This window comes from Triturus cristatus, chromosome 5_1 (assembly GCF_964204655.1).
Source record: "Triturus cristatus chromosome 5_1, aTriCri1.1, whole genome shotgun sequence".
NCBI lineage: Eukaryota > Metazoa > Chordata > Amphibia > Caudata > Salamandridae > Triturus > Triturus cristatus.
In genome coordinates, this window is record NC_140587.1 from 36,961,581 (window position 1) to 37,105,759 (window position 144,179).

The 144,179-nt window shown below is 46.4% G+C and overlaps 1 protein-coding gene across 6 annotated transcripts; it reads left to right on the plus strand.

Annotated features, from left to right (window-relative positions):
* Window positions 1–24,188: 24,188 nt before the first annotated feature.
* Window positions 24,189–117,997, plus strand: LOC146830083 (uncharacterized). 6 transcript variants are annotated; one of them, XM_085604306.1, is made up of 4 exons: window positions 24,196–24,544; window positions 24,704–24,776; window positions 37,011–37,173; window positions 86,814–90,751. In XM_085604306.1, exon 4 carries the CDS (start codon window positions 87,328–87,330, stop codon window positions 88,858–88,860), a length of 1,533 nt encoding a protein of 510 aa, XP_085460432.1. In that variant the 5' UTR covers window positions 24,196–24,544; window positions 24,704–24,776; window positions 37,011–37,173; window positions 86,814–87,327; the 3' UTR covers window positions 88,861–90,751. The 6 variants fall into 6 exon arrangements, 5 of the variants coding, with proteins under 5 accessions (XP_085460431.1, XP_085460432.1, XP_085460433.1 ...); XR_014961361.1 differs by lacking the exons at window positions 24,704–24,776; window positions 86,814–90,751 and adding an exon at window positions 117,591–117,997 and having other exon boundaries at window positions 24,195–24,544; XM_085604307.1 differs by lacking the exon at window positions 37,011–37,173.
* The last annotated feature ends 26,182 nt before the right edge of the window (window positions 117,998–144,179 follow it).

Sequence of the window (144,179 nt, forward strand, 5' to 3'; positions counted from 1 at the left end):
TAAACTGCGAAGATAGAAGAAGTGAAGAAGGATCCAAACATCTCGTAGTTAGGAAATGGTTATCTGAAAAGAGCGACAAGTAAATCTCTTCTGTCCAAGTTTTCGAGCCACCAAGCGAGTTCCAACTGGGCTTCTTGGTCTAGAGAAATGCGATCTTCGTACCAAAGGCCTGACCTTACGGCCCTCGCTTTCATTCTTTGGAGGGCCCGATAATTTAGAGGACCGGGACGGGAAAAATCGCTTGAATAGATGAGGAGAGGAGACCGAGTAGTCTGGCCAGTTCTCTGAGGGGAAAGTCTTGTTGTTTCAAGACATGACGAATTTCCTTCTTGATTTTGGTTATCTTCTTGGAAGGGAGTTGGAGGAGACATTTGGATGTATCTACAGTGAATTCCAGAAACTCCAGAGAACTGGAAGGAGTCAAGACCGATTTTTCTTTGTTGATGATGAAGGCCAGGTTTTCTAGAAGGTCCATTACTGTCTTTAGATCTTGAGATATTTGTGAAAGTACTTGCGACATAATGAGAATGTCATCTAGATAGATGATCAAACGGATACCTCTTTCCCTTAGGTATAAGGCGATTGGTCTCATAACCTTGGTAAAGCACCAAGGGGCAGAAGAAAGGCCGAACAGGAGGGCTTTGAACTGGTATAATCGGTCCTTCCAGAGGAACTGGTGAAAGAGTTGATGGATTTCGGCCATGGGAATGGTGAAATAGGCATCCTTTAGATCCAATTTTACTACCCAGTCTCCTTCCAGAAGAAGATCTCTTAGAAGATGAATTCCTTCCATTTTGAAGTATCTGTAGACCAAATATTTGTTGAGATGTCTTAAATTTATCACGGGTCTCCAACCCTTGTCCTTTTTCTCTACGAGGAAGAGTGTGCTTATGAATCTGAGTTCTTTCTGAGAAACTTCTATAATTGCTCCTTTTTGGAGCATGGAGTAGATCTTCTCTTCTATTATTTTCTGTTGTTCCAAAGGGAGTGGGAAATTGCCTGGAAGAGAGGATTGAGTAGGGGTTTCAGTAAAGTCTATTCTGAAACCCCGGACGGTATTTAAAACCCATGGATCTTGAGTGATCAGTTTCCAGTTCTGAAAAAATAATTTGCGTCTCCCTCCCACCTTTTGGGGGAACAAAGGAGAGGTAGGAAGGGGAAGAATACTCACTTGGTGAGATGTTATTGATGGATTGTCTGCAGGATCTGAATCCTCTGGAGCGCATGACTCTCCCTCTCTGGGGAGAGAACTGTGAGTTGTTGAATTGCTGAAAGCCTCTTCCGAAACCGCGTGATCTTGAGGAGGGCCTTGGTTAAATCGCCCGGAAGAGAAGCCCCTTCTTCCGGCCCGGCCAAAAAGGTTATTATTAAAGACCTTGCGCATGTTCTGTTGGGCCTTATCCAAACCCGTAAAAGTTGCGACGTATTTGCCAAGAGACTTTATGAGATCCTCTCCGAAAAGTAAGCCTTTAGGGTTCTGAGAGGTTTCTTTGTCGGCCATGTCTGAGAGTTTAGGGTTTATTTTAGTTAAGACAACTCTCCGTCTCTCTGCATTTAAACTAGCATTAGCATTACCAAGCAGTATTAGAGCCCTCTGGCTCCAGCCCCAGATCAAGTTCGTATTAAGGGGAGTGCCATTAATATGGCTCTCCTCAGCTGCGTCGATAATCCTAGTTAGTGGGCCTAGAACATCTAGGAGACGATCTTGACACCCTTTAACGGACCTTTCCATCCCTTTACGTGGATCTCAACCAAGTTTGAAAAGAAACTTGATCAACTCTGGGTCTAAGTTTGGAGTTTGGCATACTTTGTCATCAATGGAAGGTCTTGAGCACTCAGTTCTGAGGATATTACGTGTATTACGCTCTAATGGGTACCTCAACCACTTATTGATGAATTTTGCCACGTGATTTTGAGGCCACCACTCAGAGCTTCTGGGGTGTTTAAGGTTCAGGGAAGAGAACATTTCTTCTCCCAGGGGGTCGAAAATGTTATCCTTTAAGGAAGAAGGGGGTTCAAGGGGGTTAAAAAGGTCTTGATCATAGTCCTCCGCCAAATCAAGGATGTATTCGTCAGGGGTATCTGACGAATTGTCATCATAGAATTCGTTGTCTCCCATAAGGTCATGAGCACTCAGATTTTTTTGTGCCGCCAAGGACACCCGGATATTGTGTACCGCGAGGGGCACCTGGATATGTCGTGCCGCGAGGGACACCCATGGAGTTCGAGGTGCGAGGACCTCCATTTGTAGTTGAGGTGCTAAGACCTCCCAGATTTTGTGAAGTGCTAGGACCTCCCATAGTGCTCTTAGGGGTTAAATGTTCTAAGTTTTTAATTTTCTTTGATCCTTTACCCCTTACATTTTCAACATTGAGAGTTTCAGCGAACTCATCCTCCTCAGAGGTAATTGACCTTTTTGAGGACATGATCTTTTTCAAAGTATTAAACATACAGGATTGCATTTCACTATGTAGGAGCTTTTTAAAAGCTTAATTTTCTATACTGGCTGTAGGGGCAGAAGCACCATCAGACTCTGAGTCAGACATGGCGCGTGGTAAAAGGTATAAAATAAAGTAAGAGAAGAAAGATTAAAAAACTTTAAGTTATAATGAAACAAGTTCAGGGGCAAAACAGAAGTTCAGCTCAAAGGGTTAAATAAAATGAGCTAAGAGTCCCTTTTTAAAAAAGAATTTAGGGGCACTCAAAGGGTTAAATTAAATGAGCTACGGGAACTCCTTTTTTCTTTTTTAAAGCTATAACTATATATGCTTTATAAACTTGCTGTTTTGCGGTTGTGGCAGGGAGGCAGCAGCTGATCGCGGGGTCTGAGGAGTAACTGACTCGATTGAGCTCGCGATCAGCTGCTGCCTCTTGTTGGCATGGGAACCGGTGTCTCGAGGACAAAGAAGAAAGGACCTTGGCAACACAAGTACGCGACGTCGCGGTTGCCAAGGTTCATTCTTTTAATTGAAAGAGTTACACGACCGCGCTCGAGCAGCGGCGTGCATCGCTAAGAGGAAACTTGTAAAAGCCTAGTTTTAAGCTGAAAAGGGGGATAAAAGGGAAAGAAAGGCAAATCGCGCTGAAGGCAAGATGAGGCCTGATAAAAAGAACAATATAAAACAAACAATGTGGATATAAATTAAAATACTTACCGGAGCTGCAAGGAAAAAAGGGGATTAAGATAACATACGATATGGTAAATCATAAGGTGAATAAATACACAATATGGCAAAGAATAGCCATAGAGGAAAGAAAGGCGGGGTGAGAGAAGTTGGCCTGGTATATGCAGGTCACTAGTTAAAGTGGCCACCTTGCACCAGTCCAATTCGACTCTTATGGTAGATAGGTTTAAGACAACCTTTTAAAGAAAGCTATCCTAGTGGTAGCTGTGGAGAGCAGCCTTCAGGCTAAGTCTCTGAGGAATGTAAAGCATCTTGTGTTACCTTATAATCTCTTGAATCACTAAATGAAAGGACACCACACAGGTATATATATAAAATATATATGTATTTATTACTAGACATACTCTACTAATCTCTATGAGATTAGAAGTCAAGGACATATGCCCAAATCAACATTTCACAACAAATTAAGCAATTATATGGCTGGGGCCCTAGGGGCGTACCAGACCTTATACTAAAAAAGAGGTATAAGAAGAACGACTTGAGAAGGGGGAAGGCCTATGGTCTTCAGACATGCCGGGGCCTCACTAATCCACCCAAGGCAGGTAAGTAAAGGACCCACGGGAGACGCATGCAGTGTGAGAACACAGCCGCGGATCCCCATAAACTTCAATGGAGCAAGTCGTGGTTGGAATTTTAAAGTTTTGGGATACTTCGGGAGAGTCTACAAGCAAGTCACTTACAGGGTAAGTAGTTCTAGGGCCAACACACACAGGAGCACCAGAGTACTTGAGTTACCTCACCCAGGGAAGCCGGGGGCATAGGTGCCTTTTGGTGTCGGGTCACGGCGTCGTTTTCAATGGGAGCCAAAGAAGACTTGCTGCTTGTGAAGACAAGAGAAGTGTCCGGTGGAATCCAAGGCTGGATTCTGAAGAAAAAAGACCTGAAAGCAGTGGAGACAGTGCTCAATGTCACTTGCCTGTGACCCGGGGCCAGGAAGCTGGCTGCCCACAGAAGTCGGGTGATTTCAGGTGATCACGGGTGTCTTGACTCTTCAGCCATGAGGTCCAGGAGACGTCGATGACAACCAGGAGCTGGATTCGAAGTGCACCACAAAGTCTGCACTGCAGCTTACTGAGGTGTCAGCAACCGCATTGGAGCCAACAAGCCTTGGCAACAACAAGCCTCGTGGAATGTGAAAACCAGCAAGGTCTGAGGGGCTCACCCACCGAGGGTAAGTCAGGGCAGGCCTGGACCAACCAGGGGAGCCCCTTGGTTCTGTAGAAAAGTCTTCAGGGGACCCACAAGCCAACCGGCAAGGGATCGCGAAGACGCATCATGAGGATTCACTTCACAGGAGCCCACGGTCACTCGGGACGAGGTAGTCCTCCGATTTTCAAAGGAAATCCTGCTGGAGGCTTGGGCCACATGTGGCCCAAAGCACAAGTTGATAGAACATCGTGAAGGGGTTGCACTCGACATTAGTTTACCTTCCAAGAATGAAGAGACCGAGAGACACGGGCTACCATGCCGTCTGGGTATTACACATTATAGAGCGGAGGTTTATATATGTCCTTGCTTAGATACACGGTTTGTTCTTTGATCGAAGAAACTCGATGAAACAGGTTACTACGATTTTTTGCCCTGAAGAAGTCCCGAAATTCCTTTAAACATAGTGGACTTTTTCTTAATAGTGCTGAACCCTGTTGTGTTTATGAACATCGTGAAGGGGTTGCACTCGACAATAGTGCATGGTACCCGGGTATTGCTGTTCTTTGACACTCGTGGGGTCCACTCACCTCAGTTTTGCTGGGGACTCACAAAGGCCGTCGAGAAGTCAGGAAATCAACTTCCGTGGCTGCAGGGACTTCGGACTCCGGCGGGAGCGGGAAAGTTTGCGACCGTTGATTCAAAGTTTTGGTGCCTGCCAAGCACGGGAGTCACTCCTTGACTCCAAGGGAGATTCTTCAGTCTTCCAGAGGTAGTGGAACGTCGAAGGTCCAGGATTCTTCTTCAGAGCGTCGTCCAGGGATATCTAGTTTGCAATGGCAAGGGTTCCCTAACTTATACTACAAGGAAGGGAGGGACTAGCTCTATGACCACTCCTATGGGAGGGTCCGGGGAGTGGGTGGCTACACCCACTTCCCTTTGTCCAGCTTCGCGCCAGAGCAGGGGCACGGAGCACCTGAAATGGTTTGAGCTGGCATATGCACAGAGGAGCCTACTGCTCCCCTAGTGCAGGACTTCAAAGCACTCTAGGAGTGCACCCACCCAGCCCCAATACACTGAATCCTGTCTGGAAGGTGGTGACACTGCTCCAGCGTGGAATTTCCTATCCTCCCTACGTCACAAACCAGATACCATACTAACGCTTTCACTCAATACATTCATTGGTGGGGCCCATAACACCAACACTCACACACTCTCATTTGTTCTGCTCTTACAGGGAGATAGATGTTCCAAACGCTGGCGTGAAAAGAATATCTTATAATCTAATGAAATTCTATTTACATAAATATACACTAAATATCCTTAATCCAGCACATCTTGACCCTAAATCTCAAAATATTCCTTCCACTTAGTCGATGGATCAATTTAGTTGAATTTGGAAAAGTGATTCTAATCCTTTTCATTTAGATTCAGATAATAATACTTAACCCAACACATTTGCTTGTTAATCAATAATATTTTTATCTAATAAATGCAAATGTTTAGTAAGAATTTTAATCAATCCACAGAACATCATAGTTACCTTATCTGGCTATTGGTCGTCCTCTTAAGTCAATCAATTCGTCATGCAGCACGCTACAGTGCCAAAGATTGGGTCTGGACCATAAACGTGCCCGCATCAATCAATGCCCATCAGTCTAAGAGTCCTCAGTTCATCAGGAAAATGGGCAGCAATCTAGTCTGTCAAAAATTCAGGGAAACAGCTGTCCTGCAGTGTCACCATCCTCTCCGTCAGCATAACGTCAGGAAACAGGAAAAAGAGCGACACAACTCACTATTCTAATGTCTTTTCATAATGAAATTAATGATAAAATGTAGCAAAAGTCAGTTTTAGGCACTTCTGATTGGTTGGTTAAGATCGTCCGTTTCGGTTTCCCAAAGTCTATGATGTCACACTGTCAGACATGATCCATCCGGTTTTGCTAAGATTGTCCATTGTTAAAGCTCTTGGCAGTAGTCCAGTCACGGCCTTCTCAGTGGTACAGGCTGTGTGGGTCATCTTGAGGCCACTTGTTCAGGAGCCTGGAGCATGCGCACTTAGTCGGAAACCTCGTGGAATGGTAGCTGTTTTGTCGTGTCCATGGGTCGGCCATTTTGTCATAGGCCAAATTGGTCAATTTAAGCAAATCAAACACAAAAAGTAATTAAAACATGGAAATAACGAATAAAATGTTTAACCCTCACTAATTCCCGTATGTGTGTGTAATTATCTAGCATATTGGCGACATTTAAAGCGTTTATACTTACCCAATGATGTCATCTGGTGGAACTTACAATTACATCACAAAAGCAACATATACCATGTAATATTCTATTTTTCTAGTGTTAGCATGCATACGTATATTAGTTTACAAATTATTTTAGCCATGCAAATCCAAATCCCATGTGTAATTCATACACTAGTAGGGTTGATTAGATAGCAAACAAACACATTAATACTTATTATAATTAATAGATTATTCTAATTAGTATGAACATGCAGAATGGGGGGTATACAAAATTTTGTTTTACCCGCTCCATCAATCCTCCCTTTGGTGATTTTATCACCACACCATTAAAATTTTGTATTCCCTTTTTCAAGGAGCAAAAGTGAATTCTTGCTTTTATTGTTACATTTCAGTCTCCCCAATTCCTTCAATTTTAGCTGTTTTATACATATCTTCTTTTATCTCCTCCAATTCTATTAATTCAAATTCCCTCTTCTGTCTCTTATTTTGTCTCCTTAAATTTTCTCTTTTTAACTTTTTCTGAACTTTCTTCCTTTTATAAAAAAGACATCCTAATCTTAATATTAATACTAAGAAAATCACACATGTTAATGGAAATAGGATTTTACCTATCAAGGTACTACCTAAATTTACTAAGAAATCTTTAATAGAAGATATTTTCTTAACAATCTTTTCCCAAACACCTTCAACCTCCAGTGGTGCAATTTTGTCTTGCAACTCAGTTATATTTTTAATATAAATTTTCAAATCTTTACTTTCGTCTGGTATGTAAGTCCAACAATGTTGGACTTTCAACATTCCACAGACTCCACCCTCTTTTGACAATAAAATATGAAGGGCAAGTCGATTTTGCATTGCCATGGCATGCATGGCAACCATTTCGGTATTTACCAATAAAAATCCTCCAGCGGTGCTTGTTGACAAGCGATCCACTACTGCTGACAGTTTTCTAATTTTATTTGCATTCAGAGATATTCCCACTGCTGGTATCAATGCTCCAAAGATCACCTACAATTTCTGACCAAGATTCTCTCTTTCTAGGTGCTAAATAACTACCTAAAGTATGTACACCATCTTCTCCTCTTTCCATGTGAAAGATCTTTGGGAAAACCAGGCCTACATAACATGTGCCATACCAATGGTCTGGCGAACGATAATACGCCCTGTTCCCACCGATAAAATATAATCCTGGAAAAACTGGATCATTTCCTCCTTTAAATCCCCATCCACCCATGATTCGGTATGTATCATGGCACTCACTGTTACCTACAAAGTAATTGTCATATGCAGTCTTATTCCTCCTAATACACAAATTTCCTTTCTGAAGCCAATCTAAAGGCATAGATGGACTAGCTTCTTCCTTCAAGTGTTTTTCCATATCTACATCCCAAATTGTCTTTTCTGTCTTTCCTTCAGAGACCTTCCTTTGCATTTTCAGTCTTCTTTCTTCAATCATATCTAAAAAAGTCCTTTCTTCTTTCTTTAAACTGCAAGTCAAATTATTTCTATATATATATTCTAATGTTAATTCTTTAGTTTCTAAGAAAAATTTGCCTAATACCTTTGCAGGTTTTACCCTATTTAGTTTGTTAATTGACGGTACTTGTGAAAATATGTTATCTATATCTGAAAAATAATATTCTAACTTCCCTGTTCGATAAAATAAACTAGCTATTACAATACATGTTATTCCATAAGTTATAGGAAGGTGGTGATAAGTCACTCTCTCCGAAACAGATGCAGGTAACTGCATACAGACGTAGCAGTCCCTCACGTCCATTGTCTTTACATATTCATACAGTAATTTTGAAAATACATTGTTAGAAAAATCAGTTATTGACCTGTCTTTATGCACATAAATTGTATCTATTCTAGTGTGATCTATTTTTAAATCTGCTCTATATTAGTCTTGTTTTCACTATGTTCTCCTATTGTGTCAAAGCTAACCTTAAATGTAATCATCAATGCTAATATACTCCATAGAAGCATTAGTAATCCTGTACAACAACAACACATTTTACACCATCGTTTCAAAAATATACATCTACTTTTTCTACCATCTGTGTCAGCCATTTTCATGAAATGAACAGTGACTTTTGACTTAGCCTCTTCTACTTCACAACTAGTTTATCTAACCCAAGGCTCTAAGCACCCACTTGGTTCTACCAGTTTTTATCTTTTTCCTTATTTATTGTCTTTTCATCAGCAGCATTCTTGTCTCATTCAGTTTGGCATCTCATCATTCTTCACCTTTCCTTCTTTGTCTAGATATAGGATTTCCTGAACATCCATCTCTTCTCCAATATCGGGTAAGATAACTCTCAGGATTTCCGATTCTTCGTCTTCTTCAACCACTTCTGGTATAGTCACCTCTGGATTTTCTTGGCTATCTGACTCTTCTTTAATTTCAGGCAGGGCTACATATGTCCATTCTGGCGACTTATACCTCTGGTTAGGCTTCCTCGTTCTTTTGCTTTCCTCAATTAAAACTATTTCTTTGTGTCTTGATTTTTCTTGACTCGTTATTTCATTCACCTGTTCAGCTCTTGGTGATTTTACTTTTGTCAGTCGGTATCTCAACTTCTTTATCTTATTCGGCCAAACTTCATCTTTAGCTGAGCTTTTCAGTTTATTTCCTTTATCATTCTCTTCAGTCTTCCTCTCTTTCTTAAGACTGAAAAACTGGATCATTTCCTCCTTTAAATCTCCATCCACCCAGGATTCGGTATGTATCATGGCACTCCCTGTTACCTACAAAGTAATTGTCATATACAGTCTTATTCCTCCTAATACACACATTTCCTTTCTGAGGCCAATCTAAAGCCATAGTTGGACTAGCTTCTTCCTTCAAGTGTTTTTCCATATCTACATCCCAAACTGTCTTTTCTGTCTTTCCTTCAGAGACCTTCCTTTGCATTTTCAGTCTTCTTTCTTCAACCATATCTAAAAAAAAGTCCTTTCTTCTTTCTTTAAACTTCAAGTCAAATTATTTCTATATATATATTCATATGTTAATTCTTTAGTTTCTAAGAAAAATTCGTCTAATACCTTTGCAGGTCTTATCCTATTTAGTTTGTTAATTGACGGTACTTGTGAAAATATGTTATCTATATCTGAAAAATAATATTCTAACTTCCCTGTTTGATAAAATAAACTAGCTATTACAATACATGTTATTCCATAAGTTATAGGAAGGTGGTGATAAGTCACTCCCTCCGAAACAGATGCAGGTAACTGCATACAGACGTAGCAGTCCCTCACGTCCATTGTCTTTACATATTCATACAGTAATTTTGAAAATACATTGTTAGAAAAATCAGTTATTGACCTGTCTTTATGCATATAAATTGTATCTATTCTAGTGTGATCTATTTTTTGAATCTGCTCTATATTAGTCTTGTTTTCACTATGTTCTCCTATTGTGTCAAAGCTAAACTTAAATGTAATCATCAATGCTAATATACTCCATAGAAGCATTAGTAATCCTGTACAACAACAACACATTTTACACCATTGTTTCAAAAATATACATCTACTTTTTCTACCATCTGTGTCAGACATTTTCATGAAATGAACAGTGACTTTTGACTTAGCCTCTTCTACTTCACAACTAGTTTATCTAACCCAAGGCTCTAAGCACCCACTTGGTTCTGCCAGTTTTTATCTTTTTCCTTATTTATTGTCTTTCCATCAGCAGCATTCTTGTCTCATTCAGTTTGGCATCTCATCATTCTTCACCTTTCCTTCTTTGTCTAGATATAGGATTTCCTGAACATCCATCTCTTCTCCAATATCGGATAAGATAACTCTCAGGATTTCCGATTCTTCGTCTTCCTCAACCACTTCTGGTATAGTCACCTCTGGATTTTCTTGGCTATCTGCCTCTTCTTTAATTTCAGGCAGGGCTACATATCTCCATTGTGGCGACTTATACCTCTGGTTAGGCTTCCTCGTTCTTTTGCTTTCCTCAATTACAACTGTTTCTTTGTCTTTTGATTTTTCTTGACTCGTTATTTCATTCACCTGTTCAGCTCTTGGTGATTTTACTTTTGTCAGTCTGTATCTCAACTTCTTTATCTTATTCGGCCAAACTTCATCTTTAGCTGATGTTTTCAGTTTATTTCCTTTATCATTCTTTTCAGTCTTCCAAGCTCTCTTTCTTAAACTCTACCTTCTGGTATTTCATCTTCACTTTCTTCCGACTCTGTTTCAACTTGCTTTTTCCTTCCAACCTCTTTTCTCTCTTTTGCTTCTTTCGTTTTCCCTACTTCTGTCCCTCCTCGGGTTTCTTGCGCATAATCTTCCAGCTGGCTACTTGTCCCTTTCTCTAACTGGATGTTGGAAATCCCTACACCTCCCCGGGGGTCTTCCGCAAGAATCTTTCCCTCTCTCTCTGTATCTAGTACCTGTCCATCTAATTTTGTTACTTCAGGTGGAATTTCTCTCAATTTTCATCTGGAATTTCTCTATCCACAGTTTCTTTAATTGTCTTTTTGCTGTCTTTTTCTTTTCTCGAATGTAAAGTTGCTTCTTCAGTCTCTGAGTCTGAGCTGGTATCAGAAATTTGCAATCTTCTTTTCAAGGAAACACTTCTCGGGACAACTGTTTGATCTGTCTCCAATTCCCCCCTTTCAGGGTTTTTTTTTGTTCTTGTCTCTTCTTCGTCTGATTCAGTACTTGTTTCTGTCTCATCAAAATATTCCTTTTCTGTGCAATCCACTGGATTTGGGATTCTCAACGTGTGACTTGCATGAATCCAGTTTTTGATTCCAGCACACTTTACAGCTGTAGTTGTAGTTAAAATCACTTGTCGTGGTTTTCCCCACCTTGGAACCAAACAGTTTCGTCTTCTGTGTACTTTGATTCTTACCCAGTCACCTGGGCTCAGGTCATGAGCTTGCTTCTTTTCAAGGGTGGTGGCATCCGCTCCAACCTGATGAAACACAGAATGAACTGCGTCAACCAGGCTTTTACAGTAATCCAACACCCTGTCATCAGTTATAGGCAAAAGCTTGTTGACTGGTATGAACACGTGGCGCATGGCTCTTTCCATGATAATTCATGGGGGCTCAGCCCTGTGGTTCTGTCTGGAATTGATCTAATTGTCATGAGTACTAGAGGCAAGACATCAGGCCATTTCATACCCGTGGCTAAACACATTTTCCCTATCCTGTTTTTGATAGTACCATTCATTTGTTCCACCACACCAGAAGCTTCTGGGCGATAGGCACAATGTAGTTTTTGCTGTACACTTAATGCTTCACAAATCAGTTTTATGATCTCATTCTGAAAATGTCCTCCTCGATCTGATTCAATTGTTACTGGAAATCCGAATCTGGGAATGAATTCCCTCAAAAGCAATTTTGCCACTGTGATTCCATCATTTCTTCTCATTGGGTAAGCTTCTACCCATCTTGAAAACAAACAGACCATAACTAGAACATACCTCAACCTGTTACAAGGAGGCATTTCAATGAAGTCTACTTGCATTCTGGTAAAAGGTCCTCCTTCTCGACCTATTGTTCCTAGACTCACCACTGTCTTTCTTCCTGGGTTATATTGCTGACATATGAGACATCTCTGATAGACTTTCTGCTACAAGTCTAAATTTTGCATTGTACCAGGTCTGTTTAAACGACCTTATCATGGCATCTCTCGCTATGTGTCCCTGTCCATGATACATCTGTGCCAAGGCAGACATCATGCTATCAGGCATAACTGGTCTTCCATCCCGATAGATCCATACAGGATCCTTCTCTCTTGGTGCACATCCTGCTTTTACCCACTGTTTCATTTCCTCATCTTCTGCTTCTTCCTTTACTTGTCTCACTTCCTCCCAGTAACCCACAATGTTAGTAAACAGTATGGAACAAGAAGTCACTTCTTTTTCCTTTCCCCTATTGATTGAATTCTGATTTCGTGCACAGTATTGAGCCTTATCGTTAGCGTATTTATTGCCTACAGCAATGTAATCGCCAGACTGATTATGTGCAGCACACTTCACAACAGCCAATTGCTTAGGCAGCTGTATCGAGCAATTTTCCAACCACTTCAGCATTCTTAATGGGCATTCTACTTGATGTCAGAAATCCTCTCTGTAGCCATATTTGGCCAAAGTCGTGCAAAACTCCAAAACCATACTGGCTGTCAGTGATCACAGTCACTCTCACACCTTTCCCAATCTTACATGCTCTAGTCAAAGCAACAAGTTCAGCTACTTGGGCTGATTTCACTCCTTTCAGATAGGATGCTTCCATTACTGCTACAACCCTGCATACTGCATATGCTGCACTCAACATTCCATCATCTGTTCTCAAGCAAGAACCATCTACAAACATCACAAAATCACTTTCTGACAATGGTACATCTTTTATATCTGGACATGGCTTGGTACAGAAATCGAGTACATCCAGACAATCATGATCTGCTTCATCTCTGACTTCCACTTTCTCGGCATCAGGCAATAATGTTGAAGGATTCACATTCAAGCACCTCTCAAGGCTCACATTCGTTGCACCTAAAATGACTTTCTCATATTTAGTCAGCCGACTATGTGTCATGTATTGAGTGCGACTCCTTGTTAAAAGGATTGCCACATCATGAGGTACAAACACTTTCACAGGATATCCCATCACAATCCCTTCACTTTGTTCCAGGCTTCGACAGGTAGCAGTTACTGCTTTCAAGCACCCTGGTAAAGCTACAGGTACTGGGTCTAATATTGATGAAAAGTATGCAATTGACCTTTTTAGTTTTCCATGTTTCTGAATTAATACAGAAAGTGCACATCCATTCCTCTCACTGCAATAGAACTCAAACTCCTTCTCATAGTCTGGCATTCCCAATGCTGGCGCTTCACACAAACTATCTCTCAATTGTTTGAAAGCTGCCAATTGTTCTTTGCTCAAATCAATGGGATCTCTCACATCACTTTTTGTCAAACGTACCAATGGTTTTGCGATTAGGGAAAAATTACTTATCCATTGACGACAATATCCAACCATTCCAAGAAACATCCTTACCTCTCTTTGTGTCATAGGGGCTCTCATTCCTTTTATTATCCTGATTCTGTCTATTGTTATTTTCCTCAGACCTTTTTCGAGGTTATGGCCTAAGTAATGTACTTCTTTCTTACAAAATTGTAATTTTGATGGTGACACCTTAAGTCCTTCATCAGCCAGATGATTCAACAATGTTATAGTGTCCGTTACACAGGCCTCGCGAGTCTTTGACGCCACAAGTAGGTCATCAATATATTGTACTAACACTGAATTCTCGGTCATCTCTAAACTGTCTAAGGATTTCTTCAGTATCTGATTAAAGATTGAGGGACTTTCTGTATACCCCTGTGGAATTCGGCACCATGCCAAAATACGCTCGCCAAAACGAAATGCAAAAATCTGCTGGCTGTCATGGTGCAATGGAATCGAAAAGAAAGCATGGCAGAGATCAATCACTGTATACGATTCTGCTTCATGGGGAATCTGATACAGAATCACAGATGGATTCGGTACAATGGGACAACATGGCACAACACTTTTGTTTATTTTTCTCAAATCCTGTACTATCCTGAACTTTCCATTTGGTTTTTTCAGTCCCAAAATTGGGGGATTACATGGACTACTCATTATTTCCCTTAAAATACCTTGTCTAATCATTTTCTCAATTATAGGGGTAACTCCTTCAATTATCTCAGGGGTCAATTTATATTGTGGAATATTCGGATAATTTATTCCCTCTTTTACTGTTATTCTTACTGGGTCTACATTTCTCATTAGTCCCACATGTTCTCCTGTGAAGTCCCAGACTTCTGCCTTTACAGTTTGTTTCAATTCTTTGGGTAGGTCATCAGGGTTAAATACAGCATAGGCTTCAGTAAGCTCAGTTTCTCTGTTTGCCATGGTCATCTTATACAACACATCTTCATCAGGGGTCTCAAATGCTATACCATCAGGAGTACAGAATATAGTGCAATTCATTTTGCACAATAAATCCCTTCCTAACAAATTCACAGGACTGGTATCGCACACAACAAAGCGGTGCATTTCAGAAAATGTCCGTATGCTAACCTGTACAGGTTCTGTCGGATAAGTTTTAATCTGTCTGTTGGATACACCAACTACTTGGATCGTTTCATCCGAGAGAGGAAGATTTTTAACATCAGCTGACCTAACAGTTGATCTAGTAGCACCAGTATCTACCAGGAAAGTAACATTTTCATTATTTATCTTTCCATCCACAAATGGGCCTGTCTGGTCTACTTCTAGAGTTACGCCAAGTACGCACTCTTCTCCCTCGGTTCGGCACCGTCAATAACCTTCTTCCGAATCGCTTGCATCGCGTTGTAGCCAATACTGCGAAACAGCGTTAGCGCACGGCAGCTTAGTTACCTGTTCTTCGTTGTAGAATCCTGTTTCATTACTATATTTCTGGGAGTTTTTGCTCTGTGGAAAAGGCGGTTTTGGCACCTGATTCTGTTGGGTTACAACCTGCTGCTGTCGCTGCGGTCGACCACTCACCTCATTCTGCACCTGTGGATTCAATGATGTATTTTCATTGTTAGTACAAGGGGAAAATTTACACTCAGATTTCCAATGCCGTATCCTACCGCAATTGTGACATGGGAATTTCTTTTTGGCTTCTTCTATGTTAAAATTTCCCTTACCTTTCCCAGGAATGAACTTTTTGGGACCTATATTATTCGCTTGTTCCACTAACTGGGCTTCCTGTATCTCTGCCACTTTTACTTGTGCCCACATTGCTTTTTCTTTTAACTTTCGTTGTTTAGCCTCAATCTCATCACTGAAATATTCTACATGTCTCAATACTTCATCTATTTTCTTGTTTTGCCAATTTAAGGTATGTTGTTTGATCATCTCACTAATTTCTGGGTGTAGACCATATAAAAATCTATATACAAAATGACTCAAGTCCTTTTCGCTCAAATTTTCATCACCACTAAATTGTTGAAAGGCCAAAACCAACCTCTCATAGTAGGCATGTACCGACTCCTTATTTTCCTGATGAGTTCTGTCAATCTTTACCCAATCTGTTTCTTTAGGAGGTACTTTGTTTTTCAAAAAGACAATGACCTGCTCGTATTTCTTCATTACCTCGGGGTCTGGGGCTCCCGTCTTTGGATCCCTAGGATAATCTTGTGTGGGCCAAATTATCATAAGTTTGCATTCCGTCCATAAATCTGCTGGTACTATTATGTCAAACAGGCTGTTTAGATCAATCCATAATACTTTTGACAATTTTACAAATCTGTCTACCTGCTGATACCACTCGACGGGTTTTTCAAGTAGTCGAGGGAAATCATTTGTGAATGACAAAATATCTTGTCTAGTCCATGTACATATCCTCCTCCTGGAATTTCTCTCATAGCGCATTCTGTTACTACCTTCTCCTTTTCTCTAACAGGAAAAGCTGCAAAAGTTTTGTCTAAAGCATCATCTCGTTTTTGATACCATCTGCTTCTCCATTTGTCCACATCTCCCCATTTCCTCAGCAGGATAATTATTTCCTTAATCCAACTCATTTGTCCTGTGGAATTCAAATTTTCATATCCTTTTCAGTGAAATCTATTCGATATGGTTTCTGTAGGGCCTTTACCTTTTCAATGTCTATACCCATTTCATTTGCTACTTCTTCTAATCTTTCATGGAGACTTTTTGCTCTCCAAGTTATGCTTTTACACAGAAACAGCAACTCCTCATCCTGGTAAGTTTTTAACTTCTCTGTGGGAATAGTTCCTACTATTAACTCTTCCAATACCATTCATAGTTTGGTTACATCTATTGATTGTGATTCTTTGTCTTTTCTCTGCAGACTTCTCAACCATTTGCTCAGTTCTTCTGAAGATGGGCCTACTGGTTTCTCTACATTAGTTGGTTCTAAGTCCCTTTGGGTTTCAAATACTGATTCCATCTTCACAGTAGGGCTTTCTGTTACTTTTGGGCCTAGAAATGGGTTATTTGAGGCATTTGGCTCCATCGTACCCATTGTCTGTCTCCATTGATTCTCATTTGAGCTCTGTCTTGATTTTTCAATTTGTTTATTACTGTTATAAGGAACCATTAAACAATGTTCACTGTCCCTCTGTTTGCCAAAAATAGGCATTACAGGGCCTATAGCCACTGGAACAGTTACAGCTTCTAAATTTTTGGTTAATTCTCTTATCTTTTCAGTTAATTCTAAGGTTGTTTTTGCTAACTCTGCTGAATTTTCACTACTCATTTTATCATCTGATTTTCTCTCTATTTCTCCCATTGTTTTACTTTCACCTAATTCTTGAGGTACTTGTTCTGTCTTAATGACTCGCAAAGTTTCTCTCATTGGGGCACTTGGTGTCAACATTTCAGATTCTGGTTGATACGGAGTTGGATTTTTATAAAACATATCATCAAGAACATCATCCTCTAGTTCGTTCACTCCGTACCCCTTTGGTTCTAAATTATGTCTTTTTTCTGTAAATTTTTTCCCTCCAACTCCTTCAACCATTCTTACAGGAAACAACCCATCGGTCATACTCGCATTCCGCCACCTTCTCATTTTCTCATCATGAGTATCATGCCCATATCTGCCAAACATGTATTTATACCTTCCACCACTCCTCTGCCTTTCTCTGTCATGCATCTCATCTTCCCATTCTGTCCGTGCTTCAAACTGTGTTGGTCTAGGTCACGGTTCTAGATTCATCATTCTTTCTCTCAAATTTCTCAGAACCGCTAAATGAAACGAACCATGCTCTGGAAATGCTAAAACTCCGTCATTCCTGGTATATTTTACCCAATTGTCTAACCAAATACAAGTGTGATATCCGTATTTCGCAACCATAAAGGATGCAGGGGTTTTTCGGTTGGGGAAGCAACTGTCCTTCTGTAACGTATAGGCGTAGATAGCGGGGGAGGACAAGTAGACAAGCTGTATGTGTGTCTGTATGAATGCGTCCCGTACCTTGCACTACATCTCCCAGAAGGCCGAGAGTCGATTCCAGTGACTCATGACCCGGATGTACATATAAGCACCGCCCTTCCATGGACCGGTGCTTGTCAATCAAAAGCTTCCGAGTAAGCCGCTAACCTGTGTCTCGTTGCTGCGGCTCCCTCGAAGAAATCCCTTCTTTGCTTTGTCATCCGGATTCGCGCCTGACGTGATTTAAACGTCGTGGGCGCTAAAGCACTTTTTGTTTCCAGCCAACACCGAAGGCACGGACGAGCGCTACGGACCCGGTATCTCTGCCTACATTACTCACGCCTACCGCGCTGACGCGCACTCCTGAACCTGCAACCTTTCCCGGTCTCCGAGGGGAGTGACGCTTGGGGCATCGGAGAGCCGGCCTCAGCAAACTTGAATTCACGAGCGACAGCTCGTCGGCGAGCCGATTGAAAGGCTCGGATCCCGCCATCACTTTCCTTTTTGTTCTTCTACGCTGCGTGGGCTGGGCGTGCCGTCATTGCGCGTCCTCGGAGACACCTCCCCGGGTTTGTCTCTCCAGAAGTACGGGGGCCGTTTCTTCTGGGACACCGTGCAGGAGCACTTCCCTGGCAGCCACACAGAAGCTAAGTACTTACTTTGATTTTACTATTCACGGGGGACCACGGTCGTGCTGAAGAAAGCACGGACAGGACACTTGTCTCCTGAATAGAATTTGTCTCTCAGTCCCGATTGCGACCAGTTTATTTACAAGGTCTCAGGAGTAGTTTACCTGGGTGGCGTGCAGTTGCCTGTTACGTAAGTCACCTGCCAGATGGTGTATATGTATATATGTTCCGTTACCACTGGCTGTGATGTAAGCATTCCTGTGTGCTGTGTTTTTTTCTCACTACAGGGAACACGGGGTTAGATAGCTGGGATTCCCGACGTACCCGGAGGGCCTCGCCATCTTCTCCTTCCCCGGAGCGTGATTTAGCAGCTGCACCTTTTTCTTCTTTCTTTTGTCCCTTTTTTCCTTTTCCCCTGTTGTGGGGTCGTCCCTGGAGGGGTGTTCACATACTCAGGGGCTGCTCCGTGGTGGGGGACGGGGTAAACTGGCATCATCCATCGTTCCTGCTGCATCTGGTTTGTCAGGTTAGTGGGTTACAAGTCTACAGTCTGACACCTTCCCTAGTCACAATCGGTTTGTCCTTTTTAAACCACTTCTTGATTTTTCCAAACCAGGACTTTTTCTCTTTTTCAGGTGGATCGTAATACATCATTTTGTCTTTTCGTGTATCACTAGTCTCTCCTTTACGACTATTCTGTTATTTTAGCCAATCGTAGCGCGACTCACACTAACGCACCAATCCGGAGCGTCTACGTCACTCTGTAATTCTCCACTCCTAGCGCGACTCACACTAACGCACCAATCCGGAGCGTCTACGTTACCCTGTCTTCTGCACTCCAAGCGCGACTCACACTAATGCACCAATCAGGAGTGTTTACGTTTCTAGCTGACTGGCCAATCCCAGCGCGGTCTTTCTGACGTCAGCAGCCGCTGCTCTTAGTCCGGCTTCTACTGACCCCTCCTTTTTTTCTCGGTAAGCTCTTTTCGCTTTTTCTAACTTACAAATCTGTTAGTAACGAGATAAAAACGCCACCATTGTCCGCTTTGCTAACCAAGGGAAGTTAATGACATTTCTCACAAGAATTCCGTCTTTCCCGAGAGCAGCGCTTACCTCTGCCCTACTACGGAATCTTTACTTCCGTTGATAAAGTAGCACATCCCTCTACCTTACCCTTCTAACAAGCATTAGCTAACCGTTTCTCCAGAATTATGACACCTAGTTGGAGACCCAATGCTCCTGAGAAATAAAACCAGAGTTTCACGATTAACCCGAATGCTATTTCATTCACGCACTTTCATTCGGAAAATGTAGTTCATTCACACAGAATTCTGTCTTTCACGAGAACAGTGAACAGCCTGTCCTACTACAGAATTATGACACTTGTTAACAAAGTAGCACTTCCCTCTACTTTATCCTTCTATCAAGCTTAGGGCGCACCTATTACCTTTCTAGTGATAAGCGTTATCGGAGTGCCATCTGGACCCCTGGTACCTAAGACCAAAATTTCACGGGTGATCTTCGCTACCACACACTTCTTTCATACAGGAGATATCGCTGATGGCAACACACGACGATGTTACTGAATCGAACCCAGACAATGCGTCGTGCAACTTCAATCGTCACACGTTTTCCCCGTGTACCTACAGGGCAACAACAATTCAGTCTTGCCCGAGAGCAGCGCTTACCTCTGCTCTACTACGGAACCGTTACAAACTTCCGACTTCCACATCCCAGAAGTCGTGCAAACAACATAGAACTCGACGCGACTCAACATAGAGTGTTAATACATAAACCAATACCTATCCACAATCAATAAACAATAAGCTATTTACAAGCAATAATCACCAAACCAAAACAATAAAAACCATAACTCTGCTACCAAGAAAAACTGCTCCAGCGTGGAATTTCCTATCCTCCCTACATCACAAACCAGATACCATACTAACGCTTTCACTCAATACATTCATTGGTGGGGCCCATAACACCAACACTCACACACTCTCATTTGTTCTGCTCTTACAGGGAGATAAATGTTCCAAACGCTGGCATGAAAAGAATATCTTATAATCTAATGAAATTCTATTTTTATAAATATACACTATATATCCTTAATCCAGCACATCTTGATCCTAAATCTCAAGATATTCCTTCCACTTAGTGGATGGATCAATTTAGTTGAATTTGGAAAAGTGATTCTAATCCTTTTCATTTAGATTCAGATAATAATAATTAACCCAACACATTTGCTTGTTAATCAATAATATTTTTATCTAATAAATGCAAATTTTTAGTAAGAATTTTAATCAAACCATAGAACATCATAGTTACCTAATCTGGCTATTAGTCGTCCTCTTAAGTCAATCAATTTGTCATGCAGCACGCTACAGTCCCAAAGATTGGATCTGGAACATAAACATGCCCGCATCAATCAATGCCCATCAGTCTAAGAGTCCTCAGTTCATCAGGAAAATGGGCAGCAATCTAGTCTGTCAAAGATTCAGGGAAACAGCTGTCCTGCAGTGTCACCGTCCTCTCCGTCAGCATAACGTCAGGAAACAGGAAAAAGAGCGACACAACTCACTATTCTACCGTCTTTTTATAATGAAATTAATGATAAAATGTAGCAAAAGTCAGTTTTAGGCACTTCTGATTGGTTGGTTAAGATCATCCGTTTCCCAAAGTCTATGATGTCACACTGTCAGAGATGATCCATCCGGTTTTGCTAAGATTGTCCATTGTTAAAGCTCTTGGCAGTAGTCTAGTCACGACCTTGTCAGTGGTACAGGCTGTGTGGGTCATCTGGAGGCCACTTGTTCAGGAGCCTTGAGCATGCGCACTTATTCGGAAACCTCGTGGAATGGTAGCTGTTTCGTCTTGTCCATGGGTCGGCCATTTTGTCATAGGCCAAATTGGTCAACTTAAGCAAAACAAACACAAAAAGTAATTAAAACATGGAAATAACGAATAAAATGTTTAACCCTCACTAACTCCCGTATGTGTGTGTAATTATCTAGCATATTGGCGGTATTTAGAGCGTTTATACTTACCCAATGATGTCATCTGGTGCAATTTACAATTACATCACAAAAGCAACATATACCATGTAATATTCTATTTTTCTAGTGTTAGCATGCATACGTATATTAGTTTACAAATTATTTTAGCCATGCAAATGCAAATCCCATGTGTAATTCATACATTAGTAGGGTTGATTAGATAGCAAATAAACACATTAATACTTATTATAATTAATAGATTATTCTAATTAGTATGAACATGCAAAATGGGGGGGGGGGTATACAAAATTTTGTTTTACCCGCTCCATCAACACCTCCCTGTGACAGGATGCCTATTGTTGGGCCTCCTCCACTGCGAGTTTCGGTCATCAGCAGGAGGGCAGCCCAGTGTCTGTGACTGGTGGCATCCATTTTGTGATGCCAGGGCTCTTCAGGATTCTACCGTGTTTCCACAGTAGGTACATGTCGTCCCCTCTAGAAGGGTGGGATCATACTCCCACACCTGTTACTGGTGTGGAGGTATGATTCCAAAGCGTTTGACACCAAACACGACATGTTTTGATGCAACCATCCCAAAGTTAGCATTTACCGCTAGGTTATAATGCACTTAAGAATATATGGTTTAACCGCATCCACAAACAGCCACAGAGAATGGACTCTGCCAGCTGCAGAGGGGCCCTGCTCAGGCAGAGGCACCCCCTCACATGAAAACCAAGCACCTGCCCTCAGGATTGATAGGGCCTGCCTTAGGGGTGACTGATAGGTTTATATGTGTGTGTAAGGTGAGATATAGGGAACCTATACCTCAGTGAGGAGTGCTAACACTACCTCACCCAGGCTGCAGTAGCAGGCCTGTGGTGTCAGATTTAGTCTGCTTCCCAGGGGTTGAATAATACATGCTTCAGCCCCTGGTAGGCCTGTGAAGTACCTTGGTACCTAAGGTACCGTATACTAGGGGCTCATAAGGTACCACAGTATCCAATCACTAGCGCATCTAATATGCACTCCAAGTTGTTTAGAGAGAACAGAGAGGCTGGGGCCCTGATTAGCAGGGACCCAGCCAGACTATAGCCAGAAACCAGTGGAAACATCAGAAAAAAAGTGGGGGCAACATAAGTGCAGATTCTACTCTCCTACAAGGGGGATTTCCATAAATTGGAAATCGGTGTGGAGGCAGAGAGTAGGAAGGATAGGGGGAAATTGGCCCAAATCATTCATAATATGAAAGAGAGATTAAACCAAGGCATAGAGGAAACATAAATGAAGACCACGTATCTGCTCAGATCTGAAACTGAACACTAATGCTTTGTAGATTAGAAATAATTAGGTTAATTTTGATGATTGTAATAAATCATCGGGGGGTTGTTAGCTTGTTTTTCACGAAGAATGTTTTGCAAACATAAGAAATTTGAGCTCTAGCTAACTAATTTAGAATAGGCCTTAATCGTCATCTTAAAATATGATGTCTGATAGCCTACGGAGTATACAGTGTGATTTTTCTCATATTTTCGCTGTCTCAGCAAAATAATGTTCAACTGTTTCCACTACTGAATGACCTTTACTTTGAAAATGTGTGTACCTGACTCAACGCCACCTGTAGCTTACTTGCTAGCATTGCATAAAATGTATTCAGTTTGCCCTTTCTAAGGTTGCCTATGTGGAGTCCAGTGCCACCAAATCATTGGTGAAACCTGCAAAATGTTGTTTCACTGTGTTTCATTCAGGTTTACCCTGATTGGGTCTTCTAGTGAGAACAACATCTTGAGCTCTGTGCAAAAGCAGTCTTATTGTTTAGCTTACTATAAAAAAAAGCTAAGATTTTGTGACTTTAGGAGCAATTTACCCTTTGACTTTAGATGTGCAATCCATTTTGGTTTTCTCTGTGATTTGTGCATATAGTCTGTACTTTGTTATACTGATCTTTTCAAATTTCTTAATAACGCTGTAACCCAGTTGAGCCTTGCATATTGAATTGTGTGCTTGCCCATACTAAGTGATTTTCTGCAATCTGATTAATCTTTTAATAAAACCTTAAAAGCTCTGAAATTGTCTCTGTCCTTATCGTAAGGGGAAATGGGTTTCACATATTTACTTAAAGTGTTATCTGTAGAGGATTAGGTTCAAGACCAGTTCCAGTGGGAGCACCAAAGCCCTTGGGTTACCACTACTCCCAGTCCATCATCCGCGCCTAGAAATACAGAGTTGGTGTGACGACACCACCATAATTTAATGTGATACACCCAGTGCACTGCTGACTGTGAGGGCATGCTCAGTGCATCCCTCCAGGTCATAGAACAGGTCCTGGAGCTCTCATTGTAAGAGACAAGACTAGGCTTAAGTACACAGGCTAGATTAGCAGGAGTCCAGGACCAAAATAAAAGTCAACATACCAATTGTATTTACAATTGGGTACTTTAGGATGGTGGGGGCACAAATGTTTGCCATGCAGGTGGCACTTTCGTCCCAACAGCCTTAATTTGGTACCCAACTAATTCTAGGGAGACTATGAGGGTAAAATATTTCTAACCCAGGCAAGTTTTCCTTCCCTGTGACGTAAGGAGGACTGTTTTTAGTTCTCTTTAGTTATTAGTTTAGTTTGAATGCGGTCTATTTTTTTCCAAGACACTATAATACCAAATGTTCATTTTAACACTCCTCTGCAAATTATGCAAATGATGGGAGTTTCTCCTCATGTGGATAACTAGATAACCTAAAATTATTTGGTTCCTCTCTTTGCACTTTGATGGGGGGGTCTATTATTAAAATTACAGAATCTATTGCTCAACTGTGTTGAAACCTAATTAAAAAAATTACCAAATGCAACTTCGTAATAAAGTTAGCATTCTTGTGCTTCAATGAGGTTAAAACACCAAATTTAAATTACGATGTATATAAAGTCGAAAAAAGTGTAAGATGGCGCCGGGCGAGGCTTTCAATGGCTGCATCTGATTCATTCAGAATCGCCTGTGGGGCGGCCATCTTTAAACGGGATGATGCGTACACTAACTCTTTCAGTCCGCTCTTTGTCTCTAGTCTGGTCTCGGCTCCAGCTGTAGGACCGGAAGTTCAGGAAAAAGACTGTCCGGTCCGGAGTCAGAACTTCCGGTCAGTGCTCTGCTGACCACTCATCCCGCTGGTAGCACTAATCTGCTTTATGTACACGGCTTCTAAGCGCTTGTGTGTCCTCGGTGCTCCTATGAACAGTCTGTGTTACTGTCTCTGAGCCCCCAAGTGCAGCTCTGGGCCCCCGCTGCCTCAGTGCTCAGCTGAACCACCCTTTTTCCCCTCGTTCTCCAGTGCAGCCTTGGACACCCGGGGCCTCAGTGGTCTGCGGAGCCCCCATTACCTGGGTGGAGAGGAGCTGAACCACGACTCGAGGACTGAAGTCTGGAGAGGTGAGTGGCCTGGACTGTTCCCCAGGAACCCCCGCCTGAGGGAGGGGGTGCGGGTTTCTATCAGTGGGGGGTGGAGGAGGCTGGGGGTGCCCAGGGGGGCGCCGCAGAACATTACTGAATGTTTCTTATTGTTTATTTATTTTATTTGTTTTTATATAGCACGGACTTTACCCGAAGGTGTCCGAGCGCTTCACAATTGGAACAGTAATGATACATGAGGAGAAAATTACAAGTGAGCATGTTACAAAAGCAGACGTTCCGTTACATGAGGCAATAGTGACAATTGTGCGCGTATCAAGAGCAAACAAAATACAAGAGGTAGAAAACGATACTTTACAAGTGGAAAAAGTGACGTGTGCATGTTACAAAAGCATACAAAGTACAAGTAGAGGTATAATACTGCAATAAATGGCAGACACTCAAAACACAAGAACAAACGTTACATGAGGCAATGGAGGCAATTGTGCATGTATCAAAAGCAAACAAAATACAAGAGGTAGCAAACGATACGTTACAAAAGGAAAGGTGACGTGTGCATGTTTCAAAAAGCGTACAAAGTACAAGTAGAGGTATAATACTGCAGTAAATGGCAGACACTCAAAACACAAGAACAAACGTTACGTTACATGAGGCAATGGTGGCAATTGTGCATGTATCAAAAGCAAACAAAATACAAGAGGTAGCAAACGATACGTTACAAGAGGAAAAGTGGCGTGTGCATGTTACAAAAGAGTACAAAATACAAGTAGAAGTATAATACTGCAATAAATGGCAGACATTCAAACCACAAGAACACACTGGGAAGGCACTTCTATAGTCATGGAGAACAGAATTTCCTATAATGGAAGGACTTCCTTCAGATAATGGAGAGGGGGTGAATTAAATTTGGAAGTGACTTTGACAGAGGAGAACTTTGAGGTCAGTTTTGAAGGCCTGGGAAGAGGTGGTGGTCCGGAGCTAAGGCGGAAGTGAGTTCCAGATTCTCACCGCGTTGCCTGAAAAGAATTGGGCCATCGATCTTCCCTTCTTGAAAGTGGGAGGTTCAAGCAATACATTTTCCGCATTATGTGAAGGTCTAGAGCCTCCAGAGAGTTTCAATTTATTCGCCAGGTAGCGAGGAGAGAGGAGTGGTGCAAGGCTTTGTGGGTGATACAGGCAGTCTTGTAGATAGATCTTGCCTCGATGAGAAGCCAACGGAGGGTGGATAAAATGGGTGTGATGTGGTCTTTTCTTTTGGCCCCATATATGAAACGAGCTGCTGAATGGAGAACAGATTTAAGGGGGGACAGGTGGGATTTGGGGAGGTCAGTAAGAAGAGAATTGCAGTAGTCCAGTCTGGGGAGAACCAGCGATTGGACCAGGGTTTTAAGGTCTTGCTCCGGGAAGAAGCGACGAATCCCCCGAAGAAGGCGCAGTTGGTTCCGAGCAAACTTTGCAATGGAATTGATGTGGGAAAGTAGATTGAGTTTTTTGTCGAGTATGACACCAAGGGATTTTGCGCTGTCGACAATGATGGGTTTATTGTTAAGTAGATTCATCTGAGCCATCCATCCATGATTGAACCGGAGGAGGAGAAAGTGAGGAGGAGGAATTCAGTTTTGGAGGGATTCAGAATCAGTTGATGAGTTAACATCCAGTTTTGAATGGAGTCTAGAATAGAGCTTAGGATGGAGAGATCATGAGTGGAGGCCACCTTAAGGTAAATTTGAGTGTCGTCTGCATAGAGATGATAGTGGATCCCGGATTTACCTAGGAGATTTCCCAATGGTTCTAAATAGAGATTGAACAATGTGGGTGCAAGTATAGATCCTTGAGGAACACCTTGCCCTACCGCCAAAGGAGATGAAAAACTGTTCGCTATTTTGATCATTTGGGAATCTATCAGGGAGGAAGGAAGCAAACCATTTAAGCACAGTGACCTCCATGCCCATTCTCTGTTGGAGAGTGTTGTGATTGACAGTGTCAAAGGCTGCAGAAAGGTCAAGGAGAATTAGAAGACAAGACTCCCCCCCCCGAATCGAGTATCCGCAGCGCGTCATCAATCACTTGCAGCAGGGCTGTTTCAGTGCTGCAGTTTTGAATCAAGCCGGACTGGAAATTGTCAAAGGTCATGGCAGGAAATTACGCTAGTGGTGGGTAGTTAGACATGGCTCATGAGAGAGATGTGGCACTGACCCTGAGTGGGTGTAAATTTGGATATTACTGAAGAGATGCGGCATTACTGAGCGATTGAGAGCTGACCATGCTTGAGGGGTGTAGGGGGGCCAGGATATTACTGGGGAGAAGGAAAATGTGTGTCTGAGATAGGGCAGGACCCTGTTTGGGAATGGGGTTAATCATTGGTGAGCGTAATACTTCAACAAAAGTATTAATTGGTCACTGCATATTGTAAACACAGTACCAATACTATATTATAATTTTGGGCATTCACTATTTTTTTTATATAATCTCCTCAAATTGGAAAGTACCACTGTAATCATTTGCACATTCAATGCGTATTTTAAATTGTTGCAAATTGTAAAGCGTCCTGACGCTAGAATAGGCGGGGACCGGGTTACTTGAAAAAATAATTCCCTACCTTTATGCCTGTAAAATGAGCTGGTCAGTCCTAGTTCTTTGTTTGGTTTCGAGGTGGTGGACATCATCCTGTCCGCACGCCACCCATCTACCAACACTGTGTTTGGCTATTGGTCATGACTTTCCTTTTGGTGCGTACAGAAGTACGGTGAATCTCCTCTAGGCATGTTTGTCTTAAGAGTTGTGCTGTGTATTTTTGCTATTGACCCTGTTGCGTTGTATTTTTTTGGGGTTCTTTCAGCTTGTTCAACTCACCTGTTCTGATAAATTTTTTTTGTTCAGGTTTACCGAGTCTTGTTCTCGGTGTGTATATATGTATCTATATTTGCCCCTTGAGCCTTTGCACAGTTGATCTCACTTACATTGGACTGTCTTCTTATGTTCAACTTTGCTACGAGTGAGCTGCAGACCTTGTTAGTACCTCCAGTCTTTTACTTCTTTCTTCCCAGACAAGCCATAGCCTGTGTGTGCATGAGTTTTCCCTTATAAAAATATTTCTTTCTCTCTCCCAGCATCTTTTACTGAACAATCAACCTAACCCGTCCTCTTGTTCATCCACCCTAGCACTAACTTGTTGTGTGGTCTTCTACAATGGAAAACTTCTAAAGGAGTTTTGTTGGCCACAGAGTGGGAAGATAGACTGAAAAAACTCAGCAAGAGAGGCTAGTCTCTTGCAGACTAATTTATTAATTTTAGCTATTTCTATGCCTTCTTTCAAAGTGTGATTAAAACACTATCATCCGATTGCTTTGTGGGTGATGTAGTGCACACTTTTTGTGTGAGATGCCACAGCATTCCAAAAAAACTCTCAACTTCCACTGCGCATAGTTGTACCTCATTGTCGGTAAGCAAAGACCTAGGAAAATCCTCACAGCGAAAAAAACTCTTCAAGAAACTTGATGACTGTCCCAGAAGTAATGTCTCATATACTCGCACTACCGCTGGCCACCTAGAGAACTTATTCATAGTTGCATTTAGATAAGGATTATTACTCTCACCCTTTAAAGATCCTAGTGTTGAACGAAATGTCCTCCTATGGGCCACTTGGAAGATCTCTGCAAACCATAGGTGAGATGCGTGTCACCAAGGTTTATCATTAGTAAGACATTCATCTCAACATTCATTCTCAATTAAGTTTTCCATCCCTATGTCAACACCTGTCCACCAACAATCTGCTCTGATGTGTTCTTTAGTTTAGTGACCTTCATGGGCAGTGTCCAAAACGTTCTTTCTCACCATAAAAGGAATAACTAATATAGTTCCCCTGACATTATTTTCTCCCTTTCAAACAATTCATCTACAGCATAGAAAGCTTGTATTTCTTCTTCTGGCCACCCCCACCCTAAGAAATATCTACATTTCTTGAAAACCGGGTCCTGATCAACTTCTTTTGTCCACTGCTGTACCTGACTAGCACCTGGTGTAACTAAGTAAACCATTTTGCCAAGCCATACTACGTTGTTTCAATGTTAGTTTATTGTTTAGTTGATAAAACCATAACAATTTATTTAAAAAATTGTATAAACAGCCAGACCCATCCAGATACCACTGTAAAAGATTAGGTACTCAAAGCTAAAACTCAACTAAAACTCAAGCTACGCCCGTGCTGAATGGGGGGTGAGATTAGTTTTGAAAAAAATCTTTTGAGTTACTACAACTGAAGCGAGAGAAGAGGATTAAAGCAATGGTGCTGTGTGGATTAAGTGCTTAGTGCGAGATGATAAATTTGTTTGTGGAATACGATGCCGGATGGGGTGTGATTGACTGTAGGTAGTGTCAGTTTTCATGCTGAAAGGTGCTCCTGGAATACAGTATGAATACAGTACTTAGGCTCAGGGCAAAAGGACAGTTGGTAAGAATGGTGGCTGCATCCCAGGTTAACTCCTGAGGGCAACAGCCAAGGACAACAGATTTATAAAAGCCAGTTTGTAAATGAAGGGCCCTCTGCATGTTTTTTTTAGAGCGATCACGAGAGTCTAAAAATGCTTTGTGCAATAAGTAGGCTGTGAGCCGCTAGCCATGCTGAGGGTTTCTCGTTTGAGGGTTTCTGAGTGTTGTAGTCCATTATGAGCTTTTGAGCAAAGGTGACTGCTTCAGAGTCAGTGGTTCGATGTTTAAAGTGAGCGCTGAGTTCTTTACCGTACCTTGATAGTTCTTACATCAGATCGTTGTGAATGCTATTAGCATCATATCCTGTCTCGTAGTGCACCTACCTTGATAGCCACATAATTAGTTTTGACATGAATGTATTCCATATAGAAGGTATGTTCCTGCAACTCTTTATAAGTCGGCTGAGACAGAGCAAAGGCCTTATATTGATATTACAATATAAAAATCCTAGGGGGCGCTCTATATAGGGCTGAACTGTGGGGCACAGGTCCATTTAATTCCTTGCTACCAATAGAAAATCGCTTTCTTAGATCCCTGATAGATCTACCAGTAAGCACTCCACTGGTGCCTCTTTATTTTGATTTAGCACGCAGGCAGCTGGCTCATAAATTAGTTATAAACTTTTGATGTTTTGGCGTGGACTGTGGAAGAACTTAGCTCTTATCGGGAACCTCTTTTAGAATTACTAAAACTTCCCTCGGTCACCTCAATTCCTTGGTTTAGAACTTTGCAGGAATTACTTGGGAGGCTTGGAATGATGGGTATCTGGTCAGACCTGGGCAACATGTCCTCTGCATCCAGGTCCACTCTGAAGGTATTGTTTTGGGAAACCACACTTGTGCAAGCCCTGTTGTGCAAGTTCTGAATCCATTGTCCATCTGCTATTTTTTTGTCCTAGCTACAAATCACTGAGGGAAAAATGGATCATCCCCCTTTGTAAGATTGTAGGCCCTGGCCACTACTTGGAGTTGCTTAGAATTTTGAGGACTGATAACAGCAGAGTTGTGGTTTTTGGAGTGTCTAGATATTGGCATGCTTTGTGGCTCAAAAGGACTAAATGTATATCTTGATGGACCCTGATTTGTGATGTAATAATTGGTATGTATTGTATTTTTTAACGATAATTAATTACTTTTAAGACCATCCCTATCTGAAATGTATGTTTATCCTTTTTAATGGTTACATGTGATATGAATTGTTTCTCTATCTTTGGTTCTTTTGGATTCATTTTTGTTTTTCTTGTGCTGTGTACTTTTATGACCCCATGGTCGAAATAAAGTATGATGATGATATTATCTCTTTCAGAGGTTTGCATTCTGTTCAAATGATGCAAGTATTACCCAAAGGAAATTTCAACATTCCAGAAGTGTCCAACTCATTGCTACACCTTTTTTTTTAGGTCTCGCCTGAGCCAGTGCATGCGCTGATCTGGCGAGGCATTTAGTGAGTGGGCTTTAAAAAGCAGACCACAGCTTTTTGTGTGGCATAGAGAATGCGGTTACGCACACAATTATGAGCAGAGGCTCCATCTGGCTTTCCTCTCTAGTCATGGTGCGCGCACACCACTCGCCACACGTGACGCTGCAGCTGCTTTCACTTTTGCCGCCGCGCGCGCTCCACTCGCGTGCTTTTTAAAATTTTTTTTTAGCGCGCGCTCCCCTTGAGTATTGGCTCGGGAACGAGCAGCACCACGCACGCAGTCCTTATGCACAGCTGTTCCCCTTGCCATGGCATTTCCAGCGCAACTCTCTCTTCCACATTGCTCTCACGTAGCGTGCACTTTACAGTGCCGCTGGGGCACAAGTGTATACATTACGGTGCCCCCGGGGCACAAGCAGGCATCCACTCCAGAGCGCCAGGGTTTCCCAGAGATCGGTGCCTTTTCCAAGGACGCGCACTGCACGGATGGTGATCACGCTGAGTCCTTCGTAAACATGCTTCGTAGAATGCTGCTGCATGGTTTGTTTGTGTCTGTAGTCAATTTTGTGTGCCGTCTGGCTAGATTTCCTCCTTGGCCCTTCCCACCTGGAGTCTCCCGCCCTGATCGGGTATGTTGGCATGTATTTGTGTGTGCACCTTGCCTTGCCAAGTACCACGCATCACCATTAAAATAACTACGTTTTAATGTGGTGATACGCATCACCACATTAAAATGCATTATCACGCATTTTAGCGTGGCTTGTTGTCCGCCTGCTCGCACTGAGCTAGTGGAACTATTCAGGTAGTAACCGCGACCACCGGGTACAGCAGTACGACGTTGGAGTACTAGGACAGCTGTCTTTGTTTCTCCTCCACATGTTTAGTGCAATAGCCAAGCCACAGCTCGGCATGCGACACAACCACTACTTAAGGGGAAAAAAATAACACATAACCGATCAAAACGAGGTGTTTAAATGCATACAGTGATTGTACAGTGTCACTGCTGGTGCTGTGCTCAGCTGTGTGTGCTGTTGGACATTACGTACGTGTGCAGCCAGACCGGCGCTTTAAAGTTATTTAGCCGCTTAGGGAGCTCTCTCAGCTGCAACCCAAATCGCCACTTAGCTCTTCATCACAAAAAGAACGGCCTAGCAATGAAATCAGTGGAGCTGAGGGGCCAGAGGTGAGAGCTGATAAAGCAACACTCCCACAGATGCCCAAGAAGGAGCGCTTATCAACCTGCCTGTGCCACTAACTCCGCTGCACTTCTGTGGCATGTATTACTCTGTCAGTGCACATGCTGAGGGAATGTGCCAGAAACCTCCCTGAAGGTCCATGTAAGGCGACGCTGACTGCATTCTTTAGCTGCTTGCAAATCCTTGGGGGGGGTTTCAGAGAGTATATTAAGGGTGAGGACATATAAGTGCAAGCCTATATGTCCCATGTCCCTATAGTGTCCTTTTCCATTAAAGTACACTGTAAGTGAAAGGTGGTCCATAGGATAACATAGGCTGGCACCTAGACTCTTTCCAGGTTGCTAGCTCCATTATGGTAGTGCCAAAATAGGTCATGTTTGGTATCAAACAATGTGCCTTCTCACCCCTGACATGAATTTTATGTTGCGGGAGAAGTGGCATGCACCAAGGTGGCTGCCTTAGAGGTGCCACCTGGTTATCCCAGCTTTACTGTGGTCTGGTTGGCAAGCCCGGGATTTCCCGCGCCTGCTGCCACCACAGACGGATTTCGAACCTCCTGCTAGACAGTGTGAACACTCCCGGGACTCGGGAACTAAGGCATGGGCAGCAAGGAGGTCATCTCCCATGGTGGCTAGTGGATGGGCACATCAAGGCGGTGAGCTTCAAATGCTGCACCGCTTCTGATATGCATGAGGGTGGACTCCCAGTGGAGGAAACGGGCCTCCCCCCTGCCCCAGACACATTCGCTGAGGGACCTTGTCAGAAAATTAGCTATGCAAAGTGTTGTACACCCCCAGAAACCGGACCACACCTCCAGTGTGGGCATCACAGTCTGTACTCTAAATTTAGTTTTGTGCCATGTTTAGGGATGTCGTAAAATAGAGGGTTGTGGGTAGGAAAGGTGCCCCATCTCACTGGAAGTGGCACCTCAGGTTGCGGATTAGCTGTAGGCTACCCGTTTGCGACTAGTCTCCACACCCCTATCTCCCCTAAATCTAGGATTTAAGGGACTCCCCGGACACCAGAACCTCAGATCCGGTCGACCTGTATCAAAGAAGGAAGAAGAAGCCATATCCACGGCAATAAGGACTTCGCCCTCCAGCACAAAGCTATAGAGGGATACTCTGTCCCTGTGGCAACCAACTTTGTTATGTGAGGACTAACTTTGCCTTGGCTCAAGCTTGGTCTCCCATGCTTGTGGGACCCCTGCAGAAGCACCCTCGGTCTCCCCTGGACTGGTGGCACCAGTTCCCAGCACACAGCAGGTGAAAACACACAAGGAATCACCATCCATCTAGCCTGCTGAAGGATCAACCAAAACCGGATGGTCCAGTGTATTGTGGCAGTTGTAGTCCTCCCTGTCCCAAAGTTTCAGGCTACCTCACTCCTGTGACCTCAAAGAACTGTCCATACCTTTTCACTGCCCTTACCCCTGTCAAGGCTTGTTGGTAGCCACCCAGCAACTGGCCCCCAAACTTGACGCTGCAACAAGAGGGAACACCGTACAACCTACCGCCGACATCACTTTTGTCCCCCGTGTGTTTTTTCCATCCTATTTCTTGCAGCACCGTGCAAGAGGTAAATTCAGCGCCATCTGCATCTCCCGTTTATTTTTTTGTAGGTAATTCCTTGGCCAGGCACAACATCTATATAATTTAATTGATTAATGGCCTTCACCAAATACAGCAAAAGATTTTCTGGGGCTCCCTCTCTTCCATATTTCTGCCCAGGGGTGGGTGGTGACCACTGTTAAGCTGAGGATGGGTGAGGGATTCAGTGGTTAAGAGTGGAGACGCCTACTCTCCCACGCTGGTCTTGGTCACTCACAGGAGCTGTGAGGGAGGTCTCGGCTGCTGGCAGGCCTAGGCTGCACTGGTATGGAGAGCGCAGGGTACCTAATGCACAGGTATGAAAGGTCGGAGGTGGTAGGGATGGGTGAAGAAGGCAACGGGCACATTCACAGTGCCCAGTTGTGGACTTCGGCTTTGGTTCACTCCCCCCCCCCCCACCCCCCCCCTTCCCCTCAAGCGATAGTGCTTGCTGCTGCCAGCCCCCCTTCTGGCCTGACCGGCGGGCGCGCTTTCATGCAGAGTGTGGGTTTGAGTAGCAGCCTACACTCTGGATGGAGCAGAGTGAGGAACCATTTATTGATTTTTGTATAAAAGGGCAGGCTGCGCTGTTTGCAGTGGCTGTGGAGACTCACGCTTGTTATAGCCATCACACTTCAGCCATTAGCAGGAGTAGCATAAGATTGTAAATTTCGTCTCTTGTTTCCTTTCAAGTTAAATAGACCCCTTTCAGAGCAAATTAAAATAGACTTTATTGGCTTCTTAATAAAACAAGCATTGGCATAGCCAATAGGTCTTGTTTTTTTGACCTTATAAGTATTTAGTTAGGTAGCACAATATCCTTGGTGCAACAATATCAACTGTTGCATCGCTAAACACTTATAAGGTCCCGAAGGCGAGACCTATTGGCTATGCCAATGCTTCTTTGTTTTGTTTCATTTTCCACTGCAGAAGACAACACATGCAGCAGCAGTGCAATCTTTCTTCACGCACACGTCACAAACACACACCCACACAGAGCACAAACTCCAACGGAAGCTTCCTTTACAATCCTTCTTGCGATAGCTTTCTTTATAATCTACTCCCTAGTGCATTTGTCTTACCAAACAATTTAATCATTTTGTAGTCTCTTAGATGGACAATTCACTGAACCCCCCCCCCCCACTCCCCCTTCCTTACTAGCCCTCCTCTCCCGAAAGACACATAAAAACATTTGAGGAACACAATAACAAAAAAAACAAGAAAGTAATTATCTAAGGTAATAATGTATACTTTAGTGCTATCGTTCGAGTGAGAAAGAGAGAGAGGTTGATTCTATGATTCAGTGACTAAATCCAAACTGCAAAGGATTAACTCGACAGTAATTGTGTAAAAGTAATTGCGCAAAGGTAATTGTGCATTCATTTGTTTACATATGTGTTATTTATCAAATGCATCTGACACTGAAGATATGATGCATAGGTTTGTTTTGTATGGTGATTAAGTGTCATCCTGGTGCCTTCAATTGTGGTTATATAACAGTATATTTTTGTTTTGGTATAGTTTGGTTGTGTTGCACTTCTTAATCTATTAATGAGGGATTTCAACATGGTGTCAGCAGTTGCAGTATCGTTAGTGATATTTATAATCTAGAGACATATTCATTCTCTCTTATGAATATGACACAATCAGAGAGAGGCGTTATGCAGAGTGCATGGTGGGTTATGTTACAGCCTGAGCTAATGCAGTTCCCATAGTTTTAGATTTTGCTTTGTAACCACTATAGTCCCAGTTAACTTTAATTAAATTTTAACTACAGTTTGTGTTATATACAACTAAAAGTAGTGCTAATTGAAAGGTGTGTTTTTTTTACTCAGAAGAGAAAGTGACTTAAAAAATGAATTTCAGTAATGGCATTCATTATAGGCAAAAACCCTGAACCTTACATTAAAAAATAAAACACTTCTGGTGAACTGTGCAACTGCACTAATCTTGACCCTACATAATTCCACATGTAACACCAGAAAAGAAATCTTAGAAGGTGTTGCATGCCCCTATTATTAAGAAGGCACCGAGCTCATCCTGGAGTCCACTTCTGCAGTGGCCAGAAGGCCGATCTAAAGGCAGAGCTTGGCCTTGGGGCAGGGCATCTGTTAATGACACTTTCACTAGATTTTTGAGGCAATGCCTAAGATGCAATGGGCGCAAAAGCAGAGCCCTACATCTTCGTACTGCGTTCAGGGGGGCCTACTCTAAATACCCACTAGATAGCACTTTCAACAATGTTCAGTGATTGGTGGGTGCAGTGCCGGGGCATCTATGAGGACCTTCAAGCAAGATTCCCTACCTCCTAAGAAGCCACTGGATAAAGTCAATGACTTCTCAGGGTAGGCCATATAATTAAGTACAATGAGCAGTAGCCCTTCCCGCATTGCTCGATGCGCTCGTCCTTTCACTATGCCCTATGCATGTTGAGCACCACAAAGCCTTTCTTTCGGACAGACCAGACCCACTGCAGAGTTGCCCATCCATCGTGACTGTTTCATTGAGGTTATCAATGATGTAATTTGTGATGTCATATCTAAAATCATAAGCAGTGCATTCTGAAGGGAGCTGTGGCAGTGTTGCACAACCGAAGTGATGAATTTCAGTGAGTTTTTCATTACTAACGTCCCCAACCCTTGTATATTTTCAACATAGCAGACATTACTTTCTCTAGTGAGCAATGAATCATAACTTTCATTGAACAAAGCTTTTTCATAATTTTTTTTGTTTGACTAAAAAGAACAATATACTTTAGAAAGCCCCCAGGAAAACTGTGTGTTTGACGATCTGGGCACAAGGAGGAGCTTCTGCACACAAAACACACCAACACCCTGTACTGTATGAACATGAGGTATCGTTTTTTTATTATTAGCCTTTCAAAGAATCATACAACTGTTTAGAGCAGGTGGAACTTGGGGGATCAGGGGTGAGGTGAAGGGGGGGGGGACAAAGATAAGTACACAGATATTAAGGAAAACATGAGGTATAGTTGGGAGTAGCCACACAAATCCAAAGACAGTTTTTCTAATTGGACCAGTAGACAAAAAGCACCAATAAACTTTTCTTCTAAATGTTGCAATGTTGTCTGGTTGACTTCTATAGCATGTCTTGCAGTAGTTTGTTATAATGTAACAAACTGAATAGCATAGTGTATGTAGTCTGCACGTTAATAGGCCTCTAATAATCTTCAGTTAATCTCTCTCTATTCATACTCTACGGTCAACAGCACAAATTTAGCACAACTATTCCTACTAGGAAAAAGAAGCACGCATTTCCTACTTATTGCCTATTTCGCTCTAACCTCGGTGGAATGCTAATGACCGCAAAGCGCTTCAACACCATAATCACGACGAAACGTTGCCTAAAACCACACATGAACACTCTGAAGATTAAGTAATAGTATTTCCATCATCTGAATCCACGAAGAAAAGAATAATCAAAAAAACTGACTTGTTGGGTAGCGAGAACTATAAAATAAAAATGCGGTATTGCAAAAACAACGCTTCCAATTTGACTTTGGCAACTTGCATATTTATTGTCACTTTTAAATGCTATTAACCCCTTGGGTGCCAGGCCTTTTCCCCTCCTGTGCCTGGCGCTTCCCTAGTGGGTGGGGTCATGACGAGACCATCTCGTCATGGGCACAGCGCGACTGTGCTCCATGACGAGACCATCTCGTCATGGGCACAGAAGAGGTTAAGAAACAGAAATACAACCATAAACTTGATATACATCACGTTTACTTGCTGTCTACCATGGCTTGAATAAAGTGACTTCTTTCACTTTTCACAGCTCACGGAACTCAGCGGGAGTTTACCGTTTGTTATAATTAAAGAGGACTCCTTGCTTCAAAATAAGAAGACAAAATTGCGCTCCTTAAATCCACGAACGAGCATTGCCGAACATCGGAAAATGACCTGTGAGCTATGAACAAGTTGCCTTTACAACTGACAAGGTAATTGTATAAGAATCCAGTGTTTCACAAATAAATAATAAACATAAACTCGGCTGATCGACAGACCTCCTTTGAGTCTAATGCAATAATGTACTTGAACCTTGGAACAGATGGAGACAAAAACGTGACTAAAATCAGCTGTTATCTGCACAGTCCATTTCTCTTCTGTACTGTTTGTTCTCTTAACTTCACGTTTGCCACAGTGCCCCCAGGTGTCTAAAAAGGCTGCCCTTACGTCTGCACAGACTGCCTCCTTACAGCTGTGCCGACTGTCACTGTGCCTGCACTTCTGATTCAACCTGTTGGTCTTAGGGTCACTTCTGTATGTCTGCCTCTTCGGGCTACTCTTTTTCTATACTTCACCTCATATTGCCCCTGCATGTCTGTCACCAGTTGGACCCATCACTAAGTGTCTGCTCCCTGGTTGCACCTTCAATGGGCATGAATTCAAGGCAGTATTTATTGACTTTACTTCACGCAACCCCCACCTACCTGCAGGTGTTTCGCCGATGGGATGCAGTCTCAGCACAACTGCACTTATCATACCCCTGCAGGGGGCGATTTGTTATTATTTTTGGGGGTGGTCTGCTGTCAGTCATCGGACGCCCCTCGCATGCCTCCTTTGTGTCCTCTGCTCCTCCCACTCTGCTCTGGCAGCCGCTGTGAGAGATATGGGGAAGGACGAGCACAGGGAGACGAATAACCCTCTGTCCAGCTACCGGGAATGAAAGACACGGTCATAAATATCGAACAGGAAGTATGCAATAACACTCTGCGTGCCCCCGTCGCCCCTTCTTACCCGCCGGCACCCATACTGTATCAGCTGTTCATGCCGAAGCTGCCTGGGCGCGCCCCCTTCGCCTGAGCGTGCAGCGGTTCTTCTACTCCGTTTTGCAGGCAGGGGCTCCTCGCGCATAGCCTGAGGATTCTGTATTACATTGCCCGGGCGGAGAGCCGGGGCACAGAAGCAGACTGTAAAGTACTCACAACAGGTGGACGGACGAGTTTCCGCCATGTTGGAATGGGGCATTTTCAATTGAATGGACGGTAGTTTGGCAATTGCACTTACATTTTTTTCAAAATTGTAATGTAACAATTAGGGAAATTAACAGCGCCAAATGAAAGAGCTAGACGATAGAGGGAGAGGTGATGCAAGGGGAAATGGGTTGCAGAAGGAAAGTGAAAAGACAGTGATGAACAGTAAGGAGATGATGAGAAATGTGTAAATGGAGGAGTTCCGACTGATGCAGGAAGAACAAGCGCTAAAAGACAAGCGAGGCCCCGCGGCCGCGAAAGTTAGACTACTCGTGCATGCAGAGCGTTTGCCTTGCGGGAGCCAGCAGCGGCAGGCGCGATAATTACAAACAGATGGCGCCGCTGCTCGCTCCCGCAAGGCAAACGCTCTGCATGCACGAGTACTCATTGGAAACAGTGCAAAGCATGCACGAGTTTCCAAGAAAGTACAGAGCGATTCCAAGAAGTCCCTCCTATGCAGCGCTTGCGTGCTGCATAGGCGAGACCTAAAAAAACTGTAGGATAAGATCAGGCTATGGGAAACTATGAATGCTTCCATCTGTCATCTCCTCTTGTCACTTGACTCCAGATGACACCCCCCCGAGTCTCTAATCTACTCTGTTGTCAACAATGAGAGCAGTTGCAGAGATCATCGTTAAAAAAGAGACTAAGATATAGAGCTAGAGAATCATACACAACAAGCATCGACAAAGCTAATTTGTCTTGCCTACACAAGAACTTATATTTTAACCATAATCCCTCTTCTGTCTACTCATCGTAGCTGCGTCTTACTGTCACCTAGCGCTGGGATGCTCCTGTTTGTAATAGCTTTATTGCACTTTACAAATTTATTTCATTCTTCCATTCATCCATGTTGTACACCAGTGGCATAGAGTAGATTGAGAGTAGTGTGAAGAGGTGTCAGTGGAGCAGAGTAGAGTGGCTTGGAGTAGAATGACGTAGAGTGCAGTGGCATATAGTAGAGTTGCATAGAGTATAATGCATTGGCAGAGAGTGCAGTAGATTGGTGTAGAGTTGAGTGGTGCAGAGAAGAGTTCGTAGAGTGCAGTCTTGCAGAGTAAAGTGTCGTAGAGTGAATTAGTGTAGCGAAGAATGGTGCAGAGTAGAGAGCAAAGACATAGACTACAGTGGTGCGGAGTAGAATACAGTGACGTAGAGTGCAGTGATGTAGAGTACAATGGTGTAGAGTTGCGTAGCATTAAGCAGTGCATAGAGTGCAGTGGCGTAGAGTGCTTTTTTTTAGTAAAGTGATGTCGAGAGTGGGAGAGCACAGTAGCGTGGAATGGAGCAGAATGCAGTAGCATAGACTGCAGTGGCGTAGACTAGAGTGTTTCAGATTAGAGTGGGGTGGTGCAGGGTAGAGTGCAGTGGCATAGATTTCACTGTTGTAGAGTGGTACTGAGAAGAGTGCATTGTTGTAGAGTGCAATGGCATAGAGTGCACAGTTTCAGAGTTCAGTGTATGGTGTGGTGTATACTGCAGTGGTGCATAGTAGAGTAGAGAGGTAATTTGCATCGGCCTACAGTAAAGCTGTGCAGAGCAAAGTGCAGTGGCACAGGATAGAGTGGCAGATAATTTAGTTGCGGAGAGTGCATTGATGCAAAGTACAGTGTTGTTGAGTGGTGTAAATAGCAGTGGCATATAAAGTACAGTGGTGTAGAATAGAGTGCCATAGAGTGCAGTAGCGTTGCGTACAATTTTATAGAGTTGCAGAGTAGGCTATAGGTGTGGAGAGTATTTTAACAAAAACAAGGGGACCCAATAAAGTACACAAGGACCTTGGGTATCAATTATTAGCGTGGACAGTGGTCCTTGTAACAAGCTTTTTTGTTTTGGTTTGCCTAAAAATGTCTTTGTTTCCGGTGTCCTAATGTCACTCATTACCTCACCCTTAAGTACCCCACTTTGTTTAAATTTGTGCTTTGCTAATTTGGAATAAATTGGATTAATTCCCTATCCGGCTGGATAGTTGCAATATAGATTGATCGCATTCTATATTTATTTAACTGGCATTACTTGTTACAAGGACCACTGTCCACGCTAATAATAGGTGTGGAGAGGGCAATGGTGTAGAGTGCATTGGCATGAAGTGCAGTGGCATAGAGTGCCGTGGTTCGAGTGAAGTGCAGTGGCATAGAGAATAGAGGTGCACAGTAGAATGGTGCCGAGTAGAGTGGCGCAGTGTTGTATGTCATAGAGTGGAGTAGATTGTTCCAGAGTAGAGCGTAGTGGAGTGGTGCAGGGTAGAGTGCAGTGGTGTGCAGTGGCTTTGAGTAGCTTAGAGTGGCGTGGAATGCACTGGTATGGAGTGATACAGAAAAGAGTGCATTTATGTAGAGTGCAGTGCCATAGAGTGTAGTGTTGCAGAGTAGAGTGATATTGAATGAATTCTCAAACAGTGGAGTGATGCAGAGTAGAGTGAAGTGCCATGAGCTGGAGTGGTGTAGAGTGCAGTAGCAAAGAGTGGCTACTGCTGTGACCTACACTTAAAAAATAGTTACAGCTGTCAAATCATGATGTTATTAGGGACCTACTACTTTATTATGAAACGCTGTTATGTCAACCGCTCATTACTAGATCTCTGAAAATCCTGAGTCGCATGAACTTTAGACATGTGTGATCTCTCTGTCCTTGTTTACACAGTTCATCTCTTCTCTAGACCTAGAGACGCTCCCCATTAAATCATTATTCTAAATGTGCTGTTCGAGGCATATGAGCTGCAGATTATACACTGTGCATAGATCGCCATCTGGTGTTGGGCCCGGATGTTTGCAGTTTGTTTTTCTTCTTGGACAATCTTTGGAAGTCACGAGTTTGGTGACTCCTCCTTCGGTCCGTACTGCGCATGGGCTTCGGCTCCATCCTCGGATTGTTTTTTTCCGCCATCGGGCTCGGATGTAATACTTCGTGCTCCGGCTTCGAACCTTTCCAGTTCGACCTTCGACGAAAAATCCTCGTCCATCGAGATTCTTCAGACAAAATCATCTTCTTTATCTCTCTCTTCGGCACTTCCTCGATTCCAGGCATCGGCAGCGGCCTTCGGGCCTATCTCGACTCCGGTCTCGGCCGATGGAAAGGACTCTCTTTAAGAAGTGCCCAAAATGTGGGTCTAAATTTCCCCACACCGATCTACATCAGGTGTGCAACCTCTGCCTCTCTCCCGAACACGAGGCCCGAGACTGCCCCGCCTGCAAGTCTTTTCGATCGAACAAGACTATTCGGGATCGACGAGCTCGACGCACCATGGAGCACTCATCGACCTCGGCTCCACCCGACATCTTCGGAGAAGACATCATAGCTTCGGGACAGCAGCACACCGAACAGGAAGATGACCTCGTCAGCGTGGAGGACATCACACCGGCGCAGAGGGTCGTGAGTACTCTACCCCCTCCCACTCCCGCGCCCATACCGAAAGAGACTCCGGTTACACCTTCGGCCCCGGGCCTAGGCAAAACCAAACATACCGCTTCCATCACCCCACCTTCGGGCCCGGTGAAGAGGCATCACAAGTCTCCCGGCGGCTCGGGCTCGTGCCAGCCTGCTAGCGGCACCGAAAAACACCCTTCGGCACAGAAGAAAACCACGCCAAGCTCCGTTCCGAAGCCATCGGTGTCGAAACCTGGCCTCTCGGTGCCGACCAAACATAAATCCCTTGGCACCGACGCTTCCGTGCCGAAGCCTGCCTCGGCACCGAACAAAAAATCGGAAGCCCCGAAAAAGCATGGCACAGATAAACCGAAGAAGCCGTCGGCCCCGAAAACATCGGCATCGACAGATGAATCTGTGCCAGAGGAGCTCTTCACGCCAGATCCTCTACAAAAGACCTTAACAAAGGATCCAAAGACTGGACATTTGACTTTGTCTTCAAAGAAAAGACATTTAGACAAGCCAGCTCCTCCTCCACTGCCAAAACGGAAGGACTCTGCCACATCTCCTTTCAGAGTGCCCTCCCCACCGCCTCCACCTCCCCCACCTCCGCCTCCACCTTTTCCACCCATGCCTCATCGCTCTCCAACCCCGTCTCCAGACCCTGATGACCAAGGGGATCCCTACTATGATCCAACAGATGCCCCACAGGACCCCACTCCTCCGGGCACACCGGACCCATGGGAGGATTATCATAATCCAGATATGCCTCAGGATGATCTTTATCCATCCAGGCCATCTCCACCAGAGGACTCCCTGGGGTTCCACCACTTGTTACAACGGGCGGCACATTACCATGGGGTGGAGTTACACAGTGATCCAGTTGAGGAAGACTTCCTACTTGACACTTTTGACATAGCAGATAAATCCACTGCCATATTACCCATGCTTAAAGGGGTGATCAAACATGCGGCAGAGGTTTTCAAAGACCCCGTCAGGGCTAGGGTCTTAAACCCCAGAATAGAGAAGAAATATAAGGCAGCCCCCACAGACCCTGCCTATATTAAAGGACATGCGCCCCTAGACTCATTAGTGGTATCCACAGCTAGGAAGCGATCCAATTCTCAGTCATCGGGTGAGGCTCCACCACCCGATAAGGAGTCCAAGCTCTTGGATGCGTCAGGCAAACGCACTGCCTCGCAAGCTGCCAATATGTGGCGCATCGCCAACACGCAAGCGCTGCTGGCGCGGTATGACCGAGCGCACTATAATGAGCTGGAGGCTCTCATGCAACATCTCCCATAGAAATATAAAAATAAGGCTCATGAACTGATACAAGAGGGAAAGATTATTACCAACACCTCTATTAAATGTGCCCTTGACGCAGCAGACACAGCTTCCAGGGCTATAAACACCAGTGTTCTGCTTCGCCGCCACGCCTGGCTCAGAATCTCAGGCTTTAAGCCGGAGGTCCAAGCATCTATATTGAACCACCCTTTTGACCAACAACACTTATTTGGCCCAAAAGTAGACGAAGCCCTGGAAAAAATGAAGAAGGATACAGATACGGCGAAGTCTATGGGAGCATTACAATCCCACACTCCTAGACGCTCCTTTCGAGGCACTGGCAGGGGTTACTCTACCGATAACTCCTCTACGTCCTACAAGTCTCCTCCTCAGACTACCTTCACAAAGGGCTATCAAAGAGGTGGATATAGAGGGAACAATAATAAATGCAGGGGCAAAACCAACACCGCCCGTTCTGCCACACCGCCCACACAATGACTTTCCCCCGCTCCCCCCAGACCATTCCACTCCGGTCGGGGGCAGACTACAAGACTTTTTTCAAACCTGGGAGACCATAACATCAGACATCTACCCCCCTAAATATTCCACCCAGGCACCGTGCAATGTCACAAGAACATACCACACTGCTGAAACAATAGGTAATCTCCCTCCTGCAAAAACAGGCTATAGAGCAGGTCCCATCAATCAGCAAAATTTAGGGGTCTACTCTCTGTACTTTCTGATACTAAAGAGAGACGAGACCCTACGGCCCATTCTAGACCTCCGGCCTCTAAATGCATACATCCATTCAGACCATTTTCACATGGTAACTCTCCCAACAAGTTCTCCCACTCCTCTGCCAGGACGACTTTCTCACTACACTGGACTTGAAAGACGCATACTTTCATATTCCAATACACCCTTCTCACAGAAAGTACCTCAGATTTGTGGTGGACGGCCAACATTATCAGTTCAAGGTTCTCCCCTTCGGGGTCACAACCGCACCAAGAGTGTTTACCAAATGCCTAGCAGTAGTGGCGGCACACCTCAGAAGACATCACATTCACGTCTTCCCTTACTTGGACGACTGGCTAATAAAAGCCGCGTCCTACAACTAGTGTGTGCAACATACAAACACTACCATCCAACTACTCCACCAGCTAGGCTTCACGGTGAACCACCAAAAGTCCCAGCTGATACCGTCTCACACAAAGCAATACCTCGGTGCCACTATAGACACCTCAAAAGCGATAGCCTATCCCAATTCAGCCAGAATCGCAAGCATACAAGCCTTGCGCCAAAGATTCATTCTTCAGCACTCTCTCCCAGCAAGAGTGTTTATGAAGCTAATAGGAATGATGGCATCTTGCATCTTCATAGTGCCTCATGCAAGACTCCACATGCGTCCACTCCAAGAGTGCCTAGCACGCCAGTGGAACCAGGCCCAGGGACAGCTGACGGATCTGGTGTTGGTGGACGGTCGCACCCATCGCTCTCTGCAGTGGTGGAACACCACAAACCTTTCCAAAGGGCGACCGTTCCTGGACCCGGTTCCTCAGGTGATTCTAACGACGGACGCATCGCTCTCCGGCTGGGGAGCGCACCTATTACACCTCACAGTGCAAGATGTATGGACGCCACAACAAAGGTTACTCCACATCAACCATCTGGAGTTATTGGCGATCTTCCTAGCCCTGAAATCGTTTCAGAAACAAATCTCAGCCAAAGCAGTCCTCATTCGCACAGACAATATGACTGCAATGTATTATATTCAAAAACAGGGGGGGGACACACTCTCCACAGCTCTCTCGGTTAGCACAGAGCATATGGAGATGGGCAATCCCACAAAAGATCTTTCTCCTGGCACAACAGGTCCCAGGTATACAAAACATCATGGCAGATCTGCTCAGCAGACAAACGCAGCAAATGCACGAATGGGAACTGCATCCACAAGTTCTTCACCCATTCTTTCACAAGTGGGGCATCCTCAGATAGACCTCTTCGCCACCCACAAAAACAAAAAATGCCCAAGCTTCGCCGCCAGATACCCACACCCATTGTCCAAAGGCAATGCGATATGGATGAACTGGTCAGGCAAATTTGCATACGCCTTTCCACCTCTCCCGCTAATTCCATTAGTGGTAAGGAAGCTACAACAGTACTCCCTCACACTCATTCTGGTAGCTCCAACATGGGCCAGGCAGCCGTGGTACACCACACTTCTACAGCTCTCAGTGATACCACACCAAAAACTGCACCTGTCCCCATGCCTCCTAACCCAGAACCATGGAGAAATCAGGCACCCGGACCCAGCTCAGCTCAACCTTGCGATCTGGCTCCTGAAATCTTAGAATTTAGATACCTTAACCTTCCCCCTTATTGCATGAACATTATCAGGGAAGCCAGACGTCCTACCACTCGAGCATGCTATGCCGCAAAGTGGAAGAGATTTGTTGTTTACTGCCGTAACAATACAATCAACCCTTTAGATGTATCCATACAGCACATCATATGCTACCTGCTCCATCTTCAAAGGTGTAACCTGGCATATTCATCCATCCGTCTACACCTAGCAGCAATTGCTGCTTACCTGCAAAACAGACAGCATTTATCACTTTTTAAAGTGCCTGCTATTAAAGCCTTCATGGAAGGCCTTAAAAGAGTAATTCCGCCCAGGGCACCACACTCACCTGTGTGGAATCTAAATGTAGTTCTTACAAGGCTAATGGGTCCGCCTTTCGAACCAATGCATAAATGCTAGCTACAATTCCTTACTTGGAAGACAGCTTTCCTCGTAACTATCACTTCCCTTAGAAGGGTTAGTGAAATACAAGCGTTCACTATACAAGAACCCTTTCTACAGATGCACCACAGCAAGGTCATTTCCCCCTTCCATCTCAATCAATCGGTGGAATTACCGATTTTTTTCTCGCAACCTCAATCTGTTGCGGAAAGGGCTCTACATACACTTGATGTGAAAAGGGCTTTACTTTACTACATACAAAGAACGCAACCTTTCAGAAGGACTAAACAGTTGTTTGTCTCCTTCTCTCCACCGCATAAAGGCAACCCCATCTCAAAATCAGGGATAGCTAGGTGGATTGTAAAGTGCATACAAATTTGCTATCACAAAGTGAAAAGAACATTATCTGTTCCACCTAAAGCCCACTCTACAAGAAATATAGGGGCTTCTATGGCTTTTCTAGGGAACATACCCTTAGATGACATCTGCAAAGCAGCCACATGGTCAACACCGCACACCTTCACAAAACATTACTGTGTAGATGTGCATTCCAAGCAACAAGCTAGTGTGGGCCAAGCTGTACTAAAGACACTGTTTCAAACCACTGCAACGGATACCGGTGGTCGCCGCTAGGGTTGGGTACTGCTATATAATCTATGCACAGTGTATAATCTGCAGCTCATATGCCTCGAACGGAATATGCTACTTACCAGTATGCATCTGTTCTTGGCATGTAGAGCTGTAGATCTATACACGCCCACCCGCCTCCCCGGCTACCTGTATCCGTTCCAGTCTATCTTATTTAGATATAACACACATGGGTTTCTTTACTATTATCACTACGCTCCATCTTTTCCCTGCTGGCGAAAAACAATCGGAGGATGGAGCCGAAGCCCATGCGCAGTACGGACCGAAGGAGGAGTCACCGAATTCGTGACTTCCAAATATTGTCCAAGAAGAAAAACAAACTACAAACATCCGGGCCCAACACCAGATGGCGATCTATGCACAGTGTATAGATCTGCAGCTCTACATGCCAAGAACAGATGCATACTGGTAAGTAGCATATTCCTTATGGCTATTAAGGATTTATATGATGAACACCTTGGCCATGCATTTATACCCCATTCTGATAATACTTGTTTCTAACCGGTGTACATACGAAACATGGAACTTGTCGGGTCTAGATTGTCTTTTTACAAAGTTCACCCCACTACCCCAATATCTCCAAATGCGCACAAGAAAGAGGATAGAAAAAGCACAATTTCTTCCCACTCTCAAGAGTACCCTGGCCGCGGCGCCACACCTCTTCCCTTGATTGGGGGGCTATCAAAGCTTTTAGCATGATACATGGCAAAGGTTTTGGTGATATTCTTGACATGCTCCTGTCTGTTATACATGAACACAACACACAATAATCCAACACTTCGACAGATGGCACTGGTCCATCACTCATCTACTTGTGGTTTGTCTTGGCCGCAAACCAATCGTCTTAGCAAGTACTTCACAACATGCTTTGTTGCTTGAACATGAAATACCTTGGAACACGAGAGGCGTTTGGCAAAACAGGAACAGTTTGTTTAATTAAACATTGCGGCCGGGAGAACATTTACAGGCATAGGGTCTGTGGACTGTCTCAATTTACAATCGATCCATGGCATTTTTATATACAATTCATCATAGGCAGTAAGTGTTTCTGTTGATCCTTTTATGGTGAGGATTGCAAGTTGCTGCCTTTTATAGTTGTAAATTAATTTTCTAACGGATAATACAGGTGGGCTTCGACCTTGCGTGGACACAATACGGCCAGTGGGTAATGTGTCCAGATGTCTGGCATGGGGAGCGCTGGTCATTGCGGGTGCTGTGTTCTGATTGGGTATTTGTTCCTAACTTACTTGGCATCTGGCTTTATGGTGTTTTAGGAGCGCATGTACCCCTCCCGGACACGTGTGCTTGATTCAGGCCAATCTCCATTGACCATTGTAGTGTTGCTGCGCCTATCTATGGGATTAGTCTAAGGTTTCCTGTCCGTGTGTTTGTCTGCATGCTATGTGCTAGCCCACCTGTGACCTGTCAATCAATGGCCTAGGTCTCAGTGCTGATCTGACTACGTAGTTTCAAATCGGGGTTGATGTGGAGTTCACAGCAGGCAAATTTGTTAATAAGAACGAGGTCTCGTTCACGTAAATGAATGGATTGTTTTTCATATCTGTATTGACTTTTTCCATATTAACATTCTTCCCTTATGTTGATTTTTTTTCAGCGACATTATCTAACCCATGCTTCTTAAGTTATTTTATTGGGGGCCTGTTCTTTATGCTCGCTTTCGAAAAACACTACTTTCCTAGTTATTTGCATTTTTCCCAGTTTGAGGACTGCGTTTTTACAGCAGGAAATCCCAATTGTACAGACACACACAAAAAAAAGAACACCGTGAAAACCGGGAACAACTATGTGCACATACCAGAGATGCACCGGGGGAGCTGGTAGAACCAATTTGAGAACTACTTCTGCTCAGGGTAACCTCCCTCTTCACGCATGTCTCTTTGTAAATGGTGGAGTGCTTGCATGGCAAGAGTCAATGTTCCGTTGTCCAAATTATTCCCTGGAATAAATATACAGCAGCACACACCACTCCCTCCATCACAGACATTAAGTATTGATACACATTGGTACCTGCATCACTATGAGGCGGATTGCTTTCAGTTCTTCCTTGTTTGAATGAAGGTTGAGCTCAGAGCTGATCATTTTAAGCATCTCCCATCTGGTTATCTGTAACCAGTGGGCATTTTTCTTTTGTCTGTATTGTAAAGAAGGGTATAGCCATTCGTGCCAATACTTGTGTGTCTGAAAACAGTCTGAATTCTTCTGGAATGTCCTTGTACTGAGCCCAGCCAAAATGTCCTCTTTTTTTTTTTTTCCACGAGCTTGATGCACCAAACTTGTTGTCTTCCTTAACGGGTGTGGATACAAGTCTGACAGTTCTTCTCTGGGAATGATCAAGGTCAGGGTGTGTATGGTTAGTGGGTAAGAGTCTTCACCATCCGGGCACGAGCTGAGTATAGGCAAACTTGCCACACTACCAGTAGAAATCCAGCACCGTGGAGGTGCCCCGTTGCGTATCCGGAATATGCATAATCGCGCCTCAGTTTTCATTTGTGCCCATGGGGAAGCATTCCTTTATCTCTGAAACACAAGAATTACAGTGTAAGTTTCTGCACAATTAGGGGTTACCCCTACCCTTCTAGCCAAATGTATCAACCCACCTCAATATTCCTGATTTCCTGACATGAGGTGGTCATGCTCTCGAGGGGGCGTGGCTTATGAGCCGATGGCGACGGACGCACTGGCCTGAATACTTAACCTGATTAATTGCTGTTGTCCTGATTACGGGGGCATGAACTGGACCCCACCACGACTTGGCAGCACCTGGGCCTGACATTCGGAGGTCCCGAGTGCCCGTGGTGCCACGGAAACCAAGACAAGTGAGGGGAGAGGCTCCAGCTCTGAGTCACCAAGATGGCGGTGCTCGCTACATCGAAGCCGGTGCGGAGGTGGCCTGCCCGATCCTTGTGGTTGCCTGCTTTGCCCTGGGGATTGTGCGGGGGCTCTGACGGCCTGGACTTGTACTGAGGGGGCTGCTGGGGTGAGCACTGGATGACATGGTGTTCTCCCGGCGCGGAGCCTCGAGCGCTGCGACGGAGCCCTCGCACGCCTGCTTGTAGTGCTGGTGGCTGCTTTAGGGCCGGGCTGAGGTCTACCCCTGAGGTGGCATTCCACTTAAATGGACTGTAGGGGGGCCCCCCTCTTGATGGGCGTCCCGGGCGTAATCCGCCACTGGTAGAGGTAGTTCACTTGGGAACCAGTGCCATTTTGCTGCTGCTGCGGCTGGTGGAGATCCCCCACTGCGGCGCCCCTGGAATACACTGAACCGTCCTTGGAACGCTGGGACAGGGGTTCCTTGCAGCGAACGATAACTGAAGGCGAGGGCACCTAGCGTGGACTCCCGCACAAAGTACATACTGGTGTGAGTGTTGCTGCTTGTATCGGGGGCCTGGAGGATGCGTCTGGGGTTACCCCCCCCCGTGTGCTGTGCGTCCTCTCCTGCTGATTGGGAGTGAATGGTGCGGAGCCCGGGCATCTATCCTCGGGGACTGCAACTCCACGGATTGGAGGAGGAGGCGGTCGTTGTCTGGCCGTCACTGCATGGGCCCTGTTGATATCTTGGGGTCTTGATCCTGCCGGAGGAGCAATCGTGCTCCATTCCTATCAGTGCTGCCGCAGGCTGCATTTCCTGCTTGGGGGGGAGGAGGGGGGGAGTAGGGTGCACGATCTCCGGGTGCACCATATCACTGACTTTGGTGTTGCTCGCGGTGACCGGACACTGGTAACTGGCGCTACGTGAGACTACTGTTTGCACCTGATCCGGTGAACGCACTGGTGAGCACCATTGTCCATCTATACTTAGTGGGTGATACTGCTCCCCCACGGACATGGGGAAAGCATATGGGGGTTCTCGCGGACCAGGACGAACCGGCTCCAGAACGCAGATGACCGGATTCACCTGAGACGCCAGCTGACAACTTGATCCAGCAACAACTGTCCCAGATTTCGCAGGCTATAACGGATACCAAAGAAACACTGCATCAGGACATTGCCAACGTGGATGTGGGGCTGGAGCTCCTGCAGGCAGAACACACCAAGCTGGTCGACCGGGTGAAGCAAACAGAGGCCTCCCTGGCGAACATGATACAGGTGCAGCAGTCCCTCTCTGCCCAGATGGGGATATCTCCCACAGAGTTCAGTCATTGGAGAAGAGAGCTGAAGATGCTGAAGTGCGTAACCGTAGAAACAATATACGAGTGCTGGGTCTCCCGGAGGGGATTGAAGGTTCTAATATGATTGCCTACCTGGAAGGCTGGCTTCGAGATGTGGTGGCACCTGTTGGGTTGACCCAGTTCTATACCCTGGAGAGAGCCCACAGGGTCCCTGCCTGACCTCCGGCACCGGGAAGGCCTCCTCGACCGGTGGTAGCTCGACTCCTTCATTACAGAGACAGGGATTTCCTGCTGCAGAAAGCGCGCTCATCAGGGCCCTACACAGTGGATAATAGCAGAGTGTCGATCTTCCCTGAATACACGTTGGAGGTCCATTGACGCCGCACGTCCTTTTTAGCGGTCATGAGGACCTTATGCAATGAAGGGCTCCAGTCCTCCTTGATGTTCCTGGCTCGACTGCGGATTATCCTACATGGCAAGACACTTTTGTGATGATCCCAAGGAGGCTTGGAACTTGATTGAATCCTACAAAACTGGCCGCAGAACGGAGACACACGCCGCCCCCTGGGGAGCAACTTCCACAAAGAACTCGACAAACTAGGCATCGTCGCTACCCCATGCGGACAGCTAGTGCCTCCCAGACGGAGAAGGAGAGGACTGATGCACTGCGGGTGGTGTCGGAACTGTTGCAGGACTATAAAATGCCGTCCGGATCAGAAACTGGGTCATAAAAGGCATCTGAAAGCTCGGTTCGGATGTGTCCCATGATGGCAGTGTTAAGTTACCACATGTTACTCCAGGCACAGCAGATGAAATTATTTGACTGATCTGCTGCTTTTCACTACTTCTGACTCGCTCTTTCTCTTCCCACTTATCTGTTGTTTATCCTTTTCACGGGCCTCCCGGCACTGAACAGTCTCTTCTTTCATTGCTGAGATGGAATGGTGAGGGGGGTCTTTAAGTCATTAATCTGTGCCCCCGGATATGGGGCACTGTGTGCTACTTGACGCATATGCGCTGAGATGGTTATTGCCTTCATTGCAAGGCAGCACCGGTTCGCAGCTGCTTTCCCCCCTGTTCCTCTGTAGGTACTAGAGGATACTGAGTGTATAGTTAGTTTGAATGGGTACTAGCATTTTAGTACCTGTTCAGGTGTGGGGGAGTTTTTTTTTCTTCTGTTTTGTAATGGAATGCTTAAGGGACCTCGGCGTGTCACCTTAAACAGATTACTAGGGTACTGTGTACAGCTCTATCATGGGTTTGTTACATGAATTAAAATGCACATCATGGAATGTCATGGGCATGCATACAATGGTGCGCCGTCACAAAATACATGTGTACTTGGTGCGTAGAGGGGTTCAAATTGCTTTCCTTCAGGAAACCCACATCACACGCCAAGAGGGTCTCGCCCTGCAACATAGATGGCGGGGTCAGTTTTTCTATACCATTTACTCTGCCTTTGCGCTGGGAGTATTAATATGGGTCAGGGCGGAGGTTCCTTTCCAGCCCACACAACAGCTTGCAGACCCAGAGGGGAGATACGTGATGGTTGCGAGACGACTAAATGGCAGGGATGTAGTGCTGAGCAACATCTATGCGCCCAACACAAAGCAGCCGGCCTTTTTTACCCAGCTGTCAGGGGAACTGCCGCCATATTTGACCGGATAAGTGATTATTGGCGGGGACTTTAACTCTATTCCTGATGTCTCACTTGGTAGGTCCCATTCACTCCTCGCTGATGCACCTATTCATAAGATTTCTAAGGCTAGAAGGGATTAGCAACTCCAAAAAGGTATGCAGTTCCTCAAGAGGTCACCAAAACAAAGGAGGGGGGGGGGGAAGAGAGGTTTTTTTTTTGGGTAGTTCAGGGAGGAGAGGGAGTACTGGGAATTCCCCTTATCGGAACTAGGACCCTCACACACCCAGCCAGCTAGGTGCCATGCTTCATCATAAGGGTCTGCTCCTCGTCTGGTCGGCGCTGCAATACCCGACGGGCACCCAATATGGGGCTCTTTAGCAGAGATCTTTTGTTTCTGGCCGTTTGGTGAGGCGCAGGTGAGGGGCCTAGGTAGGTGTAGGCGGGGTGAGAGTTCAAACAGGTTGGGTAGTCCACAAACTATTTTAATAACGTGGCTCCCACCTGATTAAAATCAGACTGGAGATCTACTCTATTATGATCGACCTGTTTCTTGCCTAAACGCCTAAAAATATCAGACAGCAATTCATCAGGACCAACGTGAAAACTATCTACATTCCGTGGTGGTGATTAAAGCAACCTACCTACCACGTATACTAGGTGTAGTACCTAGACAAGTTTGAGAATAATCTATGGAAGAAAGAAAAACATAGACAAAAAGTATAAAGGTGACAGTACATCCTTGAGATATGTACCTCCCTGTAATTTATACCAAAACTGGTGACCAAGTGTGTGTTCCACCGGTGGCTAGCAACATCACTCGTTGTGGTGAAGTGTCAAGTAGCACACGTGATGTTATCCAAATGAGCTGTTAAAACTGAATCTTAATGAAAGCAAGCATTGTCTCAGACAAGTGTTAATTTCTCAGCTCTACTAGCAATAATTGTGCATGAAGCAGCAGGACTCACCCTAATTTTCTAATATGCACGCCTCAACAGTAACTGGCGGGGCTATGACACCTCGAGATGTAGTGTCCTGAAATGAAGTGGAGATAAAACCATAATATGGGTGTAAGGTTACTACAACCGGTGCCAGTATAGGACTCAAGCCATCGGACGTCAGCCTTTTACAGGGGGGCCCGATGCCAAATTGGAACGCCAGCATTGCACAAGAACAATAACCGGAGCAGTTCCCCGGCAGCTGGCAGGTATCGTAGGGGGAGAAAAGGTTACCTATCGGGTGGTCATTAACCTGGGTCGGGTCACGCATCATGATAACCACAAGGGGTCCCGATAGACCGGCTACTGGCATGGCGGAGAGTCTGCTCCAGAAAAAGTTAAGCGCAAATCGGCGTGCAAATATCCAGCGTGTAGCCCCCTGATAACGTACCGATTAACGTGGCTAAGCGTAGTGGGCGGGCCCTTTACAAAACCTGGCTTTTGAGCAGCCATACTCACCCTTGATCAGCGTCATTGCACCAGATCACCTATCCTTGCAGCCGGTTCCGGGTGGTGATGAACGGCATCATGGAGGCTGAGTTATACTTGCAGGATACTTTCCGAGGGCGGGGTCAGAGGCAGGACCGGAAACAGGACGCATCGTCTGCTAACCTCAATCTCTGTAGAAACAGGAAGTGTCCCTGTTCAGTAATGTTGCGGCCATCTTGGAACATGTTTGAGGATGTGCCACGATGGATTGCCTGTGCCAGTACGTACACTAATCTTCACCCATATCATTAGTGTAAAAACATTTTCGTGGATCGGATAGGGTGGGGTCATTATACTCCATGAAACTATGGGTGAGTAATACAGTAGGAATAGGCTCCGGTCGAGTGAAGTATCCCCAATATTGTTCATTATGTATAACTGTACAATATAGGATGTCAAGACGGAATGAGTATGTCATTTGGAAAAGAAAGAGCCAGCAAACCCAAGATGGTTGTCAGTGTGAGTCAAAATTGTATGTTGGAGTACATTCTGATGTGAGTGTTTACGTTAGTTGCACCCATGGAATTTCATCATTCAGGCCATGTTGATCAGTGGATAGACGGTGTATCCATCTCTGTTCAGTCCTGAAAAGTGCCCTATGTGTGGTGCACGGATGGGCTTCAAGGACAACCCAGCTAATGCTGTCAGGGGAGCGCCCAAGGTCTTTGAAGTGTGTGCACATCTTCGTGGAGGTCCGTGGGCACCGGATGTTACTTTTGTGTTCTGTGATCCGCGTCTTCACATCTCTGTCATGCCTATGTATTTAAGTTGGCAAGGACACGTGATCATGTAAATACACTGAGTTGTGTTGCAGTTGGTGTGTTTTGTAAGACGCCATGTGAAGGTGTCAGAAAATGTAATCTCTTTAGTAGATACTGTGTTGCGACACACCGAGCATGAGCTGCAGGGAAAATGGCCTTGTACAGGTGGACGATCCCACAGCGATCGCTGGTTAACTATCTGTTGGGTCTTGGGTCGTGTGTTGACCAGGATATCTTTGAGGTTCCTGGCCCGTTTAAAGGCAAATCTGGGTTTTGGGAGTTGTAATGAACCCGTATTCAGAATCCCCCCCCAATTTTTTTTATAACGTTTTTGATGCGGATAGACTCAGAGGTGAAGGAAGTCACACATGTCAGGGTATGCTCTTGTTGTTTTGGGACTACTTCCAGAAGTGTCTCGTGGTGGTTATTCCTGGCCATTTTCATGGATTTCATGATGTGATGGGTATTTCCTTTGCTTTAAATTGTGGGCCAGAATATTCGCTTTGGTGGTGTAGTCATTGATACTGCTACAGTTCCTGCGAATACGTAGGAATTTCCCAAAAGGTAGATTATCTTTGAGGCCTCGTGGGTGGTGACTGCTATATAATTGCAAACTGTTCCTGTCGGTGGGTTTCCTATAAAGTGTTGTGCTAAGTTGGTTGTTAGCTAGTATAATCCTCAGGTCTAGGAATGGTACACTGCTGTCAGATATGGTCTTAGTGAATTTCAGGTATTGGTTGTGTCCATTAATCCACTGGCAGAAGTTTTCACAGGTGGTACGGTCGCCCTTCCAAAGATGAGGATGTCATCTATAAATCGTTTCCACAACTTCAAATTATCGACGTATGGATTTTCAGGATGTAAGATGACCCTTTCCTCGAAAGCTGCCTTATAGAGGCAAGCCACACTAGGGGCAAATGTGCTCCCCATAGATGTAACTTGGGGACTGGTGATAAATCTATTTTTTTAACTCAATTTTTTTTTTTCAGTGAGTGTCAAAGATGCACATTCCATTACAAATGGAATCGGTGTTGGTGAATTCCATTCCCCTCGATGTAGGGCTGCCTCAATCACGTCTAAAGTAGCTCCTTTGGGTATGTTGGTATAAAGAGCTTCGACGTCTAATGTGACCAAAAGACCAATGTCTGCAGTGTCTTGCATATTTTGCATAGTGCAGAGTATATCTGTAGTGTCCCGCACAAACGATGGAGTTTGTTTGACTAAGGGTTGCAAGAAATGGTCACTGAATTTAGACAAAGACTCAAGTAATGAACCAATGCCCAAAACTATTGGTCGCCCAGGGACTGGTGTTACCCCTTTGTGGATTTTGGGCAAGCAGTAAAAATAGGGCATTTTTGGTTCTTTCGTGATGAGGAAGTCTGCCTCTTTTTTGGTGTTCCACCCGCTGGTTTCTGCTTCGAAAACCATGGTGGTGATCTTGGTAGTTAGTCTTGGTGTTGGGTTGACATTTATCGGGGTGTAATACCTTGTGTTGTCAAGTTGTCGTAGGCCTTCCTGGTCATAGTCTACAGTTGACTGTAGTCCCACCCAAAACATCCTGCTTAATGGTGATGGTGGTGTCATCTGCAAGAGATTTTGCTGCAGTAGATTCAGCTGTAGAAAGATTGTGGTTGTGGGTGGAGTTGGAGCTAGAAGCCAGATCCTTATGGAACTGCCTGTTCAAAAGTTAGAAGTTCAGGAGGAACCATGCTGTTAGGTGTGAAAGTGGATGGGTTTCTTAACCCCGTATCATCTGTAGTCGACAGTGCTTCGTCTTTGTCTTGAAAGAATGCTTTAAGACTAATTTTGCCAAAGAAGTTGTGTAATTCACAATGGTGCCTGAATGTCAATTCTAGGTGTGAGGACAGACCATAGTCCTTTTTCGAGAACAGTCTTTTCTGTCTCAGTCAGAACCCTATGTGACAAGTTAACAACTAGTTTCCCCTTGTCCTGCTCCTCGTTTCTACGGTGGGGGTTGGTTGATCTTGCCATTGTACTTGTTTTTGTGTCCCTCTTATGCGCCCTTTTCCTCTGCCTAAAGCAGGAGGGTTGTTCCCAGGAAGGTATTGTGGTGGGCCATGTGGGTACATTGGAAATTGCCACATAGGTGGTCCAGGGTAAGGAGGACCCGTGTAGTTGGCGAAGGGGGGATGTTGTGGTATCCTATTTTGTTTACGACCACCCCAACTCCCTGTGCCTGAACCACTGCAAGAGGAGTCTCTCCTACTAGTGTCTGTATTCTCATCGGATGAGTAACTGTTTTTAGTGGAGGTGTAGTCTGGTCTCAGATACGGGTAAACCTTCTCTTTGTTAAATTTTTGTATATCCTTTTGTAGTTTGTTGATTTTCTGTTTCATTAGAAATTCTTTATTGTCCGCAATTTCATTATTGATTTTAGCCAATTTGGATTTATAGGCTGTGATCTGGATAGAGGCTTTCAGGGCACCCTCTGCTATTTGTATCCTGACATGCAGGGTATCTGCTGTCCATCTGGCAGTATTAATAATCCAGACGAGCCAGTCCCTAGTGCATTTCCATGCAACTAGGGACCACTCCTTCTTGAATATGGCATCTTCAAAGAAGAGTCTAGGGAAATTGTTGACATTTAGTCCATTCAGAGCGATGTTTGCTCTCAAGTATTCAGTCATCAGGGCTCCAAGAAGGGTGGTTTTAAGCTATTCCCTTTTTAATGTGGTGAGAGATGTCCAATCTTCTGATTGTGTTCCTGAGGCTGTGCTACCCTCTGCCCCTAGGAGCGAGGGTGCCCTCAAGATTTCAGCCCCTGCTTCATCATCAAAACTCAACCCCTGTTTTTGTTCCAATTTTCAAAACCAAAGGGTTTACACAATCAGTAATGTGGAAGAGCAATAGGTGGTCCAGAAGAGGCGTTTTAGCTTCTCTGGTAACCTATATATGAAAAAATCCCACAGGGGTCTCCCGTACAAAATCTTGATCAAAAAGGGGGGATAAAGAGGGGCTTTTTTACAGGTCTAGCATACTAGCCCAAGTAACCGCAACTCCAAAAAGGTATGCAGTTCCTCAAGAGGTCACCAAAAAAAGGGGGTGGGAGAGATTTTTTTTTGGTAGTTGAGGGAGGACGGGGAATTCCTCCTATCGGAACTAGGACTCTCACACACCCAGCCAGCTGGGTGGCATGCTTCATCATATGGGTCTGCTCCTCGTCGGGTCGGCGCTGCAGTACCTAACGGTCACCCAATATGGGGCTCTTTAGCGGAGATCTTTTGTTCCTGGACGTTTGGTGAGGTGTGGGTGAGGGGCCTAGGTAGGTGTAGATGTAGTGTAGGTGGGCTGAGAGTTAAAACAGGTTGGGTAGTCCACAAACTATTTTAATAACGTGGCTCCCACCTGATTAAAATCAGACTAGAGTGGCAACTTATATCTAAAACAATTAGTTCAAGAACCTGGTGCTCTACTCTATTATAGTTGACATGTTTCTTGCCTAAACGTCTAAAAAGATCAGACAGCAATTCATCAGGACCAACGTGAGAACTATGTACATCCCGTGGTGTGATTAAAGCAACCTACCTACCACGTATACTAGGTGTTAGTACCTAGACAAATTTGAGAATAATCTATGGAAGAAAGAAAAACATAGACAAAAAGTAGAAGGTGAAAGTACATCCTTGATACATGTACCTCCCTGTAATTTATACCAAAACTGGTGACCCAGTGTGTTTTACACCGGTGGCTAGCAACATCACTCGTGGTGGTGAAGTGTCAAGTAGCACACGTGATGTTATCCAAATGAACTGTTAAAACTGAATCTTAATGAAAGCAAGCATTGTCTCAAACAAGTGTTAATTTTTCAGCCCTACTAGCAATAATGGTGCATGAAGCAGCAGGACTCACCCTAATTTTCTAATATGCACGCCTCAACAGTGACCGGAAGGGCTATGACACCTCGAGATGTAGTGTCCTGAAATGAAGTGCAGATAAAACCATAATATGGGTGTAAGGTTACTACAACCGGTGCCAGTATAGGACTCAAGCCATCGGACATCAGCCTTTTACAGGGGGCTGCAATGCCAAATTGGAATGCCAGCATTGCACAAGAACAATCACCGGAGGGATTAGCTGCATAGATGGGGGTTAGTTGACACATGGAGGGCACATCACCCAGGAATTCGTGACTATTCTTTCTTCTCGGCACTGCATCAGCTCCATGTTCGTTTAGATGCGATACTCTGCTCCCCAGATATTCACACAGCAGTCAAACATAGTGAATACCTCACCAGGACTCTCTCAGATCATAACCCGATTCACCTGCGGATACATTGGGCCCATGCGCGTCCTACAGTCCCGACATGACGCTTAAATCCAGAACTGTTAGAGGAGCCGGCCTTTCGCGTGGTGGTGGGTACTGGCATTACTCAATACATTCTAGAGAACACTGGCACGGCGTGATCGTCTGCTGTAGAATGGTATACTTTTAAATCTGTGTTACGAGGTCCCTGCATTACCAACATGATGGGGGTGCGTAAGACGCTATTACAAGAGATAGAAGCTGCGGACCAGCACCTGCGCGAAGTGAAACAAGAGCTGCCTGGGCAATCTGATAGACGGCAGGATCTACTGGAGGCGAGGGAGGCGATCGCCACACGGGTCGAGAGACTGCACTGTTTTGATTATAAAAAATATTTAGCGCGTGCTCATGCAGAGCGTGACACATCCGGAGCGTTACTGGCTTGGTTAGCCAACCCCGCTAGAAGAGGGACGGGCATATTAGAATTGTGTAGCCCAACTGGGGAAGTTTGCTATACCCAGCAAGGGATTAATGATCAGTTCCTTGGTTATTATACGGATCTCTATCAGAGTAAGGTGACGGTGAATGATGGGGCCCTTGGGGAGTTTATAGCTGCTGCAGATCTTCCAAAACTAGACAGGCGGAGCTGTTGGGTCAGGATATAGCCATTGGGGAAGTTTGATGGGCGAACAAACGGATGGCGCGGAAAAAGACTCCTGGTGCAGATGGCCTGCCGATTGAGTTTTACCTGTTCTACATTGATCTTCTGGCTCCTCAGTTAGTGACACTTTATGATGAAGCGAGCGGGACGACTGCCCGTCACCACTTGCAAAGCAATTATTATTCTACTGCTGAAACCAGGGAAACCGCCTTCTGACCGGACCGCATATCGCCCACTCTAAGGTTTTAAGTTGGATCTTGGCAACCTGGCTGCTCCCACACATGGTTCACTTAATACACTGGGATCAAGCGGAATTTATACTGACCAGGAACACAGTCATAAATGTGAGACACCTGCTTCGTATATTAGAAGTTGGCACTTACCCGAAGGAATCCGCTGCCATTTTAGCAGTAGATATAGAGAAAGCATTCGACAGTCTAGAATGGCCCTATCTTTTTCAGGTCATGCACAGTTTTGGCTTGGGGAATCTGTTGTAGCTTGGACGGCTATATTACACAATCATTTCACTGCTAGGGTTAAAACTGGTGGATTGATCTCGGACGCCTGTGCTGTGAGCCGTGGGACGAGAAAGGGCTGCCCACTGTCCCCTCTATTATTTGCCCTGGCCATGGAGCCACTACTGGCCCAGGCCAGGACGGGGCTGCGGTATCCTGGGCTTTGCGTGCATGGTCAAACTCACCACATCACGCTTTACTCCGATGACCTACTCATGTTTTTAGCGAATACTGCTGACACCCTCGTCGGAGCAAAGTGCCTACTTCATGACCTTGGCACTGTTGCTGGATTCAAAGGGAATTGGGCGAAGTCTTGTCTGTACCCCGCCGTCCCATTGGATGGTGGCCCTCCAGTTACAGACTGGATGCAATGGGAATACCGATGCCTGACGTACCTGGGGACCCGAATATATCATACACAGACTGACTTACTGGAGGGTAATGTGGGAATAGCCATCCGTTGTCTTAAAAGCAATCTTGAGTTTTGGGGGAACGCTGCCTCTCTCGGTGGCCGGCCGAGTTGCCCTCCTTAAGATGGTGACCCTCCCCAGGCTGCTGTACTATTTTAGAAACCTGCCTGTTTGGATACCAGTGTCGATTTTCCAAACGGCTTCAGTCAACGATTACGGGGTTTCTCTGGGCTGCTGGCAGACGGAGGGTGGCGCTGAAAATACTAATGAGACCGAAATCAGAGGGTGGGCTGGCGGTTCCTGACCTTGAGACATACTACTTGATGGCCCAAGTGCAGTGGCTTACCCAAGCAGTAGCATTTGAGTTTTGAGGACCGGGTGGACAGGACAGAGGGCAGACCCTGGCCAGGTACTCTCCCGAATTATTTCACAACTGCCTCTACAGCTTAAGGCACTCTCTGACGAACTACGGATGAGTCAGAGGAGAGCGTAGATTGCGCATCCTTATGCCTCTGAGATCCCTTTTGGCCATGGGCACTGCTCTACTGCATGGAGGCAACTGGACCGTGCTAACCGACGGGAAGGAGAAGGGTCTGACTACACTGGGGAACTTGTATGAGGATAACACCTTGATTCCCTTCGGTATATTGCGGGAACGGTAAGATCCGTCTCGCTGGGACTTTTTTGCTCCACTCGCCGCTCGTTGCGGCCATTCAAAAACATTGAAGAGAGGGGCTGATTGACAATGAGAGAGCAAGGGATCCCCTCTGAGGAACAAATAAGGTCTGGGAGAAAGAGGGGACTAAACAGATCAAAATAAACCAAGGAACACTCCCCTTAGACCTATATTTCTTTTACAAAGGATTCAATCTAGTATGGGTTAACAAAGTTGGCAAACATCAGATATTTATAACATTACAACATGATCATTTTTTTAAAGCCTTATTTATTATAGTCATAAATTTCTTATTTCATTTTTCTTAATGCATTGTCATTTTTAGGTCTCACCTACGCAGCGCGCATGCGCTGCATAGGAGAGAGACCTAATGCTATCGGAACAGCTGTGGGGGCAAAAACGTGCACGCGTTGCATTGCTTGCAATGGCAACGCGTGCACGTCTGGCGATTTCCGTTTGGGAGCGCGTGCCGCCATATGGTGGCGCCATATGGTCGCATGCTCCCGCAAGGGAATCTCGCAGGCCGCCTCCCCTGCGCAAAAGTAAACAAGCATTGGCATAGTCAATAGGTCTCGCTTTTGGGACCTTATAAGTATGTTTACTTTTGCTATAATCGCTGCACGTAAAGCGCGGGTGCTGCGATTATAGCATAAGTAAAGAAATAGATGTTTTTTTTCTATTTCTTTACTTTTGCCATAATCGCGGCACCCGCGCTTTACGTGCCGCGATTATAGGAAAAGTAAATATACTTATAAGGTCCCAAAAGCGAGACCTATTGGCTATGCCAATGCTTGTTGTGAATAGATACAAAACTTTGTTTGTCTTTTTCATAAAAAATGTTATATACATATAGCCAATAATGCAAAGTTAAGTGCAATGTGAAAAGTTCCCTGAATAGCAAATCTCCTTACAACTCATACATACCTCACACACGTCCACATTCATACAAAACACTTAAGCACATCTGGAGTGAACGGGAAACATAAGATGTAGATCATTTCCATCAAGATGAAAGATAATAAGGTCTGGACACACGAGGTCGACGCGCGTTTCGGTGGGTAAACACAGGACGTGAACCACCTTCTTCAGGACCTTGTCCATATCGGGCACAATAACATACAAGCAAATATACTTTGGGAACAAGTTTCCTATAATGGAATTCCAATATCCTAGACCGGGACGCTGGAGTGGTTGATCAATGATGATGGCTATTATGCCTCTTATTCACTATAGGATAAGTGTAAAGCTCTCAGCGGATCTATTTTTGTGATTGCGGGGCTATAGCGGAGATAGTCGTTCGCAGATTATATAGAGGTGTATATTACTTGATTTATTATTCTTACAATGTTATGTCGTACCAGCTTCAAAGGCGTAGTTTGCCACCACAACGGGTGGCAACACCACCGGATGATCAGAATGCTGAAGAGGTAAGGTTTTTAGAGAGCATTCCGAAATTGCCGATTGAATCCTGCAAACTGCTCCGTGTCCCTCGATGGCTGCAGGGGGCTGATTGAACCACAAACCTCAATGGCTTGCCAGTACGTAGTATTAGCGGCGGGAACCTTTAAGACTGTCACCTGCCTCTATAGGCGTATGACACATGGGGCACTGACTCCGTTACTGACACTGTGACAGAAGTGGGAGGGGGACTTAGGAGAAGAGATTCCCGAGAAAGTATGGTCTGAGCTAGTCGAACGGGCATGGAAAAGCTCTAGAAATGCCCGCTTCCAACTGGAGCATTTCTTTTAATACTGCACGGGGCGTACCTTACCCCAGCAAAAATTAATAAATATTTCAGCACAGATACGGCAATGTGCCCGCGCTGCAGCACGGAGGGTGCAGATTTCAGTCACATGATGTGGGACTGCCCCCAGCTTGGGACTTATTGGGTAGAAGTTGTTATGCTACTGCGTGACATCACTGAGAGAGATATAGAGCCTACTATAGGCCTTTGTCTGCTGCACTGGTCCCCCATACATCCCAGAACAAGATTACTAGTATGTTTTTGGACTTGGGCCTTCTCTTGGCTAAAAGAGACATTACAGCACATTGGAAATCCAAGAGGGGCCCAAGTGTTCAGTGATGGAAGGCTGACCTTCTTAAATAGGCGGAATGTGAGGACACTGTTAGATTATAGCTAGCTAACCGGGCAACAATTGAGAAAGCTTTGGAGGCAGCAAGGGCTTGGGAAGAATTGGTGGTTTTATTGAAGATCCCAGACGCTGATCTGGACAAAGACCCTTTGGCTGGCGACCCAGCTGTTCTATCCTGACCACTTTATATTCAATAATTTGATGTATGTACCCACTGTCCCTGACTACATCCGCATCTGGCACTGAGGGACTTCCTGATACTTGATGCAGTATACCGTTATTGTACTCCTATGTGATACCCCTTGCTGTTGCCATAATCTTTGTTGTGTGATACGCCGGAGAGGGGGGGAGGAATGGGGGGGGGGGGAGTTTGTTTAGTAGTATTAAATATGTGGCAAGGATGTCTAATATATTATCCTCATTGACAATTGATTTTGTGGTGGCTGGCCCTGGCCCATCGATCTCTGCTCATGCTATACCTTTAACAGGCATCTGTCTACCAGGTGGTCCATCCTGTGGCAATAGTAGCACTCCCTAGGATCCGGTTGCTGCCAACCTCCCTGGCCTCTTCTGCCATAGCTAGGTTGAAGCGCTCTGGGTTTTGCGGTGGAGCTCCTTTTGGGACGGGTAGCATTTGCCTGCTCGCAACAGCGTGGGCCCATCAGGGTAGTCTTTTTTTTAATTGTGTTGGATCAATGTAGCAGTGTCTCTCTGGGCTTGCTCCTGTTTTTCTCTGTCCTTTTCTCTCCTGTTCTTGCTTCTTTTTGTGGTTGTTTGTTTAACCCAACCACACTGTCCACTCCTCTGTATCTCTATGGGTAACTCCTATTAAGAACATTGTAAAAGAATGTGACTTGTGGGCCTGTATCGGTCCATGGCTGTCCTGTCTCTTGTCCCCTCATTCTATTAAAGAAATTGTCTATACTCTCCCCTAGTTTCGTAGTCTCTGCCATTACCCTCCTATATTAGGGCGGTCAGGGAACAACTCTGGTGGGCTTCAGCTTTGCAGGGACACAATGCAGCCAATGGGTAACATGTCCAGCATTGGGAGTGCGTGATCACTGCATGTGCTGTATTCTGATTGGCTATATGTTCCTAACTTATGTGGCATCTGACTTTATAGTGTTTTAGGAGCATACATACCCCTCCCAGCCATGTGGGCTTCATTGGGGCCAATCTCCCTTGACCATTGTAGTTTTGCTGCGCCTATCTGCGGGATTGACGTAAGGTTCCTGTCCATGCGTTTGTTTGCCGGCTATGGGCTACCCCACTCCGGGCTAGGTCTCAGTGCTGGCCTGACTATGTATTTGCAAGTCGGGGTGGATGTGGAGCTCAAACGGGCAAATTCATTAATAAGGATATGATCTCATTCATATAAATTAATGTATCATTTTTCATATCCTCATCGACTTTTTTCATATTAACAACTTCATTCCTATCTTCACTGAACTGCCAAAGGGTGCACTGATATGGTTCATACAATCATTCTGCATAAAGTGGGGCTGGATGAATACCACTACATTGAAAATATGGAGCCTTCAAATGGCACTGTTGATCAACTGTCAAAACCAAAGGAAATGTAGAAAACCTGGTTATTTTCTTTTAAGTTTAATTTTGCTCACAGCAATTCGTTTTTTTTCTCCAAGTTGCTGCGAATCAAAAATGTAAAGGGGGTTTTAGTTTCACGGTTCAAAGTTTCAGAAACATTTAGGCTGGGTGGCAGTTCAACCACCTGCCATACTCTAAGGAGCACAATGTGGGGATGCTGGTTTGCACACTGTCCTACAGGGCTACTGTTTGAAAAAAGTAACATGCAAAGACAACCCTAAAAAAACCTAACTCTGTGGCAATGACCCACACCTCCTTCGGAACATAACCAAAAGGAAAACCCAACATCGAACACAACACCTGGACCGGCCAGGTCGCACCTTCTCTGCTGAGCAGACAGTCTCATGTGGTGTGTGGGAGGGTGCCTTTCAACCAATTATTATGTACTTGGTACGTTAACGGGACTTCTATGTCAATGTATGAAAAGTATTCTTCAGGTGTTTTGTCTTCAATGTAAGAATGAAACTTGTGTGTGTGCGCGTCTGCAGGTGGGAATCTAACCCAAGAATAGAATACCTCGGAGGAGCCTAGCGCGCAACCAAGATGGCCGCGTAGGTGCGAGGCTCCCGAGGACCACCACGACCTCCTGAATTAATCCTGCCTAGATCCTGTCCTTGTTGAGGGGACTGCATCGGTGAACCCGAGCTGAGGCGCCATCCGTTTTTCGTTTTCGAATCGGACCCCGGACTCCGGTGGGAGCACCGATTGCAGGTTGCGGCCTTCTCCGCGCTGGCCCCCCGGATTGGAGTAGTGGGGCGATCCGGGGACAAAGCGAACAACAGCGGTGGGCAGGGCTGGGCGACTCGCGTACCCCGTGCTTTCACTTTCGCTTTTGCGCTCTCCTTGCCCTCAAGCGAGGTAGGGTTGCGGAGCGGGGTGCGGTGGTGTGGCCTTGTCCAGGTGCCCGGCTGACCCGCCGGCCGTGAGTCGTCCTGCGGCCCAGTGGTCGCCCTCCCCCCCCCCCCCCCGGAACCCGTGAACTGGTTTATCGGCCCTTTCGAGGAGATTGGCACGACGGTGGGAGAGCAGGCATGTCCACCAAACAAGATGGCGACCGGGCGAAGGTGAAGACGACCCGCCGCGGCCCGGCGCCTCAATCCAACAGTATGGACCGCTACACCCTCCAGAAGGGATCTCCGGAGACATCGCGCACATCCCCGGCGGGCCCGACGGAGGCATCTGCTCAACCGGTGGATCTGACCCTCCGGGACGTCATGGGCGCCATCGCAGAGATGAAGGCCTCGGTGGACCAGCGCTTCGACACCCTAGCGCAAAAGATAGACTCGGTCCTGGTGGATGTTAGCCTTGTGAGGGCTGACTTGTCCAAAACCAACGAACGGGTCGATTCCCTGGCCCACACCACAACGAGCCTCACGACGGACGTGGTGGCCCTCCAAAAGGAGGTGCGCCGGCTTGGCCAGGCGAGCGCCCTGATGGACCGGCGACTGGAGGATTCCGAGGGTCGGGCCCGGAGGAATAACGTTCGCATTGTGGGGGTGCCGGAGGGACGAGAGGCGGAGGCGGCAGATCTTTTTGTGGAAGAATTGATCCTTACCCATCTCCAGCCCCGGGGGCTGAGTAAGCTTTTTGCGGTGGAACGTGCTCACCGGGTCCCTGGGGGCAGACCTAAGGCCGGTGCCCCGCCGCGGCCTCTCATTGCCCGGATTTTTAATTTTCGGGACAGAGACGCTATCCTGCAGACCTCCAGGCAACAGGGACCGGTCAAGCTTGATAACATGGATGTGCATTTCTACCCAGACTTTACTCCGGCGGTCCAAAAACAGAGATTGAGTTTTCTTGGAGTTAAACGTCGCCTACGGGACCTGAACCTTAAGTACTCAATGCTTTTTCCAGCTAAGCTAAGGGTGGAGGTGGATGGGCGCACGCACTTTTTTGACCGACCCGAGGCGGCTGGGGACTGGTTGGACACTCTGCCTGGAGATCGGGGCCGAGGGGGTGGGGGGGTGCGGTTGGCGGGGAGGGCCCGCCGGATCAGAACTGAGGGGTTACGAATAGGCCTGGCTCTGGACAACATTCCTTTACCATTTACGGATCGTTTATGTTCCCCTCCTATGGAGGTCGTGTGGGGTCTGTTGGGGGCTTCCCTCCTCCTCTGGGGGACTAGTTAGTTTTTCATCTATGGGGCGACAGGCACGCTGCACTTTGGGGGGGCTGTCTGGGCTCATGCAGGGGTGCAGGGAGGGGGGAGTTCTGTTGGGATGGGGGGGTGGGGGGGATGTGGTGTTTGTTTGCACCGCAAGGCAAGCCCTTTACTGTATTGTTGCTCTCGAGATGCTCTGTGGGGGACGACTGATTGCTTCTACGTATGATGGGGGGTAGGGATTTGACTGTGTTGTCGTGGAATGTTAACGGCCTGGGGGACAGGATTAAGCGTGGTGTGGTCCTGCAGTACCTGAAACGTATCTCACCAGATGTTATCTTCCTGCAGGAGACACACCTTATAGGTAACTCCTTTCATGCCATGAATCGGCGAGGATATCGATTAGTGGCCCACTCGGGCTTCACCTCGGGCTCGCGGGGGTGGGTATCATGATTAAGAACTCGCTCCCGTTGGAGATTGATGAGGTGCGCCATGATGAGAGGGGACGCTACACTGTTCTGGTGGGTAGAATGGAGGGTAGAGTGTTTGTTTTTATATCAGTGTACGTCCCGCCTGGGTTACAATCTACTACATTTGCGGACTTGGGGCGCCTCCTCCTGGACCTCCCGGGTGGCCTGCTGGTGGTTGGGGGGGACTTTAATGCGGTAGTTTCTGGGTCTATGGATCGCCATCCCCCTAGGGACCTCCCCCGGGCACAGGCTTGGCTGTCCGGCCTTTTAGATACACTGGGCCTGGTGGATTGCTGGCGACTAAAGCATCCCGCACAGCGGCAATACACCTTCCACTCGGGTGCCCATGGTAGCCTCTCGCGGCTTGATTACATCCTTGTCCCGGCGGCCTATGCTGGGAGGGTGGGAGAGGTGTGCCATCTGGCGCGGGGCATTTCAGATCACTCCCCATTGCTGTTCCATTTCGATGTCTTCCCTAGGGGGGAGGGCAGGGTGGCTCCAATCAATGCTTGGTACTTGCGTGACCCCACTATTCGTGCCGACTTGATCAAATCCTTACAGCGATACTTTGATGAGAATGTGGGGTCTGTCCCTTCGGCCATCTCCCTGTGGGAGGCTTTTAAGGTAGTTCTCAGAGGGGAGGCCCTCTCCTTTATCTCCCATGCCCGGAGGCGCGAGCGGGAGGAGGTAACCCGGGTGGAGGCCGAAATTGTGGAACTAGAGGGGGACCTGGGGAGCGGGGTCACAGACGCCAAGTTGCATGTTCTGCACCTCAAGCAGGCGGCCTATAGGGCCCTCGTCACGGAGGCGGCCAGGGGCCTCAGTAGAGAGCAACAGGGGCGACTGTATGATGTGGGTGATAAGGCTGGTAAATTGATTGCGTGGTTGGACAAGAGGGAGAGAGCGAGTCGTGTGGTTCCTTTGATTGAGGGGATGGATGGTGTGCCTGTCACCGAGCCGGAAGCCATTGTCTCCTGCTTCGCGGATTACTTCCGCGAGGTGTACTCCCCGGTCTCTCCCTGCTCGGAGGAAGATTCCCATGCCCTGCTTCGGGATATCGCGCTGCCCTCCCTTACGGTGGAGGACAGGGATTTGCTGGACGCTCCTCCCACCTCGGACGAAATTGCCCTGGCTATTCGCTCGGTCGCATCCGGCAAGGCCATGGGCCCCAATGGTATCCCCATCGAGCTTTACAAGCTGCGACCGGATGTACTGGCGCCCCACCTGCGCGCGATGTTCCTGGCGGCCCACTCGCAGGGTTCCCTCCCGCCGGACCAGCGTCTGGCCACAATCGTGGTGATCCACAAGGAGGGGAGACCCCGTGAGCGGGTTACATCCTATAGGCCTATCTCGCTCTTAAACGCGGAGCCCAAAATCCTCGCCAAGGTACTGGCCAACCGGCTGGTTGGCGTGGTGGGCGATTTGGTCCACCAAGACCAATCTGGCTTTATACCCCATCGTAACACGGCTCTTAATCTGCGACGCTTGCACGGGGTGCTCGCGCGTGTCCCGTTTGTGCGGGAGCCGGCCATCTTGGCGTCCTTAGACGCCACTATGGCGTTTGACACGCTTGAATGGCCATACATCTGGGCGATGCTGGCGAAATTTGGATTTGGACCGGGATTCATTAGCTGGGTCAAATTGTTGTATTCGGGCCCATTGGCGCAGGTGGTGGTGAATGGGCGAGTCTCGGCCCCCTTCGCGCTGGGGCGGGGCACGCGTCAGGGTTGCCCCTTGTCACCGCTCTTGTTTGCATTGGCCTTGGAGCCCTTGGCGGAGTGGCTGCGGTGGCACCCCTCTATCCGTGGTCTCCGCTGGACCCCCGAGCATGAGGACCGCGTGTCCCTCTACGCCGATGATATCCTTTTGTATCTCGCCTCCCCGCGTAACTCGTTGATTGTCCTGGTTGATGTTCTGCGCTCCTTCGGTCGTAACTCAGGCCTTGTCATCAACTGGGCGAAATCCTGCGTGTATGTGCTTTCCGGGGAGGCTCCGGCCCTACCACGGGACTGCCCGATCCAGATTGCCTCCCAGGGGTTCCGGTACCTGGGTATATATATTACTCTAGACCCGGAGGCCCGCTACGAGCGGAACTTGCTACCCCCCCTCCAGCGCTTGCGGGAGGACGTTGCGCGTTGGCGGCGTCTTCCGCTTTCGCCGCTTGGCCGAGCGGCCTTGTTTAAGATGATGTCCTTGCCGCGCTTTCTGTATGCGCTTCAGAACACTATGGACTTGGTTCCGGCGCGCTACTTCCGTGAGGTGGAGAGCCTGCAGCGGCGCCTGTTCTGGGACGGGAGGCCGCGTATTGCTCTGGCTAAATTGACGCTCCCGTGGTACGATGGGGGAGTTGCCCTCCCGGACATTAAACGGTATTACTGGGCCTCCCAGCTAGCTGCGATTAATCATGGCCTTTACGGGCCCGCCCTGAACCCGGCATTTGAAATGGACAAGATGCTCCTGCCCGGTGGCGACTACAATCGAGCGCTCTACTCTGGCGCGCCCGACTCCCGTCTGACGGGACCGACGCGTGTCATGGTGCGTGTCTGGCACGCGGCTAATGCAGCTATGGGGTGGAAGGACCGTTTGACCCGGGCGACGCCGCTGTATGCGTCTGAGAGGTTGGGCTCCCTGTGGACATCGAAGGGCTTCGAGAAGTGGGACACGATCGGAATCAGTACAGTGGGAGACCTCTGGACGAGGGGTGGATTCAAAACTTTTGAGACGCTGCAGACGGAATTTCAGCTGCAAGGCAGTGAGTACTTTCGGTACTTACAAGTCCGCCACGCGCTGGGCTCCGTCTTCCCTGATGTCGCGTCCATTCCGGAGTCTTCCCCCCTGGAGGACAGAGTGCTGGATGGCCATGTCCCAGACAGCACGATCTCCCTTATATATAAAAAACTGATCAACGACAGATCGTGCCTGCTGACTAGTCTCCGCGAGGCCTGGGTGGCCGACGGGCTGGAACTGGACGACGAGGACTGGATTTCCGCAGTGGCCTCTCCGAAGGAGGTGGCCATCCCGGCTCGCCTTCGCTTCGTCCAGCTTAAGATCCTCCACCGGGTTTACGTGACGGGGCCAAGGCTTCTACGTATGGGCTTTGTTGGTGACGGATTGTATAAGCGTGGCTGTGGTGCCTTGGCAACTTTCATGCATATTCTGTGGGAATGCCCACAGGTGGAGCGATTCTGGCGTGGTGTGCATGAGGTTTTGCGTGTGGTGACGCGTGTTGCGCTGTTGCCTGAAGCGAGGAGATGCTTGCTGAATGTGTGGGAACCAAATGACTATTCGGTCCCGCAGACGCGGTGGGTGACTCTGGGATATATGATAGCTAAGCGTGACATTGCTCAATTGTGGGGATCCCAGAGGCCCCCAGCGGTGTTGGCCTGGAAAGAACATATGGATTGGTGTATGTTTCGTGAAAAGGTAGTGTATGTGGCGAGGGGTAAGCCTGGGGCGTGGGTGAAAATCTGGGGCCCCTGGAACGCCTATCGCGGGGGTATTTGTGAGCCGCCACTGCTGCCGGCCGCCTCTCCAGCTCCGTCCCCCTAGCCGACCCCCTCCCTCAGCCACGGGCATGTGGTTCCCCAGTCCCTGATCTATTCCCATTCCCCTCTTCAGAGTTTGGCTGCTGGTTGGGATCCCCCACTTAAGGAGCACGTGCCGTCACTTTGGATGGCGGGTTGCCTTGCGGGTGTGGTTTTTTGTGTTGTTTTGTTTTGAAGAAAGGAAACCGTATTGTGGGCTTGGAGTTATGTGGCCTGCGCTATTGATATCTCCTGATTTACCGATCTGCACCGCCAAAAGACTCTTACTGTATGTATGTCATATGCTTCCGCCACTCTAGCGGCCGGCCGGATGGTTGTAGGCCCATACTTGTACCTCTTCTAAAATGTAATAAACGGTTTCAAAAAAAAAAAAAAAAAAAGAATAGAATACCTCTGTTCTGAATGCCTCGTGTGCCTCAATCACGAAGGTAACGTTCCCGCCCATTGCCGGGAGGGCGTAGTTTAATAATTTCAGAGTAACTGCATGTCTGCAATTTTCTAAAATGTTAAGAGCACCCTCCTACTCAACTTCCTCTGCACTCTTACCAGTGTCTCCATTGTTAGACATTGTGGGAGAAAGTAGTAAGAAAGAGAGAAAGTTTTGCGCAATGTGGGGACCTATAGTCCTTCAAGCTTGATGTAACCTATACGTAGGGTAAACCTACTCAGGTGAGGCAGATTTCCCTTCCCAGTCCAGACTTCTCTGGTTAAATGTGAGTACTGTTGTACTTGTCTTTTGGCACAATGTGTGTGGGAGGATTGAATAAGCAGCAGAACTGAACACAATAAAGATGCAAAAATAAAATTATGTTTCAGACCCATGAACGCAAAAACTAGAACTGGTCCTCTGTTTTCATTCCTAGAAGCACAGAAAGTGGCACACTTGATGCTGTAGTCAGTTTCCTGCAAAGTAAAAAAGTTTAAATCTGACTCCTCTTAAGGTCCTGCCCAGAGGAACCACTCCGCATACTCAACAGGAAGGGGACATAAGTGACTTGAATAAGTAGATTTATGAAGTGTGCTAAAGACGCATGACACATTAAGGGCTGTGTATTTTTTTCCTGGCATAACTTTTACCCCATGTATTGGCCACTTTGTAACAAGGCCAAGTTTTCTACCTTTAAGAACCTCTAAGTTGAGGTCTGATCCTCACATTTAGAGGTCTCATGTAGTCCCCCTGAAACCAGGGTCGCCCAATTTGTCCAAGAAAAAAACAACTTGGAAAGGATATGGTAAGGTCTTTGTCAATGAACCTCTGTAACTGGTCATGGAGTAGATTTTCTAGAATTTTAGGCTGTCTTAACACAAAACAATAATTATTCAGATCACCTGCCCATAGTGACATTTCTTAATTTTTTTTAATGGGCCTCAGCATGGTTTGTTTTTATACTAGCAACTATTGTGTACTCTAAGCAACCCTTGACTGAATAAAATGGTTCTCTGTTTTTTTTCTTTCATTTTGGATTCCAGGAAGAGATCACTGGGTGACCCAGAAGGACACATTTCTAAAATAAATTACAAATGCTGCCCGTGGCTCCACGTTCACTGGCTTAAAATATAATATTGTGTTTGAAAGTGATGCTTGGTTGTACAAGAGGAGAAAGATTTTCTTGCAAAATCCCTATATAGATTATTAAAATTCTGTCTTTGAAATGAAATATACTTACACACAGCTTTTGGTGGTATTGTTGAGATCTGTCTTGCCTTGATATGAAATAGCTTTTTTTATAGATGTGGCTCACTGCTGATTTGCTCAATATCAATTCCATTATAGATGGGCACTTCCCAAAGTCAACAAGGTCCTGGTGGTTGTAATCCGGGCCACCTGATATACCTCCACAAAACATTGTTGTCCAGAGATTTTTATTTTTGATTTGTGTATTTGGATCTTTAGAGAGGGAGCTTAGCTTGGGTAGACATTGCTGATCCGGGCCGAATTTTTCTGGACAACATTTTTAACAAGCCTTTGCAATGCAATAGGTCTCGCAATTGCGAGAGTTTGAGCTTTTGGCATTGTTAATGACAATGCTTTTTAGTTATGTGTTGGTTTTTAAAACATAGATAAAAGGCATTATCATTTAAAATGCCAATAGCTCAAACTCTCACAAATGCGAGACCTATGGCATTGCAAATGCTTGTTAAACTTTTGACTCTGAGTTAGTACTGGAAACCCAGGACCACGGAATATGCAATTTCTATGCTTGTAACCTCAAAACAATATGCAAAATACAGAAACCAGTGTACATCAAACAAAAATACAACTATGCAATACTTTTTAATTCACAAACAAAAAAAAATCCATTGAAATTTTGATTTTAAAGGGAAGGTTGAAGCTTCACAAAATGTGGTTTTATTTCTAAATTGCAAAATAATATGCTAGACCGTGGCATTTCCCTTTTTCTTTTTTACTCCAAATGCTTGCTATTTTTTTCAGAGCATACCAGTGCTTCAACCATTGTCCAAACCGGCTACTGTTTGCTGTGCTCCCCCAAATCAAGCCAAGATTTCCAATTTCATTTATAGCCTCCGTTTCAAAATGCTTCACATGTACAGACTATTTTAAATGTTTTCAGTTTTCCATTTTGCTTTTTTATAAGTATGTTTTAGTAATCAGCTACTATTATTTAATTTCATAAACAGTCATGGACTCCCTTGGGTAGGTGTTGTTGAACCCAATGGGTCTGCAGGCTGTAGGTTAAAAAGCTTACCATAGAGCTAAAGACCAGGCTTACTTACAGCATGGCCCAGTACTGCTACTCTTATCTGGAACCATCGCGCCTGGTGGTTCTCCAAGATGTTCCTTTTTCTTTGAAGCACCTCATTGGAGCAATCAGGCTGGCGGAGTTAAATGCGGCTCTCATAAGTAGAGAGACCTGCGTGCTGAAGGCTTCCCAAAGTCACAGGGGCACAGTTTGGGCATTTTGCAGAGTAAGATCTTGTAAATTGCAAAGCACCACTCAAAAACACAACCAGCACCAGACTTAAATCTTTCAAATTCAACAACACGGCTGCTTACTAATTCCACATGAAAAGACTGTATGAAATCACGGGTCATGGCCCCCAAAGGGCTAGCAGCCAAGAAGGGATGACAATTTAAGGTGTTGGCATTAGTTCATACTCCAGCTCTTGATAGCCCATCCCCCCCCCAACACCGTTTAGACAATATTTTCCCATACTCGGAAACAGGTGCGGTGACCTTCAACTGTGAGATTGAGTGTTCCGCCATGTCGTCCACCACCACATATTTCTAACTCAAAGAATGGCTCTTTGAGCTTCCAACCTTCAATCTGTAAGCCTGCCTTTAAACCAGTACCCCTCTGGTTGTTTTGTTTAGGTCATCCTGTCTAGAACCTGGACGCTTCTGTCATAAGCCCTATAAACTCCAGCAACAAGTCAATATGGAAATGAAACCAAGGTGTCAAAAATACCTGGTGCTCAGTGGTTAGGTTCCGGGGTTAAAATCTAGTCAAGCTTGGTTATCCACATGTTAATTCTTCCAATTACTTAAAGAGAGTAGATAGAGGAAGACAACAGACCTATAGGTGCAGACCCTCTTCAGGGTTAAAGGGCACATAAAATGGGGGGCTGTAGAAAAGCTTCTCCTGAGACTTTTTATGCTTTTTATGTATACATTGTGTTCCCAACTGAAGTGCCTCAAGGGGTTTGATTTTAATTGTGGAAGCAAACAAACCAATAACGCTAATTTACAAGGACTCTCACAAAACATTAAATAATTGGCACAATTAAAGTCAAATGTGCTCCTCCAGTTCAATCAAGGAATGCACCAGCAAAAGTTACACAAGTTGTCTCGTGTTGGGCAAGCAAACAAAACTTGCAAAAGAATTTGCCATCAAAACCCCACGATTCATAGTCACAGAACAGTCCTGCCAAAGTGTTTCTGCTTTCGATGAGCGATTTTCACTGCTTGTAGGATAACTTCTGTACAAGCATCTTTGTCTTTAGTCACTGTGAGAAGTGGGAAATATGTGAAGTTCGCACCCTGCACTACCCCAAAACGCTGCAAGTGAATGCCCCTCTCTGTTGTCTGGGAAGAGTTTTTTTTTATCATCTTAGGTTAAATGTGTGCTGGAAGTATTCAAACCCTATACGCCATCGAGGAGTGCATTATTACACACCTTTACTGCCGAGAGAAAAGACTATAAAATAGCTCGTGCTGTGTCTGTGATGAAACCACCTGAGCTACTAACCATAAGAAATTACCCCCACAGCACTACCGGGCAGCAGAAACAGGAAAAATGCAAACTGCCGCACAAGGGGGTACATGATGCGGCCCACCGGGCCTTTGGGAGAGACCACAGCAGACTGCTGCATGGGGGGGTTACAAGATGCAGCCCACCGGGCCTTTGGGATATACCACAACAAATACTGCATGGGAGGTACATAATGCGACCCTGGCCCACCGGGCCTTTGGGATATACCACACCAAACTGCTACATGGGGGGGTACATGATGCGACCCCGGCCCACCGGGCCTTTAGGATAGACCACAGCAAACTGATGCATTGGGGGGGGGGGGTACATGATGCGGCCCACCGTGACTTTGGGATAGACCACAGCGAACTGCTGCATGGGGGGGGGTACATGATGCGACCCTGGCCCACCGGGCCTTTGGGATAGCCCACAGCAAACGGATGCATGGGGGGGTACATGATGCATCGCACCACGCCTTTGGGATAGACCACAAGAAGACACCTGCAGCTGAGAAAGAACATGCAAATGAGAGGAATTTCCGGATTGCCGTTGTTGATTACAGACATTTCCAGAGGCCAACAAATTAACTGCATTTCTACCTATCCTGGCCACTGCACGTGTGCCCGCCACTGGTCCTTTGTCCAGCAAATTCAGCCTCACACCAAGAATTCCTCTCAAGCCACTTCCAACCGTTTGTAGAGCTACAGAGACATAAGTTAACAAGTAAATAGATATCCGCCTTGCATTTCGCCTCAGAAACATACCGTGAAAGTACAGTGGCCCCAAACCACATAGCGTATGAGGCCTGTCAGTATGGCAGCTCGAAATAACATGACCTATGTAAGTAGCACGACCTGCCGGTATGGCGGCCCAGAAATACATGGTACATGTAAGTAACACGCCCTGTCAATAAGGCAGCACAAAAACAAACTGGGCAAGTAAACTGTCCTGTTTCATGCCAGCCCAAAACACGTGGTTCATGAAAGTAACATGGCCTCTAAGTATTGCAGCACAAAAACACATGGTTTATCTAAATAGCATTATCTTGTCAGGACACAGGCCACAAAACACATTATCCATGTAAAGAGCGCGCCTGTCAGCCTAGCAGCACAAAAAGAGCTAACACATGTAGGTAGCATGGCCTCACAATATGTTGGCCCAAAAACACATGGCACATTTAAGTAGCACGAACTGTAAGCAAGTCAGTACACAAAAAAACACCTTCCGCATGCAAGGAGCATGGCCTGTCAGACTGGTGGCATAAAAACACGACACCTGTAAGTAGCATCCTCTATAATGACGGTGGCTCAGAGACCTTTAGCGCCTGTATCACAACACTGCCTGTCAAAAAGGCGGCCAAATTACACATGTAAGCAGCACAGTGTAGCTTGTGAATATGGAGGCCCAAAAACACATGGGTTATGTAAGTGGCATGATCTGTCAATATAGCGGCCCACAAACTCAATGCACATGTAAATAGTATGGCTTCTCCAATTATGTGAACCAAAAGCCCTTCTCCCTCCGGAAGTACCAGGACAAACTACATCGAGAAGAAACTCGAACACCATGAAACTTCCAGCACCAGACAAGGGGGTAGGGCACACTGTTTACTATTGACAAGGACGGCACCAGAGAGGAGGCACTCAGTAAGCAACGAACTGTGGTCGAGGGGTGGGGACATCGATGCGAGAGAGGCACTCACCTGCTGCTGGCACCAGCTTGAGTGGCCCGATCTGCCGGATTTGGAAGGATGTCCTGGCCTCATGTCAGCTGGGGGTCTTGGCCCCGCCCACACAGGGCAACAGCAGCATTAGAAAGAGGTGTCCCAGACCCTCAAAGCAGCACCAGCGGGCAACGAAGTCCGGGGGGCACCCTCCTTGGAACTTCAACCACTGCACCTGTCAGCTGGCCTTGCGACGGGCACCGATGCCAGGGAACCATCTTCAATTGAGGGAGGGGTAATTATGGAATGGAGGGGAGAGCGAGCAGGTGCAGGGAGTAAAGTTGGAATAGGGTTTACCTACAACACACATGCTTATGTACATGCCTACCAATGTTAACCTCTTCTGTATGCAAAGGGGATTGAGTACTTTCGGTAAGAGAATATACATATATATTATATGCATGTTTATATGTATATATTATATGCATGTATATATGTACACAGAAGTGCCCCAAAATAAGCCACCATTTGCTTAGTATGCAAACACACTGTACATATAACAAAGTGAAACCTTCTTTCCTTTCCACTCAATTTGCATGTAAACACATGCATGTACAAGTCACATAATCATATGCTACCTTCCACGTTCTGGCAATACCATAAACAGGGAAAGGTAGGGGCTGACTTCAAAATGTCACCAGCATACGTTATTGTCACTACCAAAAGCAGGCATCAAACAAGGGATACATACGCACACAAAGCAACCAGGCACCCCGAAAACCCTTAAGCCGTATCTACACAAGGCATGAAAGCTTGGCCCACGAAAAATACGAAAAGTTTCTGGTTATCTTAAACAAGAGCTAGTGGTTGGGAAAGAGCATAATAAAAAGGCACTCATAAAATAAAAGAACCAAATCGCACTTTAACGTACATAAATATGAATGAGCCTAGGAAATATAACTGTTTTCAATATGCATCTGGTTAACCGCTGTCTGACAACTGTAAAATATAGGGTTTCAGGGTCGCATCTAGAAATATTTAGTCACACTCACAAATATGTATAAGATTGTGTATATATGTGTATACTTTTCTGGAAGTGGAGATGTATAGATACCTACTATGTACACACAACGGGAAACCGCATTCTCGCTCAAAAAGAACAAGTAGTACGCAACACAATGTATTTCCTGTGGGGACTATTTACACTTCACTCCCTCCACAATCGCTAAACACCGCTCCACAATCTATGCACAGTATATGAACCTGGAAAACCTCCCCGGTGGAGGAGTAAAAATTAACAATGAATAAAATAAATACAATAAAGATATGGGGGGAGGGGACTCGGGGCATAGTCCCTAAATAAACATAGTACATATGTACTTTATAAGGAGTAACAAATAGCAAAAGTGCTATACTTCTCCCCTTACAATAGTACATACGTACTGTAAAAGAACTAAATAATAGCAAATATGCTACATCTGTCCTCTTATAACAGCAGGTGACGTTTTTAAAAATGTCACACCTAGCCACCTACATGGCTCCTAAACAAATCAATAACAAATTTGTAAAAAGGCATAACACAGATGGTACTATGCTTTTCATACTGATCCCAAAAATATATACGGTAATGTATATAAACACACAACAAGCATGGCTTGAAGAAGATAAAATAAATAAATCGCCTTCTAAAGGTCAACAAGTGACCCTGCACACTCGACACGATCAACACATACAAACAATATTATACTTATTCAACAGGCAGACACAATCAGAAGCCACAAAAGAACAAGCATTGAAAATGCAATATGTCTCGCCTTTGATTAAGTTAAAGCCATTTGCTTTGTTACGGAAAGTGATACATAAGGAAAAGAGAGTATTAAGAATGAGGGGGATGTTCGAGGATGTGTCCTATCCTGTCTGATCTAAACGCTTCATACTATCCTCACATGTATCTAAACTTAACAATACATGTTTATGGCAGAAATGGCGAAAGGGGAGGGGAATAAGGGCTGTACCAATGGCAAACACCTACCTTATTTAGAGAAGATTTTTGTACAGCGCTGTATGTGGTTCTTAGCAGAGGTGGGCGAGCGGCCTAAAGCTTGAGCCAGGGAGAGGATGTGGCCTAACTGGCTAAGGCGGTCTATCTCAAATCTGTGGAACCGGGTTCGAGTCTCTGCAGTGACGCTCAACATACTGTGGTTCTGGGCAGATCACTTAATCTCCCCGTGCCTACCAAAAATGAATGTGTCCTTGTGTTACGTAACTGGTGTTCATGTAAAGTGCTCTGATACCTTTGGGTCGAGTTTACGCTAGGTAAAAAACTGGAGAGAAAAAAAAAAAGATGCTTGGCTGTGGCTAAGCTAGAGGTCATCTTCGGCCATCAAGCCCAAAAAGAGATGAGCTGTTAAGTGGCTTCTTCCTGCCAACCATACTCAAACCTAACGTGCTAAGAATAAAAGAAAAAAAGCATTATCTCAGGAGAGAGGTAGAGATATCCACCTGGTGCCTGCGTGGCAGTGTGAAACCAGAAAACTTGGGATTCAGCCCGGCTTCCCCACTTGACAAAATTGTGTAATCCTAACCAAATATTTAATTTCAACATGCATCTTTAGTTGTCATTATTGTATTTGAGGGCACTTTGAAATACATGTGCTCAGGGTGTGTTATACAAACACCTCTCATCATGGTGTCTGATTTAAATAGACTACAATGTTGCTCCATGTAAGCATCTAGACCACGTATAGGGTGCACATAACAGCTAACTTGCCTCTTATTTAACTAACGTCAATGCCGCCATACCTGGGCATGAATATTTTTAGGCTAATTTTTTTTAAAATGTCACTTTTAATACATGCCTTTCAATGCAGTGAGATAATCTAATGTACTGTTGAAACACTCGCACACATTAAAGGAATCCACTTTTCTGAATTGCTAAGTGTCTTCATATGATTTACATGCCAAAAACGTGAGGGCTTAGCCCGGCTCTAGTTTGGCTCTCTTAATGTATTGGCTAGCCCGTCTCTAGTCTTGAGTTACTTCAAAGCGCTTCTAACAATAACAGTCTGAATGTGAAGATTTTGGGGTCCAGTCGGTAACTCCTGGTCTAGCTCTAAAAACATAACATAACATAACACGTGTATTTGTAAAGCGCACGTTCACCACTACGGGTATCTTGGCGCTGAATAACAGATGTTTATTGTTACCCAACTCAATGGTACTCATTTTATCGACCTCAGATGGGTGAAAGGCTGAGTGGACCCGCCGGGATTTGAACCTGTGACCATGAGGTCGAACACAGGTCCCTGCAGCAGACGCATTAGTCCACTGAGCCACCAGACCCGGCGATATGAGGATGACTAGAAGTCACATAATACGATTTTTGTGGCCGGGGGCAGTAGGAGGGACAACACTGGAATAAGGTGCCCCCATTCTCTGGTCAATCGCTCCATCCGCAAGCAGTCTTTCTGCACCTGGTAGTACAGCACACATTTCCTCTTTAGAATCAATCGTAAAACTGGTACAGAGATGCCACGTATGGGGGAGGGTGGGTGGGAGGGTTTGAGGGGGGATTGCTAAGTTTGAACGCTCACTGACAGAATCACACATGTACACACATAGACAAACACACCTATATACAGAACACGCAACTGCTCACCAATTCCCATTCATGCATGGACATATATACAATATCAAACCAATAACATACATGTTCTAATGATTGCAAACACATTTACAAAGATACAGAGACAGGCTCCGGATATGCACATACTTGTATAAATGCATGCACACTGACGAGCACACGTACCATGCACTTATGCGCTTCCACGCATGCTCGTCATACAAGTTCCCGAGGGCACTGAGTGACCAACTCAAACACACCTAGACATGCTGGGCTGGGTAATCACCAGCCTCGGGTCACAAGCTCCACTCAGCTGTGTCTGTGAAGTGCTCATCCGCCGGCTAGGACTGGGTTAACCCGTGTGCCTCCTCGCCATTGGTGGGCAGGAAGAACCGAGCACTGAATGCGCTGGAGAGCCGCACGGGGCTGATGCAGACACCTCCTGCTCTAGGTGGGCACCCCGGGAGATGCGCCTACTGTGGGGATACTGCTGGAGAGGCGGGCTGCTCGCTGATGCCATCTGGCATGGATGACCAGCCTCCGGGCAGTGCCAGCCAAGGTGCGTGAGCACAAGGAGTAGAAGCCGGTCAGTGAGGGATGCAATGCTGCAGATGGGCCGACGATGACCTTGGTGGGCAGATGTGCCGGAGTCTGGAGAGGGCCCACTGACCCTCAGCTCAGAGCCCCTGGCTGGGCACCGTAGAGCTGCAGTGCAGTCTGCTGTCCGGTGCACGGGACTGTCTGCAACAGCACCAATAAACAAGCTAGCAGCACGCCCTCCTACGTCATGGGAACAAAGATGGCGTCGGCCTGTCCAGATGGGCTGTCCTAAAAGTGGACATGGCGGTAACCGAAAACCTCGATTTTCAATCACAGGCCAGCGTTTCACATAAACAATGACGCCTGCCAATTGAAAACAAGGGCGGGGCTTAAAGTCCCTTCCGAAACTGTATTGATTCCAAAAGACCCTCACATGGCGAGTGCAGTGCATGCGCGCTGCTAACACCAGGCGAAACCTAAAAAATTATCTGAGTGGTTTTACACACACAAAGGGGGTTGTAGCCTGACCAGGAGGATCGGGTTTCACAACCACCCATCAGGGAAAAGAGAAAATAATAAAAAGCACTTTCTGACTCCAACCACTAGATGTACAGTATGTGAATCTAGAAGAGACCAGCTATAAAATTATTGTAACAGGTAAGTAACTAGTTTCTTCTCATTTGTTTGTTGTAAGCATCTAGTGGAGAACGAGCATTGTTTTTTTCCTCACTCTCTTGTTTGTTTAAGGGTTTATATCGTTAGCCACATATTATTTGGTCACAAAGTTGTGTAGTCGCACAGGCTCAGTGTTAGAAATGGGGGTCTCTAGTTGGCAAGGGCTTGCACCTTTGTCCTAGTAGGGACCCTTCTTCCTTGTCACAATAAGGGAGTTACACACCTAAAAAAAAAAAACCTGCTCACCCCCTTGGTAGCTTGGCATGAGCAGTCAGGCTTATCTTAAAGCCAGTGTGTAAAGCATTTGCACATAACTGACAGTAATACAGTGTAAGCACTACAAAAGGACACCACACCAGTTTAGAAAAATAGCCAATATTTTTATATACAAGACCAAAAATGAGAAGAATCCACAATACAGTACTTAAAAAATCTACAGTTATCAAAATATGCTTTAAAAACAGTAACTTGATTTCGATAGGTCCGTCCGGGGCTATCACGGCGTCGTAAGCAAACAAATCCAAACAGTGCAGGCTGGTCACGGCGTCGCGAACCAGCTACGGTGTCGGGAAGACCCGCAAACAGTACCTGTTAGAGATGCAGGGCACCGAGGCCCTTGAAGTCACTCGCGTTGCAGATCAAGCTCCTTTCTGTTGGGATCAGGAGCGCGGCCATCGGCAGGCGTCAGGTGCTGCAGTTTGAAGTGCAGCGGTGTGGTGTGTGGTGCCCTCAGGTCGCGTGCGAGCAGCGGCTCGGTGGCGGCATCAGATGGCGTCGGTGAGACCAGGGTCGCGGAGCGAGGTGAAGGCGGTGCTCGTTGCGGTGCTGGCAGGTCATGGTGCAAGCGTCGGCGTTGCTGAAGCGCTGTCATCGGCTGACGAACAGGAGTCGATGGTGCTGGCGTCGGTAGGCCATGGTTGCGGTGCGTCATGTAACTTTATGAGTGGTGCCCTCGAACCACGGTGCAAGTAGCGGCGCCGATTTCGGCGTGGAGCAGGGGTGTCGGGGAGGCCAAGGCATCGTCGTGAAGCGAGACGGTGCGGAGTGAGGTGCCCACAGGTCACGGTGCGAGCAACGGCTCGGTGGCGGCATCAGCAGGCGGCGTCTGAGACCAGGGTCCCCGTGCGGCGTTGTGGTGGTGCTCTCTGCTGTGCCCAGGCTTTGGCGTGAGGCGGTGCAGAGTGCGGTGCCCACAGGTCCCCGTGCGACCAGCAGCTCGGTGGCGGCGGCGGCAGGTGGAGTCGGTGAGAGCAGGGACGAGTGGTGACGGTGCCCTCTGTGGTGCCTTCAGGACACGGAGTCTGCATCGTAGACGTCTAATTGCTTTTCTTATGTCGCAGCACAAAATGCACAGTCCCCAGTGCTGAAGGCAGAAGAGCTTGAAGTTTTTGCTGTACCTGAGACAGGCTCTACCTCAGGCCTTTGAAGAAACTCACAAAAGTAGATTGCAGAAAGACAGAAGCAGCCACTGTAGGCCAACACAGCAAAGCACACAGCAAAGTGGTAGTCCGTCCTCACAGCTTCTCCAGCTCTTCTTCTTGGCAGTATTCTTGATCCAAAAGTGTTCTAAAGTTCAGGCGTCTGGGCCCCAGTATTTGTATCCAAAAATCCATTGATCCTCTAGGCAGAGGGTGTCTGTGCCCAGCCAGAATCAGTTCTGCCTTCTCTGGTGTGATTTCCCGGCAGGGGTGGAGACTGCATTGTCAGAGGCAGACCAGGCCCTTTGAGGTGCAAAGAAATCTCCTCCCTCTTCCCCCATCGCAGCCCAGGTCTATTCAGCCCTTTCCTGACCTACCTAGACTATCGGGAGCCACCCTTGCTTCCTAGCCATCTGTCATCCAAAGCCCAGACAGGCAATCCACATTCCAACAGAGGCACACGGGATGACTGAGCAAGAAAATACCTACTTCCTAAAAGTGGTATTTTCAAACACAGAATGTAAAAATCACCTTTACTAAAAGATGCATCGTTAATTCGGAGTTCAGGCATACTAAATTTAATTTTCCCTCCTAGTTCCCAGGGCCAGTTATGTTTATAAGATGTTATAAACAAACTTCCCATTCTGCCCTATGAGGAACAGGTAGCCTTGCAATAGTGAAAAAACGAAATGGGCTGTAATTAACTATAAGGACACACACCAGGGCATGTCCTACCTTTCACATACACTGCACCTTGCCCACAGGGGTACTTTGGGCCTACCTTAGGGGTGCCTGACATGTAAGAAAAGGGAAGGTTAGGGACTGGTCAGTGTGTACGCGGGCTAAGTCGACATGACAGTTACAAACTGCTCGCAGACTCTGCAATGGCAGGTCTGATGCACCTTTTCCAGGCTACTCACGTGGGTGGCACAATCTGTGCTGCAGGCCCACGCGTAGGATTTGGCCCTGGCACACTCAGTGCACTTTACTGGGGCTGACAAGAAAACCAAACAGCCAATCATGGAACCACCAATCCATAACATACTTTACCACAGGAGCACTTGCACTTTACCACTGATCAGCAGCGAGAAAAGTGCGCAGAAACACTACGTCAGCAAAAACAGATTCAAAACCCGGGAGGGCAGAAAGCAAAAACTCTGGGGAAACCCGCCAAAAGCTGCCAAGTCTAACTCTCAGTCATTTCAAAGGGGTTTCCTTGCTGCTGCATGAAATGAAGAATGTAGTCAACCTGTTTATTAAAACGTCCCCTTCTCTTTCCCACATGTTCATGGTGAGGAACAGTTTCAGGATGGTCCATTAATTCTGAATTTGTCATCTCTCATTAAGTCCAAAATCTAAATCTTTCAGGACATTTCGTAAAATGGTTACTGCTAATTTGACTGCGACCTGTGATCTTTTGTCAGCAAGAGCTTCAGGAATCAACTCAGCTGAGAACACCATAAGTGGCTCATTCTTTTTGTTAGATTGACCAAAAACAATTGTCATTGTCCATTAGCACCAGAAAAATCTTACTTTGATTGTTATGGATCAATACAGTTTCATCAATGTTGACCATTATTTCTCAGATCTCACTGAATGTGAACCTGTAGCCAGCACTTGAGTGGCTTTAAAATTTCATGTGCTTTTTCGAAGAGTGCAAACTTAACTTAAGGCTTGCGGTTATGTTGCTGCTGGGAGCTCATTGTACATTAATATTTTCAAATGTATGCACACATGCAGTTTGTGTGGCCATACAAATCCACTCCAAATGCATTCTCCTCGCTGTTTAGATTAGCTACTCAGCTGAAAACTTCATCTTGGAAGAAACTAGCTGCAGATAAACATGTTTAGCCTTTGAGAATTGCATACTCTATACTTTGTTCTTTCGTCAATCCCTTTGGCTCTTGTTCTGGGTAAACCACAGATAACACATTGAAGATCCTCTGCTTTCTGATCAGTTGCTGGAAGTGGACGAGGGGTTGACATTGATCTAAGTGGAAAGGTTTTGGGTTTGGTTGTCGTCGCTTTCTCAGAAGACTTTGGTTCTTGTTATGATTTACTGGTTTCTGCTATTTTTGGTCTATTTTTTCCAGGCTTTTTTCCATTGTATACAACTTATGGCACTTGTTACACTGATTAAACACTTGATCCTCATTACCCATCACTTTCAATCTTTTGTGAAGTTCTTGCCATATTTCTGCAGCATCTCAATTTCTCTTCTGTCCAGCTGCAGTTGTTAGCTTTTATTTCGGATTAGTTTGGCATATGACACTTTATTCTTTATTGAAGGAGGCCTTGATTTTGTAGTTGGCAATGCTCTGTCAGGAGTTAAAGATCCTCTGCTACCACATGCTTCGGTCATGTTTACGAACCTAAAACAAAATTATAATATATTACCAATGGAAAATGGCGTAAGGGGTGCTCTGAGGAGTTATTTTCTGCCTCTAAGACTACTTGACCGCCCCAACCTATATTTTGACGCCAAAATGAAGTATATAGGTCCCATGGTTCCTGAAATATTACATCATATTCATATACATACACTCCGCCGCCTTCGACACCGTCTGCATCGCACACTATGCACACGACTCCACGACACAGGGATCCGAGACAAGGCCCTGGACTGGACCTCCTCCTTCCTCTCCGGCAGAACCCAGAGAGTCTGACTCCCTCCGATCTGAGGCCTCAGATCATCTGCGGCGTCCCCGCAGCGATCCTCCCTCAGCCCGACGTTGTTCAACATCTACATAGCTCCTCTTGCACGCATCGCCTGACAGCACAACCTCAACATAATCTCCTACACCGACGACACACAACTGATCCTCTCCCTCACCAAGGACCCTCTCACCACCAAATCCAACCTCCGTATGCTCCGCAAGATCTACAGATGGATCCCGACAGACACAAGGAAAACACCCAGGCCCTAGTCAGCAGCAGACTCGACTACTGAAGCGCCCTCTACGCCGGAGCCCCGACCAAGCTCATCAACAGACTGCAAAGAATCCAGAATGCCTCTGCACGCCTGATCCTCGACGTCCCGCGTCGCGACCACATCACCCCCCCCACCTGAGTAACCTGTAATGGCTCCCTGTCGACAAAATAATCTCCTTCAAGCTCCTGATCCACGCACACAAGGCACTCCACAAGACCGGCCCAGCGTATCTCAACAGCCGCCTCTCCTTCTACGTACCCAACAGGAAACTCCGCTCCGCAGACCTCTCCCTGGCTACCGTCCCACGCATCCGTAGAACCACAGCCGGAGGCAAATCCTTCCCCCCACCGCGCTGCCAAGACCTGGAACACCCTCACCCCTCATCCTACGACAAACCGAAGACCACCTAACCTTCAGGAGACCACTCCAGACCTGGCTGTTCGACCAGTAGCAACAGCATTCCCCCCCCCCCCACCCTCAGCGCCTTGAAACTCTTGCGGGCATGTAGTGCGCTTTACAAATTATTTGATTGATTGATCATCACTGCAACACATCCTCAATTTTTAAAACTGTCATCCAGAAAAATGTGACCCGGATTAGCAAGGTCTACCCAAGCTAACTTGCGTCTCTAATGATGCAGAAACACAAATCAAAAATGAAACTTTCTGGACAACCGTTTTTTACGGATGTAGATCAAGGGGCCAGGACTATTTGGGGGGATGTCGGGGGGGGGGGGTTGAGTAAATGGAGGGATCTTTCACTAGCTCAACTGGCCCTAACCGTGATCAGGCCTGGGGGGTTACTAGTGCTGGAGGTGGGCTGCCAACTAATTGTCACAGTCAAAGGGCACCAAACATAGAGATCTTATGTTGAAACTGAGCTGTTGTGTTCAGGATTTGATTAGTGGGTATGCCCACCTGATGACTAGTTCACCGGTTGCAACAAGATTCTTTACATTAATGGTATAATTGTAAAACCAACCTTAATATCTCTAGTGGAGCTACTGATGCCTTTCTCTTTTTGTGCCCCTCTACCTCAAAATATCACTTTTCATCCTCCAACTTCTATGTGTTATTGCCACTTGGCTGAGAGCAGCTACTTGATGTTATTCACACTGTTTAGACGTTTGTTTCTCATTCACAGAATCGAAGCACCTGATAAAGAGACCTGCAGCACCCATGCACCAGAAAAGTCCTGCGCAGCATCATCAGAAGAAATATTGTATAGGTGTGCAGAATCTGAGTGAACTTCCACTCGAAGAATATTGGCCCTGTGTACACACTGCGATTCATTCTGGGGAGACAAAGCTTCATGTAGAGCTCATCTTTATGGACACTTTGAAGATCCATGCCAGTGATAACCTGTATCATTATAGAGGGGGAAATGCTTTGTTGAGATTTGCTATATGTACCTGGGATGTTTTGCTGTGGTTAGAAACCATGTTATAGTACAGAGTCTGAGAAAGGCTTCAATTGGAGCTTACGTTTGTACTCAAATCATAATGAGACAGACCGGCTCAAGTGTCCAAAGTGTGACCTTATTGTCATTCTAACATTAAATCAGTTAAAACATAAGAATATCATAAGGAGTAACCATAACAGTGTAAGACGTGTGAAAAAAACTTGACTCACAGAACCTTCTATTGAATTATCAGAGAATGATTTCCGGGGAGAAACTCTACCAGTATGCGGTATGTGGAAAAAGCTGCACCGAGGGCTCTTTGCTGCACAGTCATGAAATAGTTAATTCTGAGAAGAAGTCATTCCAGTGTACGGAATGTGAGAAAAGCTTCACTGAGCCAAAGAAGCTTTTGAGTCACCAGAGAGTCCATTCATGTGAAAAACGCTATCATTGTACAGAATGTGGGAAAAGATTCGTATCTAGACGCTATTTGTTGATACACCAGAGAGTCCATACTGGTGAGAAACCCTATAATTGTGCAGAATGTGGGAAACTCTTCTCTCAGAAAATAAACCTTTTGGTACATCAGAGAATTCATACTGGCGAGAAACCCCATCAGTGTATAAAATGTGGGAAAAGATTCATATCTAGCCAACGTTTGTTGATTCATCAGAGAGTCCATACTGGTGAGAAACCCTATCATTGTACAGACTGTGGGAAACTCTTCTCTCAGGAAATAAATCTTTTAGTACACCAGAGAATCCATACTGGTGAGAAACCATATCCGTGTACAGAATGTGGTAAAATCTTCACTCGGAAAAGTAATCTTCTTGTACATATGAGAGTCCATTCTGGCGAGAAACCATATCATTGTACAGAATGTGGGAAACTCTTCTCTCAGAAAACCCATCTTCTCGCACATCAGGGACTCCATACTGGTGAGAAACCCTTTCAGTGTACAGAATGTGGGAAAAGCTTCTTTCATAAGGCGTATCTGTTAAGACACCAAAGACACCACAGTACTGAGAAACCCTACCGCTGTACAGAATGTGGAAAAAGCTTCACTGTAAAGAGCACACTGTTAGGACACCAAAGAATTCATACAGGTGAAAAACCTTTTAAGTGTTCAAACTGTGAAAAAGCCTTCACTTGGAAGAGCACATTGGTGAAACATCAGTTAACCTGTACTAGTGAGAAACCCTACCACTGTACAGAATGTGGCCAAGGATTTGCAAAGACAAGCACACTAATGAAGCATCAGGAAATCCATACTGGTGAGAAACCCTTTCAGTGTACAGAATGTGAGAGAAGCTTCACTGTAGGACACCATTTGTTGAGACACCAGAGATTCCATACTGGCGAGAAACCTTATCAGTGTACAGAATGTGGAAAAGCCTACGCTGATACAAGCACGCTAATGGCCCATCAAAGCATCCATACTGGTGAGAACCCCTTTCAGTGTACAGTGTGTGGGAAAAGCTTCAGTACGAAACCCATCCTGGTGAATCATCAGAGAATCCATAGTGGAGAAAAACCCTTTCAGTGTACAGAATGTGGAAAAAGCTTCACTCTCAAGAGCACACTAATGGCCCATCAAAGAATTCATACCGGCGAGAGACCTTTTCAGTGTACATACTGTGGGAAAAGATTCAATCGATCACACACTTTATTGAGACACCAGAGAGTCCATATTGGTGAGAAACTGTATTGGTGCACAGAAAGTGGGAAACGCTTCACTCAAAGCACATGTCTTCTCGATCATGAGAGGCTAAAGGATGATTTAGTGTAGGAAATGTGTCAAAAATCCACTCTGCTGAGAAACCCTTTTGCTTTATACGGGACAAGCGTCACTCGGGCAAGCAAACAGTTCATACATCAGAGAATCCATACTGGTGAAAAACCCTACCACTGCACAGAATGTGGAAAAAGCTTCAGTGAGAAGGGCAGCCTGGTGCTTTAAAGAAAAACGTTTCCTGAAATTTACATCTAGGAGATCCAGCGATAAGTCTATGGTGTTTCCTTACTAAAGTATTGCAACCTAATGAATCAAGCTCATTTTGGAAAGAAATCTCTCAGACCACAAAATGCAGTCGGGAAGTGTGTAACATCCAATCTCAGATCATGACTAGAAGTTTTTCAGTCAGAAGTTGTATAAAAATGATCAAGAGTGATAAAGTGAAGGAATTGGAAAAACCTGGACATTTTGAGTGTGCCCCCAGGTCTCCCTTAAAAACAAATAATGCAACTATAAGGGCTGCAAATTGTCATGGACAGGAAGTTAAGAATGGATTCCGATTGTGCTGATAAAAAAAGAGCCTAAGCAGTGGTGATGGATCCTGGTGCCATAAAATACCTTAGAATTGAGTGCCTTTCTGCAGGCAAGGAGATAAGCGTTCCGGTCTTGGTGCATATAAAGAATACAAATTTGCACCTTTAGGTTCTGCTGGAAACCTTTGGTGAACATTTCTTTAGTTTCCTTGTCTATAGTGCTGAGGAGAAAATAATGTTCAAGCAGTCTAGTTTTTATGCACATTTTCCTGGTAGTGATGACCTAATAATGCGGTCCATGAACAGTCAGAAATCTGTGGGTAATAGAAGGATGCTAGAGTGTGACTCATCCATGATTGACAGACCAACCTTATGTTAAAAATTGTGAAACTCAGAATCTGCATGTCCTTTTACAGTTATCTCTTCACATCGACACATGAGATCCTTCATACTCAGAAGTGTCCAAAAAATGTATACCTCGGACTTGCCATTGACAGCGACATTGTGATCTCCTTCTGTTATCAAGCTATTTGTTTGTTTTTTCCAGACCTGTTAAAACTAGTGTCGGTTTTCTCCCAGTATTAGTAGAAGAAATAATTTAAATCCTAGCCTTTATGGATTACCTAATTCTGGCTTTAACCCACTAGGACTCCAGCGTGGTTTAAATTAATTGGATATGCACAGAGAATTATTGACCTCAGTCGAAAAAAGTGAAACTGAAAAATTAGAGAAAGAAGTGTTCTTTTTATTGGTACTTCTGAATCACCTTGTAGCGGCCCACTTGGGCAGTATTGTTGAGTCCGTAAACAAACTATAATTCGCCACTTTGTATGATTTATAAAATACAATGCTCAATCATGGGGAATAATGTTGCCTAAAAATATACAATGTATTTTGATAATTGAACCCAGTATGTTATGGAGAATTTATTGAATCATTGTAAGCAAAGTGTGGAGTATTTTCTCCATGCACACTACCCTGTAACAACATACGACTATAAAAGTATTTTTTTAAATGGTGGTACACTTTTGACAAAGGCTAAGGCTGAAACGAGTCCGAAATAGACCGTTAGTGCAGCCTATGCCTGCTTGAAAAATAAAATCTCTTACCGCATCGAGTGCTGAAGTTCCTTTGTTATTGGTAGGACAAGTGTGTGTATAATATATATATATATATATATAATATTATAATTTTGAATACTCATGTAACATCTTATGTTACTCAGAAGGTAAATGCCCAGGCAGTCAAGATGATTTATGAACTTCCAGCATGTACCTTTTGTTATAGAATATATATGAACTTCTAATGTTTTCCTGAAAATCCAATGCTTACATAAAACTGTCATGTTAAGAAAGGGGTTTGATTTAAGTAGCACAGCTCAGAACTGAAATAAAAGTTTGAGTTTGATTTGACGAACTGAATACAATCCATTGCAGTTTGCTGGTACAAATGTTTCTCCAAAACTTGATTTAAATGGATAGAAAAAGTTTATTTGGTCTGAGACTAGGTAACACAATTTATTGGGAATGTTGTGTATTATTTGACTAGTGCAGTCTCAGGTCCCAATCTTCTCCATGCATTTGGAAAGTTCAAGAGATGGCTGTGAAATGAATGGCGAGAAATCTAAAATAAAAGGTACAGTTGAGGAGAACTTTCAGTGTAATTAAATTGATGTGATTACCTTTAAGGTATTTACATTAAGTGCTTTACAGAATGAGAATTTCTCTGTTTATTTCTTGCTGCTTGTGAATTATGAATTCATGTTTTGCAGGGAATTTTGCAACCATTCCCACCCCCTTCCTTCTGTTATTAAACTCAGTGCATGCACACGTTGAAGCAATGGCATTCCCTGCAATTTTGTATCTGATTTACTATGGCCTAGAATATTTTTTATAATTTTAATCACCCCCTACTTGAGACCCTGCCCTTTTTTCTCGCAGACTTCCAAGCACTCAATGGTGTATGTAGGTTGTTTGAAGGACAAGACATTATTGCTCCACATTGTTCATGGTGCCGCCACTAACTTTTAATTATGAGTGTGTTTGTTTTCATATGCAGCCATATGTGAAGGCTAGCTTAGCGCTGTTAAAATAAAAAAAGGCTGGTATTATTTAGTAAGACGAGAGAGCCAGTTTATGGATGTCTCCTATTGTGGTGGCATGGAAACTGAAGCAACCCTTGAAGTGTGCTGATGTATGTATATACGTTAAGCCTACACTACTGCTAAACATGATTGATTTTTGACAGTTTTGTCACACAGGTTAACAGACTTGTTGGATCTCGAAAAAGGACCTCCACTCTGAATGCCCCCAACTAATTCTTGATACTCAATCACAATATATCCTTATGTTTCCAACTCTCATTGAACTCAGTAGGTTCAAATGCGTACACTTCAACACCTCTCGTGGCACAGAGGTATTTCATAGTCCTATTTGAGCAGTTCTTGTGACTCTGAAAAATTGTCAACGTAATTGATGATATTCTAGTTTATAACAAGACAACTGACAATCATAAATCCATATGGAAAACACTTAAATCGCCACTAAGACTGTAGCCTCGCCTTAGGTAACAAGGCCTTAGGCCCTACCATGGTGTAGGATATTACGTTATCCACTGTGCAGCTTCCTAGGCATGGACAAATACTGCAGACTTCATCACAAATACTACACTGCATAATGAACATCTTTGAGACTTGCTTTAACCTGCAAGGGTCTGGGTGGAAGAACACCAACAAGGTTTCTTGACCACCAAAGAAATGCTTTTATCTGAAACTACTTTTAAATATGTTGATGCTAAAATCTGTTGATTCCAACCTGATGAAGCTGGGTGTTGCGGTGAAACTGTAATAATAGACAAAACTCCTCATGGCAAAGCAAAAGCGGGTTTACTGTGGTGGTAGGGAGAGTAGCTATGCCCACACAGGGAAACAGCTGGTCTGTTTGCTGCTTTCAGGCAGCCACCTAAAGTCACACAAACAATGTGTCTTAGAAAAGGTCAAATAATAGGTTACTGAAAATGTACTTGTTACAAAATACATACATCACCTGTGTCTTTGAACACCTGACCTTTCCCCTACACATTCTTTATTGTAATTCTAACAATGCTTCTTTTGTTTGCATGTGTGTGTTTTACTGCTCTGCTCCCAACATTTCTTGTCAGGCTCTGTGTACCAATGGCTAACTCTACCTCTTGCCCTTATTCTTCAAGGCTCGTTTTTAATTTATCAAGAACAGAATATGTGCTTGTTGCTGTGGCCATAAATTCCTTTAGGCTTGCAAACGCAGGTTTTCCTTTAGCTGAGCATGCACTCTGTTTCCTAGTGAACTCTTCGCCTATCTTGCATTGTGGTGGATTTCAGGCCTATACTGCTCTTTCACCACTTGACTTGTATCTCTGTGACGCTCTCTGTCTCCCATGACTGTGTCTCATGTGGTGGAGCAGCTTCCTGTAACTCTTGAAGATATAAACGCAATAACTCAACATAACAAGGTGCACCAATACCTGTGGTAGTGTTAGATTCAGACAGCGAGGCAGTCTGGGCCACTAAAACTGGTACATGTCATGAACCAGGTGGCACAGGTGGGGGTGTGCACTGAGCTGCATTTTTAGCTGCCCAAACTGCTAATGCATTACTCCATGACACAAACTCCTGTCCATTTATATGTGCTGCACATTTCACAACCACCACTGCCAGTGGTAAAGCAAGTGCCTCTATTAAAGCCTCTAAGGGCGTCCGCTGCATAACAAGACTCCTGTCTAACATACGGAAGCCTCTCCTGCTCCATCTCATAACGCTAGATTGTACAGTGGTAGTTACAGAACCCGAATCTGAATAGATTCTAAGAACTTTTCATATTCCTTGCTTAAGAGTTGCTATTAAGGCTAACAATTCTGCTGCTTGTGCTCGTAGTGTTAACTGCTATACTATATGGAGTGTTTCAGAAGAATTGTGCTCTAACCTCTGCCGCACGTGTGTGTCTCACTCCTGTGTCCTGGTCAATAGTTGAAGAGTCATCATTAAAATAGATGATGCTGCTGGGAATAGGATCCTCTGTTGCTTGACTAGATTCTTTCAAAATATAAGTTGCACAGTCACGCGCATCATCAAGTCTAATCTGGGATGAGCAAAAAATGTTGCAGGATTCACTGTATGACACTTCACAAACTTCATAGAATGGGACCGTATCACCTCATATCCTGACAGTCTGTGTGGTTAAAGTAGTCTTGGCTTTCTAAATGATAGCAAGTGCTGCATGTTCTGCAGAGAGTGTCAAAGGAATGAAAGACGTCGCCGAATGGATGAAGAACAGCCGCCTGAAACGGAATTCAGACAAGACGGAAGTCCTCATCCTGGGATCATCCCCCTCCGCCTGGGACGATTCCTGGTGGCCCCCTGCCCTGGGCACCACTCCCAAACCTACGGACCACGCACGCAACCTGGGCTTCATCCTGGACTCCTCCCTCTCGATGACCAGACAAGTCAACGCTGTCTCCACATCATGCTTCAACACCCTGCGTATGCTCCGCAAGAACTTCAGATGGATCCCCACAGGAACCAGGAAGACTGTTACCCAAGCACTCGTCACCAGCCGACTAGATTACGGGAACACCCTCTACGCCGGAACCACAGCCAAACTACAAAAAAGACTCCAACGCTTCCAGAACGCCTCCGCACGACTCATCGTGGACTTCCCCCGTCATAGCCACATCACCGGACACCTGAAAGACCTGCACTGTCTCCCCGTCAGCAAGAGAATCACGTTCAGACTCCTTACCCACGCACACAAGGCTCTCCACGTCCTGGGCCCCAAGTACGTCAACGACCGAATGACCTTCTACACGCCCACCCGCCAGCTACGATCAACCAGCCAAGCCCTCGCCACCGTCCCACGCATCCGCAGAGTCACCGCCGGAGGAAGATCCTTCCCCTACCTGGCAGCCAAGACTTGGAACTCCCTCCCCATCCACCTGCGGCTAACCCAAGACCCCCTCTCCTTCAGGAAGCAGCTCAAGACCTGGCTGTTCGAGCAGTAACGGACACCTCCCCCCCCCCCCCCCCCAGCGCCTTGAGACCCTTCCGGGTGAGTAGCGCGCTTTACAAATGCCGTGATTGATTGATTGATTGAAAGGTGCCCCCATGACAGCGGGGGTGCTCTTCTGTACTGCAAAGGCTGCAGCAGCGAGAGCTTGCTCACAAGGGTAATGCCCTCTCATCACTGAATCCAACTGTCCACTATACTATGCAATTGGTTTTTGTCCTAAGGGATTTTTTTGCGTAAGGACAGGTAACATCACTTGACCATTGGCCAAAGAGATCAATTCCTTAGTGTTATCAGGAGTCCCCAAAACTGGGGCATTCGTTGGCTCAGTTTTCAATGTTTGGAAAGTTTTCTTCATTTATGGTGCCCACGATATCTGTCTTTGGCCTGTTTAATAGAAGTCAGCAAGGGCGCTAGTAAAGTGCTGTAATCGAAGACCCATCGCTTCACCTAATTCCAGAGGCCAAGAAACTTCTGCATTCCCTTAAAAGTTTCTGGCTCAATCATTTGACTTGTAGATACTGCTCTTTCAGAAGTTACCCGTCGACCAGAAGCTAACAATAATTATCCTAGGTAATGGACAGCAACAGCTGTCTCAGGCCGGCCATACTGTTATGCGCACTGAAGTTGTCTCCAACCCGAGCTGCGTTGCCTGGTCGGAGACAGCAGGCACAGGCTCCCAGCCTAACTGGGAGCATAAATTCACGGCTCTCAAGCCAATCCTTGCGCTACTTTCATGTTGCCAACATCAGCATGAAAGCAGTGTCAGGATTGGCCACAGTGGAGTCTAGGAGCCTGTGCCTGCGGAGGAAAGGAGTAGAAAAGCACAATGTGGCCGGCTGCAGGTAAGTTTATTTCTTATTTTTATTTTGCGTCCCCTGGACACCCCTCTTCCCCCTGCCACTCTTCATCAACACCAGCCACTACTGGAATCGGTCCTCCTCCTGACAATACTGAACATTGTCTTTTTCTACTTTGTATCCTCTCTGTGCGAGAGTAAGCAAAAGAGATATAGTATCTTTCCTTCACTGTAGGACTGCAAATAAATGCCATCAATATACTGCTACAACATACTGTCACACTGAAAGTTTGACAGGTCATTTTTCACCACTTAAAAATGCTAGGGGACTCACAATACCCTTGAGGCAAATGAGAATAAAAATACTGAGTCCTGCGATAGGAAAACACTGTAAAAGAATGACTGTCTGGATGGAGAGGGATGCTAAAGAAAGCATTCTTTAGATCTATGACGGAGAAAAGGTTTGCATCCTGAGGAATAATTGTTGAAATAATAGAAGGGTCGAGAACAATTGGGAATACTGCTGCCAATAAATTGTTCAGGGGGCGCAGGTTGTGAAGCATATGCCAAGTATTGCCATTGGATTTCTTAACCAGATAAATAGGGGTATTACAAGGGCACACTCCAGGTTAATTACTCCTTGCTCTAGAAACGCCTGTATAGTAGGGGCGATGCCCTCATCTGCTTCTTTGGAAAGAGAATACTGTCTCATCCTAGGTATCACAGCACCTTCTTTCAATGTAATTCTGAATGGAATAGCAATAAGAATATGTCCTGCATCATGGCCGACCCTTAGTCCACAAGATGTCTGGTATTTGAGAAAGCTCTGCATCCTAACGGAATCACAAGCTTTACCTAGTGTGGGCATCCTTACTTCCAATATTGTTCTCAAGGGTATATCATCCTGAAAAACTACATCTGCTAAAGAATCATCATCAAACAGTTGATCATCTAGTATTTTTTTTTTTAAACCATTTTACCTGGCTCAATGAATGTAATGCATGCCCACAAGACATGGTTATGATCATAGGCTGTCAGAGCCTCATAGGTCAGTGTTCTCTCTAAGGGTTCGAGTTGCAGTAGCAATTCATTGTCCGGTGTCCAAGAATCTTGCCCTTGTCACTGGAAAAAGACACCTTTAAGTAACTGGACCTCCCTTTCCCAGTAACTCTGGTGTTTCTGCTATTTTTGTAGACACCGCTGTAGTGAATGCTTCTATATCAGAGGGTCGAGCTCTGATTTGGTCTCCAATAGAAGAATCTACTTACAGCCATGATCCTGGAAGTTGTAACTCCAGGGGTAGAACAAATCATAGTTCCATCAGGCTCAAAATGAATTGTCCTATTTAATTTAGCCATAAGATCTCTTCCCCAATAGATTAGCTGGGGCAGTCAGAGATAATAGTAAAAGGCCGTCAATGTCACTCTTTATTTCCATCTCCACTTGTTTAGTAAACTGAACCCTCATTACCTCTCCAGAAAATCCTTGTGTCCATTGATCTATTAGAAATTGGAAGGTCTCTACGTCTAATACTTCTGTGTCTACGAGGAATGCATACATCCTATTATTGATAGCTTCCGTCACAATGGGTTACTGATCTGGCCTGTGCGTCACTGACAGTACAAATTTAAGATTGTAATTATGTATGTATTTATTGCATTATTAGTTTAAATTTGTATACTTAATAAGGATTATATTAATGTTGCATTATTTAAGTTTTGTATTGCACAGGTGAAAAAAGAAAGTGTTTTTTTACCATTTAAAAATGTATCTAAAAAAGATGATTGAAAAACTTAATAAGAAAAATAATAAATGAACTGATGTGCTTGTATATTTTCTTCGCCAATTCAAAACAAAGGAATAGCCCAATAGAGCTTTAATTAGCCAGAGTATAATCAGTGTTGGTCGCGTGGGAGGTATTTGTATATATGTGTATATATATTTCTGTTTTCCCCTTTTCTCCCAGACCACAAAATCAAAAATTAAGGGGTACCTTTGTTCCAAGTGGGTTAATCTGTGGTTGTTTAATCACAGGTTTTTTTTTTCCAGGGATGCAATAGTGCCATTACCTTTGGTTCCTACTGCTGTACAAATTGAACTCAGAAACTTTCTTTGATTGTAATAATTGAAGCACTTATATCTTTTGATCTTTATTTTATTTAACACTTTTCTATAATCACAAGCATATTGAGATAGGGAATCACATATTCTAAATCCTAATCACTCCGCTTAAGATAAGAGACAGAGACCAGCACTTGGTTTAGCCTGTTCATATTAGCCTTTGCTTTGACATAGATTATGGAAGTCCTCAAAACGTTCGGCTTTTCCGACGAGGATTTCTCGGCTATAATAGGGGAACTACCCACAACAAATAAAAGGGTCGTGTTGTCAAATGTGGATAATGGAGAGTGGACAAAGCTGCAAAAACCTGAAGAAAAATGCAAAAAGAAAAGAATCACATGCCTTATTCATGTTGGAATATTTGAGATCAGGGGTAATTCCATCAGGCCTAAGAGTTCGCAAAATTCCAGCACTCTTTATGGAGATACGCAAATTCTTAGAGAAATGGTCCCATATATCCAACAGATGCTCGGGGACTGAATGATCCTGATTGTAGAGACAGCCAGGGAGATCGTGGTTGTCCTCAATCAGGAAATCCAGGATCTGGAGGAGAAACCTAGGAGCATGACAGTGCTTGAAGATGCCAAGGCAAAACCAGATAGCTTAGGCAGTGAACTACATGACTTTGAGGAGCATCTGATAAAGAAAGAAACTGGCAAATCAAAAAAGATACGCGATGGTATACACAAGAAAGGACGTATCCTTTTGTAAGGCCAAATTTATTATCAATAGTGGCAACAAGAACGGACAACTCAGTACCAATATAGACCTAGAAGGCAACAAATCACCTTCTCACATACATACTCATCAGATTTGGAATTAGACAATACCAACACACCAGAGAGCTCAACCCCCAACTATAGACCGAGAGGAGGGAGACAAGTGTAACACAATCAACAGTTCCAGCATCAACCTCCATCCCTCGGAAGACACTTTGAATATGGGAGAAGTTGGCCTGGCATATGCTGTCCACTAGTTATAGGGGACACCTTGCACAAGTCCAATTCGACTCTTATGGTGATAGGTTAAAGACAACCTTTAAAGAAAGCTATCCTAATGGTAGCTGTGGAGAGCAGCCTTCAGGCTAAGTCTTGAAGGAGTGTTAAGCTTATTGCTTTACCATAGATAACCTCTTGAATAACCAAATGAAAGAGTAGTCCACACAGGTGTATATATATAAAATATATGTATTTATTCTAAGAATAATCCCACTAGTCTCTTTATGAGGTTGGAGGTAAAGATACAATTCAAACAAGCATTGATAGTTACAATAAATAGCACTGGAATCATGGGGCCCCAGGGGGGGACCAAACCATATATCAAAAAAGTGGTATAAGAACCACGACAATTCTACAGACAATGCCTAGGGCATTAGGGTCGCTGGCCCCTTGTGAAACCACCCAAGGTAGTGAGGAAGGGGACCCACGGGAGACGCGTGCAGTGGTATAAGTTACTGTTGGGATCTCTATTAAAGCCTATGGAGAATGTCGCGGTTGAATTTTACAAGATTAAAAACACTTCTAGCAGGAGTTCAAGTTCAAGAGTTTAGAGTTAAGCTTTTGAAGGGCCCACACCCACGAGAGTACCGAGGTACCACTGTTACCTGCCCCAGGGAAGCCGGGTGCATAGGTCGTTTTCGATGTCAGGTCGCGGGCTGATTTTCAATGGCAAAACATGAAGAGCTGCTGCTAGCAAGAAGTGTCGTCGATGTCGTAAAGATTGAAGATGTAGATCTTGAAGAGAAGGACCTGAAAGCAGAGGGGACAGAGTCTGGGTCACGGCACAGTGACCAGGGGGCTCAGGAGAAGGAGCCCTTCAATGTCGGGTGCTTCCAGGTGGAAGATGGGTAGCTTGGATCAACGGCCACGGGGTCCAGGAGGCTTCAAGGAAGGCCAGCTTCTGGAGGGCGACTGTCCCATGAAGGATGAGGGTCGCTGCGGTGTTAGTGTCCGGATTGGAACCACTAAGCCTTGGCAACCGCAACCCACGCAAGAATCACAAAACCGCTACTGGTGCAGACCCACAAGGTCTGAGCGAGGTCTCCAGCGAGGAGACTGAAGAGCAGGCCTGGAGCAACCAGGGGAACTCTTGGAAGTGAAGATTGACCTCCGCCAGGGCCCACCAGTCGAGAGACAAGGGACCGCGGGAGGCAGCAATTTGGCGTGCGTAAAGATGCGCCCACGGGTCGCTGGAGCGGGCTAGGGCGTCGATCTTTGGCACAGATGATGCTGAGAGGTTGGCTCAATAATGGGCCAAAGCACAACTTCCCCACTCGTCGGGGTCGTGTGCTGTGCAAGAGGTGGCCGGTGTCCTGGGGTATTGGGGATCTCGGCACCCACGGGGTCCACGGTGCTGAGCTTTGCTGTGCACACTCACTGGCCTCTGGGATGCTTGGAAACCCACCTCAAGGTAGGAAAGAGTCGTCGATGTCTGTAGGAGAAGCGAAGTTCCAACCGGATCACTTGCAGTGTTTCAGGTGCCTGCCAAGCAGGGGGGTAACTCCTTTACCCCAAGGGAGATTTCTTCTTTCAGCTGTGCGGCAGCAAGTCAAAGTTCAAGTCTGTAAAGTCCAAGAATAATCTGAGGCTTTGGGGACCCTGTATTCACCTTTATCCAAAGATTAGCGGAGTGTCCAGATCAGAGCCCACCAATGAGAGTTCAGGCGGGAAAGGGTGGCTACACCCTCTCCCCTTTGTGTGGTTTCCCATCTGGGCAGGGGACAGGATGCCCCTGAACCGGTTTGAGGCGGTGTATGCAGAAGTAGGCACTGGAGAAGCCTACATGCAGGTCTGAAAAACATCCTATGGTGCACCCACCCAGTTCCAACCCACCTAGTCTGTCTGTGGAGGTGGGAGCACCTCCCTGCAACAAGATCCCTATTGTCCAGCTGCCGTGGCTGGAGTTCTGCCCAGCAACAGGCAGCTAGAGTCGTGTGGGTGGCGGGTAGCATCCCTTTTGTACTACGTGTGCACTTTTAAATTGGTGTCTAAAATCTGCTGCTTTTACCATATCGCCCCTCTAGCAGGGGGGAATCATGCCCTCACTCCCATGGTTGGATTGGGGGTATGATTCCTACATGTTTGATACCAAACACAACATGGTTCTGTGCAGCCACTCTCAAGTTATCGCAATTACTTATAATGCGGTTAAGAGTATATGGTATGGCTGCACTACAAACAACCCAGCAATAGTTTTATGAAGGTTGCAGAGGGGCCCTACTCAGGTAGGGGTTCCCCCTCACACATATCTCAGCGCCCTGCCTTGTAGGATTAGCAAGGCCTGCCTTAGGGGTGGCCTATGAGGATATATGTGTTGTATTAAGTGGGATACAGGATACCTATATCCCTGTAAGGGGTGCAAGCACCACCTTACCCAGACTATAGTAGTGGTCTGGTGTTGTCAGTTTGTATGGCTGTCCCAGGGGTGGCACAATAAGTGCTGCAGCCCCTGGTAGGCCTCTGAGGGACCCTTGCCCTGGGTACCTAGGGTACTATCTACAAGGGGCTGACGGGGTGTCCTCAGTATCCAATTGGTAGGTACCTAGGGTATTTGCATCCGTTTAGAGAGGAAGCAGAGAGGCTGGGGTCCTGGATAGCAGGGCCACAGCCTGGCTAGAGTCATAAAACAATCAAAACATCAGCAAAAAGTTGGGGGCAACTATGCAGTCGATACCACTCTCCTACATAACCCCCCCCCCCCCAAACGCAGGGATATTAAACTAACCTTGACCAGTTGAGTCTTCATGTTCTAAGTGGAAATATCTGGAGAGGCCATCTGCATTGACATGGTTGCTCCCAGGTCTATGTTCCACTGTATAGTCCATCCCCAAATGGACCACCTGAGTAGTTTGGGGTTTTCACCCTTCATCTGTTTTAGCCATAGGAGGGGCTTATGGTCGGTTTGAACAATGAAGTGAGTGCCAAACAAGTATGGCCTCAGCTTCTTCAAGGCCCAGACCACAGCAAAGGCCTCCCTTTCTATAGATGAACAACGTTTCTCTCTGGGGGTCAACCTTCTGCTAATAAAAGCTACTGGTTGATCCTGGCCCTCTTCATTCAGTTGTGATAATACAGCACCTACCCCCACCTCAGAAGCATCAGTTTGAACTATGAATTATTTGGAGTAGTTGGGGCTTTGGAGCACTGGAGCAGAGCATATGGCCTGTTTTGTTATGTTATGTTAAAATATTTTTATAACGCGCAATAGTTACTCCGAAGAGTGTCCCAGCGCGAACCCAAGAGGGGGGAAAGCCAAGGTAGGAGCAAGAAAACACTTATGGAAACAGATGAGTTTTAAGGAGACGCTTAAAACAGCCTGGGTCCTGGGTATTTCGCAGGAAAAATGGGAGACAATTCCATGCAGCGGCAGCTTTGACAGCAAGTGAGCTGCCCCCAATCCTAGACCGGGAGAAGCGTGGAACCCTTGCAAGTAAAAGAGCTGATGAGCGAAGGGTTCTGGTCGGCACATAAAAGGCGAACCGCCTCTGCAGATAAATAGGACCCAAGTTATGAAGGGCCTTATGGGCAATGACCAAAGCCTTGAACTTAACCCTCTCAATCAGGGGCAGCCAGTGCAAGGCCTGAAGATGAGAGCGGACACTGCACCTCCTAGTGATACCAAGAATGAGCCTAGCGGCCGCATTCTGGATCACTTGAAGTTTGTTCATGGAGTAGCCATGCAGGCCAACATAGAGGGCATTGGCGTAGTCCAGGCGGGACAAATCCAAAGCCCGAACAACCGTTTCCTTCGCCGTTCTAGGAAGAAGTGGGAGAAAACTCCTGAGAACCTTAAGAAGGCCAAAACAACCACCCGAGATCTTCTTCACCTGGACCGCGAAAGACAGATTGTCCTCGAACCACACTCCAAGATTTTTTACGGAGCTCCCCTTGGAAGAGGGGGGGAAAGGTCCGGGGGCCAAATCTTACATCTGAAGTCCGAGGGGAAGTTACCATAGAGAAGAATCTCCGATTTGTCTTCATTGCATTTGAGTTGAGCCCTGGCAAGCCAGCCAAATACCGAGGACAAACACTTCTGTACAGGCAGCACGGAATCATCCACAGTGCTCCAGGTGAAAAGAAGCTGGGTGTCGTCAGCATAGGCTATCACCTTAGCCCCCAGCTTCTCGGCCAAGAAGACCAGCGGTGTAACATAGATGTTAAAAAGGAGGGGGCTAAGTGACGAGCCCTGGGGGACGCCGGTAGAGACCTCCTGTAGAAGTGAGGCAGCGGGAGGCAGCCAAACCTGTTGGGTACGGCCCTCCAGAAAGGACCTCAGCCAGGCCAAAGCCAGGCCAGAGACACCAATCTCGAAGAGGCGGGAAAGCAGTCTGGCATGTGGCACCGTATCAAATGCGGCTGACAGATCAAGCATCACCAGAGCTGCTCTGCCACCCGCATCTAAACAGTCCCGAATTGCCTCCGAGGTCTCAACTAGCGCCGACTCCGTGCTGTAAGAAGCCCGAAACCCAGACTGGGCTGGGTGCAGGGCCTCAGATCTTTCCACAAAATCGGAGAGTTGTCTAGTCACTACCTTCTCAGAATCCTTAGCAAGGCTGGGGAGGAGGGAGATAGGATGGTAATTACAGGGCAGTGAGGGGTCAAGGTCCGGTTTCTTCAATAAAGGAAGAATTTTGGCCTGCTTCCATTCCGGTGGAACCCAAGCCCCCTCAAGAGAGAGGTTGATAATGACATTAACCTCCGAATTAATGGTCTCTGCAACCGCTGCCAACAATCTAGCTGGACAGCAGTCAGTGGGGGAGCCGGACTTGAGGCCCTTAAGCAGTTTGAGAGTGCTAGCGGGATCAACCGACGAGAAGGCCGACAGAACGTGATTTGAGGCACCCTGAAGAGGCACCGTCTGTCCGTCATCCAGCCATGGAGCAGCACATACCGTTAAGGACTGCTGTATCAACCGGATTTTATCCGAGAAGAAACAGGAAAGGCTATTACACCAATCAACAGAGACCGGGCCCGAACACTTAAGAGCGGCAGGGGCTGTGAAGCTCTGGACTATATGGAATATCTCCTTTGAATTATTACCAGCCTGCTCAATGTGGTCTTTAAAGTATTGTTTGTTAGCCAGGAGGATGGCCGAGTAATAGATCTTTTGCCTGGCCCTCAAAGCAGCCTTGGCCAAAGGACAATACTTTTGACGACGCCAAATCCGCTCCAGCTTCTCACACTCTTGTTTGAGCAGGCGTAAATCATGCGAAAACCAAGGGTTAGATGGCGAAACTCTCGAAGCCCGGGATGAGGTGGGAGTGGCGAGCGAAGACATAGACTTGTCAAGCCAATTAGTAAAAGTCGCCAAGCTCTCTGCAAGATCACCCGTAAGGGACGGCCTAGAAGCCGCCAAAGCCCCAGCCAGAGAGGCGGGATCTACCTTTTTGAAGGTTGGTTTCCGCGAGATAGATTCTGCAGCAAGGGGAGGGCCAGCCTTCCAGGAGAAAAAAGTAATGAGATGGTCCGACCACACAAGGGGAAGAGGATCCTCTGCCAGGATTTTAAAATTGGAGCAGATAGGATCAAGGATGTGTCCAGCCTGATGTGTAGGGAGAAGAACCCATTGGGATAACTGGGCAAGCTGAAGCATATCTTTAAGAAGCATAGCATCAGTATCCGACCCCTGATCCAAATGGATATTCAAGTCGCCGAGGAATAGGAAATGGGGGGAAACGAAGCGCCCTAGAAATTAGCGTATCACCCCACTCCCGAATGGTGGCATTGGCCGGGCCAGGGGGGCGATAGACCAGCGACCCCCCTAAAAGAAAGTGAGGGGACAGCCTGATGCTAAAGTCTAACGCTTCTCCAGGCCCCCAATCATAAGACTCACCCTAATAAGCTCCCACTTTTCTCTGAAAATAACCGCAACACCACCCCCCCCTTCCATCTAAACGGTCGGCCCTAGCAACCTTGTACCCCGGGGGATAGCCAGGGTGATAAAAGGGTCAGCGTTGGAATCGAGCCATGTTTCCGTAATAAACAGAAGATCAACCGGGTGATCAGAGAAGAGCTCAGAGATGTCGGCGTGGTGTAAGTGAACGTACATTAATTAAGGCGGCAGAGATGGGCGGAGCTGTATCCTGCTTTGGCCGACTGCCTGGGGCGAATGAGACAGTCGAGGAGGGGTCAGGGAGACGAAAGCCACATATAGAACAGACATGCTCCTGAGCATCTGCCAAATCGAACTGGGGGTGAGAGGAGCATGCAGATAATACCAAGTTACATAGCTCATCCCTACCATACAACAGAGCTGCGCGCGTTCCCCCCCGTCCGTGAAACAGAGTGGGGGGCCACAGCCGGGACGCGGACGGGCGCAAACGGGCTTGCCTTAGGTGCGCCAACGGCGCGCCCGCTGCGCGCGTTCGCGCAGCGCGCATGCTAAATAGTGTATTGCCTACAGACCCCAGGTGTTGCTGCTCACGCGTGCCTGACCCAAGATGGCGGCCGGGCAGGACAAAATCCCTCGAGCTAGTGTGGGCTGCGGAGAGTGCGGGTAAGCGGATCCAATTTTAAGCTGACACACGTTTATATAAAAAGCCCCTGAAGTGCCAGCAACAATTAAAAAAGACAACAGGATAAAAAGCAATAGTTAAACAAATGTTAGAACCAGGTGTCAGTAGTTTTAAAAGGAACGAAATTAAAAGCAGAGCAGTCAGTGCAAAAACAGGAAGAGTCACAAGCCCAGGGGAGGTAAACCATTTGCTCTCTCCCTCTACTTAGGCAAAGGTTTTAGGTCATCAAAAGCTTTCTGACAGCTGACAGTCCACTGATCTTTCTTGGGCATCCTCTTAGAGGTTAGGTCATTTAAGGGGGTCACAATGGATCCATATCCCTTTACAAATCTTCTGTAATAACCAGCCAGGCCTAAGAAAGCTCGGACCGGAGTCTGGGTGGTTGGAGCAACCCAGTCCATGATGGTCTGGATTTTGCTCTGTAGTGGTTGTACCTGGCCTCCACCTACAAGGTGGCCCAGGTACACAACCTGGCTCTGCCCTATCTGGCACTTAGTAGCCTTGATAGTGAGTCCTGCCTTTTGCAGGGCTTCCAAAACTTTCCTCAGGTGGATCAGGTGGTCTTCCCAGGTGGAGCTGAAGACAGCAATATCATCTAGATATGCTGCACTAAAGTCATCCAGGCCTGAGAGGACTTGGTTCACCAACCGTTGAAAGGTGGCAGGTGAATTTTTCAAACCAAAGGGCATTACAATAAATTGATAGTGCCCACCAGGGGTAGAAAATGCAGTTTTGGCTTTTGCAGATTCAGCTAACCTTATCTGCCAGTAGCCAGCTGTCAGATCAAATGTGCTCAGATATTTGGCTGAGGCCAATTTATCTATGAGCTCATCTGCTCTGGGAATGGGATGTGCATCAGTCCTAGTGACTGCATTGAGTCCTCTGTAGTCTACACAGAACCTCATCTCTCTTGCGGTCTTGGGTGTGAGGTTTGGGTACCAGGACTACTGGGCTAGCTCAAGGGCCGTCTGAGGGCTCAATGACTCCCAATTCCAACATCTTTCGGATTTCTGTCCTTATGCAGTCCCTGACATGGTCAGGTTGCCTTTAGATCTCATTCTTCACAGGCAGACTGTCTCCAGTGTCCACTTCATGAGTGCACCAGGTGGTCTGACTTGGAGTCAGTGAAAACATATGCCTGAATGACTTGAGAACTGGGCAGTGAGGCTGCCTGCCAAGGCTACACCATCTACTGACTCATCAGGGTTGTGAGAGAGCAGGTCTGGGAGAGGGTCACTCTCCTCCTCCTGTCCCTCATCTGTTGCCATGAGCAAGCCCATGTCAGCCCTGTCCACATATGGTTTCAGTCTGTCTACATGAAGTACCCTGTGGGGACTTCTGGGAGTGCCAAGGTCCACCAAGTAGGTGACCTCTCCCTTCTTTTCCAAAATGGTATAGGGGTCCACTCCATTTGTCTTGGAGGGCTGCTGGGGCCACTGACTCCAACACCCATACCTTCTGTCCTGGCTGGTACACCACCAGTACAGCATTTTGGTCATGCCAGGCTTTTTGCAATTTCTGACTTGCCTCAAGGTTTTTTGTCACCTTCTTCATATACTCAGCCATCCGGGAGCGGAGACCAAGTACACAGTCCACAATATCCTGTTTAGGGGGTTTGAGAGGTAACTCCCATCCCTCCTCACTAGACAGAGTGGCCCTCGGACAGGGTGACCAAAAAAAGGGCTGTAACCAACCCCCTTCTGTGGCACCACCCTGTATGCAAAGAGAAGGCAAGGCAGAAGAACATCCCATTTTTGCATAAGCTTTTCTGGGAGCCCTATGATCATACCCTTAAGGGTCTTGTTAAATCTCTCAACAAGCCCATTGCATAGAGGATACGGGGTGGTGAACCTGTAGTTGACACCACACTCCTTCCACATTGTTTTGAGGTAGCTACTCATAAAGTTTGTACCTCGGTCAGACAAAACCTCCTTAGGGAAACCCATCCTGGAAAAGATTCCCAGGAGGGCCATTGCCACCAAAGGTGCTGTGATGGTCCTAAAGGGAATAGCTTCTGGGTATCTGGTGGCATGATCCACTACCACCAGAATAAACCTGTGCCCAGATGCTGTTGGTGGGTCAAGGGGACCAACAATGTCAATCCCTACCCATTCAAAGGGAACCCCCACCACAGGTAGTGGTATCAGGGGGGCCTTTGTGGATTTACCTGCCTTGCCACTGGCCTGGCAGGTAATGCAAGAGCTACAAAAACTCTTACAGTCCTCACTCGTTTGAGGCCAATGAAAGTGAGGGACAATTCTGTCCCAGGTCTTATTTTGGTCTAGGTGTCCTGCTAAGGGAATATCATGGGCCAGTGTGAGTAGGAAACCCCTAAACTTCTGAGGAATGACCAACCTCCTGGCTGCACCAGGCTTGGGGTCTCGACCCTCCGAGTAAAGGAGTCCATCATCCCAATATATCTTATGGGTTCCACTAGCATTCCCAGCAGCCTCAGCAGCAGCCTGCTGTCTGAGGGGTTCAAGAGTGGGGCAGCTCTGCTGCTCCAGGCTCAAGTCTGCCCTGGAAGTTTCCCCCTGTCCCCAAGAACTCAACCTGATCAGGCTCAAGTTTATCTGGGACAGTTCCTTCATGTGTCAGATCCTCTTCTGCTATAAGAGTCTCTTCAGACTGATCCTGGTGGAAGGCAGTGCCTTTCCCCTGCTACTCCTCCTCTTTGAAGGTTCTTGGTCCATTTTTCCAGGATCCAAGGCCTGTTCAGTTTCTGTCAGCTTAGCTTTTGACCTTGTCAGGGCAAACACTTCTGCAGGGATACCCAGCATCGCTGCATGGGTAGTCAGCTCCACCCCAGCCCATGCTGAGGTCTCCAAATCATTCCCTAGCAAACATTCTACTGGTAGGTCTGCACTCACCACAACCTTCTTTAGGCCAGTTACCCCTCCCCAAGAGAAGTTAACAACTGCCAGAGCATGGTTAGTACTGACATTGCTTGCATTGGTCACTTGGTAAGTTTCCCCAAGTATGATCTGGCTAGGGTCCACAAGGTCCTTAGTCACCATGGTGACACTAGCCCCTGTGTCCCTGTAAGCTAGAGACTCCCTTCCATTTATTCTAGGCTGTTGCTTGTATTTGCTCAGACCACTGGGACTCACAAATAGGGACAAGTCCCCATCACAAACCAATACAGCCTGAGTAGGCATTCTGACTAGGCCAGAGTGCTCTCCAGATCCCAGGGTCAACCCTACTATACCCTTGTTCTGTGTACCACCACCTATAGCTGGACTAGGGGGAACCGATGCCTTAGGGGCAGGTGTAGTGGCACTTGTGGAGTCTTTGGCCTTGTTACAGTCTGAAGTCCAATGGGTTTTCTGTTTACAGATTTTACACCATGGCTTCCTTGGCTGTTTAGCTTTGTTGGATTGGGAATTATCAGATGCTGCTTTTGGGGGGCCTGTTGAAGACTGCTGGTCTTTTCCCTTTTCCCCACCCTTCTCAGAGTTTTGGGCATCTTCCTTTTTAGTTGCACCCCCAAGGGCTGGACCTTTTGCTTGATCCTGGTTCTGACCCACTTGTCTGCCTTCTTTCCCAATTCTTGGGGAGAGGTCAGATCTGAGTCCACCAGGTGCTGATGCAATAGCTGATTCTGACAATTATTAAGGATCTGCTCCCTCATGATGAGATTGTATATTCCTTGGTAATCATTTACTTTACTGCCAGTTAACCAACCTTCCAGAGCCTTAGTAGCACAATCTACAAAGTCTACCCAATCTTGATTCTGTGTTTATTGGGTATCTCTGAACTTTAACCTGTATTGATCAGTGGTTAGACCAAACCCATCTATCAAAGCATCTCTCAAGATATAATAATCATCTGCATCCTCTTCCCTAACAGAGAGGAGCTTGTCTCTTCCTTTGTCTGCAAAGGAGAGCCATAAGATTGCTGCCCACTGCTCTACTGGGACCCTCTGTACTTTACAGGCCCTCTCCAGTGCAGTGATCCATTTATGGATGTCATCCCCTGACTGATAGGGGGGTACAATCTTATGCAGGTTCCTATTGTCAGGAGCTTTCTCTCTAACTCTAGGGGTATTATTACTGCCACCAGGGGTCTCTAGACCCCACTTTCTTGAAGCTTTCTGAAGCTCCAGGGACTCCCTGTCTAATGCTAACTGTTCTCTTCTGAGCTGAAGCTTGGCTTGCTCAAACTGGATAAATCTACATTTCCTCTCTTGGGAGGATTCTCTTCTCTGAGAAGAGGCAGAGGTCCTTTTGGATCTCCCAGAATGGTTAGACTCCTCTGAGGGGGATCTGTTCCTTCTGTTTGGATCCACCACTCTCCCATTAGGGATGGAGGGACTGCCTCTTGGGCCATCACCTCCATGTTGTGAGTGGTCTGGTTCATCCAGGTCAAGTTCAACTTCCTCTTCCTGGTCCTCATCAGAGTTCACTATCTGAGTGTCCCCTTCTGTGGGATGCCCACCCAACCTGTCTACCCCCTCAGACACTAGGGTCTGATTGAAGTCTGCAATGAGCAGGATTTCCCTGAGACGTTGAGTGTGGCACCTTTGGTTGTCTTCTGTTGTCTAGTAGTGCACATCTCTCTAAGCTCAGCAAAAGAGAGGTTGTCATACTTGTTGACTGGGACCCTCTGTGGTCCTTCCAGGGCCTTATGGGCTCCTGAACCTAAAGACATTTCTAGTGTAGTGGTACTGGTGTATCTACCTACACTAGGTGTGGCCTACTGAACCCTTTCTTGAGTTGTAGTCAAGGTGTGCTAAGCCCTCTACACACAACTCCTAAGTTCAGTTGAACTTATTGTATTCTAAGCTTAAATGTATATGTACCTTTAGTACCAAGTGGCTTTCACTTTAGAAATTCAATTTATCTGGTAAAACAATGGCAAGCTTGAATCCCACCGATGCCACCAATGTGAGAAGTTGGCCTGGCATATGCTGTCCACTAGTTATAGGGGACACCTTGCACCAGTCCAATTCGACTCTTATGGTGATAGGTTAAAGACAACCTTTAAAGAAAGCTATCCTAATGGTAGCTGTGGAGAGCAGCCTTCAGGCTAAGTCTTGAAGGAGTGTTAAGCTTATTGTTTTACCATAGATAACCTCTTGAATAACCAAATGAAAGAGTAGTCCACACAGGTATATATATAAAACATATGTATTTATTCTAAGAATAATCCCACTAGTCTCTTTATGAGGCTGGAGGTAAAGATACAATTCAAACAAGCATTGATAGTTACAATAAATAGCACTGGAATCATAGGGCCCCGGGGGGGACCAAACCATATATCAAAAAAGTGGTATAAGAACCACGACAATTCTACAGACAATGCCTAGGGCATTTAGGGTCGCTGGCCCCTTGTGAAACCACCCAAGGTAGTGAGGAAGGGGACCCACGGGAGACGCGTGCAGTGGTATAAGTTACTGTCGGGATCTCTATTAAAGCCTATGGAGAATGTCGCGGTTGAATTTTACAATATTAAAAACACTTCTAGCAGGAGTTCAAGTTCAAGAGTTTAGAGTTAAGCTTTTGAAGGGCCCACACCCACGAGAGTACCGAGGTACCACTGTTACCTGCCCCAGGGAAGCCGGGTGCATAGGTCGTTTTCGATGTCAGGTCGCGGGATGATTTTTAATGGCAAAACGTGAAGAACTGCTGCTAGCAAGAAGCGTCGTCGATGTTGTGAAGATTGAAGATGTAGATCTTGAAGAGAAGGACCTGAAAGCAGAGGGGACAGAGTCTGGGTCACGGCACAGTGACCAGGGGCTCAGGAGAAGGAGCCCTTCAATGTCGGGTGCTTCCAGGTGGAAGATGGGTAGCTTGGATCGTCAGCCACGGGGTCCAGGAGGCTTCAAGGATGCCAGCTTCTGGAGGGCGACTGTCCCACGAAGGATGAGGGTCGCTGCGGTGTTAGTGTCCGGATTGGATCCACTAAGCCTTGGCAACCGCAACCCACGCAAGAATCACAAAACAGCTACTGGTGCAGACCCACAAGGTCTGAGCGAGGTCTCCAGCGAGGAGACTGAAGAGCAGGCCTGGAGCAACCAGGGGAACTCTTGGAAGTGAAGATTGACCTCCGCCAGGGCCCACCAGTCGAGAGACAAGGGACCGCAGGAGGCAGCAATTTGGCGTGCGTAAAGATGCACCCACGGGTTGCCGGAGAGGGCTAGGGCATCGATCTTTGGCACAGATGATGCTGAGAGGTTGGCTCAATAATGGGCCAAAGCACAACTTCCCCACTTGTCGGGGTTGTGTGCTGTGCAAGAGGTGGCCGGTGTCCTGGGGTATTGGGGATCTCGGCACCCACGCGGTCCACGGTGCTGAGCTTTGCTGTGCACACTCACTGGCCCCTGGGATGCTTGGAAACCCACCTCAAGGTAGGAAAGAGTCATCGATGTCCGTAGGAGCAGCGAAGTTCCAACTGGGTCACTTGCAGTGTTTCAGGTGCCTGCCAAGCAGGGGAGTAACTCCTTTACCCCAAGGGAGATTTCTTCATTCAGCTGTGCGGCAGCAAGTCGAAGTTAAAGTCTGTAAAGTCCAAGAATAATCTGAGGCTCTGGGGACCCTGTATTCACTTTTATCCAAAGATTAGGAGGGGAGTGTCCAGATCAGAGCCCACCAATGAGAGTTCAGGCGGGAAAGGGTGGCTACACCCTCTCCCCTTTGTGTGGTTTCCCGCCTGGGCAGGGGACAGGATGCCCCTGAACCGGTTTGAAGCGGTGTATGCAGAAGTAGGCACTGGAGAAGCCTACATGCAGGTCTGAAAGACATCCTATGATGCACCCACCCAGTTCCAATCCACATAGTCTGTCTGGGGAGGTGGGAGCACCTCCCTGCAACAAGATCCCTATTGTCCAGCTGCCGTGGCTGGAGTTCTGCCCAGCAACAGGCAGCCAGAGTCGTGTGGGTGGCGGGTAGCATCCATTTTGTACTACATGTGCACTTTTAAATTGGTGTCTAAAATCTGCCGCTTTTACCATATCGCCCCTCTAGCAGGGGGAATCATGCCCTCACTCCCATGGTTGGATTGGGGGTATGATTCCTACATGTTTGACACCAAACATGACATGGTTCTGTGCAGCCACTCTCAAGTTAACACGCTATCGCGATTACTTATAATGCGGTTAAGAGTATATGGTATGGCTGCTCTACAAACAACCCAGCAATAGTTTTACGAAGGTTGCAGAGGGGCCCTACTCAGGTAGGGGTTCCCCCTCACACATATCTCAGCACCCTGCCTTGTAGGATTAGCAAGACCTGCCTTAGGGGTGACCTATGAGGATATATGTGTTGTATTAAGTGGGATACAGGATACCTATATCCCTGTAAGGGGTGCAAGCACCACCTTACCCAGACTACAGTAGTGGTCTGGTGGTGTCAGTTTGTATGGCTGTCTCAGGGGTGGCACAATAAGTGCTGCAGCCCCTGGTAGGCCTCTGAGGGACCCTTGCCCTGGGTACCTAGGGTACCATCTACAAGGGGCTGACAGGGTGTCCTCCGTATCCAATTGGTAGGTACCTAGGGTATTCGCATCCGTTTAGAGAGGAAGCAGAGAGGCTGGGGTCCTGGATAGCAGGGCCACAGCCTGGCTAGAGTCATAAAACAGTCAAAACATCAGCCAAAAGTTGGGGGCAACTATGCAGTCGATGCCACTCTCCTACAGAATCAATCAGAATTACCAGCAACAGTCCCCTTTTTTAAGGAGAGGACAGAACGGCGGCAGAATGAGGTATCAAAAACCAAACAGAATGAACTATCGCCAAACAGACCCACCACCTCCACAGCCGTACATGAGAACACGGAACCAGAAATATTGGAGGTGTGTAGGGATATACAAGGTTCCCTTACTGATGCAATTCCGATCTTCTACCTCTCCAAATATCAACTGTGTGAGGAAGAGGTAGCAATCCTTAGCAAGGGTCTGTCTTTTGTCCCCAGCATAACATACATCAAGTTCCTTTTAAATCGGGGCATTTTCTTTAGACAGATCAGACTTCAAATTTTTTTTTAGTCTCCACAGTAGAGAAGAGCCCGAGATAAACCAGTCGGGATGCAAACCAAAATCTAGTTTTACCCCGACCCTAGACATGGTAGGCCCAGAAGTGGCCATCTTTGAGCAAATGGTACTCAAAGACCTGCAGAAGGTTACCAAATACAATCATAAGAGTAATTATAATCGAACGAGACAAGAATATGTGGCACTTAAAAACCTACAAGGCCTCAGTGTCATCATGGTTAAGCCATGCAATAAAGTTGGAGGGATAGTGGTCATGGAAAATCATAACCAAAAAAGTTCAACCAATGTTATCTGTACCTGACGACTATAGACTTGCCAATCGCTCCAAAATTAAATCCCTTAACTCTCCGATAGTTACCATCACGAAAAAGGCCTTGGAAGAAGGGTATATATGTAATAAAGAATATGATTTTTTAAATCAAGGCAAGCCAGTGATTCCAGCGATGTATGGGGTGCCGAAGACACAAAAATACTCCGGATCCCCCACTTCGTCCCATTATCTCTGCTATAAATTCTAACACTGAGCCCATATCAAAGTATGTGGATTCTTTCCTATGCCCCTTAACTTTCACCAATCCATAATTCATCAAAGACACGAGACCTTATTAATAAGATCGAAAGTAAGCCTTTTGATCCAGACCGAGAGATCCTTGTAACATTAGATCTAGAGGCACTCTATACAAACATACCCCAAAAAAGAGCAGTAGAGTCTGTAGCAGCACTCCTGAGCAGAACCGAGGGGGACAGACCGGACCGGTTTATTTTAGAGTGCCTCGAGCTTGTGTTATGTAAAAACTACTTTGAATTCCAAAAAGATTCATACCAACAAATCAAGGGGACCTGTATGGGAGCTTCGTGTGCTCCCAGTGTAGCAAATATCTTTATGGGAGAGTGGTAACGAAAGAACATCTTCAATGAAGCGGCGCCATTCTTTGAAAACGTAAAGATGTGGCGTTGCTTCATAGATCACATCTTTTCGGCCTGGGAAGGCAATGAACAAGCCCTCTTAGATTTTATTTCCTGGCTCAATTTAAGTGATATGAATTTGAGGTTCACAGCGAATTACAGTAACCAGAAGGTAGAATTTCTTGATATAGTCATTTCGGGAAACACAAGAGCACTGGAGGTTAGTTTTTATAGGAAACCCACTGCTAAGAATACCATCTTGCAGCACGATAGCTACCATTCGAACAGTCAAAGATTCAATCCCGTTTGGGGAGTTCCTCAGAGTAAGACATAACTGCTCCAATTTAGCGGAATATGACAAATACAGAGGACAACTCAAACAGATTACTAGATCGGGGTTATCCTAAACACTTAGGACCTCATTTAAGAGAGCAAGGTATTATAACCGAGAAGCCATGTTGGCAGGATCACAGCAAAAGAAAAATGAAAAACTAGTATGTGTCATTACTCACTTTGAATTTTAAGATCAAATAGATATTGGACAGGAACTGGAATATTCTCAATGCTAGCGAAGAACAGGAACCACTAGAGAGACCCATACTAGCATACTGTAGGAATGCCAACCTAAAAGATAAACTAGTTCACTCCAGGAACTTACCTAAGAAGTCCATAACAGACAGGTCAGTCACAGGACTCCCTGTGATTCAAATTAATCATAGATGCGGTACCTGTGTGGCATGTGACACAGCTATTGTCACTGCACAGTGGACCTACAAAGGATGTACAGGCAAACTACTAGATCACACTAACTGCAGGAGCCAGAATGTGATTTATCTCACCCTGTGTCCCTGCAATGAGGGACATGTTGGGGAACCAGGAAGAGTGTTTCGTTTGCGCTACTCTGAGCACAGATCAGCAATCAAGACAAAGAAACTAGCATCCCCCTTAGTGCCGCACTATATGGAGAATGCACATACAGAGAAAGACCCACGCTGGCTAATCCTTAAAAAGGTCAAAACCAAACCAGGGAAAAGCGAGACAGATGCATCCAAAATGAGAGCTACATATTGGATTTTTGCTCTTAATTCTGTTAAAGAAGGCTTGAATGAAGCGAGAATATGGAAAATTAGTTAAATATCTACCTTCATGAACATGCAGATGTATCAGGAATGAATATCATAAGACAGTTCAGTCCCCCAAGAAAATACAGTATACACTGTAACATCGTAATTTTATTGGCCATTTCATGTAGAACTTGGGACTATCTATGCGAAGAATTTCAGGCAAATAAACCATAGTTATATAGTGTAAAAGCAGAAGATGCCTACTTGAAATTAAGCCATCTTTACTGATCTGCACATTACTAGGTGATATTTTGACAAATTGTGTGCACAAGTTTTTGCTCCTTTTATCATTGCAGATATTTGTTTTCTCTCTGACCGTATTGAGAGATAATACATGAATACCGGAACACTGTAATGTTGGTGTTTGTCTCTGAAAATTCTTAGATCAGACAGCTCTATGATTAAGAATAATTACCAATGATAAAATATATGCATCCAATGATAAAATATATGCATGAGGCTGTACCTACCTAACAGCCCAGCATTTCTATTCACACTAGTGCTAGGACTAACAAAGGTATATTAAGATGGCATCTGAGTTCAAATCGGACTGACAATTAGATCTAACAGCTTAGTGATTGAAAAGGTAAATAGGTCCACGTGAGAGAAAACATTTTAAGTTACCAAATATGTGAGGGTCTTTCCAGTAGCTATAATAACACGGTGTAAGTGAGTAATTGATTGGTACATGGTAGTATTTTGTAGTGATAAAATCATCATACTGCATATGCCTCAATACGCAGAGCCTTTCTGTTTTAATTTTTTGCCTACTCACTGTATCAGCTAAATGAGAACAGGATGGTATTTTTTTTTTACGACTGATCACTATATAGCGATAAGTAACCACTTCAAGATGGTGCTGTCGATCTATAACCGATTCACCACAAACCTATTGACGTATAACGTCACGTGAGATCGGCGCGCAATACAAGCAGACGCTCTATGGCGTGGTTTCTCTTAGTTCCTAGCAAGCAGGTTTGCAGGCAGTCGAGAGTCCGGATAGCGCTACATGCTACATTGCTTCATAGAGTAGGTAAGGAACATTAACCTTAGATTGTTGGAAGTAATTTTCTTTTGTGCTGTTTGTGGTAGAAAGTATGATAATAGAGATTCGTTTCTGGCAATGTAGTGACTCCAATCACTAGATCTCTTCCAGTGCATTCTACCGCCTCTGAATAGGAAGAGTATCGCTATAGTCTCTGAACAGGAAGAGTAGTAGGGGAGAGGTTTACAAGCCCTCAGACCATTTATGCACCCTTTAAAACCAGTTCGTGGTAACTCAGACTAACTGACAACTTACTCAGCACGACATTGGAACATGCTCTATCGCGCAAAGAACTGTGTCATTTGTAACCACATAGAGAAGACAAGGTCCAAAAAGATTGTTCATATAGAGAGTATGTTTCCCACTTTTTGAGAAGCAGCTGCGGTCAGTATATGACCACTAATATAAGTGTATTAAGCCTGAGAAATGTGACTCTCAAAATCAGTCCCTGATAACTCAGACTGACAACTTACTTAGCATGATATTGGAACACACTTTATTGCGAAAAGCACGGTGCCATATACAACCACAGAGAGTAGAAAAGGTCCAAATAGACTGCTGGCGTAGAGTATGCTTTCCCATTCCTTGAGAAACAGCTATGGTTAGCACATGGTCATTAACAAAAGAGTTTCAAAGTCTGAGCATTATGACACAGACTTTTATCGATATGCAAACCACTGCGAACAGGCCAGTCGCACTAGAAATGTGAGACACACTTTTATTGACATGCACACCTCTCAAAATCAGTCAGTGATAACTCAGACTAACGGAGGACTTACTCAGCATGATATTGGAACACGCTTTATTCCGAAAAGAACTACGCCAAATATAACCATAGAGAGTAGAAAAGGTCTAAATAGACTGCTTGCGTAGAGAGTATGCTTTCCCATTCCTTGAGAAACAGCTATGGTTGGCGCTGGCTCAGGTGAGACCTAAAAAACAATGATCCTGCACTACGAAACTTATAAAAATAACAGTATCCTCTGAAATGATCAGAATAGAGGACTCATTATGCAGTCTGAACAATTATAATTAAACTTTTTAATTTTTAGATATTATAAATCCAAAAAAAGAGCTGAAGTATAATATAGGATCCCGTACAGCTGCTTAAATCACCCATTTTACAAATGTGATGCCAAACCAAAAAATAGGACATTTAAGAAAATATAAGGCAAATCAACTGTGAGAAATAAAATAAATCCTTCTCGTCATAAAAGTTAATGAACAAAAGGGTGATTTTTTTGTTGTTGTCTGTTATATTGTTATAGTGACCACACAATGTTGGAGCACTAATAACTACAGGACAGACAATTACCAATGGGAAACTTTTGAAGGACATATGGGTGTGACATTGAGCAAAGAAAAACAGCCAGATACGGACTACTTGGTTAGTCACGCTATTACAAAAGCAGCAAACAGGCATGAGGGTCATAAGGTAATAACATACTAGCTCACTAAAAACAAAATTCATATAAAAGATATAATGAGAAACCCAGGCCTTATATTAATATATGGCCTCACTTTATAGTAGGGTACCTACTCACTCACTTCACTTTCTTTCTTATAGAAGCACGTGTGTTATTTTTTTATTGGGAAATCTTTTCTATACCTATTAAATTAGTAATTATATAATTATAGAGCAGTAGAAACCAAACATTCCCTTAAAGGAAACTAATCCTGGGCACTATAAATGATTTGAATCTTTTGATTTTTAGATCCCCCATTAAACCCCGGCTGCATTAAATGAAAGAAAGCAAGCGGTCCTGATGAAGGTGGATTGAATCACATGTATCCACTGAAACGTGCGGTGGCCTGATCCTTTCCCAGCTGGCGACATAACCATGGATATTAATGAAGACTTTTCACCATGCGTTTTCTGTTGCAAGCCATTTTTTGCTGGAAAATAATGAATGTGATGTGAAGTGTGTATGAGTATGTTTGGTATGCAATGACTATGTGAGGTGAGTGTAAATGTGACCATCGTATGGGGACAAATTTAAGATTGTTATTATGTATGTATTTATTGCATTATTAGTTTAAATTTGTATACTTTAACCCCTTGTGTGCCACGCCCTTTCCCCGCCCTGTGCCGGGCGTTCCATTAGCGGGCGGGGTTCATGACGAGCTGGACTCATCATGTGCACAGCGCAACCGCGGCCCATGACGAGTCCAGCTCGTCATGGGCACAGAAGGGGTTAAAGGATTAGATCAATGTTGCATTATTTATGTTTTGTATTGTACAGATGAAAAAAGAAGAAAAAAAACATGGTGTTTTACCACCATTTAAAAATGTATCTAAAAAAAGACGATTGAAAAACTTAATAAGAAAAATAATAAATAAAAATGAACTGATGTTCTTGTAGATTTTCTTCGACAATTCAAAACAAAGGGATAGCCCAATAGAGCTTTAATTAGCCAGAGTATAATCAGTGTTGGTCGTGTGGGAGGTATTTGTGTGAATATATATTTCTGTTTTCCCCTTTTCTCCCAGACCACAAAATCAAAAATTAAGGGGTACCTGTGTTCCTAGTGTGTAAAATCAATAAGTGGCCTTTCTCAAGTACTGATGTCATTAGGTAGGGTGCCTAGCCTTTGGAGATTGAAGTATTTCATTCATGTTGACTACATGACTGTATATTGAATTCACTCTATTTGCCATCCTCCCAAAACGTTCCTGAATGTCCCTCTCCCCTTGCTTCCCTTGCATCTCTTCCATCCTCACCTCATGATAACTATTCCTGAACACTCTATTATGCTTCCCTACTCCTTCTGCCAAGGAGGAAAATTATCTTCAGTCCTCCTAAAATCCTCTTCTTTTCCTTGAAATATTGCCCATCGTGCCATACTAACAGCCCTGTCTACATAGTCATTCCATCAAGCATCCTCTGCATCTATTTGTTGTTGGGTTTCAGTTTGCTCCCCAACTATCCTTCTTGTTCCAACTCTCTTTTGTAACAAGTGTGATGTTGCTGATGTAACAAGTGACTGATCGTCACTCTCCTCTTGACCTCTATCCTCCTGGAGAGAGGCTGGATCTAAATGCAGTGTAAAGTTCACTTCCAATTGTCCTGAAATCTGAGAGCCACTCACCATTACTTGTGTTCTGGGAGTATGCGTGTGTTTTGGTTTTGACATCTGTGGGGCAACATTAGGGGATCCCTTTGGAGATTGTGAAAAGGTCTCGACCTTAGGGTTCTCAAATCCCCCTGTGGTTTCCTGTCGCTGCACCAGTGGATAAATACTAGGGTGCCTTAGGGGAAGTATTCATAGAATCATATGGAGGTGGGAGAACAGACTGGGAATTTGATGTGTCCGCATTTGAGGAGTTCTCAGACTTTTCATAAAAGACTTGCTATAAGGTTATGGCAGCTTCTCGCTTCTGTAATTTAACACTTGCATATTTACTCTTAAGATGTGTAACAATGTGCTCTAATATTTTGTTATCAAATGTCCCTTCCTTTGGCCAAGGATACATTTGTTTGAGTGGCTTTAAACCACTCCCTACAATATTTTTGTAACCTTTTATGATCCCCTAGAAAGGTCTTTTGCATTTGTTCTAAGAGTCTCCATAGTACCCAGGATTCGTAGCAACTTTTATAATCTAACTTATCTTTCTACTCAATATTTCTTCTTTTCTTTCATTTTTACACTAGTCCTACAAAATGAAATCGGTCAATTTGTCTTTTCAGTCATATATTGAACATTATACATCACAACAACATTCTACAACATAACTCTGTAGCCACATTTCTATTTACATGCATACACATGCATTCATCATCAACATTAAAAAAAATTATAAACCATTCAACTACTGCTAAATGTTAATCACAATGACTCTAAACTGTAAACTAAGTTGGTAGCAACTGATCACTTCCCTCTGTGCTCAAGAGATGATAACCCTCAAGCCATCCATCTCATCGACAAGGGAATGACTTTTGGACATTACGCCCAGCACGGTAGTTCTAGTGTTTATATCATACTTGGAGGTAAAGTTTAGCGACATCAGCCTTTTAACTATCTCTCTGTCATAAAGGTGGGACACATATTTGACTCCCAACTTCATCACCCACATTGACCACTTCCAACTTTGTACTAAAATAAACACACTACTGACTACTCAGCGTCTTAACTTAACATTATGCAACACTTGTGCACAAGTTGTGCATCCGATAACCTTATTTGCATACATCTATGTTTACCATTGTAAAAGAGAAGTCATACAATATACAAAACGTGGAAAAAAAGTCTGCTTGTCCTCACCTCAAAGACCATAATTTCCAGGTCCTACCCGCCCTGTGAAAAAGCAGAACTTTTGGCAACACTGTGTTTGCTTACCTCATCAAAGATGTGCAATGATCTATGCAGCATGGGTAGGCGGTATTCCGGTGGGAGCAGTCTGAGGACAAATGGGACTCCTGGTTCTGGCTCGCCAACTGTTGCCATGAAACTGTAATAATAAAAGACAAGATTCCTCTCGGCAAGGCAAAAGCAGGTTTACTATTGTGGCTGGGAGACTAGCTATTCCCACACAGGTAAAGCAGCTGGTTACATATTGCTGCTTACAATCGGCTACTTAAGTAGTCACACGGACAATATGTCTTATAAAATTTCAAATGGTAGGTTACTCAAAATTTTATATTTGTTACAAAAACATTACATCACCTGTGTCTCAAACTCTTGACCTATTCTGTACACATTCTTTATTGTAATACTCACAATGCTTAACAAACCATTTATTTGCTTCTTTCGTATGCATGTGTGTTTTATTGCTCCGCTCCCAAGATGACTTCTCAGAATCTGTGTCCCCTTGGCTAACTCTACCTCTTGCCCTTATTCTTCAAGTCTCATATTAAATTTACCAAGAACACAGAATATGTGCTTGTTGCTGTGACCATAAATTCCTTTAGGCTTGCAAAACCAGGTTTTCCTTTAACTAAGACCTTGCTGATCATGCACTCCTTCCTAGTGAACTCTTTACCGGTCTTGCATTGCGGTGAATTTTTGGCTTACACTGCTCTTTCACTACTTATAACTCTGTGAGACGCTATACTGATGTCTGTGGTAGCGCAACATATTTACATTTAGTTTCTTCTCTACCATGGGGGACCGTACATTTTCCCAAAAAACATGAAGAATGGGCCATTTTAGCTGATGTCAGTCATGCCTTCATCTCCTCTGAGAAATAATCCTCACACATAAAGAAATGAGTGATTACTATTCACTGGGAGGGCCAGCACTTCCATCTCTACATCCCTGGACAGACTTTTTAGCTGTATATAACCACAAACCTCTGATACCTTTATTGAATAGTCAGAATTAAAATCCCCACTATGTAATCAGACATGGATACTTCAATTACAAAAGGTGTTCATTTTCTGTTCAGCATTGTCCAGGGGCTCAGGATCCATGGCAGACCCGTCAAGGTCCAAGAAACAGACTTATGAAGGCCCAGCTCTCCCTGTGCTGCTGAATCGCTCTTGCTCCTGTCTTCTTGCATTTCTCCCTATTTTCGGAGTGCCTTCTCCTTGTTTTTTCCTCGTTTTCACTACTTTCTCCTTGCTTTTTCTCCCAGCCTTTTATGTGCCTTCTCCTTGCTTTTCACTGATTTCTCCATTTTCTGAAATTTGAGTGTGTTCTCCTTGCTTTTCCCACCTTTTTTGAGTGACTTCTCCTTGCTTTTCCCTCGTTTCCCCCCCCTTTCTCCTTGCTTTTCCCCCCCAACTTTTTATGTGCCTTTTCCTTGCTTTTCCTTCGCTTTTCCCTCGTTTTCACTGCTTTCTCCTTTTCCTTAAATTTTTTGAGTGCCTTCTGCTTACCTTTACCCTCGTTTTTGTGTGCCTTTTCCTTCCTTTTTCTTCGATTTCACTGCTTTGTCCTTGCTTTTTTCCACAGTTTGTTGTGTCTTCTCCTTCCTTTTACCCTCATTTTTGAGTGCCTTTTCCTTGCTACTCCCTCGATTCCACTGCTTTCGCCTTGCTTTTTCCTTCATTTCTGCTACCGCATGCTGCCCGTTATTTCCCCCGTAGCCCCACCCACTGCCTGCAAGCGACCCCTTCCTCCTCACAAGACTTACTTAATGGAAGCGGCATCGCAACCCCATTGAGCAGGTCCAGGTCTCCCCATGCCGCTGCATCACTCTTGCTCCTGTCTTCTCCATGCTTTTTCCCCTCTTTTTTTGTGTGCCTTCTCATCGCTTTCCCTTGTTTACACAGCTTTCTCCTTGCTTCCGCCCCCTCCACTTTTGTGTGCCTTCTCTTTGCTTTTCCCTCGTTTTCACTGGTCTCTCCTTGCTTTCCCCCCCATTTTTTGTGTGCCTTCTCTTTTCCCTCATTTTCTGCTTGCTTTCCCCCCATTTTTTTTGAGCCATATCCTTGCTTTTCCCTTGTTTTCACTGCTTTCGCCTTGCTTTTCACCCCATTTTTTATGCAGCCTCCCCAAGCAACTCTGGACCATCACTTCACTTCTGGAATTCCGAAGGGCCCTCAAGACCTGGCTATTTGAATGAGCCTCCGGGACCTGCAAGCATCTGAATCCACCTTTGGGCGATTAGCCATGCTTTTTCATGATTGGTTGATGAATTAACTGAAGTGTGTGATAAGATGGCACCAGCTGACATCTTCCTTCAGCTACAATCTTTTACTGATGTACAGTCGGTCACCACAGCAGGAGGCATCATCTAGTTAAAAAGTCAAGCAACACTTCAAAGACCCTGTATAGCAGGGGTCTTCAAACTGTGGGGCGCGACCCCCAGGGGGGCCGTGGAGTGATGCAAAGGGGGTCGCGCCTTCCCAGTCACACTTCTGCCCAGGCCCAAGGGCTTCAGCCCCCCCCCCCCCCTTCCTGTCTCAGCCCCGGCTGCTGCAGTGAAACTTGAGCTGCTGGGGGCTCAGCTGGGCAGTGTCTGGATTCCTATCTCCGGCACCCCCGTGTTTTTTCACAGGTCTTTAAAGACCATTTAACATGCCTTTGTAAACTGCTTATAGAGGCTTAGGTTTTTTTGCTGGTTCCAGTACCCCCTGGGTCCCCACTGTGCCTATTCCTTACATTTGGATTTTACATTCACTGCCGTAGTGTGCGAATGCATTTCATGGAAAGGAATACAAAGTTGGCTTCCTGGGGGCGCCGTGAGTGAAAGTTTATTGTGCTTTTGAAGCACCTGCTGCAGCGTTTCTTTCACCCCGCAATTACCAGGCCTCACATAAATGTCAAGATAACTCGTGTGATTAATTATCTTCCTGGAGAGAGATCAGAATGTTGTATAGTTGAGGTTTTGACTTAGGTGATGTTAGTGCAGAGGGTTAATATGCCTGCTGCAAAGAACGTTTACCAAGTAGATTACAGAGTGCGTATGATGTGAAGAGATCAGCAGGTTACTGCTTTCAAAAGAGACATCCTTTTGTTACTTGCAATTTATAACTTAAAGTCCTAATAGAGAATAGTGAGCTATTAACTTTCATCCTAGAAATGCATACACACTACAAAGAATACATTATTAGACCATTGATTAATGTTGCAAAAAGGGTTAATTTGGCTAGAAATCAATTCTTATTATTAAAGGAAACTCCCAACTATGCTGTTTCTTTTTCGACTCCGAGTTTGTGCTTCTCCACACCAAGCACTCTTGAACTATACTGCCTACCAGTATGGATGACATGTGACTCCTATACTTTTAGTCCTTTGGCTTATGTAACATTTCCTATACACTGATTTACACACTTATGATTGATTGTCTCTGTGTAAGGTGTGTGTGATGCAAAGTGCTCGGACACCCTACACTGGTATGAGTGGCACTATATAACTAATTCAATGCATCTGAGAGTGTGGGGTTATGGAGACTTGGTCATTGTTAAAGGGTGCTAGTGAGAGAATCCGTGGTGGGGGTGGTCATTGTGGGGGGCACCAACAAACATGATCTCACAGGGCACCACCAGCACTAAAGCCGGCCCTGGGAAGTATGCACAGATAAGCGCTGAAAATACCGCTTTAGGTGACTGGTTTTTTTTGTACCGACTGGGCCACCAAAATAATCTGCTGGCAACCCTAACCATAGGACTGGAAGTTTGTTGCAGGATCAGCACATTATTTATTTCCTTCACCCTCGATCCCCGATTAATGCCGCAATAGTTTAACTTAGATCTTAAAGTCTACGCCCCGTCAATAACATGCTGAGTTACTTCATGGGTCTGGGAATGCACCCTGCATTCAGACAACTCATTCCTCATTCTCGCCCTTCATTGTCACGCTCACCCTGCACTCACAGTGATCACAATGCACTCACACTGATCCCCATGCACTTGCACCATTCACCCGCTCACCTTGCACTCACAGCGATCACAATGCACTCACACTGATCACCATGCACTTGCACCATTCACCCGCTCACCCTGCACTCACAGTGATCACTCTGCTCTCAAAATGCACTTGTGCTGCTCACACTATACCTCAACCTGCAGTCACACGAGTACACTACTCATCCTGCACTCATGTGACACTTCACTCACCTGTCCCCCTCACTACTCAATATGCAACTCACTCAAACAAGCCCATCAGTAATCATACATTCATTCATCCCATTCTGAACTTGCATCCGCACCCAAAATGAGAGAGGACAGCAAGGGAGTGAGAGAATTTGATTGAAGAGGTCAGGGATGAGGAGAAATGTGAATTGCCGAAGAGAAGTGTGGACACGCAAGAAGTGAGTGTGATCCAAAGGTGAGGGCTTCTGTTAGAACAAAGGGGAGATGTGAAAGAGGAATGGGGGGACTGGAGAGGTGTAAGATACAAATAGACAAAAATTTGAATGAAGAGACGAGGTGAATGAGAAGTGCTGAGGGGCACGGGAGGTGACAGGGCCAGAGAGGCCATGAGATAAATGTGAGAGACTGTTAGAGATGAGGGCAGTGAAAGGACAGAATGGCAAGAGGTGATTAAAGGTGAAGTGAGAGGTTGAATGGGGAGAGTTCAGAAGTTGTAAAAAGGGGTGAAAGAAAATGACCTGCAAAGTGAGAGAGGGATCTGGGGTTAGGAGAGGAGAGAGGGATGGAAGGGAGGGGGTGAGAGGAAAGCTGCATGGGTAAAAGGCTTAACTCTACACAAAACCGCCAGGGTTTTAAGGGACCCCTGCTTCTTCCGGTCAGGGCCAGGTGAGCTTCTAATGTGGCAGCACGTATTGCTGCAGAGTGGAAGGCCCTTCACAAACGTTGACTTGAAATCTTTCTGATGATAATTGCTGTATTTTGGTTATAAATGGGTACTGATTGGGTGAAATCTTTCCTCAGCGTTACTGTGTGTAACAAATATCAAAATAATGAAGCAATGCTATCCCAAAATACGCGGCATCACATAACCTTATTTACATTTTCATCCCACGCAATTTAGTCAACAGGTTTAGACATTTTTGTCAAGAGGGGGTCCTTACGCCTCAAAATGTTGACAGGGGGGTCTCGGCATCCACAAGTTTGAAGACCTCTGCTGTATAGGAATCCTTCATAATCAACCTCACCCTACAACTGAAGCTTATCAGATGATAACATCTTAGTATCATACTTGAGATGAGCTAGCTTTGTCCCCCTTCCCACCCCCTTGCAGTGGAGATGCAATCATCTTGTTATTCTGTCAATCAACAGTTGACATCTGCTGCCCATTATGTAGACTAAAGCAAGCTTGAGGAGTGAGGAAAAGTTCCCTCTGCTGGATGGCCAAATCAATCTGTTTGGATCTGCCCGGAGTGCATTAGTCTGGTAGTGTTCTTGTTTATGGCACACCTGCCCATAGAAAGAATATTAATTCTTTAGGAAAGGGAGATATCGTTTGTACTGTAGAGCAAACCTTCCATTTGCAAAATAAATCTCAGAGGAAGAGGCTGGGAGGATCAGAATGTGTGGTTTGATTAAAACTGTGAACAAGAGGCGTGGTTAATAAATTGTAAGGCATAGGAATGTAAAGAAAACGAAGCATAGTAATAGAAGGACTAATGGAAAATGAATGTGTTAAAAGTACTTTATGCCTCTCAGTAAGTACAGCGGAATAGCAGGCTCAGTAGTGAAGGAATTAGGCTTGTGTATCTGTTGATTGGTGTTCAAGAACCACCTACCCTAGTAATAATTTTTTTCTCATCATTACAATTTTACCCATCTTAAAATAGATCTCTTTGAGGAACATCACTACATTTTGTGACATGGTGAAACATTAAACAACACAGAAGAAATCCTTGACCTGCAGTAGCATGTACCTATGCCAGACTGGGCTCCTGCCTCTTCTCGTTAGACCCTTGCACCCCTGTGATTCTCTGAGCTTCCTGCACCCTCAGTGCTCTTCTGAGCTCCCAGCATCCTCACTGCTCCTCTGAGCCCCCCTGCATCCCAAGTGCTCCTCTAAGCCCCCCTGCACCTTCAGTGCTCCTCTGAGCCCCCCTGCACCCTCAATGCTCCCATGAGCTCCCCCTGCAGCTTCAACTTGCCTAACTCTGCCGTCTCCCTCTCAGCCAGAGAGAAAAACTCATCCAAAAGCAGTGCACGTTGATGCAGTTGGGCCCCATTCTGCTGTTGTGTGTCAAACCTGTCTATGTTCTTAAGTTCTGTGTCATTCTTTACAATGCTATTTCAAATATCTTCGAGGTCCCCAACATGTTTTGAAATACAAATACCCCTGATACATGCCTTTAAGGTAACCCACAATATGGCCTGTCTGAGTTACAGATCCAATATTTATCTCAAAATATTCCAATATGGAGTCGCGGAGTTCAGTGTGGAACACTTAATCTAAAAGAGCAGAGCCAGGAAAGCATAATCTCTTTTCTAGGCCGCCACCACATGGGATGCGCAGTACCATCCTCACTGGAGAGTGATCTGATTATATAAGAGGCAAGTGTTGTGTGTCAGTTAGCCAGACTGCTGCATTGACCGACACTCCCCAGTAATCCATGCACATCCATATATTGCAGGGTGCAGAGTAAAAGATGTATGCAGGTATGGTAGCATGTATGTGATGCCACGTATCCCTCAGGGAGTATGTGTGGCTAATGTCTTTGAAGACCCGCGTGGCATCTGGTTTATTTGTATTGGGGACACCAGTGAAGTCAGCCTTTGGATTCTATACCATATTGAGCTCTCCCTCGAGAACGATAGTGTTTGCTTCAGTACGTCCCATAAGGAAGAAGAGCTTGTGAAAAAAAGGCGAGGATACAACATTAGGTTCGTTTATATTCACGAGTAGTACATTCTGATCTACCAATCGGCCTGCAAGGACGACATAGCTGCCCTCTTTATCCAGGAAACTAGCTTTAAGACTGAATGGGACACTTTTGTGTATGAGTGTACACACCCTTCACGAATAAGTGCTGTAGCTAGAAAAATATCTATGGGAGCCCCATGATTTTGCACATTTAGGAGAGTCTTGTGGTGGAGATGTCTCCTGTAGGAAGGCAATCTTTTCCCCAGGTCTATTGAGGTATGCTAATACTTGTTTACTCTTGCAAGAGTTATTTAAGCCTCTTACATTCCATGTGAGAAAGGTAGCCTTTGTGCCCATCCACTCATTGTATTAGGCATGAAGGGGGTTGTATATCATGCATGATAATATAAGAGACATTTGCAGTCCTATCCAGGCGATTGACCATGAAAAAGAGGGAAAAAAATCATTCACAGTACCCAGTCAATTAGTTTCCCTCCACCTCCTCCCACACAGGGCAGCAAAGTGCCCGGCGAATCCCATATAACCATAAACAAACCAATGAAAGTCCTAACTGGTAATGTGCGGTATACACCATGGGGATGAGCGATGCTACAGCACACAAAGCCCCGTTAACAGGTGATACTTGACATGTTTTCGAAGTTGTGGCTAAAGACATCTCTAGTGTTACATGCAGTACAACAGCATAAGGTAAGCACAGCAGTCAGCACCATGTGTGTCAGGTCCAAGGGTCGACTGGCTGACCGGTCCCAGCTAGTCATTCAGCCCAGAGGGAAGAGGTCCATGCTCTGTGACATCTGCAAACCTGGTGGTGTGGGGTCTAGAGTGGTTTGAGGGGATGGATTCCCACTGGACCTGAAGTTCATGCAGAAGGACATTGCGTTTGATGGGGAGTTGAAGAATCAAGGTTTCCCCTCCACATCCATTCTCAGCCAGACAGGATCTAGCATGCCATATTTAAGTCCCTTCTTCCAAATTATGGCCTTGAACTTCTGATATTTATGACTGGCCTCCTGAATTGCCATAGTGATGTCCGGATTGAAAGAGATAGTGGTGGCCTGATAATGTATTGGACCTCGCTCACAAACCAGTCTGAGCGTCGTGTCCCTGTCTCTGAAGTTGAATAAACATGTGTTGATGAGGCGAGGAGGAGTCCCAGGTGGTGGGCAGGATCCCAGAGATGTATGGGCTTGTTCAACTACAAATGTGTCCGTGAAGTCTTGGCGGTCAAAGATATCTATAAGGAGCTGCTCTACAAAGTGGTCCAAATTCTCCAAGTTCGTGGTTTCTGTGATCCCGATGACTGGTATATTTTTCCTGCGTGATCTCGCTTCAAGGTGCTTAATTTTTAATGGCAAATGCCTTAAGGTGTTTTTCCAGACGTTTGGTAAGAGACACAGCACTAAGCCTGAGATTTGTTCTTCTGCGCCATCCAATCTGATGCTTTGGCGATCAATTCTCTCACCCATGGGGTTCAGGTGACTTGTTAGGGAGTCAAAGCTTGTATCTGTAGAATGGAATCCTGGCCTCAGTTCCGCCATGAAGGTGTTCACACTGTCCAACTGATCTGAAGGACCAGGGTCGGAACCCCTGTCCGCCGTGCCTGACATGGGAGTCGGGCGTTCCGGCCTGTCTAGCCCATTCAAAGGGGAGTTTACGCTGCTTGGGATGTCATTTCCCCATGGTGGTGTCCAAGGTTGCAGGTGCCGTGCCTTTGGGTGAGTCGTGGGCTAAGCTCGCTGTAAAAAGTGTTTAAAGTATAGTGCAGTCAGGTTTTAAATGACAGTTTAAGTATGGTCATGAGTGGACAGTTACCCAGCAGACAGGTGGCAGGAGGATAATAGAGTGATAGAGAGGTAACTGTCGTTTGGTATAAGAAGCAGTCTAAGATGGGCACCCACAGGGTACATCCAGCGTAAAGGGCCTCATGAACGTGGCATGCAGGATAGTGCAGTATGGAAGGCACAACCCAGGCGGGAACAGCAAAGCAAGGCCCCAATATCATCAGCAACACGGTGGGTGAAATCACTGATGTATTGGAGTGAGGGACGGGAGGGTGGTCGCATCTTACAGACAGGAGCAAGCAGACAATACTTCAATGGTCTGATCCAATCTGCTGACCGCAATTAACCTGAGCAGCCACCACGGTGCTTGTGAGGGGTTTCGCAGTCCGTGAACGCCACGCTTCTCCAAGCGTCTTACTGGCAGGTGGTGTGGCAGTACAGGCCTCACTGGAGTACTGATCATTCACAGATCGGCTGTCCGAGTGGCCCCCTGATGCAGCCCACGCTTTCTGTGGGCAGCCCGGACCACACCCCAAATCTGCATCTGTTGCGGGCCGTGACCTAATTCCAGCCACAGGAGTGAACACCCATGTCTGCAGTCAGCGGAGACCATCTGATGACTTAAGTGCCAGGCCGTGGGCCTAGCAGGGCTTGGTAGCTGGGTTCTCAGGCTCACCTGCCGCCCCGGTCATGGTGAGTTCTCCAAGTATATTTTAGGCCAATCCTACCTACGCACAGTTATACCATTTCTCAGTCACGCATCATGATAAAAAGCAGCATCACAGCACTCCGCAGTGGGCACAGAGATGGGTTCTGGCAGTACCAAATATGAAGGGCTGTCGAGGCCAGAGTATCACTGCTGACGGGCCATCTTGGTTGCTGGCATGACTACGCCCCATCCTGGGGTCCTTAAGCAGGCACGTTGTCATCACTCTTAGCTCCCTAAAAATTGTCCAGCACCGTGTCCCACGTACTCTCAAAGTCCATGTGCCTTCTACCCTGACGCACCTCTTGGATTTGTTACTCCTTCCCACTTCACCCAGCGCTAAACATCCACCTTCCACCCCTCCAAGTGAGGTCACTCAGCATGTTCCCAAATGATAGTAATTCTTTGTTTAGCCAGTACTAGGGCTAAATCCATTAAATGAGTAGTAACGCTATGCTTAGCAGGGCGAGGGAAGAGACCCAATAGGCAAAAATGGGGTATGTGCTTCAGTGTACGATCTGTGGTTTCTGCCAAGAGGAGCACTACCTCAGTCCAATAGGAGTGCAACTGGGGGCAGCTCCAAAGCATATGAAGAATTTCCTCTATGGCAACCTGGGCAATCGAGTGTAATTGGCGGGAAATAGATGCTGAGGTTCAGGGTTTTGAGTTATTCCCTATGGCGATAAGAAAGTGTATCAATCTGAACAGAGAATTTCGGGAAATCTTAGGCGCCACCTCCCACCTTTTAGCCAAGTCTGTCGGACAGAGGAGAACCCATGTCAGTTTCCCAACGGTCTTGCAATACCGCGAGAGGGGAAGAAATGTTGTCGCGCAATGCGTTTTATAATCCTGAGACCAGCCGGTAGGTATTAGCCATATCACATATGTAGTGGCAGCTGTGGAGGGGCTGATGCTCCATGCCACGTCCACCCCAGAGTTCATGTATAGCCGCAGTCCGTGTGCCATAGAGTGTGAGCTGGCCTGGGAATATCGAACTCCCCGCATAAATCAGCAAAGGGCCTCCACATGCCCTCTAAAAATACAACTCGCCCACTGTCTCCAACCCCACCTCCTCCCAGTCTAATAACCAGCTCTCTTCCACCTCATGTAGTTTCAAGATTAGCGCCTGTAGGGGAATCCCTGGGCAGTTTGGGGATCGTACCTTCACACTCCCAAGGACTTTTATCCAGCACACCCGAAGGGCAATGAGGTCTTGTCTACTGCCGGAGGTTGCCCACCTCGGGTTAAGAATAAGGGTCCAGAGCTGTTGCTCGTTGGGGTGGATCTGGCAGTTGCATCAAGGAAGTCTGTCGCTCTCATAGGTGCTGTGCGCAGGTCATGCAAGTAAAGCACCATATCCGCATACAGGGAAATAAAATAGGACGTGTCCTGAGCCAAAATACAGCAATGGACAGGCCACCACACGCTTTGCAGGCTAGTGGTTCCACCACAATGACAAAAAACAGTGGGGAGATTGGGCTACCCTGGTGGACCCCACATCCTGCAACATATTGTTCTGATATCACGCGACCAGTGCTAATCCTGGCAACATGCTCAGTGTATAATAGTACGGTCCAAGAGACAAAGCACAGCCCCAGATCCCTCCAGAGCATGACAGTGCAGAGAAAGCTCCAATCCAGACTGTCAAATGTCTTTTCGATGTCCATAAACATACACCCCACTCATTCAGGTAATAGATGTCCCTCTTCTATTAGTGCCAATAAGCACCTAGCATCAAGAGACGTGCACCGGCATAAACCTGGACTGGTTGGCCTGAATCAGTCTGGGCATATGGGGAGTAAGCGGTGTGCCAGTATACTGCTGAGAATTTTGTGATCAACGCTTAACATTGACAGGAGCCGATATGCAGCCTGGTTTGAGAAAAGAAACTATAAGTGCCTCAAGCTTGGTGTGGGTTAATGTTTTGGGGGTCAGTGCACTCTGGTATAATGCTCACCAAGCCTGGGCTAGAAAATAAAAATAAGCAGCATAAAATTTCACAGGGAGGCTGTCGGTTCCTTGGACTATCCCACTGCCCATGCGCCGAATCTCAGCACGGATCTCTTCTTGCTTAATATCTTCCCTCAGAGCATCGACCTCACAGGTCATCTCATTAAGCAGCAAAACAGTCAGCCACTCTCTATTGATGGAGTCCTAAAGTGTTTCCCGGGCTGCATACAGGCATGTGTAATACTCTGCAAAGGAGTGATTGATTTCTCCATGAGTGAATTGATGGGTGCCATTTGGAGTTATCAATTCTAGGATAAGTGATTCCCTGCTCGATGAGTAAGCCACCCTGGCCAACAGAGGGCCCCCATCTATCGCCTTCTGAGTGTTCCCTAACCACATAAGCTTTATGATCGAAACAGCAGAGACGCTCCACATGTTCCGCCATCCTCTCCTTTGCATCTAGTAACGTCCGCTGCAGGTACGGCCTTTCCGGGCATAAGCACTGCAAGTCCCGAAGGGTGCTCCTTTGGGTGATGTCCATTATCATGGTCCTCTTGAGCCCCAACGATTGACAGCCAGTTCCCCCTAATAACTACTGTTATGAACCCCAATATAGGCCTAGATAGTTGCACGACCCTTTTCCTACATCTGTCCTACCATTGTTCTACATAACTGGTCTGGCGCTGACCTTTTACCTAGTTAGGTGCTACATAAATGTTGTGTGGTATTCTCCAAAAACTAGTCTCATGTATTCTGCATGAGGATTCTCAGTATCACAGCAGGATTACCATCTGCATAATACCTCTGTATAAGGGTCACCTCTATTGTCATCCTTACCCGACATGCCCATGGTCCACTTCTAGGTAGAACACATGAGGGTACCTTTCGGGTATATGAGCACTACATCTTCGTTGGGCAAACCAGAGGAGAAAAAGACTTCCATGCTGACACGGTGACGTGATACGCTGCGGTCCCTGCTCTCAGACACTCCAGCACGCAGTGGTCTGACTCCTCTCGCAGAGTGTCTATCTCAAGACCAAGACGAGGTTCTTCGCTCTCCCACATCAGGTAATGGGGTTGGCTTTATCCTAAGGGGATTCTTAGCTATACACCTACATACATGCTTGGTACACTTATGTACATCTAGTTAGGGTTTGCATCGTAGGTGTACGCATTATTACTGCCTTGTATCTATATGCCAGCATATATTCATTGTTTTAGCACTATGGTAGAATCCTACCTCTTCTTTGCTCTGCTGGTGCTTATAACCACCTCAAGTGCATCCTGCTCAACACCCACTCCGTCCACAGGCACGCCGTCGAACTCTGGGACCTCCTCGACACAAAAGCACCGGATGTCGCGTTCCTCACGGAAACCTGGATGAACTTCTCCTCATCCCCCGACATCGCCATAGCCATCCCGGATGGCTATAAAATCACCCGGAGGGACCGCGTCAACCAAGCCGGAGGTGGCCTCTCCATTTTTTACAGAGACACCATCCGCATCACGACCAACACCCTCACCACCGCCGAGCTCCTTCACTTCCAGATACACACCGACCCCAAGACCACCCTCAGAGGTACTCTCATCTACAGACCCCCGGGACCGCGCACACAATTCAGCGAAGCCATCGCACACTTCATCAGTCCGCTCGCCCTCGCCTCCTCCGACTACATCCTCCTAGGGGACCTCAACTTCCACCTGGAGAACAACAAAGACAACAACACCACCACCCTGCTAGACAACCTCGCCAACCTCGGAACAAGCAACTGGTCAACACCCCCACCCACTACGCCGGCCACACGCTTGACCCCATCTTCTCCTCCAGCAACCACATCTCCTTCAGCCACTTCACTGGACCGATCACAGCTGCATCCACTTCAACTTCAGGAAAACCACGACTCACCTCCGCCCGCAACAAGCCCCCCGTAGATGCTGGAGCAAGATCACCACCGACCAGCTCACCACCTCCCTGAGCCAAAACCAACCCACCAACACTACGGACCCCAACGAAGCAGCCCGCAACCTCACACAGTGGATCACCAACTGCGCCGACGCCCTTGCACCACTGAAGAACCCTCCAAGCAATCCCGACAACAAGAAAGCCTCATGTTTCACCGACGATCTCAAAGACTCCAAGAAATCCTGCCGTACCCTCTCAAAAGCCTGGCGCCATGACCAGTCAACAGAAAACATGACAGCCCTCAAGAACGCCATCCGCAAACACCACCAGCTGATCCGCACCACCAAAAGGACATCATTCAGAGACCGACTGGACAACAACACCCACAACAGCAAGGAACTCTTCTTTGCTCTGCTGGTGCTTATAACCACCTCAAGTGCATCCTGCTCAACACCCGCTCCGTCCACAGGCACGCCGTCGAACTCTGGGACCTCCTCGACACAAAAGCACCGGATGTCGCGTTCCTCACGGAAACCTGGATGAACGTCTCCTCATCCCCCGACATCGCCATAGCCATCCCGGATGGCTATAAAATCACCCGTAGGGACCGCGTCAACCAAGCCGCAGGTGGCCTCTCCATTTTTTTACAGAGACACCATCTGCATCATGACCAACACCGACGACACCCTCACCACCGCCGAGCTCCTTCACTTCCAGATACACACCAACCCCAAGACCACCCTCAGAGGTACTCTCATCTACAGACCCCCGGGACCGCGCACACAATTCAGCGAAGCCATCACACACTTCATCAGTCCGCTTGCCCTTGCCTCCTCCGACTACATCCTCCTAGGGGACCTCAACTTCCACCTGGAGAACAACAAAGACAACAACACCACCACCCTGCTAGACAACCTCGCCAACCTCGGAACAAGCAACTGGTCAACACCCCCACCCACTACGCCGGCCACACGCTTGACCCCATCTTCTCCTCCAGCAACCACATCTCCTTCAGCCACTTCACTGGACCGATCACAGCTGCATCCACTTCAACTTCAGGAAAACCACGACTCACCTCCGCCCGCAACAAGCCCCCCGTAGATGCTGGAGCAAGATCACCACCGACCAGCTCACCACCTCCCTGAGCCAAAACCAACCCACCAACACTACGGACCCCAACGAAGCAGCCCGCAACCTCACACAGTGGATCACCAACTGCGCCGACGCCCTTGCACCACTGAAGAACCCTCCAAGCAATCCCGACAACAAGAAAGCCTCATGTTTCACCGACGATCTCAAAGACTCCAAGAAATCCTGCCGTACCCTCTCAAAAGACTGGCGCCATGACCAGTCAACAGAAAACATGACAGCCCTCAAGAACGCCATCCGCAAACACCACCAGCTGATCCGCACCACCAAAAGGACATCATTCAGAGACCGACTGGACAACAACACCCACAACAGCAAGGAACTCTTCAGCATCGTCAAAGAGCTCTCCAACCCCAGCGCCAGCAACAACGACATCATGCCATCGCAAGACCTCTGCGACTCACTCGCCGCGTGCTTCCACCGCAAGATCGCCGATATACACGACAGCTTCGGCGCTCAGACTACGTGCCCATCCACCGAACCAACGCCCCCCACCACCACCCTATGCACCTGGAACCCTGTCAGCACGGAAGACACCACCCACATGATGAACACCATCCACTCCGGCTCCCCAGCCTACCCCTGCCCACACCACATCTTCAACAAAGCCGACTCCATCATCGCACCCCAACTCCGGGACATCATTAACAATTCCTTCGCATCCACCACATTCCCGGAGAGCTGGAAGCATGCGGAGATCAGCGCCCTCCTGAAGAAACCCACCGCAGACCCCACAGACCTCAAGAACTTCCGTCCCATCTCGCTCCTCCCCTTCCCCCCAAAAGTCATCGAGAAAACCGTCAACAAACAGCTGACCTCCTTCCTCGAGACTAACAGCTCCCTCGACCCATCGTATTCCGGATTCCGAGCGAACCACAGCACCGAGACCGCCCTCATCGCAGCCACCGACTACATCAGGACCCTGCTTGACAACGGTGAAACTGCCGCCCTCATCCTCCTCGACCTGTCTGCCGCATTCGACACTGTCTGCCACCGCACCCTGACAACCCACCTCCACCACGCCGGGATCCAAGGAAAGGCCCTGGAATGGATCACCTCCTTCCTCTCCGACAGAACTCAGAGAGTCCATCTCCTGCCCTTCCACGCAGCGGCCACCAAGATCATCTGCGGCGTACCCCAAGGATCCTCGCTCAGCCCTACCCTCTTCAATGTCTACATGAGCCCCCTCGCAGCCATCGCACGCAAACACAACCTCAACATCCTCTCCTACGCCGACGACACCCAACTGATCCTCTCCCTCACCAACAACCCCGCCACCGCCAGAGCCAGCTTCCAGGAAGGAATGAAAGACGTCGCGGAATGGATGAAGCACAGCCGTCTGAAGCTGAACTCAGACAAGATGGAAGTCCTCATCCTCGGACCATCCCCCTCCGCCTGGGACGACTCCTGGTGGCCCCCTGCTCCGGGCACCGCCCCCAAGCCCACGGACCACGCACGCAACCTGGGTTTCATCCTTGATTCCTCCCTCACGATGACCAAGCAAGTCAACGCCGTTACATCTTCCTGCTTCAACACCCTCCGCATGCTCCGAAAGATCTTCCGGTGGATCCCCACTGGAACCAGGAAGACAGTCACCCAGGCCCTCGTCACCAGCCGACTGGACTACGGGAACGCCCTCTACGCTGGGACCACCGCCAAACTACAGAAAAGACTCCAGCGCATTCAGAACGCATCTGCACGACTCATCCTGGACATTCCCCGACACAGCCACATCTCTGCACACCTAAGAGACCTGCACTGGCTACCCGTCAGCAAGAGGATCACCTTCAGACTCCTCACCCACGCACACAAGGCTCTCCACGACATGGGCCTGAATACCTCAATACCCGCCTCACGTTCTACACACCTACCCGCCAGCTCCGCTCCGCCAGCCTCGCCCCTCGCCACCGTCCCACGGATTCACAGAACCACCACCGGAGGAAGATCTTTCTCCTACCTGGCGCCCAAGACGTGGAACTCCCTCCCCACCCCCTACGACTGACCCAGGACCATCTCTCCTTCAGGAAGCACCTCAAGACCTGGCTTTTCGAGCAGTAGCGGCACCTCCCTCCCCCAGCGCCTTGAGACCCTCGCGGGTGAGTAGCGCACTCTATAAATGTTCCTGATTGATTGATAACCATATATATCTGGTTGTTGCAGCACACGTATTTTATACCAGAATGACGCTGGTTCAATAAATGCTTATTGAAAACGTCCCCACCATTTATTCTGTGTATTTGTCTGAGACAAAGTGAGCACGAGTGACTAAGCAAAAAGTACTGTACTGTTTCCATGATCCCTAAGGGGTCAGTGCTGTCATGTTCGATAGTTGCCAGAAACTATTCGCTCCTTGGTAAGAGGGGCCCATAGTGGCACTGTGAGCTAGCTGGTATAGGCAAGGCCACTGACTCATTCTCAGTGAAATTACTCTCCCTCGCAGCTCCACCATTAAGTGAGGCCCTCCCCCAAGCCCCTGCACTTTCGAGTGTTGGTGTTGGAGGCCCTCCTCTACCCGCAGGTTTCACCCACGCATCATCCCTGGTGGTCCAGTGGACCTCTGTCTCCATTCTCTTGCTCTGCTTTTTCTCTCCTTTTTCACTCGTTTTTCCCCTCACTTCTATCTCCCCATCTTCACCCTCCTTCTGAGTCTTTCCTCCATTTTTCACTCGTTTTTTACCCTCCTCTCAATCTCCCCCTTTCACTCTCCTGTGTCCTCTGTGTCTTTCCTCCACTCTTTCTTGCACTTTTTCTGTCGTTTTCCCCTCATTTCAAGCTCCCCCTTCACTCTCCTTTGTGTCTCCTCCGTTTTTCACTCGTTTTTTACCCTCATCTCAATCTCCCACTTTCGCTCTCCTGTGTCCTCTGTGTCTTTCCTCCACTCTTTCTTGCACTTTTGCTGCCTTATTTGCTCTTTTCTCTCTCTTTTTACCTTTTTCCTTTTGCCTTTTTCAGCCCGTTTGTCCCCGCCACTACTGCCCCCGCGGCCCCTCACTCCCAGCACGACCAGTGCGACCGGCCCAATCCAGCTCCCCTCCCCGCTCCCGCCTCCCAGCTGTCCAGCCCTCCCCGACCCCTATTTAATGGCAGCCACTGCGCAGCAGCACAGCAGCCGCGCTTCCGGGGCGCCAAAGGCAAGCTTGTCTGCGCCCGTCCGCGACCCGACTGCGACCAGCGTCAGGAACCCTGGATCTCTGCACCGCCAATGCTACAACCCAGTGGCACTCCACGCTCTCAACCCAGGCCGCAACAATAACTCCAAGCTAGCATCACCAGCCGACACCTACGGACCCTTCAGCTGTCACCGCGGCCGGCACACTTGCAGCACCGCCGATCCCTCCACTGAAATCTGGGACCTCTTCGACAGCACTACCCCAGACGTGGCATTCTTTACTGAAACCTGGACCAACGCCACCATGGGACCGGACATCGGCATTGCCATTCTCCAAGGATACAAGATCTCCAGGAAGGACCGTTCCACCCGCCCGGGAAGAGTAATCGCCATCGTCCACAAATCCACCCTACGCCTAAGCACACTCCCCAACGAGCCCACAGACCTGATGGAACACCTTCACTTCAAGATACTGGCCATCCCTACCTCCAGCCTCCGAGGAACCCTCATCTACCGACCCCCTGAACCCCGCGAAATTTTCACCAACTCCATCACGGACATCATCTCCCAGCATGTCATCACGTCCACCAACTACACCCTACTGGGAGACCTCAACTTCCACCTAGACAACCAACTGGACCCCAGCACGACATCCCTCCTGGACAACCTCCACAGCATTGAACTCTGCCAGATTGTGACCGGACCCACACACTCAGCAGGACACACCCTCGACTCCCTCTTCACAACAGGAAACTCCATCACCTTCAGCCACACCACCGAACTCCCATGGACTGACCATCGATGTGTCCACTTCACCTTCAGAACACCCACCATCCACAGACACCAGCACCTGCTCCCACGAAGAAACGACCAGAATCACCGACAACCAGCTAACCTCATCACTCAGCAACTCCACCCCAACCATCTCTGAAAACGACGATGCCAACACCGCAGCCTGAACCATGCACAGATGGATTTTCGACAGCGCCAACACCATAGCCCCCCTCAAGAAAAACAACACCCCCCATGCCAAGAAAGCTAGATGGTTCACCACCGAACTTGGAGAGTCCAGACGCACTTGCCGCTGCCTCGAAAAGGCCTGGAGGAATACCAAATCCACAGAAGCCCACAACAACTTCAGAGCCGTCACTAACGCCCACCACCAACTCTTCAGAAAAACGAGGAAAAAAGCGAGTAAAGACAGAATCTCCACTCATGCACACAACAGCAAAGAACTCTTCAACATCATCAAGGAGTTCGCCCAACCCACCAGCGAGTCCACCGACATCTCTCCCTCACAAAACGTCAGCGACAAACTCCGCAAATTTTTCCACCACAAAATCAAGAGCATCTACGACAACTTCGAAGACAACCAACACACTGAACCCTCACAAACCACCCCCGACACCCTGAAGCCAGCGATCGACAACTGGATAGCCCTCACCACCGAAGACACACTAAAGACAATGAAGTCAATCCACTCCGGGCCCCCACGGACCCCTGCCACCATCACATTTTCAACAGAGTCGCCGACACCATCGCACCCATGCTCTGCCACACCATTAACCACTTCCTGACAACTGCCATGTTCCCTGACGACTGGAAATACGCTGAGATCAACCCCCTCCTGAAGAAACCCTCGGCGGACCCCACCGACCTCAAAAACTACAGACCTATCTCCCTGCTCCCGTTCCCAGCGAAAGTCATCGAGAAAGCCATCAACAGCCAACTCTCCACATTCATCGAAGAGCACAACATCCTCGACTCCTCCCAATCCGGCTTCAGAAAAAACGACAGTACGGAAACCGCCATCCTCGCCGCAACAGACGACATCCGTACCTTACTGGGCAAAGGAGAAACAGCAACCCTCATCCTCCTCGACCTCTCAGCGGCGTTCAACAGTCTCTCACCGCCCCCTAATACGCAGACTCCATGACGCAGGGATCCAAGACAAGGCCCTCGACTGGATCCGCTCCTTCCTCTCCGGCAGAATGCAGCGGGTCAGACTCCCAGACCCCCCCCCCCGACCCCCTTTTCTCTCGGACCCTACACCTACCACCTGCAGAGTTCCCCAAGGGTCCTCCCTCAGCCCTACGCTCTTCAACGTCTACATGGCTCCGCTCGCCCCCATCGTCAGAACCTACGGACTCAACATTTTGTCATACGCAGACGACACCCAACTCATCCTCTCCCTATCCAACGAACCCAACACCACCAGATACAACTTTCGAGAAGGCATGGAAGCCGTCGCCAAATGAATGAAAAACAGCTGCCTACAACTAAACATCAACAAAACTCATGGTCCCAAACTCAGACGCCTGGAACGACACCTGGTGGCCCCCCGCCCTCAGAAGCCCGCCCACCCCCACAGACCACGCACGCAACCTGGGAATCATTCTGGACTCAGAGCTCAAAATGGACCACCAGATCAACTCCATCTCGTCCTCCTGCTTCCACACTCTCCACCTCCTACGTAAGACCTTCAAATGGATCCCCCTCGAACACAGAAAGACCGTCACTCACGCCCGGGTCACCAGCAGGCTCGACTACGGCAACGCACTCTATGCCGGAAAAAACAAAAACCTCACCCGCAAGCTACAGAATATCCAAAATGCTGCCGCTAGACTGGTCCTCAACCTGCCAAGACACTGACACATTTCCCAGCACCTGCGCACACTCCACTGGCTCCCCATCGAAGCTAGAGTCACCTTCAAGATGCTAACCCACGCTCACAAGGCCCGCCACGACACCGGACCAGCATACCTGAACAGCCGACTCAAATTCCATGCACCCCAAAGGACCCTACGATCAGCCCAGCTCTCCTACGCCGTGGTCCACCACGCCAGAAAGACCAGATCGGGACGCCGCTCCTTCTCCTTCCGCGCGGCTCGAGCCTGGAACGACTTTCCACTCCACCTCAGACAGATAACATCGCTCCCCATCTTCGCAAGAAACCTCAAAACCAGGCTCTTCGACATACCCCATCCTTGATGGACTGGAACCTGTCAAACCCCCGCGCCTTGAGACCCTTACGGGTGAGTAGTCGTGCTTAACCAACACCTGATTTGATTTATTTTATTTGTATACAGACTAACATATACTCTTGGAGTGTCTGAAAACAGTCTGGGCACCAGTCCCTTAGTTTGTTGTCTAAAGCTGAGAAGGTATTCATGTTGAATTAATCCTGAATACCCTCACAACAGTTTCTCGGAGCATGGGGTTTTCCATCCTCTCCACTTCAAAGCGCCAACTGGGTATTCAGTTGTAGGGTCTATCCCAGTGCTAGGTCAACAGCAAGGGATTATGATCAGAAATGGTGCGGGCTAAGTATTCAATAGATCAAATGGCCTCCAGGAGGTATGGGAAACATAAAAAGGTGTCAAGTTGCACATGTAGTGCTTATATGGTCGAGTGGAAGAAATAATCTCAAGCCAGAGGGTTGCGGTGATGCCAACCATCAATCAAACCCTATTGTAACTCCAAAGTCTTGAATTTTCAAGCCAGAACAGTTGGTGAATTGCAAAGTGGGAGTGGAAGCGGTCTAAATCGATGTTTGCCATGCAGTTAAAATTGCCTCCGACGATAAGTGCCTGGGGACCATTTATCCAAGAACAAAGATGGGTCAACTTTAGGGGTATAAACATTAATTATGATATTATGGCACCCATCCAAGCAGTATCCAAGCAGTCCGTTAGAACAGAGAAGTGGCCTTCTGTGTCAATCATGTCGCTAGTAGGCTGAAACAGGACACCCAGTTTCACCTATATTAAGGTCCCCTGGACAAAGGCTGAGTACCCTGTGGGCTCTCTCCAGAGCGAAGGAGGAGGACAAGCCCTCCGACGCCGACTTCTCCTGCAGCAATGTCTCAAGGAAGGCCAAAATATCTGTGCCCTCTGACTTCTCAACAAACAAATGATGGACGGAATGCTGACAATGCATACATTCTCCCCCAGTCAAGAGATCTGGGTTAAATCCATCGTTCTTTTGCCCACTACACCACCCCAGTTTAGACATGGCCATATGCAAATCAGTCTTGACCCTGTGCCTCATGGGAACAGTCCAGCCCGAACTGCCAAGCCATGTCTTCTCTGGACCGGAATCAAGCATCCTAGGACCGGTTTCTGGCTATCAGCCGTCATCAGCCAGGATAGCTTGACTCCAGTGGCGTAGTGAGCACGGGTCCCACGTCTGGGAATACCCATCCCACTTAGGGCGAAAAGCGTTACAACAAACAAATGATGGACGGAATGCTGACAATGCATACATTCTCCCCCAGTCAAGAGATCTGGGTTAAATCCATCGTTCTTTTGCCCAATACACCACCCCAGTTTAGACATGGCCATATGCAAATCAGTCTTGACCCTGTGCCTCATGGGAACAGTCCAGCCCGAACTGCCAAGCCATGTCTTCTCTGGACCGAAATCAAGCATCCTAGGACCGGTTTCTGGCTATCAGCCGTCATCAGCCAGGATAGCTTGACTACAGTGGCGTAGTGAGCACGGGTCCCACGTCTGGAGTCAAGCTATCCTGGCTGATGACGGCTGATAGCCAGAAACCGGTCCTAGGATGCTTGATTCCGGTCCAGGGAAGACATGGCTTGGCAGTTCGGGCTGGACTATTCCCATGAGGCACAGGGTCAAGACTGATTTGCATATGGCCATGTCTAAACTGGGGTGGCGTAGTGGGCAAAAGAACAATGGATTTAACCCAGATCTCTTGACTGTGTGAGAATGTCTGCATTGTCAGCATTCCGTCCATCATTTATTTGTTGTAACGCTTTTCGCCCTAAGTGGGATGGGCATTCCCAGACGTGGGACCCGTGCTCACTACGCCACTGGAGTCAAGCTATCCTGGCTGATGACGGCTGATAGCCAGAAACCGGTCCTAGGATGCTTGATTCCGGTCCAGGGAAGACATGGCTTGGCAGTTCGGGCTGGACTGTTCCCATGAGGCACAGGGTCAAGACTGATTTGCATATGGCCATGTCTAAACTGGGGTGGCGTAGTGGGCAAAAGAACGATGGATTTAACCCAGATCTCTTGACTGGGGGAGAATGTCTGCATTGTCAGCATTCCGTCCAACATTTGTTTGTTGTAACGCTTTTCGCCCTAAGTGGGATGGGCATTCCCAGACGTGGGACCCGTGCTCACTACGCCAATGGAGTCAAGCTATCCTGGCTGATGACGGCTGATAGCCAGAAACCGGTCCTAGGATGCTTGATTCCGGTCCAGGGAAGACTTGGCTTGGCAGTTCGGGCTGGACTGTTCCCATGAGGCACAGGGTCAAGACTGATTTGCATATGGCCATGTCTAAACTGGGGTGGCGTAGTGGGCAAAAGAACGATGGATTTAACCCAGATCTCTTGACTGGGGGAGAATGTCTGCATTGTCAGCATTCCGTCCATCATTTGTTTGTTGTAACGCTTTTCGCCCTAAGTGGGATGGGCATTCCCAGACGTGGGACCCGTGCTCACTACGCCACTGGAGTCAAGCTATCCTGGCTGATGACGGCTGATAGCCAGAAACCGGTCCTAGGATGCTAGATTCCGGTCCAGGGAAGACATGGCTTGGCAGTTCGGGCTGGACTGTTCCCATGAGGCACAGGGTCAAGACTGATTTGCATATGGCCATGTCTAAACTGGGGTGGCGTAGTGGGCAAAAGAACGATGGATTTAACCCAGATCTCTTGACTGGGGGAGAATGTCTGCATTGTCAGCATTCCGTCCATCATTTGTTTGTTGTAACGCTTTTCGCCCTAAGTGGGATGGGCATTCCCAGACGTGGGACCCGTGCTCACTACGCCACTGGAGTCAAGCTATCCTGGCTGATGACGGCTGATAGCCAGAAACCGGTCCTAGGATGCTTGATTCCGGTCCAGGGAAGACATGGCTTGGCAGTTCGGGCTGGACTGTTCCCATGAGGCACAGGGTCAAGACTGATTTGCATATGGCCATGTCTAAACTGGGGTGGCGTAGTGGGCAAAAGAACGATGGATTTAACCCAGATCTCTTGACTGGGAGAGAATGTCTGCATTGTCAGCATTCCGTTCATCATTTGTTTGTTGTAACGCTTTTCGCCCTAAGTGGGATGGGCATTCCCAGACGTGGGACCCGTGCTCACTACGCCACTGGAGTCAAGCTATCCTGGCTGATGACGGCTGATAGCCAGAAACCGGTCCTAGGATGCTTGATTCCGGTCCAGGGAAGACATGGCTTGGCAGTTCGGGCTGGACTGTTCCCATGAGGCACAATGTCAAGACTGATTTGCATATGGCCATGTCTAAACTGGGGTGGCGTAGTGGGCAAAAGAACGATGGATTTAACCCAGATCTCTTGACTGGGGGAGAATGTCTGCATTGTCAGCATTCCGTCCATCATTTGTTTGTTGTAACGCTTTTCGCCCTAAGTGGGATGGGCATTCCCAGACGTGGGACCCGTGCTCACTACGCCACTGGAGTCAAGCTATCCTGGCTGATGACGGCTGATAGCCAGAAACCGGTCCTAGGATGCTT

Coding starts and splice junctions, on each gene's coding strand:
- LOC146830083 (XM_085604305.1), top strand. CDS start 87,328: ATGATTTCCGGGGAGAAACTCTACCAGTATGCGGTATGTGGAAAAAGC.